Source organism: Crotalus tigris, unplaced genomic scaffold, assembly GCF_016545835.1.
Source record: "Crotalus tigris isolate CLP2741 ecotype Arizona unplaced genomic scaffold, ASM1654583v1 scf7180000017987.690289119674:8195010, whole genome shotgun sequence".
Lineage (NCBI taxonomy): Eukaryota > Metazoa > Chordata > Lepidosauria > Squamata > Viperidae > Crotalus > Crotalus tigris.
The window spans coordinates 7,711,549-7,855,353 of NW_024096758.1; the positions used below are offsets into that span (position 1 = coordinate 7,711,549).

Below are 143,805 nucleotides of genomic sequence, written 5' to 3' on the forward strand. Positions count from 1 at the left end.
AATTATCTGAAGTCCAACAATTGCCTGATTGCAGGCACCATTATGGACAGAGGGATGAGAATGGTAAGACCATTTTGGAACTCACCTCTCCTCTTGAACAATGATGTCGTTGAAAGCATAAGAGAGGCGCTTCAGTTGACGAATGCCTGTTGAGACCAGTTCCAAATCACAATCCAGCTGCCTGCCATGACAAAGAGAGACCGGCAAAAGTGAAGAGTGAATTGGGCCCACCAATGGATGGCACTTTTCTGTCTCCAGTTCGTTCCCCCTCTTTTCAGAACAGAACAATATTGCCAAACATATCCTCACGATTAATTGGCGGACCACATTATCACAAAATACCGGCATAGCCATTGGATTTCAGGAGGGATTCAGCTATTTTTTTTAAAAAAAAGGTTAAAGCTGTTATTTATTTACATTTTAAAACTGGATTTCAAACTGGAATAGATTATTTTGCATGTTCTTGTCAGCTGTCTTGAGTGCCTGAGAGTGGGAAAAGGGACTATAAACAAAGGAGAAAATGCATTTCCACAGGCAAGATGAACCTTTGTGGTTAAATGGAACAAAAGTAGCATAATTTGGAATATCTACATTGAGAAGCCAGAGTAGCAGAAATGTGTTGACTCTGGACCTGGGATTTGCTGGTAGCAAATTGGGAAGACACTCTTTTCTTTTCTCTCATCATTAGGCAACTAGCTTAGCAAAAATCATTCAAGGTGACAGCATCTAGCTAACCTTGTCTGAGCTCAGAAAAGTTTAATCAAGGATAGACCTAGTTAATGCTAATCTCAAGTTAGACTGCCCTGGAGAATCAAAAAACATCTCAGGAAGAGAAAGTGGCTCACTCATGTTATCTCTTAGCTTAGCAAATGTTCTACTTACCTTCTCACAGCAAGAGAAACTGGAGAACCATATGGGCTTCTCAAGGCTGCAGCCCTCATGGACCTCCGGAGAGGCAGGTTTTTCTTACGCTGACAGGACCCAGACTTCTTGCTGGATGGAGATACAATCCTTGTGCTGGATGTTGGTGTTGAGATGGAAGCCAGTTTCTTGTTTTGACAAGGGGTCCGGGGAGAGAGATTTGGAGGTTTTGTGGAACTTCTGCTCTTGCCTCTGGGGTCCTTGGCCAATGAAGCTGCCAAAGCACGAGAGGGGGCTTGGCAGCTTCTTTGCATTTTCTGAAACACAAAGGCAGTTTTTACTGACATTAGGAGATAATGGGGATATTCTCCAGATTGCAACTAGCAGCTTGATGAAATCTGAAAAAGTTTTCAAAAATGTGCAAAATGTATCCACGGGTCATAAAAACCATTCCCCTTTCTATTATCATTATAATCACTTTTAATTATATTTTATCAAAATCACTTAGGTCAAATGGGCAGTGTATGGGTTTTATAAATAAATAAATAAAATTATAATCATTCTAAGCACACTCATTGGGGAGTAAGTCTGAGGTTTACTCCTCAGAACAGGCCTTCAGTTGCATGATTATGGATGCCATCTTTTAAACTCGCTCGCTGTGGTTATCCTTGGCCTGGGGGAATGGATTACGAAGAGTATCTGTACCAGCTGCTACTTTTAATTCAGAAAGCCATAATGCCTTTCCATTCAAAATTCCCTATCAGTTGTACCTCTATTTTGGTTTTGTTTAAAAAAAATATTTCCCATCAAAAGATACCTTAATGAGCAAAAACATGTTAATATCTGAGAATTTCGGTGGTTAAGGCGGTGGAGATGGCGGCTACTTTGTAGCCGTCCTCCTGAGACGGTGTCAGATCCGCGGAGCACAGCGTTCATCAGCTGGCCCGCGGCTCGCAATCCTCTTCCCGGGCGAAGGGAAGGGGTAGAGATCGCATGAATAGAGGTAGAACCTCTTAACCTTCCCTGGATTTTTATTTTAGGGGGGTAGAAAGAGTGCTCCCTCGGAGTTCATTGCCTTCTCCGCCTCTCAGCTGTCTTTGTTTCTTCGGAAACAAAGCGAAACGCCGCTACCATCTCCGTATTTAAAGTAACCGTGAGTAATTTTAAACCGGACAGAACTGTTTAAAGGATTTTATTTATAGTTTAGCTTTATTTTATTTTTTTTTTAGTTTACTTAGTTTATTTAGTATGTGCTGATTTTTTTTTTATTTTTTGAGCTTTCCTTTTTTTTCTCGCGGGCGGAAAAGTGAGAGTGAAAGTAAAATGGCGTTTTGAAAGTTTTTTTTTCCTTTGAAAGACGGACTGGCTGAACTGTTGCTTAATACTGCTTTCCTTTTTATTTATTTTTTTATTATTTTTTGGGAGTTTTTAAATTGATTCTATTTTATTCTATTTTACCTTATTTTTAATTTTTTGGATTTTTTATTTTCTATTGGTATTTTTATGAAGAAAGAAAGATAAATTAAAATGGCTTCAAAATGGCAACCAGCTACTACAGCTCTTAAGGTAACTTCTTCTCCTGCTACTTCTACTGTGCAACAACAACTTAAAATAATACTCTCAGTGCAGCAACCTAAAACTACTCCACCTTCACCTCCCCCATCTGGCACATCAGCACAAGACATTAAAGAAATAATGGTAAATGCTGTATCACAGTTCAGGGAGGAAATGAAGCAACTTTTGGAACAGAATAAATCTGAAAGCAAGGAAGAAATGAAGAAAGAGATGAAGGAGCTTTTAGAACAAAATAATACTATTTTGAGGGATGACATACTTTTAGCTTTATCTGGAGTGGCCTCAGTGGTCGTGAAGCTGGATTCTAGAGTGGAGGAAATTGAAGAAACAGTAGAACTTTTGGATTATAAATTCCAAGATATGCAGAAAAAAATGGAAACTTCACAAGATGATATTCTCATGTTCCAGTATAGACAGATGGAATATGCTTTGAGAATAAGAGGCCTGAAAGAAGATAAAACCCAAGACTTGATGGAAATGGTGATTAATGACTTGGCTGTTATTTTGAATATAGATAAAGATGAGTTACGTGGGGAAGTGGAAAGAATTTATAGAGTTAATTCTTGGATTGCAAAACAGAAGAATCTGTCTAGAGATGTGGTGATATATTTTGCTAAGAAGTCTTTGAGAAATCAGATTCTGCAAATTTTTTACAATAAAAGATTTCAGATTGCTGCCCAAGATATTATTATTTTAAAGGAAATTCCACCTAAAATTTTAAGAAGCAGAAAAGATTTTGCTTTTCTAGCAAATGAACTTAAAGCAAGACTGATGCCATTTAGATGGGAGATTCCGATGGGTATTGTTTTGAGCCATGCGGGGACACGTTATAGACTTAACACAGTTGTTAAAGCTAAGGAATTTTACAAAACGGTCCTGGGTGCAGGCTCACCTTTGCCCATGATGTACAAAGTCCTGAGTGATAAAGAGATGGAACAGAAACCTGAAGGTACAGGTGCGACGACTGCTGGACAGGTGGTATGGATGTCTCAAGCAGAGGTTAAAGAACAGAGAATGACCCGTGCAGCACATAAACGTAAAGAAAAAGAACAACAGAAAAAAGAAAAAGAAATTAAAGAATCTACTCAGCAAATTGTCTCAATGCCGGTGGGAGGAGCAAGACCCAAAAGCTCTGCAACATACTCTTCAGTAGCAGAATTTGAGGGGATCTTCTCCAGGCTCAAGGCCAAGGGAGATGGCAAAGCTCCTGACCTGGAATGTTAATGGATTAAATATTCCTCAAAAGAGAAAAAAAATCTACCATTATTTAAAGCAACACAACAATGATATTATCTGCTTGCAAGAAACTCATATTACATCTAAAGACCAAAAATACTTAAACAATCCTCGTTTGGGATCTCATTTTGTATCTCCCGCCCCTGGGAAAAAAGGGGGTGTGGTAATTTATGTTAAGCAGAATTTATCTGCTATCCTGTTAGAATCAGATCCTCATGGAAGATATGTTATGCTTGAACTTGGTTTATATGGCAAGAAAATTCTTATTGTGGGGCTGTATGCACCAAACCAGCAACAGGAGCAATTCTACAGGTTGCTACATCAGAAAATAACCTTGTTGGATTATAGATCTGTGATTTTAATGGGAGACTGGAATGGTGTCTTAGATATATAAAAGGACAAAAAAGGCTCTTCTACTTTTTTTAAACAGGCTAAACTACCTAAAGCCTTCTTTGACATGAAAGAAGATTGGGAATTGAGAGACTATTGGCGTGAACGTAACCAAGAAGAAAGGGACTTTACCTTCTTCTCAGATAGACACCAATCTTTCTCAAGAATTGATTTTTTTTTTATCACAACAGATTTATACAACAGGGTGAAGAATGTAAAAATTTTTCCTAGGACATTGTCTGATCATAGTCCAGTTTGGATGGAACTGTTTGCTGAGAAAGAAGACAGGAGATCCTGGAGGGTGAATGAGAATTTATTTAAACAAGAAAAAAATGTTCATAAACTAAAGGAATGTTTAAAGGAATATTTTGCTTTAAATATGAATAAGGGAACATCAATGTCAATGGTGTGGGATGCAAGTAAAGCTTTTATGCGTGGTATTTTGATAAAAATGAATAACTTGCATAGACAGAAACAGATTCAGAAACGTAAAGATTTAGAAGAGGAGATTAAATTAAAAGAGAAACTCCTAATTTCAAATCCTTTAGATGAAAAGGTGAAAGGAGCTATAAAACTGTTAAAAACACAATTTAACATGTTGATGGCTGATCAAGCTGCAACCAATTTGCTATTTATGAAACAAAATATATTTTGTAACGCTAATAAACCAGGGAGATGGTTGGCTTATCAGTTAAGAAAGAAACAGAAACAGAGGAATATAGATAAAATAAATTATAATGGTAAATTGGTTTATCAGAAAGAATTGATTAAGAAATCTTTTTTAGAATACTACCAAAAATTATACAAGAGTACTAATATTCAAACTACAGATATAAACAATTATTTAGGTAAAGTTAATTTTTCTAAATTAACAGAAGATCAGGAAAAAGAGATTAATGGTTTAATTACTAAGGAAGAAATTGTTACAGCTATTAAACAATTGAAATTGGGCAAAGCGCCGGGTACGGATGGGTTGACATCTATTTATTATAAAACTCTAGTAGAAGAGATGACTCAACCGTTGTGTGAATTGTTTAATAACTTATTACAGGGGTTAGAGATCCCTCCATCTTGGCGTAATGCATTTATATCACTGATTCCAAAAGACAATCAAGATCTTACATTGCCTAAAAATTATAGGCCTATATCTCTTTTAAATGTGGATTATAAAATTTTTGCAAAAATTTTAGCCAACAGGCTTATGGGGATCTTGCAGCAGCTTATACATAAGGATCAATCGGGTTTTATAACTGGAAGGTATATGAAAAATAATGTCAGACAAATCATTAACTTATTAGAGTATTTAGAAAAGAATAACCAAGTCTCTGCAGGCCTGATATTTTTGGATGCTGAAAAAGCCTTTGACCAAGTGAATTGGCAGTTTATGTTATGTTTAATTAAGGAGATGAATTTTGGACAAAATATATTACAAGTATTATCTAATATATATCAAAAACAGACTGCTCAACTTATTGTAAATGGGGGTTTGTCAGAGGCTTTTGTAATAGAAAAAGGTACAAGACAGGGATGCCCGTTATCTCCGTTATTGTTCGTTTTAACATTGGAAATTTTGTTGATTAAAATTCGGGAGTCTCAAGAAATAAAAGGAATAGAAATTAATAAAAAAGAATATAAATTAAGAGCCTTTGCAGATGACTTGGTTGTTACTTTGTCTCAACCTACTTGTTCGGTGGTAAAATTATTACAATTGATCCAACAATATGGACGTGTTTCTGGTTTTAAAATTAATAATAATAAGACTAAAATATTAGCTAAAAATATGACTAATGGTGATAAACAGGTTCTAGTTAAGTTAACAGACTTTGAAATTGTTGATAAGGTAAAATATTTGGGGGTTATATTATCTGCTTCCAATGCAAAATTGTATAAAAATAATTATGAAAAGCTGTGGACGGAGGTACAGAAGGATTTAAAAAATTGGAACAATTTACAGTTATCCCTTATGGGTAGAATTGCAGTTATTAAAATGAATGTCCTGCCAAAGTTTATTTTTCTGTTTCAAATGTTACCTATTTTAAAGAGTGAACGTAATTTAGATGAATGGCAAAAAGGTATTAATAAATTTGTTTGGGCAGGGAAAAAACCAAGGGTGAAACTTAAAATAATGCAAGATTTCCGTGAGAGAGGCGGACTTAAGGTACCAAATATGAAATTGTATTATGATGCTGTAGTATTAACATTGATCAGCGATTGGGTGAATTTAACAAATATAGAAATACTTCATTTGGAAGGTTGGGACTTACTTTTTGGATGGCATGCCTATTTAATATTTAATAAAAAAGTGGATTGGGTTTTTAAGTCTCATATTATAAGAATCTCTTTGCTTAGAGTGTGGAGGAAGTATTATAAATGTGATTTCAAAATACCATTATGGGCTATACCTCGGCATGCCATAGAAGGCATAAGGAAAGGGGTTAATATGGATATGGTCTCTTATGCACAGTTACTTAGATGGGATGGCCAAGACTGGCAGTTAAAATCTTTGGAAGAATTAACACATGAAAATCTAATTTATTCATGGTTCCAATATAGACAAATAGTGGATAGATGGAAGATGGATTGTAAAATGGGCTGGCTCAGAGAAGATGAAATTCTTCTAAAACAAGTAAGAGATCAAAGGCCAACCCATATAAAGAGAGTTTATGGGGTTTTAGTGGAATTGGATTCAGAATCTGAATTAGTTAAAGATTGTATGATTAAATGGGCACAGAATATTGGTGAATCGATTTCAATGGATACTTGGGAACTTATTTGGATAAGAAATGTTAAATTCACACAAGCGCAAAATTTAAGAGAGAATTTTTATAAGATGTTTTATAGATGGCACCTTGATCCAAAGAAAATGTCCATTATGTACCCTAATTTACAGCCGAAATGCTGGAGATGTGGATACTTGGATGCTACTTATTATCATATCTGGTGGACGTGTAAGCATATAAAAGCTTTTTGGATTAAGATATGGTGGAATATTCAAAGAATTTTTAGAAAGAGGGTAAAATTTACTCCGCAATTATTTTTATTAGGTATCGTTATTGATTGTGATGCTAAGGAGGTTATATTGATGTTAAATTTGATCACAGCCGCTAGGCTGTTAATAGGACAATATTGGAAGAAGGAATCCTTGCCTACCTTACAAGAGTGGTTTTATAAAGTTTCGTATTTGGCAGAAATGGCAAAGATTTCGGCTTTTTTAAAGGAGCAATCTCAAGAGAAATTTTTTGCGGTATGGGAAAAATAGATAAATTTTATACAACATAATTTGGATATGGAAAAATATTATTTAGCTTTTCTATAACTTGTAATGATTGTTTTTTTTTTCTTTCTTTCTTCTTTTTTTTTTACGCTTTATGTATTATTATTCATATACTTTTTTATATATGTTTTATTTTTCGTTTACCTTTTTCTTTTTTTCTTTCTCTCTCTCTTTTCTTTTTCCTTTTTTCCTCTTTTTTTTCTTTTTTTTTTTTTAGTATATATTATTCACTTTAAAGTTTATGTTATGTATATTATTATTATATATATTATGATTACGATTTTTATTATTATTATTAATTATTTTATAAATTGTAAACGTTATTTTTAAAATTTGTTAAATAATCCTATATTCACTTCTGGGAAGTCGGGGGGGGAGGGTGGGGTGGTTTGGGAGGGGGGGGTGGATGTTTATCTGTAAAATTTCTGAAAAAAAATTCAATAAAAAAAAAAAATCTGAGAATTTCAAAACAAAGTTCAATCAGCTTTCTAGACCATAGATGCATATCTGCTTAATTCATTAGTTTCTCATGAATCACACTCTGTCTGTACCTGTGACATCGTTCCAAATACATTTTTGGCCGTTCTTGTAAGCATCCGGAGGTTTGAGCTTTTCTCCTTAGCTTCCAGGCTCTCCCAAGTTGGATTTTCATCAAAATTCATTTTGACTTCTTTTAAAGGCATTCTCTTCCGGAGGGACATCCGTACACTATTTATGTTCAGAGAAGATCTTTTCCTGAATCGATCTGGCATGGGACTTTCCTCAGAGTCAGACAGGATTTGATGGCTCCGCCAGCCGATGCTTGATCCCATAGTTTGGAACACAGATGCCATCCTTCCCCAGGGCTGGATTCTTCAAAAACCTTAAAAGAAAAAAAAATGCCCACTGAAATTTCTAGTCCACAAGTTCACAACATGGGGGGAAAGAATACTTCTTGTTGCTAGTGTTGTTAACGTTATTTGATAGATGCTGAGCAATCCCCTACAAAGAACTGTCTACCTTTCTGGATAATAGGGACATTTAACCTGTCAGTGACATGCCTGCAAAAGGGTTGTCTTAAAGAGTGATCAGTCAGTAGTCAATCCTTAATTAGAAAGAAATTGAGATTGCTTTCCACTATCCTCTTTATCCACTATCCTCCAATGTATTCCCTCAACATCTCAACAACCACCCAAGATTTATTTTTCCTAAATATTCTCTAGGGCTTATTAATATTTTTACTCTATCGTGTGTGTGTGTGTGTGTGTGTGTGTGTGTGTGTGTGTGTGTGTGTGTGAGAGAGAGAGAGAGAGAGAGAGAGAGAGAGAGAGAGAGAGAGAGAGAGAGAGAGAGAGAGAGAGAGAGATCTCAAGGAAATAATATTCCTTCCTCCTCCATTTTTCCCCAGAACAACCATGTGAGATGGCTTGGGCCAAGAAAGAGGGACTGGCCCAAAGTTACCCAGTAGCTTTCGAGTCAAAGGGAAGCCTGTAACTCACAGGTTCCTGGTTTCTAGCCCAGCACCTTCACCAAACTGGCTCTTGATGGAGATTCTTAGAAATAAACTTAATGCTCAAGGCTCTGATTGATTTTGCTGCAGGCTAGGATCCTACTTCTGATTTTTTTTATTATTAAAAGATATTTAAATAAAGAAACCCAGAACCTTAAAGTATGTGAAGGGCTACCACTTGGAAAATTTAACCTGTTGACTATAGGGAGAATAATCAGCACTGATTTGTGCAAAACACTGAGATAAATATCATTAAGACAAGCAGCAATTTTTCAAACGTGCCAGTTCTAAATTCTTTAATTTGAAAATATTCTGACTTTATGATCCCAGGTTTGTCCAAAGTTCAATATAATAATCATAATTGATTGTTTTCTTGCAGAAATGTCATTATTCAACTAGGTAGCTTAGTTGGGTAATGAAACATCTGCAAAAAAATAAAAAAACGAAACTCAGCACTAAAGACCCCAAAAGGTTTACTCCCCAGAACAGGGTTTCAGCTGCATGTTACAACTGAGCTACAAATATTCTTTCCTATTAACAACAGTTATTTATCAACTAGAGCAGCGGTTCTTAACCTATGGGTCGCGACCCCATTTGGGGTCGATCGACCATTTTTCGGGGGTCGCCAAAGGCGGCGATCCGCCATTTTCTCCCCTCAGGGGGTGCCGCCGCGCATGGGCGCCGCGCATGGGGGCACCGCCGCGCATGCGCATAATGTTTGTGTGACGGGGGTCGCCGTCACACAAACGTTGAGAACCACTGAACTAGAGTATACCTGATCAAGGTTATCCACCCACCACCACCCAGTATAGAATTTGTGGGAAATCTGCTATTTTTCTAAGTTATTTCCTGATTGATTCAAGATTCCAGAAAAGGATATTTGCTTTTGGTTTCCTCCCTTTAAATGCCAAACCAAAGAGGTTGCCATAGGTCAGTAAAAGGGTGTGTATAAAAAAAGTTTATGATGTCAATGGTGAGAAATGCAAAGCAGGAGATATAATGCATCAATCCCTTGGGGACAAGCAATACATTGCATAAATAAATCAGATAAAATTATTATGGACGTGAGAACCAGCAGGAAGTTATGATTAAGTGCTAGAATAGTAACAGGGAGACTTCAGCTTCTAGTTTTCCCTTAGTCATAGTAACTAGCTGAGAAACCAATCTCTAGGCCCAAATCAGCATTGGGTGGGCTCTGGGACTGATAAACACACAGAGACCTTTACCCCCATCCTGGCATTATGTATTGAAGCAAAAGCAAACATCTCTGCATCCCTGCAAAGATTAAAAACATCATCAAGGATTTGGCTAATCACTTCTTGTTCAGTCACTAAATTGTGTCTGACTCTTTGTGGCCCCATGGACGATAGCACGCCAGCCCCCCCCCCTCCACTTTCTCCAGGAGTTTATCCCAATTCATGTTTATTGCATTGATGACACTTCTAACCATCTCATCCTCTGCTGTCCTCTTCTCCTTTTGCTTTGTTTTTCCCAACATCAGGATCTTTTCCAGAGAGTCCCCTCTTCTCATTAGGTGGCCAAAGTATTTGAGCTTCAGCTTCAGTATCTGTCCTCCTTCCAAAGAACAGTTAGGATTGATTTACTTTAAGACTGGCTGATTTGATCTCTTTGCAGTCCAAGGGACTCTCCAAGAGTCTTTTCCATCACCACAAATCAATCTAATCACTACTACAATTATAATGGAGCTAATAGGACGGGAAAAGGCCAATCTCGCCTTTCTTCCCTTCACTCCAACTCACCTGCACCGCTTGTTATTTAGCTATGCCACCCCTGCCTTCGGCCAGCTTTCTTCTCTTGCAAGATTTCAAATGAGGCGCTGGCTCTTTCGCACCCACCGGATTGGCTGGCGTCTAGCGCTCCTCCTTCTCTTCCTCCTCCCCTTCCCCGATTGCACGGGAAAGAGTGGGAGGAGGAAGTAAGTGGATGTAGATGGGAACGTTGCTCCGCGCCCGCTGGGAATCTTATACCACCCGTCTCCATCTGCGTTGCTTTTCAAATGCTTGCTTGTGCGCCCAAAGGAGCAGCAGGCTTTATCGGAGACTTCGGAGTAGCAGAAATTAGGCAGGATATAAGTTTAAACGATCTTAAAGTTGGCCTTTGTTATTTTACAGACACGTGTATTGCTGCTCTCTGATTCAACAGACTCTAAACAGCTAACGTCGATCGTTGCTATGAAATAATAATTGGTTATATTTAAAAAGCCAAATCCAGTCTGTTCTCCGTTAAAACCCCTTCTCATCAAGTTTTGTAAGAAAGTAAGGCGTTTTTCCCTGAATTTCTAAAGGAAAGTAGAATGGGGCCTTTAGGACAGTCTGCGGGTCCCAACCATCGTAGTGGGTGGGGTGGGCAGATCAAATGTGTTCAGAAATAGACTGATATGAGGGACTTTGTGTAAAATGGAAATTCAGAAAACAACAAAAGCTCAGGCTATGCAAGGTTTTTAGGTATCATCTGGGGCCCAGGATCCAACAATAGCTCCCCAAAGTTGTGTTAATGTTACTTTGCTAAGCTATCTGATCCCAGGCAATCGCAACGCTTGGATTGTGCCCTAAGAAATAGGATAGTAACAGGTTAATTGCATTGATTTGATATGCAAGTTGACTAAGGAATTCTGGTAATTGAAGTCCACAGATCTTAAAAGTTGCCCACATTGAGAAACACTGTTTATTATATTAAGCCAGTACTGTACTATTCTTGTTTTGAGATTTTTTTCCTTGCTGGGTATGATATGTAGCAGGCTCTAAGGCAATAAAGGCCACCTAACGAGGAATCTCTAAGAGGCAGCTATCATTTTAATGAAAAGCAGGCCAATGAGAGTTCAGCAATGTTTAATATAGAATAGGAAGTTCACAGTGTTTGTTATGGGAATATTAAGAGACATAATATAGAAGTATAGCACCAACCCACTCTAGTTTGACTTTGGTAAAGAAATGTTATTGCAAAGTTATTGCGATGTTGTAAACTACCCAGTCACTTAGGTGAGATGAGAAATACAGAAATTTAATAAACGCATTTTCAAAAGTTTGTCTTCTAATTACCAAGATCCTGGACTATACCTTACATTCTCATTAAATACGATAATAGCTAGAGTAGGAATTGGATAGGCACAAAGTAGGATGTTACATTGTGATATATATATGTATGTATGTGTGTGTGTGTGTGTACATATATGTGTATATATGCATATATATCACATGTATGGGTATATATATATATAGAGAGAGAGAGAGAGAGAGAGTGAGCATCAGAATTTCATTTTTAATGTGTGTCATTGTGTTCACGGAAAAAAGTGACAGTAAAGCTTACCCTATCATCTTATCTTAAACTATAACCACCAAATAAAATATTTCATGATAATTCTTTAAAATGACAAATTCAAACTGGGCTGAATAGTAATCACAAAAAACAAATGAGGAAAAAGCATAAGGTAAAAGAGCAGCTAAAAATTCCTTCTATTTCCTTCTTTGTGGGAAAGCACCATTGGCCAGCTGCTATCCTTTGTGGGAAAGCAGTGTTGGCCAGCTGCTATAAGGGAGGCAATTACTGAAGGATGAATTATACCAGATTGGGCTTTTGTTTTTCTATATAGCTACAGTAGATGACATTAGCAGCATCAAAGTTAAACAAAAGAGTCAAAAGCTTATTTGTGAGCATTTAGTGCAGGTATCCTCTCATCCGGTGACCTTTCCAAGTATTGGTTATAACACCCATAATCTTAGGTATCATTGCCAAAAACATAACTCCTTTTAACAGAATAACAGTTGGAAGCTTCTTGAGTTGTTTTCCCCTTGAGGATTCTCATCCATGGAATCCTTTCCAAGCTCTAAGTTCATTGAAATTAGCTGTCTTAAAGTCCAAGACTCTAGTTTGACTTTGTTCTATTGTTTGTGCTTCCATAATGTTGAATTCCAATATTGTATGATCACTCCACCCCCCCCCCAAGGTTCCTGTACTTCAACACCTTCTATCATTTCATCTCCGTTAGTGAGAATTAAATCCAATATGGCTGATCCCCTAGTTCCCTTCTCTACTTTTGGGGAGACAAAGTTGTCTGCTAGGTTTGTCAGGAACGTGTTTGATCTTCCACTTGGTGCAGTGTCATATAGACAGACTATATGTAACCTTAGGCAGAACCCTTGTCAATCTAAATTATTCCATGTGCTGCCACCATTCCATAAATAATACAAAAAATAATAAAATAGATTGTCATTTTACTTGAGAGTCACAAAGGTAGGTATGAAATTTAGATTTTTATTTTGTTTGCTTTCAAAATTTTAAAACCTTTTTTTAAAGCGGGTATCAAAGTATATATAAATTTAAAAAATACTAATTAGGGCAGAAACTGTTAAGGAAAAGAATAATAATTTTAACAAAGCAATCCAGTATTTAACACCACATTAATGGATCCATGAGAAACACTGAAAAATATATAGATACAGGTTTTAATCCTAGATTGCTGCATTCACAGATGAGAGCAAAAATATTCACACACCAAGAGATAGGATACTTTTTGTTTTTAATTTATTGTAGCTAAATTTCTAGCAAAATGAGAGGTGTATTTCAATTTAATATAGATTGCCCACACACACCATTGGGCCACAGTGGCTACAGCTCTTTTCAAACATTTTTAGATGGTCAATTCATGCCAGGTGCACAGCACATAAGGACTGTTGCAACAGATATCCAAAGAAACGGGAAAATCCCTTCACATTCGAGTTTTGCGTGACTTAACAATCTTCAGGTACATTTACGGAAAAAAATAAAATAGTTTTATGTCTGGAGTCCACAGATATAACTCAAGATATATCGCTGATCGCAAGGGAACCCTTAATTAGGAAAATGGGGTGCATTTTTTTATTTTGGGTGGCTTGAAGGGGGCACAGATGATCATGCCACGTGAATAGACAAAAACAGATTACAAAATGTGGGCCATGCCCATTCTGGGTGCTGTGAGGACTGCAAAAATTGTAGCGCTGAAAGGGCACAGCTGTCCACTCCTGGATTAGAATGAGAAATGGAAAAATAAGGAGGATGCATATGGGTGGAAACTGAAATTACAGGTAGTTCTCAATCAGTTTCTTAGAGGCAGTTCAAAGTTATGACAGATGTAATTCCTGGTTCAGTTATGATCATAAGTCAAGGACTACAGTATCTCTCACTGAGAGATTTGAGAAGAATAAATTAATAGCATCTACCTGCCTTTTAAAAAGCATATAATTTACTATTTTCCTTTGGGTAGAATAAGAAAGAAAGAAAAAAAACATTTTGGATAGCCCCAAGAGAAATGGAAATCTCAACTTTTATGCAACACTTTTTGATGTTAGTGTACAAACCAAAAATTCTGGTTATATCCTAGCTGGCTCAAAAATAGTCCAATTTTAAAGTTGTCAGCATCCGGAGATGTCCTTTATTTTGTTTTTTCGTTGAAATCTTGTATCCATTGGGTCAAAACCTCTTTCCTTAGCTCCAAACACTGCCCAAGGAGGAGTCAATGCTACATAGTCAGAAGAAGTGAATGTTTTAATTCCTCCACTCTGTTCATATTCATGGACCAATTCTTGAAAGCGATCGTAGTCAATCCAGGTATGCCATTTCCCTTCAATCTTGAACTAAAGGAAAAAGCAGATGTATAATTGTGATACAGAGGGGTGGGTTATTGTTGTTTTTTGTTTTTAATCCCCAGAACTCCCCAGTTAGAATGACCATTGCCAAGAATTCTATGAGCTAAAATCCACATATCTGGAAGACAGAAAGAGTGGAGAAGACTGTACTGAACAATATTACTGTTTCTTGTTTGGAGTAGTGTCAGCCCAGCCATTTTTTTCTTCAAAAAAACACAATTAAATATTTCTTTAGTGTGATGTGTGATCTAGCCACATTTACTGAGGGTCTCTTAGGTATAATGGACAACCTTAAAGCAATGCCTATGGATACTAAGACTTCTAGTGAGTTAATCTCTCCCACTTCCCTCCACTTCCACATCCTAGTAAGTATATCAAATCTAACCTTTTTAATGGTCATAGATCAGTAGTATGCATCTCAATTCTATACAAGTTCCCTAACTCTGCTCTTTGCTCAGATGTTACAAATTAGTACAGTCTGCTCTACCAAGCAGAGATTTTTGATTAGAATAGAATAGAGCTGGAAGGGACCTTGGAGGTCTTGTAGTCCAGCCCCCTGCTCAAGCAGGAGAACCTATACCATCCCAGACAGGTGATTGTCCAGTCTCTTCTTGAAAATTTCCAGTGATGGAGCGCCCACGATTTCTGGGGGTAAGCTGTTCCACTGGTTGATTGTTATGGATAAGGAGCAAAGAACATCCAGAAGTGGCTCAAAAGACTGGGAATCTCTTCTCATTTGGAGAACAGGAGCATCACACATTTTTCTTGGATGGATTAGATTTCCAATTTTGAAATATTCATAACATACCTATTATTTTAACTGCTCTTTTACCTCACTTTTGCAATTCCCATTGTTAAATTTATACTTGTTGTGACTTGAAGGCTGGACTCCCTCACATAATATCCAAAGATGTCACTGTGACCACATATCTAGGGTCTTTGCCTCATTTAACTTTGGATTTAGATTTTCCAAATAGCAATCAATCACAGATCTGGCAGGCCTTCTTAGATTAAAAAAAAAATGCTGGCAGTCAGCATTGCTAGAAATATGTTTGTTTACCCAGAAAAAAAAATGGAAGAAGCTAAGCTGATAGAAAGTATCCTGCGGGACTAGAAAGAGTAATATGAAACCATCTGACTAGAATGCCCTTCCGTTAAATAAGTATTTTGAGATTGGCCCCACCAAAGAGGACAGCCTGTGGCAAACTGGAAAAGCCTTAGCAACTTTTTACAGCAACCAATAACATGGCCTGAATCCTGAAGAGGCCTGTGGCTCAAAAACATTAGCATCCTTATTTTAAAAATGTTTGTTTTTATTGTTTATAATAGTCATAAAGCACCTTCATGATCATTAGATAGTCCTCAATTTACGACCACAGTTGAGACCAGAATTTCCATTGCTAAACAAAGTGATTGTTAAGTGAATCACACCCGAATTTACTATATTTCTTGCCACAACTGTTAAGCAAATCACTGAAGCTGTTAAGTGAATCATGCGGTTGTTAAAGTGAACCTGGCTTCCCCCATTGACTTTGCTTGCTGAAAGCTGGTCAGGAAGGTTGCAAATGGTGATCGAATGAACCCCAGAATGCTGCAAACACTGTAAATGTTAAGAGCCATGGTGGTGCAGTGGTTAGAAAGCAGTATTCCAGGCTGACTCTGCCAACTGCCTGCAGTTTGATTCTGACCGGCTCAAAGTTCACTTGGCCTTCCTTCCTTTCCGAGGTTGGTAAAATGAGGACCCAGATTGTTGGGGGTAATATGCAGATTCTATAAATCGTTTAGAGAGGGCTGTAAAGCACCGTGAAGCAGTATATAAGTCTAAATGCTATTGCTAAATACGTGCTGATTGTCAAACACCATAATTTTAATCACATGACTGTGTGGATGTTGCACTGGTCATAAAGTGCAAAAGCTAGTCATAAATTATTATTTTTTCTGGTGCCATTGTAACTTTGAATTGATTGCTAAACAAATGGTTGTAAGTCAGAGACTATCTGTGCAGCTGAAAATGAGCCTACAGTGCTAATAATGAATATTTAAATCTTCCTAACCCAAAAGTTTTGGAAATGACCTAAAGAGGCTGAGAATTACCTTTTTGTGGGCAATGAGGAGACAGTTGGAGTGCTCGTGTTCGCTGGCAATTTCATAGTCTGGGAGGAGGTCAGCCAGATCTTGCACAAAACGCTTCACTTCTTCATGCCAAGGGACATTGGCCATGGTGAGACTGCTGGCTGAGCTTTCCCCACAGTATGTCACACCCTGTTGAGGAAACATTTTCTTAAGTTTAGAGCCCTAGACCTTACTCAAATTGGTTTGGTTTTTTTTCCCCTAAAAGAACATATTGGCATCTAGTGCAGTAATGTTACAAATTACTGAACAAGTAGAATTATTCTTAAGGCATAACCAGAACAAAGCAGCCATAAGCAGCCACAAGATTAGAGCCCTTGAAAAACAACATTGGACATGTTTGTGGGTGACTCTGCTGTTTCTAACGGGGATCAGCAATCTGATGGCTGCAACAACCATAAACAGCCCGTAAGTCAGATGTAGTCCTAAACTCTCTCTTCCAGCATGAGAGACTTAAAAAAAATCACAATTTCTATTCCTGTAGGGCAGATTCTGAAGTTGAAACTCAATGAGAAGGAAGGACTCACTGGAGAAGAGCCTAATGCTGGGAAAGATTGAGGACAATAGAAGGGGGCAACAGAATGAGGTGACTGAATGGAGTCACTGAAGCAGTGGGTGTGAGCTTAAATGAACTCCAGAAGATGGTAGAGGACAGGAAGGCCTGTTGTCCATGGGGTTGCAATGGGTCGGACACAACTTCGCAACTAACAGCAACATTCCTGTAGGGATCCACCCATTCTTTAATTAATTACAGGTCAATATAAAGAGTTATTTCTCATCTCAGACTTACAGTCTATAAGCAAATGATAAAGGAAAAAAAACTGGAGAAGGAAAGGTAAAGAGCAGTGAGGGCAATCCTTGACTTATGTAACTGAAGTTATGAGGACACCAAAAAAGCAACTTATGATCTGGATTCAAAGTTACGCTGGCCATTCCCTCCCATAGTCATGTGACCACCTTTTAGGAAGTCAGCAATTGGCCCACATTTATGGGCATTTGCAGTGGCTCCCGGTCACGTGACTGCGATTTATGTTGTTGCTGTAAACAGGCATTTACTTCTGATTTCCAGCAAAAAAAACCCATCCTACAGTGAACAATGGGTTTGCTTTACAACCGCCATGTTCACTTAACAATCACAAAAGAAGTCATAAAACCAAGTGAACTGTTTAAAGACTTTCACAACTAATGACCGTAATTGGGGGCTCAATTACAGTCATAAGTTGAAGACTACTTGTATCAAAATATCACATCTTAATATTATGCTGGCTTAAGAATGATTTTTCAGATCAATATAGGAAGGACTTCAAACTGGGTAGAAAATGAATCAGCAGGTTGGCCCTGCTCTTTTTCTATCCAGTCTCCACAGATTCAGTTGGAATTCTTGAAAGGTCCAAGCAGATATTCCCAAGAACCTTACAAGCAGGGCATGAAAGTAACTAATCTTCACATTGTCTGTGTCAGAATCCAATTATATTTCATCTTTAATTATCAAACATAGAAAACCCCAATTCTGCCTTCTCTGGATTCTGCCATAAGAGGGAGAGAAGGGGGAGAACAAAGGGGCTTTATGGCCCTCACTTCCTTCAGTACACTTCAAAGAGCTGAATGCTGAATGTATGTTTATTGTAACCTCAAAGTGTTAGCACCCAAGAACATTACCATAACAAGGAAGGGTATTTGCCTTTCATGTAGTTATCTGAAGTCTCCATCCAGACGGAAGAGAGAAGAAAGGGGGTGGAATTGTGATACTTGAAACTATCACTGGAAGGGGGGTTGATTGGGTGGGACTACTGGGGAACCCCTTAAAACCTTGAATGGGAGAGCTTGAACCCCAAGTCCTGTCTAGCATGCCTGCAACCATTTTCTCTTAATAAAGGATTCCTGTTGGAAGAATTATTCCAAGAGTTCTGTCTTCTTAAGATGCAAAGTGGGGTGGGTCCTTACAGTCTGTCCTCAGCGAGTAGTGCTGCCTCTGACCCTGAATGTTCTCTATCATGAGGGCTAATGTTCCTCCACCATGAATTCATAGGCTACTTGGCAAAGCCTTTTAATTCAGAGTTAGTTATGTACAATGTAAAACAAGGGGGAAGGGTACAGACTGAATCATGTAGAATGTAGATTAAAGGGGCAGGGTATAGACTGAAAAGCAAAATCTGCCCTAAAATGTTTTGTGGAAGTATTTGGAATCAGGCCTAGTCAAATTTGTCATTTATCATACATAAAACATTTCTCTGAAAAACAATGAACTCACAAGAAAGGTCAAATGTGGGAAGCAAGAAGGGCCCACCCTATCAATCAACACCTCACCTTAATTTCTATGAAATCTGGCTTGCCAAGAGACACCAAATCTGAATAAGCTTTCAGCTCCTCCACATTCCAAGCTTTCACCAGTGTTAATCTGTATACAGTGCGCTGTTGCTAAAAAAAATTGGGAGATAGCAGTTTTCAATTACAACATGCAATAGTAGTGCATACAAATAAAAGGATATGAGCAAGACTACATTTCAGCAGAAGTGTTGCTGAATTTAGCATCAGGTTTTCAACTGAAAAGAGCACTAAGCCAATTTATTTTAACTATGACAGTTCATTGTAATCTGAACTTTGGACGTAAAGAATGTAATTTGTAAAGGTTTTAATGACATTATGATCACATACAAGAACCCCAAGCTTTCCCACTATTACTTCAGTGTCAAGGGAGAACCAAACTTAAGTTTAATGCCATACCTTTTCAGCTAAGGCTTGCAAGCTATCTAGAAACCGCTGCCAAAAGTCTTTAAAGAGAGGTCTATCAATCTTCTTCAGACTATCTTTGGTGCTGGCATCCACACTGACATACAGCTGTGTGACAGGCTGGAGGTTCCTGTTTGTGAGGCAACAGTGAAAGCTCTAAAACTGGAATATTGCTACTCAAGTTTTTTAGAAAAAAAAAAAAGCTAAAATTCAGTATATTTTAGATGGCAGCTGCTCTGGATTTCAAATTATTTCCAAGAGCATGTGTGACATTGAGGTCCAAAGTGGGGTGGGTAGTGTGGATATACAAAGCTGTTCTTATCTAACCTTGGGCATCTAGCATGATAGAGACTAAATTAAAAACGTAAACTTTGAGGCCATATGTACCCTCCAAAATCCTTGTTGTGCTCCAGTCTCTCCAAACACGACTTTCAATTTACAATTTTCAGAGAGACAGATGGGAGAAAGTATTAACTAAGGAAATAATCACACCAACTGTATTTAATTAAGTTAATTTAATTTTAAATTCATTCAGAGCCAGTTATTGTCCAAACTCCAGCCATTACTGTATCTCTGGCCTGCCTACTTTTCACAATGAATCTCTCAGCACACTATCCCAACTGTAGGCTGAAGTAACAATATAACAAAGTTGGAAGAGACCATGGAGATCTCTTCCAGTCCAACCCCCTGCTCCGGCAGGAAACCTCATATGATTTCAGACAAATGGCTATCCAATCTCTTTGCAGCACCAACAAATGGGAAGGAAGGGGTACAATTTCTCAGGATTATCACCTAATTTCCTCTGGAAACTGTGCATTTGTAACCAAAAAACTTGAAATGTTGCGATGATGCAGCAGCTTTAGGAACTGGTTGATCTGTGGGTACATGATTGGCTCCCCAACAAGAGACAGTGCACAATGCTTGGCTTCCATCCCTTCTCTGAAACGATCATTTCTCACGCCGGGGACTCCTAAAAAGAGAATAAAATCATTTCCAACCAGAATGGTGAGAATAGTTTGCAGCAGTAGAATAATTCAGGGCCAGAAGACTGCAGGCAACCCATCTCCCACTCTCTACACTCCTTTTGTGACTCCATGTCACAAAACATATATAGTCCTCGACTTTGAAGTATGTGTAGTCTTCGACTTTGGAGAATAGATTGACTCCCTTTTCTTTGTGGCCACCCCTGAGATACTGGAATACTGCTATTATGTCACCCCTAGTCCTTCTCTTCATTAAACTAGACATACCCACTTCCAGCAACCATTCCTAAAACATATAAGGAACGGTTGCTGGAATTGGGTATGTCTAGTTTAATGAAGAGAAGGACTAGGGGTGACATGATAGCAGTGTTCAAGTATCTCAGGGGTGGCCACAAAGAAGAGGGAGTCAAGCTATCCTCCAAAGCGCCTGAAGGCAGGACAAGAAGCAACGGATGGAAATTAATCACAAAGAGAGAAGCAACCTAGAACTAAGGAGAAATTTCCTGACAGTTAGAACAATTAATCAGTGGAACAACCTGCCTCCAGAAATTGTGAATGCTCCAACACTGGAATTTTTAAGAAGAGACTGGACAGCCATTTGTCTAAAATGGTATAGGGTTTCCTGCCTGAGCAGGGAGTTGGACTAAATGACCTCCAGGGTCCCTTCCAACTGTATTATTATTATTATTATTATTATTATTACTACTACTACTATTAATGATAATAATATACTTACAACCAAGTTGAGCCCAAATTTCTGTTGCTAAATGATGCAGTTATTGTGAATTTTGTTCCATTTTATGACCTTTATTGCCATAGTTGTTAAGTTAATCACTGCAGCTGTTAAGTTAGTAACATGATTATTAAGTGAATGTGGTTTTCCCATTGACAACAGGTGATCATGTGACCCTGGAACACTGCAACCGTGATAAATATGAAGCAGTGGCCAGGAGTCTGAATTTTGCTCATGTGATAACGGGGATGCTGCAATGGCCATAAGCAATGATGGCAAACCTTTTAGAGACCGAGTGCCCAAACTGCAACCCAAAACCCATTTATGCATCGTTGGGTGCTGGGTGGGTGTGGCCCATTGGGTGGGCATGGCTGCAGTGGTAATGGCAGACTGGGTGGGACTAAAAAGTTCAATCAATTCCAACTTTGCAAGATTTTTTTTTTGTAGGAAGTTGAAATTGACTGATGGATTGAAATTTTTTTTTTTTTCACACGGTGGCGGGGGCCTAAAAGGAAAAGGTTTTATAAAACCCAGTTGAAGGCCGAGGACTGGGGTGACGGAGCGCGTGCCCAGAGAGGGCTCTGAGTGCCGCCTCTGGCACCCGTGCCATAGGTTCACCACCACTGGCCATAAGTGTCAAAAATGATCATAAGTCACTTTTTTCGGTACCATCAAAACTTTAAATGGTCACTAAATGAATTGTTGTAAATCGAGGACTACCTGTAGAACAGCATTTTCAATCCTTTCTATGGTGATATTTGGAAGTTACAGGATAATCTAAATGCCTTGAACTTTTCAGATGCTTAAAGAACCATTAAATGTCCCCAAACAGGCCCAAACATTTAGTTCCTCCCATGAGCTCCTCTCCTCCCCCAAGAATACATAAAGAAGTATTAAGAAATCAGTTAGTTACACTAAATAACTACATTTCTTTTCATTGGAGTAGAAATAGTAAACAGAAAAATTAAACTGCAATTAAAGAAGAAAGATTTAGAAGAATCTAATGGTGTATGTCATAACATGATAACAAAATACATTACAGATTTTCTGTTAATTTTGACAAATATTTTGGATGCTCGGCCCACATTTATAGCCATTTACAGCATCCCACAATCATATCACCAAGATTTACAATGTTTTTTTGATCGAAATTGGCAGTTATTTCTGGCTTTCTAAGAAAACCCACCCATTGGGAGCAATGGATTTGCTTAATGATTACAATGTTTGCTTAATGATTATGGCACTCACTTTACACTTTACAACTTCCATAAACAAACCCTGTTAACCCAACTAAAATTCATATTCAAGATTCTTTTGACGGAAGAAGAGCAGCAAAAGCTTATGCCTCTTCTTATTACAGTATCTTTCCATCTGATATCCTCCAAATGGGCTGCTATTATATTTCCAAGAATTTTACAGATATGTACTACTATAATTTCCAGAAACAAAACAGCCTCGGGACCAATATAATCATTTGTACTTAGGATGAAAGAAAAACCTGAAGCTCTGATGTAACAGAAAGAGCTTCAGGTTTTTTTTTTTTAGTTAAAAGAGGCTCTCTTCCCTCATATGTCAGTCACTAAAAGATTCAAGATCCAATTACTAAAACAAAAATCACATGCATAGGATCCTCACCCACCTTTGAACTGTTTGATCAAATTCTGATGGTTTTCAATGGCTTCCTGCAAGATCATCTCTGGCTGGTCCATCTTCCATCGCCACTCTGTGCCAACAGGATTTGTATGGTGTCTGAAAAATATAAATATATAATTAAAAAATAATGCTATGTACCTGAGAATTAATCTGGCAGTGTAGGACTAACCAAATTAAAGCAATGCTTTTTTGAAAATCTGGCCTTTGGTAGACTCAATCCTGTACAGCAAGTCTGGTGTAATTGTTAAGGCACCAGGCTAGAAAACAGGAGACTATGAGTTGTAGTCCTGCCTTAGGCATGAAGCCAGTTGGGTGACCTTGGTCCAGTCAAGCCCTAGGAAGTACACAATGGTAAACTACTTCCTAAAATCTTGCCAAGAAAACTGCAGGGACTTGTCCAGGCAGTCACCAAAAATCAACACTGACTTGGAGGTACAAACATTTTAACATTTTTCCTAAAAAAAATATTCAGTCCCAGATCTTTACCTCCAACAGAAGACACATTTATTAGCACAAGCCAAACTCGGTGTGGTCTCCATACAGCGGTGGCTTTCAATGCCATAAAAGGTGTGCTTGTAACAGCCTCCTCTTCCACGAAGCATTGACTATCAGACAAATGTGAACAACAACAAAATAAATAACAGTTGTCTCAAGATGGTGCTGCTATTACAAGCATTTACCTTATACATCATATTTTATTTTTACCAACCTAAATTATTCTTAAACTATAATATATTACATGCCATTTTGGAATGAGAAGAAAGGTAGAATATAAACCAAATTTAAAAATAGAAATAAATTCTTGCTGGCACTAAATGTTAAATGGTATGTTCTCTACTGGAGAAAAAAAGTATTCTGCAATATGGAGCCATCACTAAATAAAGTGAAGGGATCCCACAGAAGCTGAATGCAGGCCCTCCTAACTGCAAAGTCATATCACCAAATTATTATTATTATTTTACAGTTTTTATGGCCCCTCCTCCTCAAAAGACAATGGGTGGACTGAAACGCATTAAAAATATACAAAATAACAATAGATATTGCACCGCAATGCACACCAATAACACTTAATTAGGAAAGGCTGGGTGAAATAAAATCATGAAATCATCCAGGAGTGGGAGGACATAACAAATCTAATAAATTCAATTGAATTAAAAATCTACAACTATCTCAATACTATAAAGGAGAGAACATTGTGATAATTAATATAAATTTATTTCTGCATTTTCTTTTTATTATCATTAATTTATTTAAAGCATTTTCAGCTTTTCTTCGGTTACACTGTGATGAATATAAAACCCACCATAGGGAAGTTGTGCCTCTGAGGAGCCAGATTCACTTATTTTAGTTGCCCTCCAAATTCATCTGGAGGGCGTGAGATTGGGAGAGACCTGTTATTATTATACAAAATCCTATATGTTTTTTGTATTAGACACTATTGTTATTACCATCATGATTAGGTTACTTGAGGGACTGTCTCACTCCACTGGGATTGACCCATCCCACTCGTGCTGGCAGAGGAGGCCTGCTGCGGGTCCCGTCAGCCCAATTATTCCGGTTGGCGGGGTCCACGAGGGCCCTCTCTGCTATTGCTCCTGCTTGCTGGAACATCTTGCCCCCACCCCATGTGAGGTTGGTCCCAACCCTCCTATCCTTTCATAAGGGCCTAAAGACCTGGTTCTGCCAGTCAGCTTGGGACCTCAGTGGGGGAGCAGCACAGTAGAGGTGGTTGATCTAGTAATGACAGATCCTACCTCTCTGCACTCCGCCCCCCTCCCCCATGTTTTCTTAGGTGTTAATGTTTGATTTTAATTATTTATGTTTTAATTGTACATGTATAGATATATTTTTATAACTGTAAGCCGCCCAGAATTACCCTATAGTAAGATGGGTGGCCAATACATTTTATAAATAAATAAATTTAAAAATTGATTGGAAAAGAAAAGCAGCACCTTTGTCCATCGGCAAAGCTTCACTCCAGAATGGCTCCCAATTAATCTATAACCTGAATGAAAAAGGAGGTTTTTGTTTTAGTTTGAATGATATTATAGCAAAAAGAAATGGCCATAAAGATCCTGATGGGCTATCAAATACAAGCAAACACTTTTCTTCGAAGTCAGCTCCAGTAAGCACAAGATAGTTTATTTGGTTTTGACTATTTATGTGATTATATTGTTTTTAATACTGTGAAAACCATGATTTGTGGCTCAGTTCAATAAACTATGGTCAAGAAAAGTATGGTTTAGCATGCTGTATGAGAGAGCCATTTGGATGTAGGGGTGAAGGCATTGGGTTAGAAAGTGAGAGAATGAACTCTAACCCAGTCTTAGGCACAAAATCAACTAAATGACCTTGGATCAGTCAGTCTCTCTCAGCCCTAGGAAGAAGGAAAGGGCAATTACTTCCAAATGAGCTGCCAAGAAAACAGCAGGGAGTTGTCCAAATAGTTGTCAGGAGTCAAGATTGACTTGAAGACAAAAACAAACAAACAAAACAAACAAACAAAAGAATATAAACCTAGTCATTTAATTGGTCTGTCTCCATCTGACTACTCTTACAATAAAGCAGTGTTTCTTAACCCTGGCAACTTTAAAATGTGTTGATGCTGGCTGGGGAATTCTGGGAGTTGAAGTCCACACATCTTAAAAGTTTGCACGGTTGAGAAATACTGCAATAAAGTGAATTTTTAATTTAGTTTCATTCATAGGAATGGGTCTCCCAACCATTTCATCCTCACAGCAGCCCTGCAAAATAGGCCAGGAGAAAGAACAGTTCCAATAGAAAATATGTAGCTCAGGATTCAACCATGGAGACCTTTGTAGTGTCTGAGCTTGTTGTTTGCTTGCAGAAAACAAGCTCAGAGTCATTACCTGACTAGATAACACCATCAGTGCAAATGAGTGTGGAGTCTGCTCCCTAATTATACACAGAAATTTGTCCTGCCAGTTGTGGTTCCCCACTAAAGAACAGCCTCAGAGTCAAAGTTATTCAATGAGCTTCATAGAAAGTGGGAACCCGAGCCTCAGGCTTCCTCATAATAAGCTCTACCTGCACCACTACACCAACTCCCCAAATTCTTGCAATATCCAAGCTTGTGTTCCTGTAGCTGTTCAATTTCTGAACATAACATACAAAGAGATAAATGCTTGCTTGAAAATAAGTCTGGGCAATATTATGGAATATATCTGCAAATGTTGTGCCCCTTCCCCTGCTTACACGAATCTGTCTGTCGATCTTTAAAAAGACTTACATGGCCACCCATTTCAACATACAACTCCAGTAGCTAACAATCATCTAAAACATTTAAATTGTGTTCACCTGCAACATTGAGAATTATGTTTGAATTACCTGAATATTTGAAAACAGAATAGCCTTTTTGAAAGCAGAATTCAATGGGTTGTCATCAATTATGTTATATGGTAGATTTTAAAAAATTCCCATCTCTCAAAGATTTTGCCCCTTAATGGAACCCTAAAATAGTGGATGATATTTTACTTCATTGTGAATTTTATAAAAGTTTTGGGAAGAAGTTATCTGAGCTACTTTAAAATCTAAACCAGGAAGAGATTCTTCTGAATATGGAAAACCTTTACTTGCAAATGAAAATCCTAAGCATTCCAGTGGCAACAGCCAGATTTTTAACTATGACTTTAAAAACAAGGCTTTTAATAACAAATCAATGAGCTGGGGTCTTAAGTCTATTATGTAATATTTATTTAAAAAAATTACTTGTTATATCCATTTGATCTAATGCCAAGTTTAAATTATGTTTGTAACTTGTCCTGGACTTTTTGGCTGTAAATAAAATTGAATGACTGAATTTAAAACACCAATAATAGCTACAATAAATACACTAATTATAATAACAATCAATGTAGGTTGCCCCTGCAGTGCAACCCCATCACCTTGCTTTGTGAGTGCCTCTCGAAGAGCAGGTGTGATCATCTCTCTTCTCCCATCCTCCCCTTTGCCATGTTGAGTTCCAACTCCAATGGGAATCTCTCCGTCAGTTTGATGCTCTTTCTATGCAAGAACAGATTTTTTTTTTTAAAAGGAAGCTGAATTGTTCTGCTCCCTGTTCTTCAGTTGGAGAAATGCTTTCATTAAAATGCTATGAAACTGCTACAGCTTTGGCCAGCTTCGTAGGATGGCATTTTTACAATGGACTGCTCACAATTAGGATTGTACTAGAAACGGAGACTTTCAACGGCAAAACAAAGTGTGACTTCTACTGCTATCACTGCCAGAAGACAGCAGCGCAACAATAGGGCAGGCTTGGGTAGTGGTAGTAGTAGTACCCTAGAAATACCCCCTAGAAATAGAAATAGCCTCAACTTACAAGCAACTGGGACCAGAACTTCAGTTGCTAAGCAATGAGTTGTAAAACGTAACCCTATTGCTTAGCAACGGCAATCTCCGCAGTCCCAGTGGCCATTGTTAATCCTATCATTAATAAGCAAGACGATTTCCTGCCAGCTTCCCAAAATCAAGTCAGCGGGGAAACCAGCAGAAAGTTGCAAGTCCAAATGGCTTGCAAACAGGCCAACAGGTAGGTAACTGCTGCCAGTCTGGGGAGGCCATGAAGGGGTGCATGAGGCTGTGAGAGAGAGTTGGGGAAGATGTATGGGTGGCACAGGAAGGGTTGGGGAGGAAGTGAGGGAGGCATGGCAAAGCTTGGGGAGGGTGCAAGTGCCCTGTATGGTGCAAGAGCAAGGGAGTTGGTAGAGAGTGCACAGCTGGGAAGACTTTGCCCAGCAACTTCCAACTTTCCCTGCCGGCTTCCCCACTGACTTTCTGTGGAAGCCAGCAGGGAAAGTTGCAAATGGCAATCATATGATCATGGGGCACTGCAATTGGTTGTAATTGCAAATCAGTTGCCAAATACCCAGATCACACTCATATGGAGCTCCGAAGACCAGTCATAACCATCATTCACTCAACACTGTTGTAACTTTGAATGGTGGCTGAATAGTCATAAGTCGAAGGATACATGAGCAAGCAGAAAGGTCTTTGGATTAAGGGCAAAATTCTCCTTACCTGAGATTTCTTCATGTGGCCCATCATTTTGCCCAAATCTTCAACATCCACAACCTGATCTGCACCTCTACCATTCTCTATATCAGATTCCTCCTCACTTGTGGTTTCAAACAAATCCTCCTCCTAACATGCAGAACAAGGAAAGAGAAAGCACAAGCCATGTTTCCAATCTATTCCATTCTCTAGTTAATAAGATACCCACTGAGTTGTCCTTAGGTGCAGCACTGACGCTGTTTGATGCCTTCTCCAAAAATTGGTCAGAAGTCTGTCTAATAACAGCCAGCATAATCCAACTCATAAAGAAGTAGGCCTGGAAGAGACAGATTCAAAATCTACCTCTTCCATGGATCACACCTATAAAACTCAGAAAATTAAAAAATATATATTTAGGAATCTCTATGGCATAATGTGGTTTGTCTGATTTTTGGCTTAGAAAACTGCATGAATCAATCACAATGGTTGGTAAACAATGTTTTCTGTCTTAAAGGATGGTAAAATGAGTATGAAGAACATCAATTATGTGTTAGAGACTCTTTCAGCAAGATTCCTGTATTGAGCAGGATTGGAATCATCACTTAAATAATTCCTTATTTTTTCTGGATGTTTGATTCTACAGTAGTAAAAAACAGAAAAGAATAAGAAATAGGTATATTGGAACAAGTAAATGAAGAAGATAAAAGCTGGAGCACAAAGGAAATGGAGGAAGCCTGAACAGAAAAAAAAAAAAAAAGTGGGGAAAATTCTCAGAGTTATGAGTGTGTGCTGCCCAAAAGAAGAGTAAAAAAAGATCCAAGACTGTTCTGTAATATATATAGATCATTGATGGTGAACCTTTTAGAGACTGAGTGCAAAACCCACTTATGCATCGTCGAGTGCCGGGCGGGTGTGGCCCATTGGGTGGGTGTGGCCCATTGGGTGGGCATGGCACATTGGGTGGGCATGGCCCATTGGGTGGGTGTGGCTACGGTGGTAACGGCAGACTGGGTGGGACTAAAAAGTTCAATCAATCAATTCCAATTTTGCAAGATCTTTTTTTTTTCCTTCGACAAGTTGAAATTGACTGAACCTTTTTTTTTTTTTTTGCAGTGAAAAGGTTTTATAAAAGCTAGCTGAAGGCCTAGGACTGGGGCAACGGTGCGCGTGCCCACAGAGAGGGCTCTGAGTGCCGCCTCTGGCACCTGTGCCATAGGCTCGCCACCACTGATATATAGATGAGGTTCATTACATAAAAGAAGCAACAGAGCCAAAATCATAGAGTTCTATCAGTCCGCTCCACTTACTTCTTTCTCCGCATGTTTCGAGGTCTCTGGCTCTTTTGCTTCTTCTCTCACTTTTGGTTTGGATCTACATCGCCCTTTTTTGCATGTCCCACTACAGGCCTTCTGGTCCCCTTTGGCAAGAGCTTGAACCCTCGTGAGCAACTTGGCCTTCCAAGCCTCAAAATCAGCCTCAATGCTTCCATGCTGGCTCTTCACCACATTGCTGTCCCCTCTAGCACATGACAGAATGCGCTGAGCACCCAGCATCCACAGCCACTTGTCAATGTTCCTGCTCACCTGCAGAGAAAACAAGAGCCAGAGAGGCAATGTTTGGGTCCTAAAAAGGCAAACGATGCTAATCATAATGGGCATATTTGGAAAGTTCCAAGTTCAAAGGAGTCTGCCCCACCTCCTTCCTTCTTCCTGTTGTATCACTTCCATCACCCCTTTTGTCTCCAAACCAATAAAAAGAGCCTCCATATTAAACAGCAGACTCAGGAAAGGTATTAGAGGAAGTAACTAGAGAATCAAAAAAAATACACACATTTTCTTATCTGTTAAATGTAAAGATGCCACTAATCCAACATCTAAGACAATCACTACTGGATATCACATAGTCAGAGTGGCAGAGTAGTGGAAAAAAATACGCTTCTGGCTACCTAACTTTTTTTCAGCCATTCCTCTAACTTGTAATTTCACCACGTGGTAGAAACTGTTTTTTAAAGTGAAAATAACATTCATGCTCCATTATTGTATTTCATAGCTTTCCACTAATTCCATATAAGCAACTGTATAATCACTTGTTGAAAAGGAGAAGATATTGAAATATCACCTGATTTGCTTTATAACCATTGTAGAAATGGTTGTAAAATTGACCCTGATCATATGGTGCTTTGACTTATGACCACAATGACTTACAACTACAATTCTGAGCTCCACTGTGGTGGTAAGTTCAGAACAAACTATATCAATAACATGCACAGATTTATTTACTTTTTGAAAAGTAAAACAATACTCACAGTGTTGAAGTGGTCGGCATAAACTGAATTTCCCAAACCAAAGACAGCGTATCGCAGGCCCTTCAGATATGCTTTGCCAACTCTGAAGTCATTGGCCGCCTCTTCCAGCCACTTGCAGAACCATGCAGCATTCTCTGTGGGTTTGCCGTCAGTGTAAGTGGCAACTAAGAACACGCAGATATTCTGGCTGCTTATCTGAACAAATCCCCAAAGGAAAACGGTTTTTTTTTTTTGTCTGTCATAACATTTAAATCAATTACTGTTGTTTACCGTTCATAGTAAAAAAAAAAAAGAGAGAGAGAGAAATGCCAAAATTTCATTCAAAGTAACTCATTAAGTGTTTTCCGGTGAGACCGGTCCATCAGGGCAATCTGGTCTAACCCAAATATGGGACGGAGCATATTGCTTCCGCTTTTGCCTTTCAGCCCCAATCTAGGAGCTTTCACAGGCAGTCGCTTCTGCAACAGGCTATTTGTGTGTTAAATTTAAATTTACCGATCAAGAATTAAAGGGAGACTAGTATAGCTATTTTAAGCTATTTAGCTCTCATCAGCTAGTCGATAAATTTAAAAGTAACTCATCTTTGAAGAGCTTGGTCCTAACATCAGAGGAAAGGAATTCTTCTCATTCATTCCTCCTCAGATTCTGCATGCCAATAAAGGATATGAAACTATTAACTGTTCAATATATTATTAGGATGACATTTTTCATGCAAAGGAGATGTTCTGTAGGGTTTCTCCCTTCAAATTCCCCCCAAATAACTATTTGGGATATTATTCTATTTGATGTGGGAAAGACCATTCTGAAGAAGGTCTGTGATGACCCAGGGCCCCGAACGGAGGGGAAGCACTTAGCTGGTCAGAATAATTGTCTTTGTAAGCACTGCCAATGTTCACCCAACAGCCCCCACATATGCTGGCACAAGTTCAATAAAACAGTCAATGGAGTTAAACAATTCTTTAAAGTAAAACAGATAACAAAGTATGATCTTTTCCACACTCAGCTTGCCTGTAACCTGCAAACTGCAAAACTGAGGACAGCAAGGAGAACTCAGCAGGAAACAAACTTGATCCAAAATACAAAGAGTCCAGGTACAAGAGCTCAAATCACAAGAGTTCACATTTGTTCCCGGCAAATGCCCCATCCCACAGCGTCTCCTTAAATACCTACTCCCCAGGTATGCCCTGTGGAGTGGGGTGTGACGCTCTCCTCCCGAGCAAGTGAGCCTGCCTCCTTCTCTCTGCTCTCCTTGCTCTGGGATCTGGTGGGGGGGGCCTTGCTCCTCGCCTGAGCTCTGCCTTCCCTGTTCCAAACTTGAAGGGCCCTGGCCTGCTTCAGCCTGTTCCTCCCCACAGTCCTCTGAAGCCACAGATACCCCCTCCTGGGCCTCAACAGGGAACTCCATGTCTTCCTCAGAGTCAGGCTCTGACGGAGGCATGACAAGGTCTGTCTATCAGGTCACTATGAGTTGATACTCACTTGAGAACATAATCAAACAATTAAAATGTTATTTTGTTATTGTTGTTAACCATTAGGATATTGATTCTGTCTGTCTGTCTAATTTATTTGCCATCTGAAATCAACCATAGTTTAGGCAATTTACAGAATTTACATAGTAAATACAAGTTTAGAATAAAATTTAAAAGGCAACTACAGATAAAAGGCTACATTTATAGAACTATGGAAAATGACACTATTATATACAGTTAATCAAAAAGGTCCTTCAGAACAGCGGTCCCCAATCTTTCCAGCTTGGCGGCCTGGCCAGGCCCGGTGAGGAGGAGTGGTGTAAGTGGCAGTGCACGCACACGCACAGCTCCATTTGTGCAAGCAGCATGTGCGCACCTTCCACTCGTGAGAATTGAGTTTTGTGCATGAGCAGAGGGTGCTTGCACTCATGTGCAAAGCTCTGCTCGTGAGCCGAAGGCACTTGAATAGAGGGTACTGTGCTCTTGCGCAAAGCTCCACTCACATAAGCACAAGTGCCCTCCGCTCACTCGAGCGGAGCTTCATGTGTGAGCGCGAGTGCCCTCCACTCACGCAAATGGAGCTTCACATGTATGCACTTGCCCATTTTCCCCATGACCCAGTTTTGAACAGGCTGCAGCCCAGGGGTTGTGAACTCCTGCTCTAAAAGAGCTATTTTTTCTCCTGCACCTGGAAGACTGTAAGGTAATTGTTGTTTCAAGGCCATATTATATCAAAGGTAGGGTACTGCTATAGAAAAAATGTCACTATTGCCCACCACTGTATTTCTTGGGAGATGGGGATTCTTAGCAGGCTTCCCCTTATGTCCAGGTAGTATGGACAGAAACTAATATGGAAAAACAGTTCCCAAGCTCAGAGCCATATATAGCTTTAGTGACTAGCACCTTAAAATGCACTTGGAATCCACTGGTAACGGTACAGCTCCTGCAGCAGAGGTATATCAATAATCTGAGTGTGTATGCTGATGCCTTCTGGATCACATGAAATTTTGGTGCAGCCTCACATAGAGTATGGTAATCTAACAGAGAAGCTCAGTTTGGTTAAAGGCACTGGGTTAAAAACTAAGAGATTCAGAGTTCTAATTCTACCTTAGGCACAAACTCAGCAGGATGACTTTGGGCTGGTCATTTTCCTAAGAAGAAAGCAATGGAAATCATTTCTGAAAATTTTGCAAAGAAAACTACATGGACTTGTCCAGGCAATTGCCAGGAGTCAAAATGGACTTGAAAACAAACAAAAAAAAGAGATGATAAAGGCTTAAACACCCATTCCTCAGTTCATCCAGTTCCAAGCAAGGCCTCAGCTGAAGCACCACCCACAGCTCTCCTGGCCATAGTTTTTACTTGCTCTTAAAGCAGGTGCCATGAATCCATGAGAACCCACAGATGGCATTCCGGCTAGAAGAGATGAAATACAAACCTCATCTATGAGAGAGTCATCTGGATCATAATCTTGCATATCAATAATTTCTGCTGGCAAATTAATGGTGGCAACAGCTTCAGTAAGTACTAGTGCAAACCGCTAGAGAGAAAGAAAGAAAAAACCCAGTGAAGATCTGTTTCATATAAGAAAGCCACACTAGGTGATTCTTTGATCTATGAAGGAGAAAATTGCTTCAGCTTTATCTCTTGCAATTCTTGAGTGCAAGGCAGGGAGATGCTAGGGTTTAGCACTGAAACAGCAGCTAGCTCACACACATAATCCCCACCACTATTTAGGAACTGCAGGCATCAGGAAAAACCCAAGAAGACAAAAACCTCAGACACTACTTCCAGTATTTGACAGTGGAAAGCACTGAAATGGATGGACTCCAGCAACTCTTGTGATTGGAAAATGCTCGTACATAAAAATTAATGTATCTAGACCAGAAGGAAAAATCTCCACTCTGAACTGGACTCAGAAGGACTTGGAGTGGGAACTCATAAAAGTAGAGATGGGCAACCTGCTATATGCAACCTCTCATATCTTTGGGGGCAATTCCTTCTAATTAAAAATCAACAATAATGTCTTTCAAGTGGAAAAATTCTAAGACTATAGTGTACCCTCTAAAAATAGTTATCACAATGAAAACAAAACACCAATCTCTCCACAACCCACAGCCTTCAAATTCCATTGCTCTATGATCAGACACACACACTTTGCTTATTAATCTTATACTGCAGCCTTTGTCCTCTTACTCTTGCTATAAAGAGGCAGAAATGTGGCTATCTAATAGGACCTTGAAAACTCTGCGCACCACCATGCTGGTTTGCTGAATAGTTCAGGATACTGTTCTCTGATACAGCACAACTGCTACAAATGCCCAAAAGGGCACTTTATCTTATTCCTCAATCACAATCCCAGTGAGCTTGGATTGAAAAAGAGGTTTTGGCTGAAAATTATCTGGACAGCACTAGTACTGAATGAGGATTTGAAACGTAATCTCTGTTCTACAAATCTAATACCTGAAATGCTACATAAACTGGCTATATGACCCTTGCAACTTCCTGGCAAGAATTATGAACATAGCAGCCAAGAAGCCTCTAATTTTGATCCAGTTGCTGAGTATAACTACTCACCACTTAAGGAAAGATTGGACAGCACCTAAATTCCCTTTCTTATGTCTTTTCTCCACTATCACCACCACTTTATTACACCCCCAAATAATCTCATATTAAAATTATTTCTTTATAAGTAACAGATTTTCAAGGCTCAATTAGATAAAATTCAGTATGACCAGCAACAAATGGCCAAGCTCTGAAGATAAGAATAAACCAAAAAACACCTATGAGTGTGCTTTTTTTCTCCTGAAAATGGTCAACTACCTCTATTCAACTAAAGAAGAAAAAAAAGACATGGCTGCAAGACAAATTAATTCACCTCTTGCTGAATTAATGAACTGTTTACCTTTGCTGTTCCAGTCTGGGAACCATAGAATACCTTCACTCCGGCTACATGGACTTTGTCAAGGCTTGGATCTTGTTCTTTTTCAGCAGCTGTGATTTTAGGAAGATTTAATTCTGCAAGGCGATTTTTGTTCTACAAAGGAAATATTTAAACAACAGATTCCCAGAAATAAACTTAGTCTCTTTGTTTCCTGATGCCATTAGTCACTTTACCCCTCAATGCAGATGATGTACAACTTAGAGAGAAAGACAGTTTTGTCTAAGAAAGTTTTCTCTTATAGAGGACTACATCCTTTATCTGAACAAGAGAAATTAAGTAATCAGGCAGGAAATATCATCCACTAATACTGAGAGGACAACATATATACTATAAATAGATTTCATTCCCTGGAGAAAAAACGAACTATAACTATACTTGTGTAGTTTGCCTCAAACAGTTTAATTTCTGAATAAACTTGCAGAAGATAGTACTATGGTTTTGGTGGAAAGAATTTACCTCCTTTGAGATGGCGAGGGGTATATTTTTTGCTACTGAATGTTTCTTAATCTCTCAACTGCTCGAGCACTCAGGAAGCCACCACTAGAGATTCCATCATCTTTCCATCAAGGTTGAAGTTCCCAGAATTGAAAATATTAGACACAGTGAGATTAAAATTACCTGCTCTTTGACTTTGTTGAGGAACTGGAAGCAAAACCAAAGGCTGATTCCAAAAGCTGCACATGAATAGAGGTAAAATCGGTTCAGCCACAGGAAAGTTAAATGAGCATGGAAATTGTCCCAGGTGTCTGCAGGAGTATCTAAAACACAACAGAACAAAATGCTACTATTATTAAAAGCCAGATATCAGGATAAATTGAGGTCTGCTCTCTGGTAAGCATGCTTTGGACCAAATTAAAGGTGGCAGAATCATTGTATAATCTTAGAACTATATTGTTTGCCAGGGACCATTAAAGATATTAAATCCAACTACATGCTCAACTCAGAAGCCAAATTAAAGTATCTCAGATACATGGTACTGAAACATCAATTGTCATTCCTTCAGTTTCTTTACAGGACTTAATTTCTAGTCTCCTAATTATCTTTCTTGACTTTCTCTGAATCTGCTCAAAATTCTCTGAATCCTTCTCAACATGTGATATCCAGAGCCTTTTACAGTATTTAGAGCAGAGAACTGACCAAAGCAGAAAAGAGTGGAACAATTATTTACTATGATTTGGAAATTCAATTTCTGTTGATGCAGTCCTAAAATTGCATATGCCTTCCTGTCAGCAACCTTATGTTGCTTGCTCATATTCCATTTGCAATCATTTACTCTACCCAGATTTTTTCCCCACCATCTATCCTCTGTAAGTCATATCCTCAGTGGGATCAAAAGAAGCAAGATGGTTACAGCTTGTCAAAACCCCACTATTTATATGTATACTGATGTCAAATGCACATACAAAAGATCAGGGCTTAAATCATACTGCCTCTTGAGTTTTTCATTTTTGTTTCCTAAGTAATTATCAGTGTATCCATTGTGGGCCCTGCTAGATATTTAATATCAACAGAATTCAGCTTTTGGGGGGATAGGATCCATACTGTGCTGATTGGTTTGTTATAATATTTTTATATATTTAATATAGGCAGCCATATAAATTGAATACATAAATAATGTGGAATAAAATGCCACTAGAGTTCAAGCAAGCTCTGCCTTAATGTACTAATGTTTGAGCATAAAGTTTTGTTTTCTTGTGCTTTGTATTATTAGTTATGCCTGGGCTGCTATTTTTATTGTACTTCTGTAAGCCATCCAGAGCCATTACAGGAGTAAGAAAAATATACTTTTTACAAACTTATTATTTCCTAAGCAAGTTAGAGCCAATAAAATTAGAGATGGAGAATATAAGTTCTATACAATCACGAGTGTACAATTGTGCAAAAGTGTCACCATGTACTTTTTCTTAAATTTCACGTAATGTTTAAGTAAACCTTATAAAATCGTCCTATTTATTTGCACAGGAAGCTTCCAAGAAAACTGTATTCGTATTCTATGGAATGATACAAACTCGTGACTTTTTAGATCCTGATTCTTTGGCGGGCTACAGGACTTCCATGTTAATAAATAAATATGCTAAAGGTTTAAGAATCCGTCGCTTGTCAAAAACCTTGGCATGCTTTCTGGAGACTAAACCGCATCTAAGCCAATAAGGCTTCCTTCCCAAGAAGTAAGGTTTTTCGCCTCCAAGTACTTACCCATGTCTTCCCTCCCAAGCCGCAATTCCCGATCCTACCAGACGATGTTTTTCTGGGTTTTTCGGGACCGCAGGGGGTCATTCCCAAGCAGCCCCATTACTTGCCCCACGAGCTCACAGGCGCAGCCATTTTGCACCTTCCACCCCTGGCATGCTGGGAAGAGGACATTAACCTCTCAGTGGCTGAAGATAAAGTTCGCCCTCCAGCACTAGCGATCGCTACAAAACGCTCTCCTTCCAAAGTGTGCATGCTTTTAATCAAGAAATAGAGAAGCATCTTCCAGAATCGAGTGTATCAGAGAGGTTGAAAGGAGAATCGAAAATCCATGCATTTAAATAATGCGGATCCTAAATGCTTCGTGTTGGACTAGGGGGAGACATTGAGCCATGGTTTGTTTTAAAGGCATGGTTGGTTCGTTATGCCAATCAACCATCCACTGTAGTGATTAAAGAGCCTTCTCGGTCTGTGTGGTATGAATAAACCACAACCGGTTAGTATATTAAAACAATTTAAACTCGAATGAAGGCGAATATACGTGTCCCAGGATAATGTTGCAGGAGCCAATCTGGGTCGGTCACCGGGACCAGAGGTTTAGTCTTCCGAGCTGGAGTTCATCCTCAGGGAATTTCTTTTTTTCTAGACTTTGTGCCTCTGGCAGGAAGACTAAACCTCTATTCCCGGTGACAGATGCAAGACTGGATCCTGCACAATTTAAACAAACGATGTTTAAATACGATTATATGAACCTGCACAGTGACAAGTCCAAGATCATCTGTTCAAGGATTTGAAGACAGTCCTTCCTAAGATACCTACTGGCTATTTTTTTTTTAAAGTGCTACTTGCATTTTTGATCAAACCTCCGCAAAAAAGGAGTCAGATCTTTAAACCTCGGTTTTTGTTTTTGTTTTTGATGGGGTCCCTCTTAATTAAGCCTTCTCACTCGCAAGAGGTCACTTTTAAACGAGGAACCATTAGTCTTCGGGATTGGTTTCCCACCCGAGTGAGTTAAAGACGGACTTTTGGAGAGCCGGTTCTCGCGAGGTTTTGACCCGTGTGTCGTCACAACGGAGGGGCGGAAGAGGCTCAGCTGTTGGCTTGTGTTCTGTCTAGCGGAGGCCGATACTGGCGTATCATGGCGATCTTTACGCCGACTAACCAGATTCGCCTGACCAATGTGGCTGTCGTGCGGATTCGACGGGCGGGGAAGCGTTTTGAGATTGCCTGTTACCGGAACAAAGTCATGGGCTGGCGGAGCGGCGCGTGAGTTGAGGGCTTGGGCCGCAGGGAGAGGAACAGAAAACTCCTGACATTTGACAAAGCCAGTGTTTCTGAGTTTACGCAGAGTGCAAGACTAGCCTAAATAAATAATCAATCAATAAATCCAGGGTTGAATTTTTCAATTTTTGCAATTCTGGCTTAAAATTCATTTACTTTTAAAGCATGTGCAAATTGCAGGGCTTAAACTCTGAACTGTGTGGTTCAACTGCTGTTATAAATCACCTACAGTATTTACACTTCTGTATTCATGTTTACTTAAGTATTGTCTATTAACCACAATTCTGAAATAACAAATACAGAGTAGTATGATAAAGAATAATCAAATAAGTCAGAAGGGTGTAGTATAGAATAACATCACTGAGGTAAGTATTCAATTTGTATAGCTGCCCATGAAAAGTCATTGCCTGGAAATAACCAACATTTTGAATTAGATCTGGAATAACAATAGCAATAGCACTTAGACTTATATACCACTTCACAGTGCTTTACAGCCCTCTCTAAACAGTTTACAGAGTCAGCATATTGCCCCCAACAGTTTAGGTCCTCATTTTACCAACCTGGAAGGATGGAAGCCTGAGTCAACCTTGAGCTAGTCTGGATCAAACTGCTGGCAGTCAGCAGAGTTAGCCTGCAATATTTCATTCTAACCATTGCACCACCACAACTCAGTGGTTAGAATGGCAACTAGCAACCAGTACAGTGATGCAATCTGTAGCTTGGGTGAGGATGAGGGTGATCTTATAGTATACTGACAAAGTAGTCTCACAATTTGCAGCTTTGAATTCATTCCCAAGGGCAGTTCCATGTAGCCCAATGATCAGGACATGTCTTCAGGCATTTTGGTTTAAGTAGTGTTGAAGCTGCAGCACTAACCAAATTTGGGTAAAGCCACTCAAGCCATAACTTCTACGTGCTGGTTGAACAGGAGCTGCAAGTTACAATCTCTTTCAATGGGAGCACAACCCCACTGAGTAATTATTGAATCAATATTATTAGATAGCTACCTGTTTACTGATAAATAGCAGATAGGACTTTGCCTTTGGACTAGTATTGCTTTATGTTTTAGCTGATTAAGGTGTTTCCTAATTATTTATATATTTTTAACCAAATTACAAGCTTGTTGCTTGACAATATGTCATTGCCAGTTCAGATAGAACTATGCAATTATTCACTACAGTATTCTGCTTATGGAATGTAGCAGTTTAATCTGATTGCCCTGCCATAGTAATAGAATCAAAAGTAGTTGATTGGTTAAACATGGGTTAAACAAGACTATCAAAATACTTTGATTGTTGGCATGCATTATTTAGAATGTGCTTAACAGGTAAAATTAATTTTCTAGTGAAAAGGACCTTGATGAAGTATTGCAGACACATACAGTGTTTGTGAATGTCTCCAAAGGTCAAGTGGCAAAGAAGGAAGATCTCGTCAAAGCTTTTGGCACAGATGATCAGACGGAAATTTGCAAAACGGTAGGTACTGAAATTATGCAAAAAAAAATAATGTTTTTTGTCTCATTTTATCTCTCTTTTAACATTTTAAGGCAATTCAAACAATATATCAGATAGTAGAAGGATAATCCCTTTATGTGTTTAGGTCAGCTTGGGGTCAGTGTTTAGGGTACTTGAGACCACTGAGCTATTTAAGGTCATTTGGGCTGAAGTATAATAAGATCTGACCCAAAATCATCCTGGGAGTTTTCATAGCTGAGAATGGACTTCATCTGGCTCTTCAGTCCTAATCCAATGCTATACTACACTGACTCTCTTTTAAATATTTCAGAAATTTGAACTTGAGCAAAAAAAATTTTTTTTCCATGGCTTCATCACATATTACTTGTTCTGTGAGAAGGTTGAAATAATATGCAGTTTATGCTCTGATTTTAAAATTCAGTCTTCCATAGCCTTGTTGATATTAATTAAATTGTTTGCCACCCATCTGGAAAGCAGCTCTTATGGTTAACAATTAATGCTCATTTTATATTTATTGTTAATAGCTAATGCTTACTTAGCCTTAGATCACTGCCAAAAGTTAACAGAGTAAATGCTTAGTACTTGGATGGGAGAGTATCAGGAACTTTCTGATTGGGTAGAGTAGACTGGGGAGACAAAATCCTGAAAGAATGAAAAGCCTGGACAGGTCCTTGCAGGTTGTCATTGTCTCCTTCCTAGGGCTGAAAGAAAATGACTGGCCCAAGGTCTTCTGTATTACTGCCCCCAAAACTATACAGACACCTCCATGTAATAACCAAGGGTCAGACTCGATATGAGGAAGTCATTATTTCTACTTTGTAATTTGCAGATATTTTTTAGGACAGCGATTCTTCTAAGGTTCATAAACAGTCTTGAAAGCTGAATCAGAGTTCTGATGACAGTGCATGATACACCTTCTGAATTTGAGAAACCCCAAGTCCAAATAAACTTTTCTTTGTTTCAGATCTTATCCAAAGGGGAATTGCAAGTCTCTGATAAAGAACGCCACACTCAATTGGAGCAGATGTTTCGTGACATAGCAACCATTGTTGCAGACAAATGTGTAAATCCAGAAACCAAGAGACCCTACACAGTCATCCTTATTGAAAGAGCTATGAAGGATATACATTATTCAGTCAAGCCTGGGAAAAGTACCAAGCAGCAGGTAGATGCCTACAAATTATAGGCATGTAAAGACACTGTAGCTTTTATCTTTACAGGCAGTCCTCAACTTTTGATTGGTCACTTAATGACAGTTCAAACAATGACAATTCAAAATTAGGACAGGCTTGGAATGGGTGTTTTACAGCCTTAAAGTACTTCTGGCCATCGTAAAATGTGCCCCCCATACGCATATATGATCATGCAATTACATTTCAGGCACTTGATAACAGGCTAGATGGGTACATGATTTAGGACCAAGATGACTTAATGCCCAGAAATCCAGTCCCAATTGCAATCATACATTGAGGGCTAAGTGTACTAATTTGAAGTAACCTGAACATCTGGTTTGAGTTGACTTGTCACCAAGTAAACAGGCAAGATGATTTTTTTTAAAGTTGCTTCTTTTTTTCTTCTGCAGATACCTGAAGGATAGTTAAACCTGTAGATTGGTAACATTAGTTGTACATTGGATCTTGTAGAATTTCTCGCAGTGTCTCTTTTTAATGCAGTACTGTGCCAATCATTGTATGGCTGGATATTTTCAAACTTGGCATTTTTAAATCCGGAAGATACTGTTATTCTGGAAAATATTAACATTTCCATCATACAAACTAAGTCTTTATTTACAAAAAAGTAAAATCACTTAGGTACAGTGGAGAAACTGCACAGAAAACAGTAATAGTCCTGCAACATCTGAAAATCAAAACTGTATTGCTATCCTTTGTCAGATACGGCTGTCAAGATAGTAGGTTAGGCCTCTTTGGGTGTCAGTGGGAAGGGAATTTCATAAAGTTGAAATCATTGCAAGAAAGATGATTATCTGTTTCCAACATGTTTCGCTTGTCTCATGATAGTGATTAAAGCCAAGTGGGCTCATATTTGGAGGCATTATTTAAAACTATTCTAAAACATGACAAAGTAATATAAAATACCATAATATTCTGGCATCAATGATTCCACCAACAATTTGTTATCCATATTTCTTTTTTTAAAAGACAAGCTCTTCCTAGCTTTTAGAAGGACATAAGAATAGAGTCCACTCTTGCCTCACAAGTCAGGTTGGTGCAAAAGAAGAATGCTCCCCATCTCACAATTGGAGGAGATCATCAGCAGGTATTCCCTGGTCATTTGCTTTCCCTAGGCAGAATCTAAGAAAAGCAGATGTAGGCTGCAGACCATATAGAGCTTTATAGAGAATGTCCAGCACTTTGAATTGCACTTGGAAACAAACTGGTAACCAGTACAACTCCAGTAGCAACAGTGTAACGTGGCTGCACCACAACTGCTAAGTAAGTAAGCAAGCTACAACATTTTGGACCACCAGAAGTTTCTGAATGATCTTCAAGAGCAGCTCCAGGTAGAATGAATTATAGCAATTCTTGCTGTATTAATCTATTAAAAATTAATGAGTTTGCACTGCTCCACTTCTCATGCTTGCAATGCAGTTCTGCAGGAAACACAAGAGGTTCTTCCCACCAGCTCTATTTGACTGGATGGAAGATTGCCCTGCTGTTTAGTCTTGGGTATAAAAATATGCTCAGCGGAACAAATCTCATATATGGCTAAAAGTATGGAATCAGAAGCGAAGAGACTTAAGTTTTTCCAGGGTTTTTTTTTTCAAGGGGAGCGGGATAAAGATGTAAAAATCAGTGCTTTGGTTTCGATTCCTCTGCAGGCTTTGGAAGTCATCAAGCAGCTGAAAGAGACGATGCAGATTGAGCGGGCACACATGAGGTTACGCTTCCTCCTCCCTCGGAAAGAAGGCAAGAGATTGAAAGAGAAGTTGAAACCACTGATCAAAGTAATCGAAAATGAGGATTTTGATGAGCAGCTGGAAATTGTAAGCAGCAGAGTGTCCTTTCCCCAGTCTTTTGTTTAGGAAAAAGCTTAGTACTGTGCCTTTGGTTTTGTAGAAGTGTTGGAGTATAGATATAAGGACTGATATTTACACTGCAGTCCTTTGCATGATTGCTTGTGAAGGAAACCTCATTGGTTCTTGCAGAAGATGTTTCAAAATTCATTGGGATAAGCATGCAGCAGTAAGGCAGTATGGTAAATGAGCAAAAGATAGGGATGCTGCAAAGATTCCATTGTGACACATCAGCACTTCTTTTTTCTTCTAATTCAAGAGAATGTGGCAATTTTCAGTGAATTGCAGTCTTTGGTTTTTTAACATAATTGGATAGAAGTGTAATATATAGACATTCCAGTCCAATTTAGTGTTCTTTCTCCATTCCATTTAAAAAATACCCTGAAGCTGGTAAAATTTCTAAAAGGGGCAAATCAAAATACCCAAGGGATTATAACACTTTTTTGTGGGGGGCACAACAGCTTTATGAAATTAGCCATGGAATGGTGAAAAGAGTGAGAAATAATCTAATTGTCACATTGCAAAACCTTGAAGTGACCTGAGACTAATTAGCAAGAAATTCAAAACAAAGAAATTTGTATAATATGCAAGTAGTTGTTGTTTAGTAACTACAGATAGAACCAGCAACCACTTAGTTTTATTCACCAGGGCAGTTCTTCGTAAGACGTGGCCTTTCCAGTCTCATGTAGTGCTAATGTTGCAGGTGTGCCTTGTGGATCCAGGCTGCTTCCGGGAGATTGATGAATTGATCAGGTGTGAAACCAAAGGCAAAGGAACCCTTGAAGTTCTCAGCCTAAAAGATGTGGAAGAAGGTGATGAACGCCTGGAATAATTGGGTGCCTGTTGCTGTTAACTGTGCAAAGACGGTATTAAAAGGCATCCTAGAGTTGCCTCATTGAGGGTTGACATTGCTCTTTTCCATTTTAGGTTTTATATAGTTATTACTAATCCTCTGTCCCTTTCCCAAGCTTTGACAGTTGGTATCAACTAAAGGTACCTTATAAACACACTTAGCTCTTAGATTACCTGATAACAAAGGGATTTTACACTGAGTTTACTCCTATATTGCTTGTTTGAGAGTAACTGCAAAGTGACAATTTTATGTTAAGTGCCAAAATGCCTTTCCTTAAAAGCAGGAGGCTTCAAGGAAGGAATTGACTGCAGAATTAGCTCGTTTCCTCAAATCAAGCAATGTCTTGATTTACCAGCAGGATTTGTAAAACAGCCATTGGTTGCTTTGAATGATGTGACTGCACAAGTATAATATTGTCCTAGTTATAGAATAGCCCAATTCTGTGGATGGTGATTTACAAGTCACCAGAAGAGTTCAGTGGCCATCTTTCCAAAATCAGTCTTGGAATTTATTGGGTTTGAACCCATTATTTACTCCAGGCAAAATATTAAAAATACTGACTTGACACTGAAACCAGAAGTTGTTGGAAAATTTATTTTGAAAGAAAATTACAATAACTTAATTTAGAAAACATTTGTTATAACCTTTAAATCCAAGTAAAATAATTAGTTTGGCTCCAGTGATATTTTAGTATTATTATTTGTTATACTAATTTAATATTTAAGAGTAAGCCAAAAGAACAGAGATCAGTTCATTGTTGACACAAAACTCTAAAGTGAGTTTGATGTCTTATGAATAAACTAATAGGGCTGCTGTCAAAAAGAACAAAACATGCATTGCCAGATATTTGTCATTTTCTTATAATCCTTGGAATTCATAGTGCAAACTATAAGAGGATTCTTTGAGGAAAGCTGCACTTTTTACTTCCTCAGACACTTTAAAATTCTCATATATATTATAAATATTGATGTATAACATCACAATCATTTCTATTATAGAATGTCAAACTTAAGTTTGGAAATTCTTAGATTTTTAAAATGAGTTCTCTAATAACTTAAATCAATTACAGTTTATAAGCTGTCATTAATATGCCAAGGAAGATACCAAAAGCATAGGTGAGGAGATGTTTCCATGATGCCTTTCCTGGACTTTTTTTTTTTTTTTTAACAATAAGCACCTTCTAGCTATTATCCTAATCTCCAACCCACAAAGTTCAGTAGTTTTGTGTCAGTGATTTAATTTTTTCAACTACATGACTAACAAGAACGTCAAGGTCTTCTACTCACAAAGTTTCTTTATATGAATAAATTTTACTGCTTCTTCTTCTTCCTCCAGACTTTTTTTTTTTTGGTGATAAGCTCTCTAATATCCTGTAGCCTCACTTATGTGGCATGGATACATAAAGTTGTGTTTCTTGATGACTCTGCTATATATTAGCAAATGATGAGGGAGAAGGAAGACGAAAAATGTATCTGCCAGACTCTATATCTTTACACAAAGGGAAAAAAGTTTAACCTATAAAAAAACAATACTGTAAAAAAAAGAAACACAAGTTAAGATAGGCAAGAAAATGGTAAGTGAGCACCTGTCTACCTAGACGAGTTCAAATCACCAGGATCATCCCAAGGTTCTTAAGGAACTGGCAGATGTGATCTCAGAACCACTGAACTATATCTTTCAAAGATCCTGGAGCACTGGGGAACTACTAGAGGACTGGAAAAGAGCTGATGTAATTCCTATCTTCAAAAAAAGGGGGAAAAATAGATCCAGGAAACTACAGACTTATTGGCCTGACCTCAGTACTTGGGAAGATTCTGGAAAAGATAAACAATGAATCAGCAAACACCTAGACGCAAACAAAGGCATTACCAAAAGCCAACATGGGTTTGTCAAAAACAGATCATGTCAGACAAATCTTACTGGTTCTTTGACCAGGTGACAAAATTAGTGGACCAGAGGAATGCTGTGGATATAATTTACTTGGACTTCAGTAAGGCATTTGATAAAATAGATTACAACCTACAGTACTACTAGATAAGATAGAAAAATGTGGATTAGACAGATGGATTCGTAGCTGGCTGACCAGCCATACTCAGCATGTGGTCCTCAATGGAACTGTATCTACATGGAAGTGTGTAGTGGGGTGCCCCAGGGCTGTTCTGGGCCCAGTGCTCTTCAACAGCTTCAATGATTTGGATGAGGGGATAGATGGGGAAATTATATAAGGTTGCTTGACAGCTGCTAATATACTCCCAGTAAAATAACCCTCCTCTCACCTAACCTAGGAGCAGAGGATGAACTGAAAAAGTGAAAGCAAGTGTTATTTCAATGAGTCAGCTCACAAAGCATGTACCAAATGCATTCTATTTAGAAGTTGGCTTTATTCTCCTGGAGGTCAGGTACTACAAACTTACATAGTAGAAATGACAGCTCTGTTGAATGTTAAATGACTTGTTTTCTGTCTAGCCATTTGAAGCTTTTTATGTGTGTAATATTGCAAGAAAGCATGGCTGCTGTAAGAAAAAAACATGACCAAGCTGTGATCAGAAACAGCCAGTTGACATGTCAACTGGAATCAAGTAATTGAAGAACACCAGTGCCAAGAAAGCTTCAACAGCATTCTTCTGTTTAGGCTGGCTTGTAAGGTAAACTAAACCTATTTCTAGCCTTATTAATTGGCTTATTTTCCTGCCATTTCATTTCTCACAGGAAGAGAATAAAATTTTTGATGAAAGATTATGTTGCTTTGAATTTTAAGAAATATAAAACAGACTTTTTATTTAGATACTGACATTAAAATAAACTTATTGTTACCGTTACTTATTTCTTATTCCAAACTCATTTTTTTGTAAAAATAAAAATAGAGCCTTATTCATCATAAGATGAGTTACGTTAAATAACAGCACACTCCTAAGTTTGTTTTCTCAGAAGGAACTCCTGTTGTAATAATTAAAATTGGCTGCAGTTCTTTATATGCCAGAACAATAAATATGTTTACATTTGAGCATACAGTATGTGAATTTCCAGCAAAAGAATTTTGTGAAACAAGCACAAGCAGTTTTAGCTTAAGGACATATATAGCATGCCCACTGCTTCTATTTTAATAAACAGATTTGTGCACTTAAAATTTGTCCTTTAATCATAGAAAAACATGAAAATAATAGTTGTAGAACACTTTACAAAAATAAAAATATTCACAATCATAAATTTACATTTTCAATTTTATGAAAAATTCTAAATGTACAGGCCCTTAATCTAGTTAATTGTGATATCCCATTGCTTTTAATGAAATTTAACATCAACTTGTTTATCATTCTTAAATGAATATACAACTCAGTTCTTAACTCCCAAGTAACTTAATAGAATTGCTAATTTTGGGAACAGACTAGATCTGTTTGAATTTCTTAAGATTCTTCTTACAAACTTACATTGGCATGACAAATCTTCAGGTAACCCAATAGAAATGTTCAATTACTTTCAAGACAATATATTAAATATAGCAAGGTGTATTAGACTTGCAGACTTAGATCTCTGGTTGGCTAGTATTGCCTATTTCTATATCAGAATATGAGCACCACTTCCTAGGAATCAAAAAGGAATGTTTCCATTCTTATGCTTCAAGCAGGAGCTGCATTTTTTCCAGAATATGAAAGTAGTCTAGAAATCTTTGGATGGATAACTTGAGTTGGATAACTGATCATTCTGTTTAAAGTGCTTCAGATATAGATCACATCTGTTTTGTGTTGTTGCACCTAAGAAGCCATAAAGAAAGTATAAGAAAGATGATTTGGGTTTAAGACAAATAGACTACATAACTGGAACAGAGGGGTTGAAACACAGGGCTTTTTTGTCATAGAACGCCCAGAACGGAGTTCCCACACCTTTTTTGGATGGAACCTTGTAGGGTAGGCAAGGCGGGTTGTATGACGTGTGTGAGTTCCGGCACCTTTTTTTTTATATACAAAAAAAGCACTGTTGAAACATATTAAAAGTACAGAATAAAAGATGATATGCTGCTAAAAAAAAGGCATCAGTCTATATAAAGAAGCAGTCCAAAATTGATATTGGAACAGGAATAAAAAGGAATCTTTCACCATTTCCTACAGCCAAGAAGTGAAGAAATCATTTCTAAACAGTTGTATAATGGATCAATAAAAATGTTCATATACAACAGATGTGATTGGTATTTGAAAAAGGCATTCTTTCTTTCTCTCTCCCTCTCCTCCTCTCTTTCCCTTCATGGAATGCTGTACTCTCCCCTCATCCAATAGCTCACAGAGATAGAAGATAACTCCATTTATCAGGTTAAAAATTTATATTGGGCCAACTTAAAAAATGTGGTAGCTTTGAAATCGCTTCATTTGGCAAAAATAGCATTTCAAAAATGAGTTGCGAAGAAAGAAGAAGAAAGTCTGACATTACACGGAACTTAAAAATTCTGATCACAGGACTATCATATTGACTCAGCATTTTCCTTTCCCCCTTTAATACTTGTTTTGACAGTATTGGTAAGTCAGTACAGGTAGTCCTCAACTTAATGACCACGACTGAGCCCAAAGTTTATGTTGTTAAGTGAGAAATTTGTTAAGTGAGTTTTGCTCCATTTTACGACTTTTCCTGCCACATTTGTTAGGTGAATCACTAAAGTTAAGTCAGTAACATGGTCATTAAGTGAATCTGGCTTCCCAATTGTCTTTGCTTGTCAGAAGATCGCAAAAGGTGATCACATGACCCCAGGATATTGCAACCGTCATAAATATGAACTAGCTGTCCAAGCATCCAAATGTAAATTACATGAGCATGGGGATGCTTGGTCATAAGTGTGGAAAATGGTCATAAGCCACTTTTTTCAGTGCTGTAACTTTGGTCACTAAATGAACTGTTGTAAATCAAGGACTACCTCTATTGACTGACTGACAGGGAGTAGATCAGTCAGTTGGATCCAGGAGCTGAATGGTACCTCCAAATTCACTGGCACATGGAAGATAAGGAACAAGGAATAACTACACTTTGTGTCCAGCTCACAAGTATCCCAAAGCATCCATGTGGCTTCTAGAACAAAAGCTCAAATCAGTGGGCTAACTTAGATCTTGAGAACCTACTGTTGTATAAATACTTCATTGAGATAGACACATAATCCAAGGAAAAAACTGGTAATTAGGACATTGTATGATATGAATATAGAAAATTGAATTCAAATCCGATTACCTTAATGTGCTTTTGGTGTCCTGTTCCCACGTTATTGATAACCAGGGGATGGGTTGGAAAAGAGTTTTCTGTTGCTGCACTGGGCATGGTATTCTCAATCACATTTAGCAGGCATGATGGTGAAAAAGACTGTTGCAGATTATTAAACAGGTCTCCTTCAAGGGTTTTCATCCAAACAGGAGCCTTTAAAAAAGTATATTAACCATTAATTGAGGTTTTAAGTTAATTCAGGATAACACTAAATATTTTGAAAGCCAGCATGAATCCAATTTAACTCTCTTGGCCTGGAAATAGTCCCTTTATGAAGGACTGAAGTGCTTTAGTGTGACATTCACAAATTATTATTTTCAGAAGTCTTAATGATAGAAGTAGAGCATGTATTATGTAATGTCCATGAATAACATTAAGAATATTGTATTGGCTTGGATAATACATAAAATCAACTCAGGATTTTACAAAAATCCTACTATTAAATTCAAGAATCCTATTATTACATTCAAGAATCCTATTATTACATTCAAGTGGTTTTTTTTCTTCTGGAGAGTCACCTTCAAAAAATGATCAGGTTGAAGCATCTCTAAAAGCAGCTTCATAGAGATAAACCACAGAAACAACTGTACAATTAGTCATTCTCCCTGAAAGAGTAGTTACCTAAAGATTTGGCAGCATAAGAAAAATGTAAAAGATTAATTTCACAAGTTGGGATGATTGGGTGATAGAACTGCCATTCAAAACATGACAATGCAAACGCCAGCTCCAAATTTGTGTATTTCAAAAAGAAGAGGAAATTGGGAGAAGGATTTGTGCAGTACAGGTAAAAGGACAAGTATGGGAGAATCCTAGCCTAGAGAAACCTCCATTTCTCAGGGCTGGGCATATATCTGGTACTATTTAGAAATCATTTTAAAACATTTTGTTATAAAAGTCCATTTGTTGGGGAGAGCCGTTTAAATGTTAGCCAATTTACTTCACTATCCTGTGTTGTGCTCACATTACATTTAGCCACATTACCTTAGAGATATAAAAATATACAGAAGAAAAAGTATTTCTAAATCAGAAAATAGTTTAGTGGTGACAATAAGAAAAACATCCTGTGGAGATCTCTCAGAGCTCAGGGGATTTTGCTTAAGGCTAAGGACAAAGAAAATAAGAATGGGGCAATAGGCTCTGCCTTGTTTTGACCCTTTACTGATATTCCTGCTAAAATACACAGTTAAGCTCAGTGCCTGGTCTTTCTTGCTTCAAAGATCAGATACAGGGATTAAGAAATCCTCCTTCAGCTGAACCTGAAAAGCTGCAATTGGTTAATACAGAATAAGAGAGACAAATTTTAAAAAGTTTAATCTGGTGGAAAACAACTTCTATTGTACTCAGTTGAAGTACTTTAGATCAAACCAGTTTGGCTAGTTAGTAAAATCTTTTTAATCTGTATATGACTAAGACCAATTTGTTTTTAAGATGGTTTGCTTCCTTCAACCTGAGAAAAGAGCTAATCGCTCAATAAAGTAAACTTTTTCTAACACAAACCATCAGCAGTTATTAAACTTTTTAAAATATATTAATAAATGTAGTCAAGTAAACTTCAATACTTAATTTCATTGGTTAAAGGTGAAATCCATTCCTACTTGTCAGTTTTTATTGTCCACAGTCTTAATCATTGGAATCATTATGACAGTCCTAAATATTTCGGCCACAGATCCAGGGACATATTACAAAGAAAAGTCACTGTTTTTAAACCAAGCTTGCAAGTCCCAGGAAGATATCTCTAGTTGACTCCTGAAATGGTGCTAAAATGAGGTTTTTGTATGCATTTGTTACAAATGTAAGAAAGAAATGCTTGACTATATAGGAACCTTGTATGCCTTCTCTGATGAATGGTCCAAAGAGTCAAGGATTATGTTCCAATGAGAAAGAAACCCGGCATGTTTCTCTTCCAGTTTGAGAGCATGGATTTCAGTCTTGAGTTCTTTTAGCCGATCTTCAAACTTTCTACTCTTATCTAAGTAGTCTAACCTGTGAAGCACAGACAAAACAAAAAAGTAAACAGAGTAGAGATAATCAAATGAGCTGTGTACATAATTAAACAGGTACCTGAGCCAGAACTAGTACCTGGGACTATAAGAGAACAAATTTCGGGACCTGAGAATCTAATGGATCAACCTAACTAAGCTGTACCTTACACATGTGGTCCCATGTGTGGGACCAATTACAATTCCCAAATTGAATGCCCTGATTTGGGATGAGAAGTGCTCAAATCTGAGGTTCCCAAACTACTGATGATAACCTGTGTGACTCTTACAGGTAAAAGAGTTGTATACTCATAATCTAGCAAACAAAGTCTGTCTAAGATTCAATGTTCGCACTCCTATTTAGACTCAGATTTTGAGTTTTCACAGATGTAACTACTGAGTCAGTGGTCTTTGATTATCAAATCACAGAAAGGACACACCATCCTTGTTTTCAACAGGGGAAGATTTATGCTGCATAGTCCTCAATTTATGCAAATGAATTGTTCCACATGTCACAAAGAAAGAGATTTTATTATTTCTGAAGTAGCCTTTGCTCAGATTTCAGATAAAAAGTTCAAAAGATTCCCCTTTACCTCAGCTTAGTCTATTTTAAGTAAAACTTCTGCTCTGATGGTAAGAGATCATTGAGTTCATATAGATGTGCAGAAACTAGTAAGGTGTCTTAATATTTCTAGCATTTGGGATATGGTTTCTGTTCTGAACAGAAATACCTAATGCCAATATATAACATGAAATAAAATAAGTTTCTGAATAAAGATACAAAGTGTGAAGAATACCATTCTGGCATAAAATTTCATCCACCAATATTCTGAATCTGGAATCTGCTTGGCCTTATTTCAGCTACAGGAGGACAATCCTACCTCTCTCTCTCTATCTCCAAGGAAAGCCTCTTCAAATCAATGTCTCTTAAATCCATCTTTACAAATCCTTTGTCACCACTGGTATCCCTTGTGTCAGCAGGCGGAGAGGAAGTACACTTGACAGTATGCTAGAAAAGACCACAAAAACAAAAAGTTATGATATTGGATCCTATGTTGCTTAGGAATAGGTCTTGAACACTTGCTATGCAATTGTGAATTAATACAGAAAATGTTACAGAGAAAAACACACCACTGGGTGGCATAATTACAGACCAGCACAGATCTGACTGGAAACTGTGGATAGGCTCAGTGGTGGGATTCAAATACGTGAATAACCATTTCTCTGTATGGATGCCGCTTCCAGAAGTCCATTCTGGGCCTGGGCAACAAAAAATTAGCTACCGGTTCTGCCGAATTGGTGCGAACCGGCTGAATCCCACCACTGGATAGATTCTAGTAGAAATAGACTCCTGGGTTTGCCTCAGGCTTTGCCTACCCTGAAGGCATCAATTACAAACACAATGTAATGGGGACCTACCATTTTACCCTTCTGTGTTTGGCCTTCTGTGTTCAATTATTTCCCTTTTTTAATAGAAGAGAATACCTAGCTCAAAAATGAACTATGGAGTTCTTGGTTCTCTCTAAACTTGCTTGTCTGCTTGCAAATATTTCATCACCCAACTAACTAAAACATTGCCAGTAATATCAATACCAATGATATTACTTACTTGGATAATAAAATGTCTGCAAGCAAACAACCAAACTCAGAGAGCACCAAGCACTCCACATTTTCCTCTTTAATCAGTCCTTTCTTGAAAGATGCCCCATAATTCTAGCTTTAAAAGATGTTTTGATACTTTTAATGGAATACTACAATCCCCATGATTCCTTTCTTTCCAGACAACTTTAGTAGATGGAAAGAGAGTCTACCTATTGCAGGTTTATCCTTTACCTAAGGATAAATTAAATTAAATCATTGTTGTTATTCTATCTCTGAAGCAATCATATATTAAAAAGAAAAACTTACAGGAGGAGAGTTAAATTTGCTGACATCTTGAAGCTTTTGCTTTGCTTTCTCTTCAGCTTCTCTGGCTTCCTGTAGGTCCTGTTTTAAATGTTCAGCTTCTTTGACCCTACCAAGCCAAATTATCATCATAAGCAAATCAATCCATATTTCTCAAAGACAGTCCTTAACTAATGCCCTGAAAGCACAATAGGCTTCAATCAATTTTGTTAATAGATGGGATTTGTGGGGCTGCCTTATGGCTCAAAAGCAAAACCTGAAACAATCCGTGGTATCAGGTAACCATGGTAACTGATAAGCCTCAGTTTATTAAAGCTCTCACCATTTTAATTCCTGATTTTTTTTCCATACGCAGAAAGATTAATCATAATCATTAAGAGAATAATTGGGAGATTAGTAGAAAAGAGGTAATTATTTTCTGTTTCCACATTCCTGTGCAATTTAAAAACTATTCAAAATGTGTGGATTTAAATACTGTTGTTTAAATTTTAATTTGTATTTAAATACAGTTTAATGATAACTACAATTAAAAATAATTATAAGTTCTTTAAATATAATTTTAAAATTACTTTTTTATATAAATATGCACTTTTGAAGTTTACGTTGCCAAGAATCCCTCTAACATTCAGGAACCAGAATGCCAGCAGGATACAGTCCAAAAAATCAAGATGCATCACAAATAAAAAAACTGATTCTTGGTGATTTCACAAACACATCCATGGAGTTTTCTGCAGCAAGCGACAAGTGGTTTGCCTCTGCTCTCTCCCACAAAGTTTTATTTCATTTTATTGTCTGTTAAATTCCAATGATTGGTCTTTTAATCTTAACCCCAGCCCTTCATCTTCCAGGCCTGACTTTCTTTCTTGTGATTCCATCAGAACATAACAAAGATCTGAAACCCAGAACTTAGCTCTTATGCCTATGATAGTTCATGAGGGCCATATTAAAATTTTTCTAACTTGCACTTGGGACTAATTAACTCCAGTGCTGTAGGCAGCCTGAAGAAATGCAGGTCCTCAACATATAACCATAATGGAACTTGCCCATTATAGTCATATGTCATGACAGTCATAAAATGGTTCAGTCATGTGACTGACCTAATTTTATGACCTTTTTGACAGTGGTTGTTAGGCAAATGCCACAGCCGCAAAACAAATACTATGGTTATCAAGCAAATAAATTGTTTGCTATGGCATATTTTTGCTAAAAACTGGGAATAATACAGTTAGAACACTGTAAATGGCCAAACATGTGATCTTGTTGCAAAAAAGCCCGAAGTGGGGTCACAGTACTGCAGGGGGCTGACTGTTGGAACTTCGGAACAGAGTCATAACTCCCTTTTTCCAGGTAGGCTGTAACTTCAAATGATTGACAGGCGAACCAGTCATAAGCCAAGGACTTCCTGTACACGTGTTTTCATCAAAAACATCTGAGGGAGCATATGCAGAATGACCAACTAAGTTTCTAGTACAGAGTGTCACCTTCGATCGGATTCCTTCACCAGCTTCATGGCAATCAGCTCGGCCTCCCTTATCTTGTGCTCCATCAGTCGTTTCTCCTCGCTGGTTTTCAAGGCTGCCAACTCTAATCGATGGCGCTCCTGCTCTGCTTCGGCAGCGTTCTGAGCCAACAGCTTGGCTTCCTCCTCAGCTATCTGAGCTTTCTCAGCCAATAACTCTGCTGCTGCCTCTGAACGGCGCTGGAGGAGAATTTAAAAACAAGCACCTCATATGGTAAGCTGCCCAGAGGCTCTCTGGATAGTGAGACAGTGGCATATAAATTTAAAAAAATGAAATGAAATAATATGAAATAATGAAATAAAATAAAATAAAAATTTTAAGTGGGTGCAAAATGGAGACAATTGACCAGAAGCCCTTGGAGTACCTACCACTAGGCTTCATTACTACAGCAATGCTCACCAGAGCCTCATTAGCTTGCCGAGCTTCATCTTCCACCTCAAAGAGGCGTCGTTCCAGTTCTTCTTTGGCTCGCTCGGCTTCCTCCCGCAGCTGCTTCTCTCTGGCCAGCCTCTGATGCTCCATCTGAGGAATGAGCAAGGTTGGACATGTGCAAGAACTGCATAGCACAATGAAGCCAGGCTCACCTTATTCTGATTTTTCCATTCCTCCTTTTACAATACATACTTTTCAATTGTAACTCCCAGGGGACGGGACCTATCCTTTGTCTTGCAAATAAATCTGCCAAAAATTAACTGCAGGTTTAAGTTATTGATTTTATATTTATTTATAATGTGGGTTTTTTTTTACTGTCCAGAAATACTTCTCTGGAGTTTGCAAACCTGCACAGCAAACAGCATAGCAGATACAATTAAAAAAAATCAGAAAGAAAAGGAAAAAGAGCCATTCCTTTTTTGTTCCTGATTTTTTTTTAAAAAAAACAAAAAACCATGTATTAAACTTCCCACAGTTATTTACAAAGAGGGACTCAAAATAGATCAAAATCTACTTTTCTTTTAAAAAGGTACTTACCTCAACAAAAATGTATATCACTGCCCTTTCAGATTCTCTTCACTAGGTTTAAAAAGTTTATTATAATGCTTTGAATATTTATGTATGTTTGGGCCACACATGGAAGTTAGCACTATAATAGGTACAGACTCCAAAGGATAGTTAGGACTGTAGAAAAAACAATTCCAACCAGCCTACTTTCCATAGGCTGTATATTATGTTGGTCAAAAGAAGGGCTGAGAAAATAAATACAGACCTCTCACATTCTGGACATAAACTGTTTCAACTCCTCCCCTTGGGACGCCATTATAAGGTACTATATACCAAAACAACTAGAGATAGGGACAGTTTTTTCCCTTGTGTCATCACTTTGCTGAACACCTAATCCTCATAGTATTGTTTTATATTTAAACACTCTATATTCCCCAATGCTGTATGGCTGTAGAATTATTATTATCCTTCTCATCTCTCTACTATCCCCTTTTATTGGCATCATCATCATCATTATTATCTCTTGCTTTGCATGTACACCGAGAGCTTCTGCATCAAAGACAAATTCCTTGTGTATCTAATCACACTTGACCAAATAAAATATTCTATTCCAGTCAATGTCCCAAGTACGTTGTCCACTTTAACTTTTGTGTGAGACTGATACCCAATATAGTGTTGCAAAAATCATTAGAATTATAATGATAATGATATATATCTGATCATTGTCTGCCAGCTTGGAAGTGAGTTCAAAATTTGTGAAATTCTTTAGCATTTGAACCAGCTTTAAGAGTCACCTTCTTTCTTGCTTTCTCCTCTCTGGCTTGAGCTTTCATCTGCTGGATCTCAATGGGATCCACTCGCCTCCTTCTCATGAACAAGTCGTGGTTTCCAATGAAGAGTTGCATGATCTGCAAGAAAGAAGAAAAGAAAAATGTCTTCCTGGAGTTATTCAACAGGAGTCCAGTATCCAATCTCCTTCAGTAGTCTACCAGTTGTGTCTGAGAAGTATAAACACAATAGTCCTTCACCGATTATTCCATAATACTCAATTATGGAGTAACAACTCCCTCTGAATGGAGAGAGAGTCAATTTAGTTCTCCAGGTAATACTAAAACTCATCTCTGATTTATTTGGTTTTCAGCAGCCACTATCTACATGCCTCAGAAAAATATTAAAAAATGGTATTATAGAATGACATGCAATTCTGGTAATCCTTATTTCCCGAATGCCCTTAAAAAATCCATTGATAACCTCCATATCTGTACTTGGCTTGGACCTGACATTACCTAGAAGACTGTTTTCATTTAGGAATGTTATAATGGGGAGAGACACATATATGTTTCTAAGTTGATATTTCCTAGGTTGATAAAGGAATGTACAGAACTTGGATATAGCTCAGCACTACCCAAAGGATAAATAATAAACTAATCTAAAACAGAATACTGATCTTGGTAACTGACAGAGATTTTAAGGGACAAAGGGCATAATTATGCTGTGAAGGGTAAGCCCCAAAAGAGAGAATTAAAAGTCAAGACTTCACTGGTATCAAAACCAGATAAAATCACCATCAGCTTGGCCTCCAGGGAAAAGGTATTCCAGAAGGGGGTCCATATGAAAGAAAGGTAGAAATGTGCATTTTCTATCACTGCCCCCTCCGTTGGGATTCCCTGGACTTCCAAATGGATCCTTCCCTTTGATGTTTAGAAAGTTTCAAAAGATTTGGCTATTCCAATATACCCTAGGAATTGAGGAGAATGATTGGTACTTCTACCAATGGATAATAATTCTATTTTGCTTGACTATTATATATTCCCAGTCCTGTGCATTTGATTTTATGGATGTTATAGATTTTGCATTTTTGTTTTCATTTTTAATCAGGGTAACAGAGGCAGGAACTGTATACTGCTCAAAAACAGTTCTGACTGGAGTAGTCTATAAACCCTGTAAGATAAATAAATCCTCATCTAGTTTGGCTCTCCTAGCTATGGGGAGTGGAGCAAGTCTTACCCTGCATATCTTAATGTCTAGATAGGTATATACTGTAAAAAAAAAAACAACACGGCCTCATTTGCTTCCTCACAATCATTTATGGCTTTAATCATTTTCACTAAAAATCAAACCATTCAGCAATGTCTAGGCAGTCGGTGCTATTCAGTCCCACATGATTTCTGTTCCAACCGAGCATAGATTGGTATGGTGAGGCCACTGTCTTTGACCATGATTATAATGGGGCAGGTTTATAATAGGACAAAAGTGGGACAGAAAGAAGAGAATCACACTCCCACCAACACTGGTAAAGCAAGCTACTATATATAAACAGGGAGAAAACCCCACATTCACTCACACTGATGATGTTATCTAGTCAGGTAATGAACTGTCTACATGAAGACAATCAACTGAGAGAGCACCAAGGACTGAACAAATAGTCTTCTATATAGGAAAGCACTCACCAGTTTATTGACTTTAGGCTGTGAGGAGAAGAATTTGAAAACCTCAGCTTTCTTGTCAATAGGCTTAATTGTAAGCTGAAAGAAAAAGGAGGGTGGGTTTTTTTCCAAATGATCATTATACACTAAATGCAGATGTAGAAAACTTGCTTCCACTGGAGATTGTGTCAACTTTTTTTCCTTCAATTATTATTATGCTACCTATTGGTCCTTATTGTTACCCTATAGTTTATTGGTGTTACTTTCAAACTTAGACTTCAGGAAGGCATTTTATAAAGTAGACTAGTTCATAAACCGGAACAAGGTGGGATGGGTGTTCCCAGTGAGAGGTTCACAGTTGAACAACTGTAGCCAACATGAGAGAGGTATATAGTGGGGTATCTCAGGGATCAGTCCTACCATAGTTTGGAGACTGGAACTGAATAAAAAGCATATAATACATCACCACCATACATCCATTTTATCAAGCACAGCCCTGAAATTCTAGTTAATTTCAGGAAATATGTAGGTTGAAGTGGGCTCTAGATTAGTGCCCCCCTCCCTTGCTTTCTCTGACTTCCCAGCCCCAGTTTATCCTGCAGGAAAATTTGTATTTTTAAAATCAGTTTAGTTAACACTTATATAACTCTCTTGTTTTAGTACATTAGCTTCTCTGAAATCATTAATGTATTTTAGGAAAGAAATCATAATGTATTTTCAGGAAAAGTAGATTCTATTAGATTACTAATATTTATGAAAAACATAAAACCATTTTTCTATTATGTCTATTTTTTATTATTTTGTTAAAATGGTTGTTTTTAATGCTATATAACTTCATACTTTCTCTAGAATAAATATCTTACATGTGATTCTTAATTTTGGCCTGAACAGTGTAAACATTCTTAGTTCTTTTTTTTTTAAAGGGACCAAAATTTATAAATTATAAAAATGCAATATATGTTAACAGATTAATAGATATTAATAGCTATAAATAGATGATCAGGGCATAATATATAAAGCTATCTCAGGTCCTTCTAATTAGGATCATTGTCATTAGGTGTTTCCCCTTGTCAACTTGGAAGTATGAAATTAGGTAGTAAATTTATTTTTAAAAAAATACACAATTTTATTAGCTCAAAAGCAATTAAGCTACTTTACTGACCTAGTCTCTTTCCAATAGATCTACCACTCATCTCAAAGCAAAATTCCCACAGCACATCCACCTACCTCTTTGTCAGAATAAGAAATGTTTTGGATGCTGCTCCACTCAAAAGACTTATTTGGAGAGAAGCGGTTATTGATGCTGTAGACATGAATCCCTTTGGCATCTACCCCAAGCAGGAAGTCTGTATGATTCTTCTTTTGCTACAGAGAAGTCCAAGGTGAAAATCAATGTATTCATCTTGTGCACTGACTAGCATTGATGGTATTACTAGTTTGGGTAATGAAACGTCTGCAAAAAAACAACAATCTACCTCAGAGAGCACCAAGGGCCCTTCATTTCAACCCAGGGCTACAACTATTCTCCTTTATTGGTTAATATATTCATCCTCTGACATCAACCCATTACAACTTAATTTGGCCTAACATGCACATTTCACTGTTTCAGATTCATGGCACAGGTAGTCCTCGACTTATGATTACAACAGGGACCAGAATTTCTGCTGCTAAACAAAGTGGTTGTTAAATGAGTCACACCCAATTTTATGATCTTGTTTGCCATGGTTGTTTAATGAATCATTGCAATAGTTAAATAAATCACATAGTTATTAAGTCAGTGGTTCTCAACCTGTGGGTCGGGACCCCATTTGGGGTCAAACGACCATTTCACGGGGGTCGCCAAACAAGGCTGTCCGCCATTTTTTCCCCCTTTTCTTTGGCCACGCCCCTGGCACCCAGTGATGTATAAGTGGTTGGGGGTCACCACAACATGGAGAACTGTATTATGGGATCGCGGCATTAGAAAGGTTGAGAACCACTGTATTAAGTGAATCCAGATTCCCTCATTGGCTTTGCTTGTGGGAAGCTGGCTGGGAAGGTTGTAAATGGTGATCATATGACTCCAGACACGGCAAACATCATAAATTTGCCCATTACCAAATACCTGAATTTTGATGACATGACCATGGGGATTCTGCAACAGTTGTACTGTAAGTGTAAGAACTGGCTGTAAGTCAATTATTTATTTGTTTGTTTGTTTGCTTGTTTGTTAAATTTATTTGCTGCCCATCTTGCTTTTCAGGTGACTCTTTTTTCAGTGCTGTTCTAACTTCAAACAGTTGCTAAACTGTTGTAAGTCAAAGAGTATCTGTAAACACCTGCCTTAACTGGCAATTTTATTGTCTTATTCAATTATCCTCATTGTTGCTCAACTAGTCTCTATACAATGAAGTACATGACCAGTATTTTTGCCTCTTGTCACCTTTTTCCTCATTGTTTCATATAAAAGAGTCAAACATCAGGCATCTATAAACTAGAATTTACCCTTATGTTAGGTAACATGAATACACATTGAAAAATATAAGACCAAGAGATCTGCTTAAGAGGCATGGCATTTTTATAATGGAGAACACTTTTTAAGTCAGGCAAATTGCTCCAAGTCACAACAGACAATGCTGATGAGACTCTCAGGTGTTATGCCCCTTTTTTTACTGGCAATACTGCTGAGGCACAAGGGATTTACAATCAGACATCTGAGACTGTCAGAAAAATCTGAATCAGATGCATTAAAAATCATACATACTTACAGCAATTGGAAAATAATTAACCCCATACATCTCCAAGTCTTGTGCTATTTTAAGATAGTTCATCTCGGCTTCGTATCTAGAAGAATGGAATAGTTATTTTTTTAAAAAAAAAGTCTTAGAAAGGATTGTTCTTGCTACATAAAGGAAATATATTGTTCTGTATTATTGTCACCCAAGGCTGTATTTATTGACTGTGAAATAATCTTACCTAGTTTTATTACCATTGGTAATCAAAGTGGTTTACAAATTGCACTATGGCCTCTATAAAAATCACATAAATAGATGGAAAATTCAACCATGACATAGAAATAGCTTCACTTGGCACATCCAAACAAATTGGAAATATTCTGAGAAAATTTTACATTCAGCTGAATGATCCCCAACTGAAAAATCCTTTTCCTGAAAGGATATTCTGAAGTCCTGGTAATGCTATGCAAAAGGTTCTGCTCTTGGGACAATCTGTCAAACATCTAAAGGCTTTGGACAGAGCAGGCCACAAACAGTGATGTCAAAACTTGGACAGATTCTCGAAAAAGGAAACTATTCTTAACCAGACATGTTGCTTTTAGTCTTAAAAAGCCTGGAACCAGCAATTTAAATGAAGTGCTGACAAAAGTACAGTTATGTATTTATTTACTTATTAAATTTGTCTGTCGCCCAGAGGTGAGATCAACAAGCAGGAGCAGAGTGATGAGAGAACTTGAGTTTCTGAGTTCCCATCTGTTTGGATCAAACTTTGTATCAAGAAGTGAATTCAAGGTATGATTCATCTAAATTCTTATTAGCTTCTACTATGTTCCATGGGGAAAAAAACAGATGAATAAGGGCAAAGTGACAAAGTCATGAAATGTGTATTGTGACATCCTGATTTATTTATGTTTTTATCCTACCTTTATTATTTTTATAAATAACTCAACACAGTGAACGTACCTAATACTCCTTCCTCTTCCTATTTTCTCCACAATAACAACCCTGTGAGGTAAATTGGGCTGAGAAAGACTGAGTGGCCCAAAGTCACCCAGCCAACTTTCATGCCTCAGGTGGAACTTGAACTCAGTCTCCTGGTTTCTAGCCTGATGCCTTAACCACTAGATCAGTGATGGCGAACCTTTTAGAAACCGAGTGCCCAAACTGCAACCCAAAACCCACTTATGCATCGTTGAGTGCCGGGTAGGTGTGCCCCATTGGCTGGGTGTGGCCAGTTGGGTGGGCGTAGCCAATTGGGTGGGCATGGCTGCAGTGGTAACGGCAGACTGGGTGGGACTAAAAAGTTCAATCAATCAATTCCAACTTTGCAAGATCTTTTTTTTTCCCCCGCAAGAAATTGAAATTGACATTGAACCTTTTTTTTTTGGCACACGTCGGCGGAGGCCTAAAGCGAAAAGGTTTTATAAAACCCAGCTGAAGGCCTAGGACTGGGGTGTGCCCACAGAGAAGGCTCTGAGTGCCGCCTCTGGCACCCGTGCCATAGGTTCGCCACCACTGCACTATACCAAACTGAAACCCTGCCCCTTGTATTTGTGTCATGATGTTGCACAAAAGTATGGAAGGAATGTAACTTAATCACAATGTTGCACCCAAGTTTGGAAGGGGCAAAAATGTGTCACTGACCCCCCCCCAAAAAAAATCAGGTGCTAATGGATGTAAGTTCTTTTTTTCCAAACTATAGTTGCAAAGAAAGAGTGTTGCTGTACCTGGCCATTCCCTGATGTCCAGCATAACAGGCAGTAATCCTTTCTTCCCACATGTCAGGTGTCATCTGATATTGACGGAGAACCTAGGTAAAAGAAAAATAAAGAACAAAAAAGAAAACAATGGCAAAAAGATTTATTTTTCAAACTTCAAGAAGGATGTTCATGCAGGTATGAAAAACTGATCTGCTTTGGAAGGACCTAAAATGCTGCAGGATTAGAAGCAAACTGATTCCCATTTGCAGAAGCCTTTCAGTTTGTTGGTAACTTAATAGTGCACTGCTAACTTCGGTTTGATTTTGTCATAAATTCCCCATTCGTGAAGAGCAGTCTGGATTCTATCTGGAAGAAGAACATTAAACCAGGATGGAAACACCAGAGTCAGGTATAACTCAGTTTTGAGCTCATGAACCAGGAGTCCCCTGGAGAAGATATCTTGAAGGAGTTATAAATCTCCGTTCATAGCTAAGAGCTCACATTCTCCAATAGTTGCTTGAGAAACATCAGAATTTTAAAGTTTCCCACTCTCTAGAAAACAAAGAGAGAAACAATCTGTCATAAAAGGATGAATAGAAATATCTGGTCTTTGGGGAAAAGTTGTTGTTTTATGAATCATGCAAATCTGCTGTTCCCTATCTGGCTAATTCTGCTATTTTGGGTATCTGAGGATTCCTATTCATGACCAGGTGGATAGGAAAGTGTGAAAACACTTACTCTTTTTGGTAAAAGCTCTTCTGGAGCTAAGAAACCTGGTTTGTACATATTCGGGTCATAGTCACCATACTGTGAGGGAAAGAAGTATCAGACAAGTTAACAGGAAAAGACTGTATACAAAGAATTGACAGCATAGTATAAGATCTAAATTAACACTTAAAAGGAAAAAAAAGATAAAACACTGAATCATTTGATCATAAACAGAACAACTAAAAATTGGCTAAAGTTCTCAAAGGTTTTTACAAGTGAAATCTGAAGGCTGAGGAGCAAAGAAAACCTGCCGGAAATAATTTTCCTGAGAATTTTACCTTCCTGGTAAAATATGCCTGAAAGTTTATCAGTTTGGTACCAAATATACACTAGTTTACAGTTCAAGAAGAATCCAATACCATAACTCCTAATGGATCCCCTTTTGATTTTGTTGTTAACACCACCCACAGTAGAGTGCAATGGGTCTAGCTCTGGCTTAAGCACCAATGGCTAGGAAAAGGAGATCTTAATGACTTCTTAAAGAGAGAACTACAGATTAGTGGTACAGCTTTGTAAGCAAATCATCCAAGCTGGGTTCACACATTGCCTGTAAACCTTAGTTTCTATAACAAACGTTTGTTGAATAATGCATAGATTTTTGGATGTATACATATCTGGATCATTAAACCAGTTTTACAGATCATACTTCACAAGTTTCTCTGAACGTTATGTGCTTTGGCCCCAAACCACCAGCCCTATTGAAACTGAGTCCCAAGATTCAGAGTCAGAATGGGTAACAAAGTAGGTAACAGACTGTGGTGTTCTTATGGGTTTTTTTTTTTTTTTAATGATTGCTGCTTGTTTTTCCAGACTTTTGATCAGTTTTTGTTTGTAGATTCATTTCATAAAACTTCCAGAGTTGTAACACGTTGGGGCAGAGTATAAATTTCATAAATCAATCAACAAACATGTCGTGTCACTGAGTTCCACAATTTAATCCCAGTCATCGCCAAATAGCTAGCCCACCACTAGCAGTATGGTGGGACAAATATGATATCCCACTGGGACCGGTGCCATCCTCCTGTCATATATATATTATATGCCCAAACACATTCAGGAATAATGAAAGGCAAAACATCCTGTCATTTCATTTGCTCTGTCTCAGTTCTGGACTAAAACTGGCTGATTCCTGCCAGTAACTAGCAAGGGAGGGTATAGCAGCTCTCTGTTCAGTGCTAAGAAAGGTTGGATGACACAGTTACAGCTGCCCCCCTTTAACTTTCTAAAGGATGATTCAGGAAAGAGGACAGGTCAGGAAGAGACTTTATGCAGGAATTCCTCAAATGCATGCTAGAGAATTATTTTTAATTAAGAAAAAAGGGGAATGGGAAAGAGAAATTACCATCTTACAGGTAGACCCTAATTTATGACTGTGCCATAGATCATAATTCGTGATGGTCGCATAATAGGTCAGCAATGTGACTGACTCAATTTTACAACTTTTTATGCGGTGCTCATAAACTGTGTGCTGCAGTCATAAAGTGAAAGCCACAGTTGTTAAGCAAACCCATTGTTTGCTATGTCCAGCATAACTTTGCTAAACAAGCAGTCATATGTTTAGAATTATCTGTACTCAGAATGCCCACTGCAGTCTAAACTGCATTTTGTTCCACAGTTGTTTTTTGTTTAAAATGAAGTAAGATATCTCAGTCTCTTCTCTGCATTTAATCCACTGACCTCCTGTGAAATCTAAACAGGGTGTACTTATTAAACAAATCTGCAAAACACCCACAAATAGAGACAGATGAGGTGAAAAAATACCACTTCCTATTTCCAGCTAAGTCTCAGCAGATCCTTTTCTGTGTTAATTAACACTCTGCATATGTGTTATAAAAGGTGACAAACTAACAATTATAAAGCCTCACCTTAGCTTGGACTGCATAAGATGCCAATAAAATTGTAGCCTCAGGAGAACAGTAAATTTCTTCATCCAATATTTGTTTCTTAACCTAAGACACAAGGTGGAAAAAAAAGAAAAATCTAAGACTCAGCCAAAGCTTGAAAACAAAATAATAGACACCCAGACTTTGTTTTGGCACCTAAAATGTAACCGTTAGCTGAGTTTATGAGTGAAAAAAATTAATGTTGGCCACTGTAGAGACATGCAGAAAAATACCAAGAATATTCAAAGTAGTTACATATGCTTTTAAAGCATGCTGCATAATAACTACACTCTAAACTATATCTAATTTCCATTTGGAAGATCAGATCAGTAAGGGATTATTTAGTCCACTCTTCTATTTTGTTAGCGGTCAGCCAGATACAGAGAAAATCCACAAACAAAATAGAATGGTTATAATTCTCCACTATGATTTGTTTTCCACCATAGATGTAGAGGTCTGTGCATGGGATTTCTATTCCTAAGTATCAGGATTAATAAGGAGAAAATCTAGCAAATCAGACCAAAGATCCATCTAATCCAGCATTCTATTTTCCAGAGCAGCTAAAAACTTCTTCAAAACCCAACAAGAAGGCTTAAAAGCAATTCCTGTACTTGCTTCTGTTTTTTTTATCTTTCTGAGACACACTGCGCTTGCACGTAGGGACTCATTCAGATACTCTTCAGGTTACTGTTGTTTGGAGAAGTTTAAACATTTTATTCAATCCCATAAATATGGCCTGGTTAACTCTAGAAAACAATGCTGCATTATATTGTGTTCTTGTGTGTGTCCTGAAGGAACCAGCAAGCAAAAATTCATTTTGTAATTCTGAATGCTAGCATTTTGAGAAAAAGAGAGAGGGAAGTTCCCACTATAGCTTTTGTGCCATTGACAATTTTATTTCAAGCTTGTATAAATTGTGGCCCTTCGGTATTACTCTCCTATGGGAACTGTAATCAGATAATAACTGGATGGCTAGAGTTCCCAATTCCATTTAATATATTCCCTCACCCTAGCTATCTCCCTTTTCTGACTCCTGTCTTTTAATAAAGTTTGAGTTTATTTGTCTTTGTCCCTTATTCATTTTGGTGGCTGCTTTGTTTTAATTGGGATGTTTAATAAAACATATGGAGAAAAATGCCCTTGTTTTCTCCCAGACATACCGTAGAAGGTTATGTTACCAGAAGACTGCAGAACCCTCTGCCTAGTGAGAAAAGTTGATTTCTAAACTGTCTTTATTTTAGAAGGCAATCAAATAGCTGTTCACCCAGGCATTTCTGAAATAACTGTGCCAGGATCAAACTGAGTTGTGATTTGGTGTTCTATTGTTTTTATTTTTTTTTTTTTATGAGCCCCGTATAGATTTCTGAATTTAATGTTTTAAAGATTGTTGGTTTTATTTAGAATTTTATTTAGAATTTTTCTACTTATCTGAGTTCTTCTCGGAATCCAGTATAGAAATAATAATAATTAGTAGCAATTGAAATAATTAAGGCTCAGAACTGTCCCTAAAGTATGAAAAGGGGACAACGCAAGGAAATCAACTGAAAAACCAAATTCATTCAGGTATGTAAATCACTGGATGACAGTTACTGGAGTAGCTGACCTCTATTGCTAAATATTGTGATTTTCTCATTCCTCCTGCAATCAGGGGAACTGCCTTCTATATAATAACTTTGCGTTATTAAACCAAGCAAATGGTTAAATACATTTTAATAGGTTGAATTTCATAAGTATATGCATGTTTGCATATGGTATTCTCCCACTTTTACCCCAATTATACTGCAAATCTAAATTTTAACGTTAGGAAACCCAGCAAGTTCAAACCTGTGGCTTTGCCTCCTCTTTTATGTTTCTTTTGGAACTGAAAAAAAAAAATTCCCCAAACTACATTCCTCCAAGGGAAACAAGCCAAGGCAGGTTTGAAGGAACTAGAAGAAAATGTGTAGCTTTCAAGGAGATGAAAGGGGAAAGGAAAGGAGAAACAGCCTTCTTTCCAAAATAGCTGAGCCCAAGTAATTGTCAAGGCAATAGTGAAAAGCAGAACTCCACCAGGAAATTGATCTCATCTAGTTGATCAACTCTTCCAAAGAAAAGTTAGTTCCAAGATAATAACAGAAGCATGCAATCAGGATTTTAGCTGCTTACATCAAACCAGTTTGTGGAATCCAACACCCCACTCCCGTTGCTAATGATCAAATGCAGTAATAGGGATAAGGGTCTTTTTTTTTGAGACCCTATGTAACTCCTTTTTCTGCAGAACAGGATGGCACACAAAAGTATTTGTTTTTCAATGCCAGGTGAAATCGTGGCTTTTGGGATTTCACAAGGGCAGGCTAAATATGCCATTTTGTCACTCTAAAAATCAGCTTCTTTTCATTATTGCATTGTGGTTATTTCTGTTTTAAATTTTCAAGGTGTTGCTTATTTTTATTTCCCTTTGCTTGTTTTATGAATTATAGCTCTTCCTGAGAACCTTATGATAATGGGTGAGCTATAAATACTGCAATCGATGAATAAATGTTTTCTTGATCCACTCCCTCCCTTCACCAGTTTCTTGGAGCATCCAGGTCACCTTGCCCACCCACACTGCACACAGCCTTCTCCTAACACCTGCATGACATTTTCACACTTCCACAGGCTGGCAAATAAAGGCAAGAGATGCAACTTTAATAAAAGTCAAGGACTCCCTTGCCCAGCTTTTGGCAAACAGTAACCTTATAGCTTCAAATTACATCAAGTGTACTTGTAAGTGGAGAATAATGTGGAGCTGCTCAAACATGTGTTTAAGAACAGTTATTGCCCACATTATATAATTTCACTTAAAAGTTTTGATTTTGACAGGACATAATTTAAAGTTTTTCATATTGATTGCAGCAGAGTCAGGTGATTGTTTAAAAGGGGAGAGGTGTTAAAACAATTTAAAGTTGGGGGTAGGAGTTGAATGCCAGAATCTCTTTCATCAGAAGCCTACACCTTCATCTCATATAATCAGCATTTCTCAATCTTAGCAACTTTACAATGTGTGGACTTCAATTTCTAGAATTCCCCAGCCCATTTCTTGATCAGAAATCACATTTTGATTCCCTTATGACTGTAGGATATATTCTGATACCTCCATCTACTTCTCTATAATTGTTTGGAGGACTAGCATAAAAGGCATGGTGGAAAGTTGAACTGAGTTACACACACGCATACAAGTGAAAAAATACTGATGTTTCTTGACTGTCAGGGCTAGTAGTGGTTGTATGGCTGTTTTAAAATAGACTACAGTCTCTCATTCGGCCTTTAGCTATAATCCTCTTTTAGACATATAAATTGTGAGACTTTTCCAAAAGGACAGAACTTCTGAAAAAAGTATATTAAGCTACTTGGAGCTAAAAGGAACCAAGGTAGAAATATAATGCATAGAGTACATTCCTATTTGGCAGAAGAAGATGCCGAGCTTGTCAGCTGGAAAGCTGACAGCCCAGGTTTGAAACCCAAGAACCGTGTGACAGGATGAGCTCCCATTACTTGTCCCAGCTCCTGCCTATCTAGCAGTTTGAAAGCTTGCAAATGCAAGTAGATAAATAGCTACTACTATGGTGAGAAGGTAAAAGCATTCCATGCATCTTGGTATATAGTCAAGCTGACCACATGACCATAGAAATGTCTTCGGACAACATTGGCTAAGAAAGGGAGAGGATCACCCACTCCCTAGAGTTGGACATGACTGGACAAGGGAAACCTTTACCTTTACAATGTTTCCTGATTTCCTGCAAATTAAGGAACACCACCCTTCCTAAACTAAAAGTAATTATACTTTATAACAGTTCTCCCTAAAGCTAGATAAATTACCCACAATTGGGTAAAAGTGTTTTTTTCTTTGGGCAATGACACACAAACCCACAAAGACATTTAAATTGTCTGAAATATTGCCACATGTAATAAAAAATATATTTGAAAATATCCTAAAGTATTCCTCTTAAGACAAAATTGATACAATTACAATGGTGGTCATTTAAGGTCATTTAATCATATTTTTGAATCCTGACTTGGAAGAAGATCTATGAGCAACAATTAATACAGGGGGAAGGGGCTTGCAAACTATGCAACTCTCTAAAAAAAACAGAAAACAAGACTGAGATCAGAAGTCAGGGCTGTTGAAAATCAGACATGATGTATAATTCAGCAAAGGGATTACTGTCAATTCCCAAGGCTTCTTGGTTCTGCACACCTTTACTGCTCACTGACTCTTTATGGCCTCCAAGAATGAAGCAAGGGAACAGCATCCCTCGTTCTCTTTCGGTATTCTTCTTCTTGGTGGATTGGGCCCAGAGAGAAATGGCAAATGAATGATTAATTTTAAAAAAGGCTAAGGAGTAACAAGCCCAAAACTGAGAGGAGAACCCACTAACGGCCCCTTTACTCTCAACCATTCCTAAGATGCTAAAGTTGGCACTAGCCTAAGGGGTACATCAAGGAAGAGGATGATCACAGATGCTTAAACACAATGATGATGTTCAAAAGACAACCATGACATCTCAAACCAATTCTGAATAAAAGAAATACCTTCTGACCTGCAGAAAGAAGAGGTGTTGGGTGATCTCTTGCAGAAGCTCCTCTTCAACTTTCTCAGGGTAAAACTTCACTAAAAAACAAAAGTTCACTGGATCTTCTTTGGGAATATCCTGATCTAAAACCTGTTCGGAAAAAAAACCAGAACAATTAAACACAATCTGATTGGGAAAAATATATTTGGCTTAGTAGAAGCCCAAGATCACTATTTCTTGCCATGAACTCACAAAGTCACTTGTTGGGACCCTTTTGCACCTCACTCATTGCTGGTTCACATGTACTTGTAGCAGCTTCTTAGCATCAATGGCCATGGAAGGAAATTACTGTAAATTACAACTGCATTTCAATTTTCCTGTATTTAGATGCATTCATATGGGTGCGTTTTTATGTTCTGATCCTCATCCTTTCTTACTCAGGGGGGAAAAAATGACCAAACTGAGGAAGGCTTTCCTCCACATTTGCCCCTCCCAAACTATTTCAGATATACAAATGCAAATTTCTTAAGTCTTTCCCATTGTTTCCCATCTCACTTTGCATATGAACTGATTGATACAAATGCATATATCTCTTCCCCATCCCCCTTTTTTTTTTGGCCCGGGGGGAAAGTAAGAGGAGAAAGATCTTGTCAATGGTGCTAATCCCTATAGTACTTCCCTTCTCCAGACAGTTTCAGTGGAAGACAAACGACAGAAAAAACAGTTAAGATAAATGATGAGTCATTGGTTTAGTAGCATTCTGATTACATTCATATTCCAATCTAGAGGCAAAGAGGATTCTAATTAGCTAAAGAGAGTAGAGGGAATGTAATATGAATATGGCACATGAATATGCACATGTGTTTCTTGGCCTAACCACCATTTACTTTTACAAATTATCATTGTAAATCAAGGATGGGCATAGATGGTGTCTCCCTGATATGTTTTTCAGGTCTTCTGACCCCTCTAAACACACACCCAATTTCACCATTATAATTGTGGTGGTGCATTTTCCTTTTTTTACATCAAAGGTAAGCCGCTCTATTCACCCAAATACTCTCAAAACAGGGAGTTCCTTATTTTGCCTGGCCTGGCTCCTTAAGGCCCTTCCATCCCTCCTTTAAAACAAACTGAGATCCTGAGCCAATTTAAAAAAAAAAAAAAAAAAAAACTGGTCATCTCTGAAGAAAACTTTTAGAATATCTTTAGGTCTTTCCAACTCAGGAAGTATTATTTTACAATGAACATTTAGATTCCAAACCTTTTTATCCATCTTCAACCAAATGCCCATTCCTTTGACGGAGTACCAGAGACCAAAGTACCAGGATTCTCGCAGCCCCAATGCACGACACACCTGGTCAAACAGGTCTTTTCCTTTCCATTTCATCTGTGGGTTGCAATGGAACAAAATCAATTTAGAATGGATAGCAAGGGCAATAATCTGAGTGTGAAAAAAGATGCTCTATTCCTGAGGTATTCTAAATACATGATCTCAACTAGGTGTAAAAATAGAAATGCCAGAGCCTCTGATATTAAGTGCAAAATTAATTAAGAAAATTAGAAGTTAGAGGGTTTTTTTGTGTTCTTCAAGTTCATCTTCAACAAAATAGCATAATTTACTCATTTTGCTTTTATAACGTGGCTTATTTGCTTGTGCTTAGCATGATATATGAATTCATCCTGCAGTTTTAATTGGTGAACCATGCTTTGTGGTTTAGAGTGTTGTTTGGGGCTGAATTCATAAATTATTACTAAACAAATCACCAACAAAGCATAGCATGATATGTGAATTCAGAAGATAATTTAGTGTTTCCAGTCTTTAGGTTCCAAATTTATATTGCAATGTTTCTCAACTTTAGCAACTTTAAGATGTGTCAACTCCCAGAATTCCCATGCTGCTGTATGGCAACATCAAGCAGAGTAATAATTAAGCAAGGCTTTGTGTAGTTGGGAAAATAATCCAAAATTCCAAAGCTCTGTTATGTACTTCTTAGTTTACACTAGTATTTATTTGGCTACTCTAGAAAGAAAAGCCTGTAGTACTGCAGGTTTAGAATACAGCCTTCTCTTATATTACAATGTTAGTTAATATTTATTTATTTATTTATCAATCAAATTTATTAGCTGCCCATCTTACCACAGGTTGTTATCATATTATTACAGGTAATCCTCAATTTAAATCCACAGTTGAGCCCAAAAGTTCCATTGCTAAGCAAGATAGTTGTTAAGTCAATTGTGCCCCACTTTTGCAACCTTTTATACCACAGCTGTTAAATGAATCACAGCAATTGTTAAGTGAATCTGGCTTCCTCCATTGACTTTGCTTGAGACCCATAGTGATACAGTGGTTAGAATGTAGTATTGCAGGCTAATTCTGCTGACTGCCAGCAGTTTGCTTCTCACTGGCTCAAGGTTGACTCAGCCTTCCACCCTCCCGAAGTCGGTAAAATGAAGACCCAGATTGTTGTGGGCAATATGCTGATTCTGTATAAACCATTTAGAGAGGGCTGTAAAGCATTATGGAGCAGTATATAAGTCTAAATGCTATTGCTATTGTCCGAAGCTGACTGGGAAGGTTACAAATAGTGATTACATGACCCTGTAACAGTGCAACTGTAATAATACATGTCAGTTGCCAAACACCTGAATTTTGATCATGATCATAAGTGTAAAAACTGGACACTTTTTTCAGTGCCATTGTAAATTAACAGTCACTAAATGAATGGTCATAAATCAAGGATTGCCTATATGCTTGTAGATTCCCTAGAATCAAGGCTTCAAATCTTTGCTTGCTTCCCTGCTTGTTATCTCAGAAGTAGAGACTTATATTCTAAACTTCTGTTTTCCTTTCAGCATACTCAAGGTCTATATAAATACCTTTATGAATTGTTCTTCCACAAAAGCCCCACATTTAACTCAGTGGGCTGGAGAAGGAAGAACCTTCAAATTCTAATCCTTAGCACACATGAGATGTGATAATGCCAAGGTAGCTTCAAAAACAAGTCTCAACAAGAACACCAGTTCTTCTGCCTCCCTCCCCCCCTCCCATTCTTTTAGAAATGTAAATTATGGACAACTTCAGTCAGCCAATGTTCTCCAAGTTTCATTACTGAATTAAACTAGAAGCACTTGCTTTCTATAGCTAGAAACTCTGTACATTAGAGGGCCCAATTATTGTGTTTCATCTTGTCAGTGATCTAAGCAGATTATCCAGTTGGAAGAAAAGACAGCTGTGTCTCCTCTGAGATTGATAGCACACCAGAAATTATCTGCATAAGCAGAGACTGATAGAGAAGTGGCAAAGGCACTCAGGCACTCAGAGACAGAACAGATATTCTTAAATAAATACTCAGATCAGTGAATGGCACATGAACCAGGTAAGAGGCAGCCTGAAAATCATTGCAATTACAGCAGTTTAATCCAGTGATAAGGAGGATTATTTTTAAAAATCATATTTACATAAATCCCTGCAAATGGACAATTAGCATGCCAGAAAAAGGCACTCAATGTAATCTTTTCCTTGATATGTCAGCTTTCTACATCCAGAGAGAGATGCTTTTTGGGACAGTAAATAGGTATGTAAATGTTATGTCATCTAGACAAAAATTCTGGCTTTTAAAAATCAACACAACAACAAAATACCTCACAGCTGAACTCCATTTCAGCTTCCATTGTTGAAACTTTCACTTTAAACATTTTGGGCTGCTTCTTCTTTAGCCCCGTGATAGACATATTTTTAAGACTGCCTGCAGCTGCACAACAGAAGAAATGGTCTGAAAAATATATATATAATTAGCAACATACTCTAAAGTAAATTTACTTAGAAACAATCTTCTTTTGACTTCTAATACCATGTCCAGATATAATGCTGCTGAATCTGGAAGTTGAATTTAGCTTCTGATAGATTCATGGTTCACCATCGCTTTGACTAATCACTCTTATCTCAAAGAGTCTTATCAGCAAGCTTCTGGTTTATCTCTAAGAGTCCTGTTAAAAAACCTCCTCTTTCCTTTGAAGGCCAGCCAGATGTTTTCAAAAAGCTCTTAAACCTTTCACCTTAGTAAATAATATTTAGCAGTGTATTTCTGTATTACTATCATGGCAAACAACCATTCATTAATTTGACCCTTTCTCTTGAAAATCATCCAAAGTGGTAGTTATCCCAATGTTATAGCAGAACTTATCACAACTATCAATAGTTATAAAATTCTTGTGAGACAGGTGGCTATATAAATTTGATTCATAAATAAAATGCTAGACAGAACTTCGATCACATTGTTGTGGCCACCACCTTGACTTTTTCGACCACTGTGGATACCCTGTTGAGAATATTAAAAGGTAGCAAAACTTTTAACTATTGGTGCCTTAGGCACCAAAAATAACATAAGCTTTAGGCCAAGATAACACCCAGAGAGAAACAAGCCTAGATATTCATCAGAAATAAACTCCTTCTTTTAGCCAAAGAACAAGTTTATTTTCCTTTCAAATGAAGGCTGCAGGCAATAATATCCCGAAATGACATTTGGAAGATCTCTTTGGAAGCAGATAAAAATACGTCATGGAAAGGATCCAACCCAAAGGCCATGTTAATTGGATAGTGTCAATAAATTTATTGAATATTTGTGGGACTAAAAATAGGCTGGATTTACTAGGGAATGAAAACAGTTTGTGAAAACCAGGAAGATAAAAAAAGTAAAGTAACTTTCCTATGAAATCAGCTAAATACCTGTACAACTTAATTGAATAGTTTACATTAAACCCTATGAGGCTTTCCTCCTGTCTATATTTCTGTGCCCAAAGCTTTTCCAGTGCTTTGGGGAGTCATGCAAATGTTGGTGACTGTATATCCCATCTTTTCTGATTTATGCAATTTACCTATCCAAATCTTGGAGAAGGGGGCTTGATTTTAAGGGGTGTGGAGAGAACAGCAAGCAAAGAGAATTCAGAAGCAGTGGACAGACTCACAAGTTACTGTAATGCAAACTCTGAGAAGTAAAGCCACTACAATATAGTAATTTGTTCACATGATGCTCTCAGCTTCTGTTGGATTTCTGCATTTTCAAAGACTAAGTGTTACCTGGGAAACCTTTTCTGGTTAATACAAATGTTTTTAAATCCATTCATTTAATCAATTTATTACAACCCTAATTTAAATATCATGTTTCAAGGGTGGTAAATAACTCATCTGCATTCCATCTTTCTACTGAACATTGATCTTAGAGAGTTCCCCCAAGGAAGAGTTAAAACTGAATAAAATGAATACGCAAAACAGCAGATTAAAAAAAATATGTAAACAGAATTCAACTCCAAAAGAGCGCAGAAAAGCTTAAAAAAACTGTTGGCATATAAAACAGAATAATATTAACACCTGCAGAATAGAGCACATTGGGGCAAATATTTCACAATCTGGGTTCCAGCAGCAAGAATGTAGCCAGTCTCTCAAATCAGGCATGAGCAGCTCAAACCATTTTGCTGCCTGAGATAGATAACAGAAACAGCCTCCATGTACAAAATCCAGCTGGACCAGAGGTTGAATGTAATGCCAACATTAGCACTAAGATGGCATTTTTGGCATAGTCAACAACAATGGGGTGAAGAGTACTGCCACCTCCACCTCCTGAAGTTCACAACTCATAAAAATAATATGTAAATAGTATGTATTCTTTATGTAAAAAAGGTCTCCAATAGCCAAGCAAAAGTAGACTGTGAGACCCAAAAGTCTTGACCTAGGAGCAAATGCTATTACATTGTCTCCCTCTTAAAATAGTTCAGAAGCACGTTCCCATTTTGCAAACGAGGCTAATTAGGTAACTCTGCTGTATGAATTCATAGCTAGGACTGGAAGTGAGTCAAGGACTTTGGGGTTTAGGGTTCCCATCTCAGTTATTCTGGACAATATTAGGAGTCGGGGGTCAGGTCTTGGATAGGGCTGCCTGAATGGATCAAATACCTTGGACAACCAACCCACGCATAAGAAAGAAAACTCGCAGCGACCCCGTATTTTTTTGCATAGGGCGAGGAAAAAGAAAGGATGCCGGCTCTTTGAAAAAGAGAATTACTCTGCCTGAGAGATCACGCGAAATGATAAATCATCACAAAACTTCCCTGGAGAAATGTGGGGAGGATCCGGCAGGAGAGAGAGAGCAGAGGATCACTGAAGTCCCCGCGTGAACAGTAAAGGCGCCAATATGAACCGTGGTCCATGTCAAGAGAGAGACAGAAAAAAGAATGAGAAGACAGAAATTTCCAGCATGGTTTTAAAGACACAGAATATGTATGTGTCTTTCTCACACTGCTGTATCTGTCATTGTTTTCCATTCCTGAATCTGAGATTATAAATTAATACACATTTTAAGAAGCAGAAACCTCTTAGTAAATCTAGCGTTATCCCCCGCTTCACATACATGGTGCTAGTTTTATAATGCTGTTGCTATAAATCTCTCTCCTCCCCCCCCCCCACACACATAAAACTGCAGAGAAAGAAAGATCTGGTCCAATTGTTTTCTTACCACTCGGTGTGGTTTGCACGCTTAAATTTCACGGCTGAAGTCAAATTGGCGTCCTAAAGTCCCTTCTCTGATTCAAGAGGATCTAAAAACAATGTCCCCGAAGTTGCAATTTGTAGCCCACACGTGCATCGTCGCTGGGGAGAAATAAGATCCAAGGACTGATCTGTCAGCGACTCCCCTTCCTTTGTTTGCTCTAAACTGGAGCATGTCAGCTGGACTGCCTTCAGAGAAATCAAAGAATTTACTTTCCCAGGTGATGGGGGGGGACCATTTCCTGCCTGGGTGCTCTTTAGACTCCGCCCACTTTACCATCCCTGTGAGTTCTTAAATATTGTTTACCACAAGGGGAAAAACTCCAAGGTCTTCTAACATCATTATAATCCATTCTTTCCTTCTAAGTTCGGCAGAATTAATAATTAACAATAGCCATAGCATCAATATTCGTAATGTGTAAAGTATGATAAACATGACTAATTGTGTCTTATTTCTCCATCTGTCCATTTCAGAGGACACTGAAGATAACGTGTACTGAACCATCTTTTACATGCTTCTTGTTCCCTATATTTATATCCTGCTTTTCAGTTGAACAGCTTCATATAAGGGCTTGCAAATAACAAAGATACCAAATATACATGCATACTTGTTTGTGTATACATATACATAGATACGTGTGTGTGTGTGTATACAAAGGTGCATGTATGTATGTATAAGAGGGAGCACATGGCTTAGTAGTTAGAGAAGTTGAGCTTGTCAGGTTTGAGACCGAAAGTGCCGCACGATGGGGTGAACTCCCATTCCTGCCTCAGCTCCTGCTCACCTAGCAGTTTGAAAGCATGCAAATGCAAGTAGATTAATAGGTACCACTTCAGTGGAAATGTAGCAGCACTCCATGCACCTTTGACTTGTAGCTACATTAGCCACATGATTATGGAAAATGTTTTCCGACCATGCTGGCTCCCTTGGCCAAGAGTCAGTCATAACTAGATAGAGAAATCTTTACTACAGATAATATAGATATAGCAAACTCCATAAAACGTTTAAAGTATATAAAACAGCTTCCTTTGAGGGAGATGGGCAGTTAAGAAACACAAAATATAAATAAAACTAAGATGTAGAAAAAGGGAATTACCCCTATGAAAGCTCTTTCAATATCTGTTTTAGATATGTAGATATTTAGATATTTACCATAGTATAACTGCTAGGCTTTAAGATGCTGTAAGTTTTTTGTTTCGTTCAAAAAAACTGCTTTAGTTTTTATATACAGGTATCCTTGACTTATGACCACAATTGAGCCCAAAATTTCTGTTGCTAAGACAATTGTTAAGGGAGTCTTGCCCAATTCACAACCTTTCTTGCCGGAGTTAAGTGAATCACTACAGTTGTTAAGTTTGTAACATGATTAAATAAACCTGGTTTCCCCATTGACTTTACTTATCAGAAGGTTGCAAAAGGTGATCACCTGATCCTGGGAGATTGCAACAGTCATAAATACATGCCAGTTGCCAAGCATCTGAATGTTGATCATGTGATTATAGAGATACTGAAGCAATTATAAGTGTTTAAAAATGGTCATGTCACTTTTTCCAGTGCCATTGTAATTTTGAACAGTCACTAAATGAATGGTTTTAAGTCAAGGACTGTACACACACAAATGCTAAAAGAAAAAAGGAAAGGGGTATATACTCAGCCTGAATTTTAATAAAGAAAGGCTGCCTTTGCACATGTGCTTATCCATTGTTAATCGAATCATGGATTATTGAACAGAATCAACCACCGTAATGCTACCCACTAATAAGCTAGATGCCCATGTTCAATGCTAGTGTTTTGTATCAATGCAACCAAAAATTTCCTTGCTCCAGAGAAACTGCAAGTAAAACTTTAAACAATAAGTAGACCAGCACTTGTAGAAGCAAAAGAAATTATAATCTCCCAGTAAGTAAATATCCAAAGACAAAGCATAAACACCCCTTCTTTTTTCTCCAGAAATGACATTCAGACAGGACATCTGATGCCTCTTGGAAACTTATAAATTCTCAAGTGAAGTTAGGAAGTCCTCTATGAAATGTTGCAATCATGTTTTTTCTCAATGGGGTAGCTGCACAGATATGTTGGGCATTCTCTATTGCAGAAGTCCCAACCTTTTGGGCACCAGAGACCAGTGACATGGAGAAAGGTTTTTTCATGGACCAGAGGGGTTGTCATTTTGAATACTGCCTGCATCCCGAGGACAGAGCTTTGCTTGTTTGTATGGCCCGCTTGCTGCCATGCTGCAAATCAGTGCCGGTCCATAGACCGGGGGTTGGGGACCCCTGCTCTATTGCATTTTTTCTCATGCTGATTGGGGAATTCTGGGAGTTGAAGTTCATACATCTTCAGATTCCTAAAGTTGAGAAATGTTGCTCTTAGTCAAATAACAAGGCAGTAAGTGCCTGGTGGTACCTCATTGCAAAAAGAATGTCCCAGAATATCTCACATGCATGAATTCCATAGTTGACATGCTGGAAAAAAAGTAAATTTGAAGCAGACCTCAGAAGGTAAACAACAAGTTTTATTCCTTAAGTCATGTAATCATATGAAAAACTTTAAAATCAATACAGTGCAAGCAGTACTCATAATCATTATTTTTGCATTCAAACCCTATCTATTTAGGTAGTCGATCCTCTTTGAAACAGCCTTTGATGTAAACATTTGTCTTGCTAGTGATATAAAGGTTCATTCCCTGCAGGAAATAAGATAGTTTCACCTGAGTATCTCAATATTTGTTTTAGTTTTTAAATAAGGATCTAAGTAAATACTCCTTTTTGCAGAATGTACTTTGCAATTATACAGGCTATCTGTGATGTCTTCAACACCAGATACACAATCTTTCTTCAAATGGAACTCCACAGAACCTCCCACTATCTTACCATAGAATCTAGTTGTTCAAAATGTGCTCTAGACAAGATGTTGAAGTATGTAAGTTCAATATTTTCTATCTGGGAGGCTGATTTGTGTTGAATCAGCTACTTCAAGGACTTCAGAATTAAGAGAGGTGATACCATCTTGGGCAGCCATATCCAAAGACTATTTAAAGCTTTTCTTGGCCTTCCTATCTGATTGGACTGGGGAATCCATGTTGTGAGATGGCATTTGAAAGTTAGACAGTTTAAGTAATAGACATATTAAGTGTTCTTCAAAATACAACTTGGGTCAGAAGGTAGAAAGTAAATTTAGTATAATCTTCTCCAACATGGTACTGTATAGATTATGTCTGAAACACAACATACAGGATTTTTAGCTATCTTACATAAATATTACCGTATACTACTATGTAGAGAATAGTACTTCCATGTCAATTGTTGATCTACTTACTCAAAACTTTTTCTCATTTCAGCCCCAAACAACATTCACATTTTGGCTTTCAAACAATGTGTTCAAATAACACATTAATGCAACCATGACCTTACTCAGTTAAACTCATATTCTTGGACTGCATGACACACTGGATCAAACTAGGTGTGGCTTACACAACACACAACACTAAATTGTGCCTTGCTATGCTCACATGACACAGCAACATTTTTGTTTTTCAAATTTGTATAGCTAGCTATTTCACAAAATAAGTGATTCTGGACAGTGTACAACAATGCTAAAAATAGATAATATCCATAACAATTATTGCAAAACATTAAAAATTGTAAAATAAAAAATAAAAAGAAATAATAGGTGGAGGGATGTTAATAAAGGAGCTATTTCACTAGTCTCTTGGAGTACCCAACCTGATGGCATAGTCAGGTCTTGGGGGACTTTCATAAAGTCAAAAGTGATGGAGACAGTCTCACCTCAGGGGGGAAGGTATTACACAGCACAGGTGCCACAGCAGAAAAGACCTTCTAAACCTAGCTTACTCAAACCTGCCAAATGTAGCTCCCCAGTAGACAGGATCTGAGGGGAAGGGGCAGATATAGTCCAGGAGAGGCAGTCTCTCAAGTAATTTGGTCCCATGCTACGTAGGTCAAAATCTGGATTTTGAATTGGACCTGGAAACAGAACAGTAACCAATGCAGCTTGTAGAGCAAAAGATTAATGTGAATTCTACTAGAAACAGACATAACTGCCTGGGGGTTGGGGTATAACATTTTGCACACCTGAAGTCCAGATTCTCTTCAATGGTAACTCCATGTGGAGTATATTACAATACTCAAATCAGGAAGTGACCAGGGCATGAGTGACAGTAAGTAGGGATGACTAAGGATTACAAGTATAGAAAAAATAAATATATGAAGACAATGACTGAGAATGTATTTAGATATATTTTTGTAAAGGAACTAGAGCATCCAAAGCATTTTCTGATTTTTAACTTTAAAATGATATAGTGTAATTAATTCTATTTTTATTCCATCATTTGTATTACTAAAAACACAGCAATTTTCAGTGATGGGACTTTGTCCAATACAGACATAATAAGTTGAATTGTGTCACTATCAATTTTTTCCATGAGGATATTGATAGAAATGTAATACATCTGCCTTTTCCGAATACCAGTATCCAAACGATAGGAAAGCTTTATAGCTTAAACTCCTTCTCAAACCAGTTTCCATTTCTCACGGGCACTTGTTATTTTCTTGGCAACAATATGTACATGGTTTACCCTTGTCTTTTTCCAACATTATATTAAGTGTCCAATCTAGTGACACCCCACACTGGTCTTTCATGCAAGTATTAACCATCTGTGATCCCGTTTAGTTTTTAAGGATCACTTAAAAAAAGAGGAATCGGTGCTGCCACCTACAGTGACATTAGTTTTTGTATTATCATATAATTGTTAAAAGCATAAGCATTGCCAGAAAAAAATACCATTTAAAAAGAGATATGCGGTACCCCCACGAAAACAGCTTTCAATGACGCACAAAAGCCACTTTGATCTAATGATTAAGGCACCAGGCCAGAAACCAGGAAACGGCTAGTTCTAGTGCAACTTTAGGCATGAGCGCCGGCCATGTGACTTCGGGCAGGTCACTCTCAGCCCAACTTACCTCTCAGCGTTACTGCTGTGAACAAAACAGGAGGAGAAATGCTTTAGATGCTTTAGAAATGCTTAGATGCTTTGACTTATTTATAATAAGACGGAATGATAAAAAAAATAAAAAATGCAAGAGGGAGGAAACCAATCTACAAGACCTCTGCAAGTCAGAAAAAGCTTCGGTTGCATTGCATTTGCTTTCCCAATCGTTAACAAAGAAATGCTTCTCAAAACCATGTCACTTTCAATTACATCGCCAGCTTCTCCACTCAAAGCCGCCCATCCTCGAACCTGGAACGCTTCACGCCCTCAGCCGTTCAAAGCCGCGGCGGCAGGAGGCAGCGGCAACCACGCCCCCTCCTTTTCTAATCGCGTCATTACGGAAACGGCGATCCTTCCGGCTCTGGCTCCGCCTTTTCCTTTTTTGGATTCCACCTCCTGGTTTCCAGTCTTGAGACCGAGCAGAGAGTAAGGGCTTTGAATGACTTCGAGGGAGGGGGCGCAAATGGGTTATCCGGGACGCGGAGAAAGTGGTGTATTCCTCCCTCTGTGGGGGTGAGAACCAAACGGGAACGGCGGATTCGTGGGAGCCGTACTGGGAGGCAGTTAATTTCGAGTGTTATCTCCCGTCTGGCACCTTTAAGATCACCGGTAGAGAAGAGTAATAATAATAATAATAATAATAATAATAATAATAAATAATACAAATAAAAAGTTGGAAGGGACCTTGGAGGTCATCTACTCCAACCCCCTGCTCAGGCAAGAAACACTATACCATTTCAGACAAATGGCTGTCCAGTCTCTTCTTAAAAACTTCCAGTGTTGGAGCAATTCACCACTTCTGGAGGCAGGTTGTTCCACTGGTTAATTGTTCTAACTGTCAGGAAGTTTCTCCTTATTTCTAGGTTGCTTCTCTCCTTGATTAGTTTACATCCGTTGCTTTTGCCCTGTCTTCAGGTGCCTTGGAAAATAGCTTAACTCCTTCTTTGTGGCAGCCCCTGAGATATTGGAATACTGCTATTATGCCCCCCCTCGTCCTTCTCTTCATTAAACTAGACATACCCAATTCCAGCAGCCTTTCCTTATATGCTTTGGCCTCCAGTCCCCTAATCATCTTTGTTGCTCTTCTCTGTATTCTTTCTAGAGTCTCAACATCTATTTTACATCGTGGTGACCAAAACTGGATGCAGTATTCCAAGTGTGGCCTTACCAGGGCATTGTAACGTGGTATTAACACTTCACGTGATCTTGATTCTATCCCTCTGTTAATGCAGCCCAGCACTGTGTTGGCCTTTTTGGCAGTTGCAGCACACTGCTGGCTCATATTTAAGTGATTGTCCACTAGAACTATAACGTTGATGTCAGAATGATAATTATTTTATATCCCACTTTTATTTTTATAAATAACTCAAAGCAGCAAACGTGCCTAATACTCCTTACTCCTGCACATTTTAGACAAGTGTTTCTCAAACCTCAGCAACTTCAGAATGTGTGGTCTTCAAATCCCAGAAGTCCCCAGGTGATATCCAGAGGGGGTCTTGTACAGATTTGTCTTGTGCACCAATTGCACACCTTCCTGGACAGCAGTTACTTGCTTATGGTGACTCATCTGCTTGGATTACTGTAACACACTGTACATGGGACTGCCCTTAAAGTGCACGCAAAAGCTGCAGGTGGTCCAGAACGCAGTGGTATAGGCAGTTTTTGGCATTCCTTGTAACCCAGCTCTGCAAGCTGTACTGGCTCCAAGTAGGCTCTTGGGTGCAGTTCAAGGTGCTGGTCATTATCTATAACAATCATAGGGCCAGGTTATTTGTGGGACACCTCTCTCCCATTGTTTCTGCCCACCTCACTATTTGTAATACAGTCTCAGTCCCTTCTATTACATAGTGTAATCTTTATGGAGCCTGGCTCCACCTGCCCTAGGGAACATTATCCTCTGGAGATTCAGATTACTCCAACCTTGTTAGCCTTTTGCAAGGCATTGAAGAACTAGCTGTTCCCCCAGGTATTTGGGTAAAAAGTAAATGGGCTTTGTTGTTATGGGTAAGTTGAGGGTTTTCTTAGGCACCAAGGAATTGTCTAGCAGGGTTATTGTTTTAATCTTGTAAGCTGCCCATAATCAATTGAGATGGATAACTATATTAATCATAATAAATCATTTCTAAGAAGAAAGTTGAAATACAGGAAAAATTATATGTTAGCAGGTTTTCTAGGTGTGTTGGCTTCAGCAATGCATGAAAGTTCTTTACTAAAATTATGCTTACATTTATTTTACAGAATATCTGAATGTTAGCAACCAAGCCATGTCTGCATTACGTGGAGTTGTTCATGCAAAATGGATCATAGGGAAAGTAATTGGAACCAAAATGCACCAAACAGCTAAAGTGAGAGTAACAAGGCTGGTACTGGACCCCTATTTATTAAAGGTAAAGATTTATTCAGAGCTGAGAGTGTAAGCTGTTAAGCTTCAATTTCTTGAATTGCCTAATTCATGGAGTTACTGAGAAAATCATTATTGTGAGATATTGTGACAAAAGATAACATAAAAATACAATGCTGGGATTTTATAAGATGCTGTGTGTCTTAAAAAGTGTTCTACAACCACTTTATGCCAGATCCTAATTTAATGCTAACATGCAGTTAATTCAAATTTCATCTGGTCCGACAATACCTTTATAATATTTCTAAGTATGTTATTTTAAAATAAAAAGCCAAAAAAAAAATCAAGAAGAGAAAGGCACAAGGTTGTATTGACTTGAGAAATATAGTTTGGTGCAGGCACAGGAAATGTTGATCTTTGCATTGGTTAAAGTTTGTATGTTTTTAAAACAAAACCGGTTCAAATTTCTAGAAACCCAGGAAAACTGCATAAATCACAAATATATTGAATTGGCTATGGGTAACAGTGAAGAAAGTTAATTCTGTACATATTTCGTTTATAAATCTATGTCTGAATTATGGCACTGAAAATTAGTTCAACTAATTGTGACTATATCTATCTATCTTTGGCATCTTTTACAACACTAAAGAGGATCTGTTAAAGAGTTTCCTTTTCTCATGAGATAAGGAGACAAAGGTGATACTGTAGTACAGTGATTCTCAACCTTTTTAATGCCGCGACCCCCAACCGGTCGTAAGTCGAGGACTATTCAACCGGTCGTAAGTCGAGGACTATTCAACTGGTGCAGCACTGTTTGCAGAATGGGACTTTTGGCAGGCTCAGCAGGGCAGAGACAGCCTGGACAATTCCTATTGGCTTTTGAAAGCCAATAGAATTAGACTCTATTCAAGAGAGTCTATTCTATTGGCTTTCAAAAGCCAATAGAATAAAAGGGAGTAGTACAGCTAAGGAAAAGGGGGAAAAAAATGGCAGACTGCGTTGTTTGGCGACCCCCATGAAATGGTCATTTGACCCCAAATGGGGTCCCGACCCACAGGTTGAGAACCACTGCATAGTAGCACTGGCTGGCTGAGAGTGTCAATTGTAGGCTTTGAATTAAGATTGTATTATCTTTTTTAATTTTTCCTATTGTAGTTGCCCAGTCAAATTCTATTAAATAATTAGATACTGGTGGGTAAACTTCCTTGAGGGGTCTTCTTTATTTCAGTCTCTTCTGTCTCATGTTTGGGTACAATCTGATTGAAGCAAGGATATCATGGTTGCCTCCAGAAGTTGTGGGTGCTCCATCATTGGAGGTTTTTAAGAAGAGATTGGACAACCATTTATCTGAAATGGTATAGGGTTTTCTGCTTGAGCAAGGGTTGGACTAGAAGATTCTGTTTTTCTGTGTAAATCAGTTACTATACAGTATTGTTCATTGACATTAATGCCAGTGAGGAAAATATCAAATTAGAGAAATTAGTAATATTTCCAATCTAAAAAGTTCACTGGGTAGCCACCAGTAAGCATTGTGTTAAGCTAAATTGCATACATATGGTTGTCACATGGATAAAGTGAACGGAGGCATACTATGTATCTGCACTAATTCTTTATCTGTTTTTTTAATTGCAGTCTTTAAACTCAAAGCCCTCACATTTGTAAAATATTTTATGTAGTATTTCCCACGATGCTACCAACCACAAAAGCCAGCTGAGTGACCTTGAGCTAGTCACTCCCTCACAGCCCAAATCAGGCTCTGCAACAAGCTAGTTGAAAAATGATACCCCTTGCCACATCATGCACCAATAAACTTACTGTAGGAAGTAGGTCAGCATAGTACAAAACAAGTAGACCCTGGAACTAAGCAGGACAAAGAACAATATAATTTTCTATGGCAATTCAAATTTCAGGTGCTCTTAAAGAAATATCAGAATACTGGTACTTATGCCCGGTAAAGATTTTAAACCCATCTAACTAAAAGCATCATTTTAAACTTTCTCAAAATAACACAACCACCATCCATTGATCTTCATGTTCTTTTCCCTCTTCTACAGTTCTACAAGAAGCGAAAAACATACTTTGCTTATGATCCTCAACAGCAGTGCATCGAGGGAGACATTGTCCTTCTGAAAGCTTTGCCTGAACGAAAAAGCAAGAATGTGAAACATGAGCTTGCTGAGATTGTGTACAAGGTTGGGAAAGTAATTGATCCCATGACGGGGAAACCATGTGCAGGCCAGAAGTTCCTGGAAAGTGTAGCAGACACAGAAAATCTGACTGACAGAGATACTAGCTTTCTTAGTGAAAAACTCCAAGAACTAAACGTTTCTTCTCCAGACAAATGAAAGGTTGGAAAATAATTTGGGACTTATCTGCCTGTCTCAAGGAAAAAATTTTATTGATATATATAGTTAGCATGATTAATAATAAACTGAAGTTAGTGTGTACATGCAATAAAATGTTAACATTTGTTTTTAAAGTATTATATGTTCACTCCTGCCTGAAGGTACATAAAGCAACGTACAGACTGGATACTTTAAAAAGTTCCAGTAAAGCACTAGAATTCATTTACAACCAATATAATAAACAAGCAAAGCAAAGCAAAAAACAAAGTGATGAGGAAATACTGTATCTTATTAGTGGCAATAGCAACTCTGATGTTTCTCTGAACTGAAACTTATTTGCTTTCTGTAAATATGGGGAATTCAACTTCAGAGAAGTCTATTCAGTTCAATTGTTTGGCTTTCTATGAGTAACGCTATTTTTAGGGTTTACTTTTTTTTAACCATTTATAGATGAGAGGATTACTTAGTAAAAAAAAAAAGTTTGGATAGCAATTTCCATCATCAGCACTTTCCTCAGCATATAGTATGCCTGATAGTTGGCCAAAACTTTCCTAGCCAGAATTTCATTTTCCTAAATACTCTCCTACACAGTACACTACTAGTAAAAGTATACTCTACTGTAATATTGTATTGACATATACAATCACATTTCTTGAATTAGATTTGGCTCTTGTGATGACTACATGGGAACATCTTTATTAAATTTTTATGCTGCCCATCTCCTCTATAAAATGACTCTTGTAGATTTTTATTTTTTTGTCAACAATACCAAAATGGCTTATCCCTGGCTTCCAATATATAGCCCTGGAGTTTTCTGATAGATTTTCTTCTGACTACTAACTACAGCCAACGCTGCTTTGTTCTTTGGAGATCAGTTTGGATTGACTTCTTTTTGTGCCATATCCGTTATCGGACATTGGCGATCATGTTGGCAATCCTGTTTTTATCAGCAGCCACACGAAAAAGTGTTGCTGAATTTTGTCCAAACCAGCCCCTTAGATTTTGAAGCCACGATGCTCTTCTTCTGCCTGGACCTCATTTGTCTTCAATCTTTCCATGGAGGATTAAATAGGAGTATGCCGTATTTTTCTGGGTGTTGCATCACATGTCCAAAATATTCTAATTTTCATTTTTTAATTGTTTTGATTATTTCCCTTGGCTTTCCCAGGTGGCTTATCACCTCATTTCTGATCTTGTCAACCCAGTTTATATGTAACAGCCGCCTGTAAATTCGCATTTCAAATGCTTCTAGTCTCTTCAGGTGGCCTTCTGTCAGAGACCAACTCTTTAGTCCACAGAGCAGGCTAGAAAAATATAGCATCTGACAAGCCTGATTTTCAGTCTTAGGCTTATGTCCTGACTGCAGAAGACCTTTTTTCATTTTGAAGAATGCTGTTCTAGCTTTCTCTATCCTAGTCTTTACTTCAGTGTCATGTCCCAGCTTTCATTTGGATTGACTGGGTGATATTTATGTAGACATACTTATATAGCCAAAGCATATTCATTTGATAAAAAGGTCCTAATTTTAAAGAAAAATCCCCATGTTCTGGGTAGAAGGGTGAATCTGAAGAGCTGGTTTGTCCTTAAATTGAAATCTTCACATTGTGGGGGAGCACAATCTGCTGTTTTTTAGAAAAACAGAAACATCTGGGGATATCCTTTGCTTTGATAAACTATCAGTATATATCTAAAATCTCCCTCAAGGCTGCATTCCCTGCCATATAGATGGGGAGGGGGGGAATCCAAGTACTCCTCCTGGGGAGGGTCCCATCTTAAACATTCTTCCATATCCTCTGAATGAGCTGTTTTTTTTTAACGTGGCTAAAACCTATAGAAGTTTTGCAGGTAGGAAAAAGAGCAGTAGCGAGATTTATTCGCGGGCTGTTCTCTTAAAATCTTTTTTGCTATCCCATTTACCCTTCCTTTCAATCGCGTCATATTTGCAGATTGGCTCTTTCACACGCACACCCGTCCCCTTCGCTATCCCAAGGCCCTCTAGTGGCTGTCCAGGTGCAACGCGCCTCACTCGCTCCGTTCCCCACAGCCGCCAGCGTAGGTGGTCAAGATGGCGGCCGGAGTGCTGCTGAGGGGGAGCGGGGGCTGCCTCCGCCGTGGCCCCTTCCCTGCACCGGGGGCCACTTTCCGCCTTTTCTACCTCAGGTGAGCGAAGCTGCAGAAAAGGGAGGGAAGAGTATGCTGAGCGCATCTTCCCCACCTCCCCTCTTCCGCGGCCGCCGTCATCCTCAAGGTCACGGGCGAATCAGGTGATACCTAGGAGCTCCTCGTTTCCTTCGCTCTGGGCACTTGTGGGAGAGGGAAGAGCAGAGCTCCAGCTCCATGCAGAGAATGGCTGTAAACGCGTCCATGGATAGAGAATGCATGATAGAGCGCCCAGGCTGGATCTGTGTAACCCTTTTCAGAGCCCTTATGGTGCGCCCGCTCCCCCCCCCCTTTCTAACTCGCCAGTGGCTGGTTTCTTGCAACACGCGTGCGCACGGGACGAATTTGGATTGTATGGTGGGGGCCGTGTTGGGTAAATCCCGACAGTTTAGGGGTCGGGATTTAGAGGATGGAATCATGTAGTCATCATGTGAAAGGGCGTCCCGCTCAAGTCTTCTGCACGTGTAAACTAGTTCCTTCTCGAAATTCCCATAATTAAGCCCCAGCCCCCCAGCAAGCCAGTTTTGAGACACCCACCCCATCCCTTATTATATGTATATCTCATCTTTATTTCAACGTGTCCATTTGTGTCCTTATTAAATTGTGAGTGGTTTTGGAGACCTTTATGGTGGATTATAGGTATCCTTTAATAGTAGTCATTGGATAATATGCTACAGTCCTGTCATTTCAGTATTGTACACCAAATGCTATGTAAAGTAAGCTGCAACTGTAGATTTTTCCTTCTTACTGCATCCACTTGCAATCCACTGGACCAGTGTTTCCCAAACTTGACAATTTTAAGGCATGTGGACTTTAACTCCCAGAATTCCACAGCCAGCGTTGCTGGCTGTGAAATTCTGGGAGTTGAAGTCCTCATGCCTTAAAATTGTCAAGTTTGGGAAACACTGCACTGGACAATTCTTTCCCAGTGTGCTATACTAAGAAAAGGCAAAGAATCGGCTTAAATATATTAATATAAATTTTGTCAAGCCATTCCTCCTCCATTTACCTGCCTCTTCACTTCTTATGTGAAGCCCATTGGCTACCTTCTGCCCATGAATTGACTTTTCCCCAATTACTTTATTTAACAGTGATATATGCCATCATCTGCCACCAAAGCCCTTCTGGATTCTATATAGGACAGACAGGTCAGACTTTGTGCTCCCTCCCAAAAAAAATGGGCACAAGGAGTTATCAAACCAGCTGAATAAACACAGAACGTTCTCAGGATATTTCATCACAAATCTTATCAAGTGGGAGAGAGCTGAGCACTGAAAGATTTCAGGGTATCTCGGAAGGATTTAGCAAACAAGAGGGCCTTAAGCACATTTCAGCTGTTAATAAGGTGCCCATAATCTGACCTCCACCTTTCATCTGCAAAACTACCTTGTCTTCTCCTCCCTTGCCTCATCCCAATTTATTTAAATTCCACATGAATCATATCACTTTGCATCTGATCAAGTAAGCTTCTTCCCAAGAAAGCTTATACTTTAAATAATATTGTCCATTTCAAACAAGTGTCTACTTTTTGAATTTTATTTACCAGAGAGATCCATTACAGGTGGTCCTCGATTTACAACAACAATTGAGTCCAAAATTTCCATTACTAAGCAAGGCAGTTGTTAAGTGAAATTTGTCCCAATTTAATTGCCTTTTATCATAGTTGTTAAGCAAATCACTGCAATAGTTAAGTGAATCATGCGGTCATTAAGCAAATCTGGCTTTTGTTTGTTGGAAACCAGCTGGGAAGGTTACAGATGGTGATCACATGACCCTGGGACAGTGCAACTGTTATAAATACAAGTCAGTTGCCAAGTGTCCAAATTTTGATCATGTGACCATGTGGATGCAGCAATGGTCCTAAGTGTGAAAAGAGTCATAAGTCACTTTTTTCAGTACCATTGTAACTTCCACTGGTCATTAAATGAATGGTTGTTAGTTCAGGACTACTTGTACAAGTTTCTACATGGCTATAAAGTTTACTGAATGTCTTTTCCCAGTACATTGTTGTGTCCCACCCAATCACCAGGGAGGACATGTTGTGGATCCCATCGGTTAAAGCAACGACTCCCAAACTTTTGGGTGGCAAGGACCAGTTCCATGGAGGACGTTTTTTCTGCAGACCAGGGGAGCATGGTTTCACGCATTGCCTGGATCCTGTGTGTGATGAGCCCCCATTCTCCTGGCCTTCAGAAAGACTGTTAAGACCTGACTCTGCCAATTGGCATGGGGGCCAAAGAGTGTTAGGCAACCCTGGAAATGGTTGATTTTGTGAGGGTGTTCTCTCCATTGTTTAAACTTTTAATACAGTAATCCTATCTTTTAATAATGTTTTTAACTTCGTTCTTCTTTACGCTTTTATATTTTGTGACATATTTTATGTCACTTAGGTGAGATGGGCAATATAGATACGTGATGGATGGGTGGATGGATAAAATATGCATCATATGGTTGTGAGGAAAAATGGAGAGAAAACACTAAATAGCTTATAGTCTTGGGCTCTCAGATATATAAAAGTAATAAATAAAAACCTGTACCAGAACTTTCCCCCTGCCCTTTGCATCCCATATCCCAGTGTTTTTCAACCTTGACAACTTTAAGATGGATGGTTTGTACTCCCAGAGTTCCCCAACTAGCCATGAGTTGAAATCCACCATCTGAAAGTTACCAAGATTGAGCTGCCATTTGGCAGCATCTAGTCCAGTGTTGTTACTTTTAGATGCATGGACTTCAACTCCCAGAATTCTCCAGCCAGCATTGCTGGCTGGGGAATTCTGGAAGTTGAAGTCCACCCATCTTAAAATTGCCAAGGTTGAGAAACGCTGCCATCTTTGATAATTCACCGGCACCCATACCAGGTCTCTTTCAAATGAAGGTTTAAACTATTTTATGCTCTAGCACTAGATACCTCAGCTTCAGTTCTCCTTTCTAATTTCCCACTCATAGCAGTCTTCCCCAACCTGGTGCGTCCAGATAAGTTATCCCAGTCAATTTTTTTTTAGCTTTGAGAGAGAATTGCTGCTAGGGTGTAAAAAGGAACATATACTTTTACCTTATTTTATTCTTTATACTTTAACTTTTTAAAAATAAGAAAAGCATAATCCCTTATCCATATCTGTTAATCACAGCAGCTCAGTGTCTCTTTGTACCACAAGATGAGCAGCATATAAATTTAGTAAATAAAAATAAATACATTCACACTGAGATCATTCAAAATGCCCTCAAGGACGTTACTGAAATAACTGGTGATGATCCAAACTATTATTTATTGAAAAGAGTGAGTCACCAAACCCCATGTTTTAGGGGGCCCAATGTAAGGTTAGTATGAATAGGTTACCCATGTATAATATACATGAGTGCAGTAAACACCATTAAAGAATGATAGAGGCTAGTGTTTGGTAACAAAGACTGTATAAAAATGTTCTGATTGAGCTACTGAATCCAGAGTGTAGAAGGCACTATATAAAGCTGCTCTGGTATGCATTGTTTATACTTGGTTAAAGAGTATGCTTGATAAAGATGTACAGGCAATTCAAATGTCCTTGAGATATTCTAGTTTCCTAGGAAACAGGGTTTTCTCATAAACCAAGCAATGAGACCGGGAACTCTTGTTCATGTCATATTGTTTGATTCACTTCTACCCACTTAAGTCAAATCACTTGTGACATGAATTAAGAAGCAAGAAAGATATTTCAATAATATGAGATCACTATTTGTGGTTGTGCCTATATTAATATCTTGTACACAGAACATTCTGAATATATATTAGAACATGGCTTATAGCCACTGTTAAGGCCTACCTTGTGGCAATAAAGGTGGTGAAGCATCACTACCATTATTGCATATGTGGAAAGCCATCTCATGGCCTTATTTCAGGTGGATACATGTCCTTTTGCATAGAGGGGGCTTGGAGACCCCTTGCAGGAGTCTGCAGAAGAATTTGTCCATCTGTCTTGTCACTCAAATTTGCTCACTGTTGAACCCTGGCCTTGTTGCGTGTCTGGGGGACATACCTGGGGAGGATTCTTGCCTGGTTATCTGGGAAGGGTTTGAACCTGTTGAACCTGAGGAAATGGACAGGATCCTTGGGACTGTATGCTTAACTTCCTGCTCTGTAGACCCCTGCCCCTCCTGGCTTATTAAAGCAATGGGGAGGGGGGGACGAGGAATGTATGTTGTGTTAATGGGTTGTAGCAGAGTTGAATTTTTCTTTGAGTAAGAGGGTGGTTTCTTTACTTCTTATCTCTTTTGATTCACTATTTGCAACACCAAATTATTTTTTTTTTAAAAAAAAGATACGAAGTTTTAGTTCTTCTGCTTGTTTTGAAAAGTCCCCATTGCTCCACAGTGGAAATTATCATCTTAATGTCACTTGTTGTTGTTGTTGTTAACTGCAAAGTCGTGTCCGACCCATTGCGATCCCATGGACAATGTTCCTCCAGGCCTTCCTGTTCTCCACCATCTTCTGGAGTCCATTTAAGCTCACGTCTACTGATCCAGCCACCTCATTCTCTGTCGTCCCCTTCTTGCAGGACTATTTCCAGGGATATCTTCCTTGATAGCAGACATAGTTGTCAAGCTATGCTTGCACTCTAAAATCCTTGAAAAAGTTCTCTGACAACAAACTAGTTACTTAAGACTTCTTTAAAATTGTGCTTTCTTTTTTACCAAAATAAAGAATATTGACAAAATATATTTAAAAACAGAAGAATATAGCGGTAAACACTTTAAAAAATACATTTGGATCTTTTATTTGTGTGCGTGCATATAAGCTTATCCAAATTTTAAATATACATAAACATAATTTTACCTAAAAAGATATTTGTACAAAAATAAATGCAATGTTGGGAATTAACAATGAATATAATTTAGATTTTATATTTCAACCATTTCTTGCAGGGGTCTTGCCTTATCACATAACCAATCTGGAGAAGAAAGTTGGTTAAAATCACTTTTTGTCCGCAAGGTTGATCCCAGGAAAGATGCTCACTCCAACCTCTTAGCCAAAAAGGAGACTAGCAGCCTTTATAAATTGCAATGTGAGTGTCTATTTCTATATTTAATATTTCTCTATTAGAGTTTGTGCCTTTCTCTCAACCATTTAACATGGATGTTTGATGTTTCAGTTCACAATGTCAAACCGGAATGTCTAGACTCCTACAACAAACTTTGGTAAGTCCTGATATCCGGCTAGATGCTTTCAAATCCAGGTATCAGATTCTAAATCTTATGCATATTTACTTAGGAGCCAATTTTATGAACTCAGTAAGACTTCTAGGTAAACATACTGTACATACAGTAAGATTAGGCAAATAGTTCATCTGCTCGCTTGAAAGGAGCAAGAATAAGTTATCTCAGATTATAAAATGGATAGTATTTGAATTCTGTGTTGAAACAAATCACTGAAAAAAAACAACAGAGAGCTAGAATCTTTTCCCCATATGCATTTTTGTACATGCAGGGAGATTTTGCATACTGTAAGATAAGCCATAAAACTCCTATGGTTCTGTTGTTCAGGATTCTACCACCTCATTCTGCTCAATGTGTAAAAGTCATAATTATGCTATTAAATATGAGAAATACCCACATTAACTGTGCCGAAATACTCTTGAAGGGCTCTTCTTAAAAGAAATAAAAGTGCAGATTTTCCTTTGTCAAGGCCCATTTTCAGGTGATTTTAAAGTATCTAGATTCTAACAAGGATTCTTGGCCACTGATATCTTAGAGGTTTTTCACATCAGCCTAGATTGTGTTGAATACTGATAGATAATAAAAGTGTTAGTGACAATCAATTGTCACCAATACTGTAAATACTTTGGGAGAAAGTGAAGTCGATAGCATGCAGCTTATATGCATTCCTTTTGTTTTTGTTTTAATCAGTCAAAACGTTCTGCCAAAGATCCATGAAGGGAAGGAGTATCCATGTACACTGGTGGGGACGTGGAACACGTGGTACGGAGAGCAAGATCAGGCTGGTAGGAGATAAGACATATAGCAGAATGCAAAATTACTCCAATGTTTGCAAAAGATGTTTTGTTCCAGTTTGGATGTGAAGTTGCAAAGGGTGGGCAAGAATGGGCAAGAAAAAATGGATCTACTATACAAATTAGATTAACAGAAGGCTGATTACAGGGAGCTGATCAGACTCAAGTCCTGCAAAGTCTAAGAAAGAGCAAATACTGACTCGGCAAAATTCAAATGTTCTATGGAATACTTATATCTGATTCAGCAGATGGAAGCAACCTATGTATCTCCAGTAAGAAACAATAACTCAAATATGCATCTTTTGATTTCAGTCCATCTCTGGCGATATGAAGGTGGCTATCCAGCCCTTACAGAAGTCATGAGTAGACTTCGAGATAATAAGGTAGAATTGAGCGATTTCTATCAACACTTTTTAATCTTTTTTGTAACTTCTGGTCTGAAGTTTCCCTTCTTCATGAAGAGAAAGTATCTTACTCATGTTTTGTTCTGGATACTTTGCATATAACTTTGCCCAGTGTCTTGTTCCCCCCACGCCCCAATCCCTGTAAAAACAAACAGGGCTATATCAGAGAAGAAAATGAAAAAGGCTGCTTATGAAAAAAAAATCAGTGTCCACATGGAAGAGACTCTGGGCTTGAAAATGGCTGCTTGAGAGCCTCTTGGTTTAATGGAATATAGTCCTCAGGATGCTTTGCCATGAAAGCTCAGCTCCTTTATTTACTTCTATTTGCAAAGTTATTGTCTACCCATAGATCACTTTCTGTCATGTTCCTGTAAGCTTACTATCTCTACCAAGAATTCATGTCTTCGGGACACTGCTATACCAGTGAAAGATTATATTTTGGAAAAGTTTTCTGCACCTTCATCACCATGTATTAGTGGCCCAATTTTATTTGGAGCTATACATCATTATCCAGCTTTATATAAAAAATGGAGTGCCCTGACCATTTATTTATGATATTACATCAATCTTTTATATTATTTAAGAAAAAGATGAGTGGTTTTATGTCAACATATCACAGTTTTATAACTATATAAAATTATCTACTGCTTCGTCTTAATTAAAGTTACATGTTTTAATCCAGACTTCCTCAACCTGGTGCTCTCTACGTGTGTTGGCCTTCAATTCCTGGAATCACTGTTGGATATGCTGACGAGAGATTCTAGGAGTTGAAGCCAAATACATTTAAATTATACCAGGTAAGGAAAAGCTACTTTAAAGACTATATTATTTTACAATTACAGTATATGAGATTTCTTATTATTATTCTCACACTCCTTTTTCTCTCTCTTGACTTTAAAATGATTAGCTTATATACCTCAAATCTTATATAAAGTAAAGTGTATTCAAATAATATTTATATTATCATTGACAAGTCTAGAATTGGGTACCTATTAGGAATCACTCATATTCATTCATTGATTCATTCATTCATTCATTGATTTATTCATTTTCTATAGCCCCCCAACTCAACCAAGTGACCTTGCACAGCTTACAATTCTAAAATTATAAAACAATTAAAACAATTTAACAAACATTAAAACAATAAAAACATCCACAAAACAAATAAATATAAACAGCAGCCATGATGATTAATGAACTAATAGTAAAGCAAAAATGACAGGGCCCTTAATACATTCCAGGCCCCACATCCAGGTACGTAGCCACATTTTTAAAGCTTTGTGAAAAGCCAATAAGATTGGGGCATTTGGACCTTTTCCTTATGGATATTTAAAGAGAATCTGGATATTTTTTTTAAATATGTCTATTCATAATACTCTTAAGAAATCCAGTATTTATTTATTTTTTAGGAATTTACAGAGTTTCGCAAAGCAAGAGGAAGCATGCTTCTGTCACGCAAGAATCAGTTGCTCTTGGAGTTCAGCTTTTGGAATGAACCTGTTCCCAGGCCAGGACCCAATATCTATGAATTAAGGTCTTATCAATTACGTGTGAGTGGGGTTTTTTTCCTCACAGGTATAGAGCTTGCATAACTTATTTTTAAAGTAGAAACATACTTGTTTTCAATACAATCTCAGAACTTAGCCTGCATCTTATTGGATTAACTGTAGTTAATTACTCAGAAATAACGCCTTAAGAGTGTGTACTTGTGGAAGCTTATTCAGATAATACAACTAGTAGACAAAATGGCAGTTTAGTTCTTGACAGGAATGCCTAACTAGAGTGCCAAGACTACCTGCATTTGTTTTCTACTGAAAATTCTACTTTTTGACAATAGTGTCATATTTTTGATGAAGTAAGCACTTCAAATGCTAACTGTGTTAAGTCATTGTTCTTGTATTGCTTTTAGAAAGAAACTGAAATGGTTTCTAGAAACAAGGGTAAATTCTCAATTTGTGGTTGAGAAGAAGTCCTTTTAAATCTAATGTATTTTGTTTCTTTTCAGCCTGGAACAATGATTGAATGGGGCAACTACTGGTAAGAGCCATAATGTATTGAAGATGGCTTTCTAGGCTAACTTCCTTGCAATATAAGTGTATATGCTGCTTCCAGTATTTAAGCAGGGGTTGGAAGGAAATTACTAAAAACGAAAATAATTGTGCAAGATTAACTAGGTATCATTTAATTCAACCTTCTATTTCCCAAATACCTGTTGAGATTATGAGAAATATGATTTTCCCATTCAACCTTAGCATCTTTTATTGTTGTGAATAGCTCAAGAAAAATCTATCAGAAGCTTTCATATATATTTCTAAGCATAGCTTATGCCAGTGACTTTCTGCTTGATCATTCACCATTACCTAATTCTCTATTAACTCAGAAGGGCAAGCCCCTTTATGCTAAACAAACCCATTACTAGGAAAAATAAAGGTGCATGTTACAGAATTAAAATAAGAAAATAATTTTCTAGCTTTTTAGGAATAAAACATGTACCATAAGTATTGTTGGTATAAATAATGACAAGAATAAATCATACCTATAATGCAGTTTATATCTTTTATTTTTAGATGTGCAGAATTTTACGACTAGGTTGAGCCTCAGACTCTCCCCTGCAAAATGAGAAGAGTAGGAGCTTGCTTTGTTGAACTGATTGTAAATATAAGTAAAATTAAATTATGTAGCATTGCCACATCAAGCTGATAATTATTTTGGGTAATATCCTCGTGAGTAGTGTTGGCCACAAATGTTTTTAATCTAAAGGACAAAGTAAGAATTTGTTCCAGACATATTCATACATTGATCCCATTTTTTTCCAGTTCAAGACTATATTAATATGAATCATTAGGAAAATGTCACTTTTATCTGACTTTCTATGTAAAGTGGCTGGTCTGTTATTTTAGGACAGGCTAATTAACCCTTCTTTTTGCCTTTTGGTACTGTCCATGGGGTTTTCATGGCAAAAATACTGAAGAGGCTAATTCTGGGAAAGATTGAGGGCAATAGAAGAAAGGGACAACAGAGAATGAGGTGGCTGGATGGAGTCCCTGAAGCAGTAGGCATGAGCTTAAATGGACTCGAGAAGATGGTAGAGGACAGGAAGGCCTGGAGGAACATTGTCCATGGGATCGCGATGGGTCGGACACGACTTCTCAACTAACAACAACAACAAAATTAACCCAAGATTCAGAACTGCCTGAAAAAAGCATATGTAATAAAGGAAATCCTTTGTATAACGCAGCCACTGGAATCCTGAAAATAAGGAACCTTGAAGAGTTATGGCTAGTCATCATAAACAGTAGTGCTTGAAACTGTCTAACCTAGCATAAGCAGTTTGATATGAAGTACCAGTAACATGATTTAGGACAGAACTGGGGAATTTAGAGAAGTTGTTGAATGACAAATACCATCCTGGGCCCTACTCATTTATAATGATAGCATCTAAAGGACATCTGGATCCTGGCCCTTGGCAAATTAGATTGGTGTTTGCAAAACCTGATTTCAAACCCTTCAAATTCTGAAGTAGTCCTGGACAAATTGTTCAGGGCTGGTTCTTGTGATACAAATCAAGAAGACTACCCTGCCAGATTTGTTTTAATAAAATATATAATAAGCCAACCGGAGTTTGGTTTAAGATGGGTGACTCTACAAATGTTTTAAATAAATAAAAATGATTTGAAATCATTAATGGATTCAAGGTATTCTTTATATTATAAGTAACCTACATAAAGCTGAATTATACCTTAGTGCTGTAACTGCTATTGGCTTCTGGTCTTCCAAACTATTTCTATTGCTCTAAATATTATGTATAGCAATGTGTGGCTCTGCAATCTGTTGCTTATTGCTGTGATTGAAATATGACACAGCATTTATGTCAACTGCAGCATTCGGTTTGTAAACATCCGTCTCCTTACTTTCAGGGCCCGGGCTATTCGTATTCGGCAGGATGATAAAGAAGCTGTTGGTGGATTTTTCTCACAGATTGGGCAGTTATACATGGTCCATCATCTTTGGGGTAGGACTAGACTTCAGTGTTAATCCTCTAGGCCACGGGTGTCAAACTCGCCACGTCACATGATATGTCGCGACGTATCATGACTTTTCGGATTGCCAGAGCTGGGATGGACGCGGCCTCTGCATGATGCAACCAGTCCACGGGCTGGCAGTTTGACGCCCCTGCTCTAGGCCATCAGTGCCTAACTCCAATTGGCTTGAAGGCCCTGTCAGGGCCCACAATGTGGATAGGTTTTAATTTGGGGGAGGTTTGAGAGATTAATAAGAGGGTTGGAAGGGACCTTGGAGGTCTTCTACAGCCCTCTGCTCAAGCAGGAAAGCCTATATCAGGGGTGGCAAACCTATGGCACGGGTGCCAGAGGCGGCATGCAGAGCCCTCTCTGTGGGCACGCACACTGTCGCCCCAGTCCTAGGCTTTCAGCTGGGTTTTATAAAACCTTTTCGCTTTAGACCTCTGCCTCCGTGTGCAAAATAAAAAGGTTCAATCAATCAGTCAATTTCAACTTCTCGCGGGGAAAAAAATCTTGCTAAGTTGGAATTGATTGATTGAACTTTTTCGTTCCACCCAGTCTGCTGTTACCATGCAGCCACACCCAGCCAATGGGCCATGCCCAGCCAATGGGCCATACCCACCTGGCACCCGATGATGCATAAGTGGGTTTTGGGTTGCAGTTTGGGCACTTGGTCTCTAAAAGGTTCGCTATCACTGGCCTATATCATTCAAGATAAGTGGCTGTCCGGTTTCTTAAACGCCTTCAGTTATGGAGCATCCACAAGTTCTGAAGACAAGCTATTCCACTGATTAATTATCCTCACTGTTAGGAATTGTCTCCTTACTTCTAGGTTGCTTCTCTCCTTGATTAGTTTCCATCCACTGTTTCTTGTTTTGCCTTCTGGCGCTTTGGAAAATAGGTTAATCCCCTCTTCTTTGTTGCTGATTAAAAGAGATGAAACAGGTGCTTGAAGCACCTGCAAAGCTCAAGGTACACATTTGTTTCCATTAACCCAGTGGTTCTCAACCTTTTTAATGCCGCGACCCCCCAACCGGTCGTAAGTCGAGGACTACTCAACTGGTCGTAAGTCGAGGACTACTCAACTGGTGCAGCACCATTTGCAGAATGGGACTTTTGGCGGGCTCAGCAGGGTAGAGACAGCCTGGACAATTCCTATTGGTTTTTGAAAGCCAATAGAATTAGACTCTATTCAAGAGAGTCTATTCTATTGGCTTTCAAAAGCCAATAGAATAAAAGGGAGTAGCACAGCTAAGGAAAAGGGGAAAAAAATGGTGGACTGCGTTGTTTGGCGACCCCTGTGAAATGGTCGTTCGACCCCAAATAGGGTCCCGACCTACAGGTTGAGAACCACTGCATTAACCCCATGCTTGTCAAGGGACCAAAAATACAACAAAAAGACTGAAAGCTTTGGTCTTGCTCTGATGCACCGGAGGCTGCAAAAGTGAGGTTGGCAGGCTGCACATTTTGTACTCCTGCCTTGGACATATACTTCATTACGTCTTCTAGTTCAGTCCAACGTAAAAGCAAATTCAACTTTTATTTGCATTCTTTTAACATTCTCTTGGAAAATGTGGATTTTGTTCATGTTAAAATGGCAACATTCACTGTTTTCTTCTCCCATATTCTGAGTCATTCCCTGGCCTCCATAGCACCATACTACTTTATTTTTCTTTTATAGATAGCTAAGAATTCTTCAACATGAATTGTTGGTAGCCTGGGTCATCTGCCTAGGAACTCAGCTTTGTTTCTGTTAGAAGCTAAATCACTTTGAAGTGCTCTTGGCCATCCTGAAAGAATGAAAAATAAAACGAATGACCAGTATCAGGAGGATATATGTTAAATGGTACATTGACACTTGTAATTATCACACTGAATGGCATTTTGTTGTAATTTAAACTTATTGATGGCTATCACATTACTGAAGCTACGAATCTTTTTTCTACGAATGCTTCCAGCTTACAAAGACTTGCAGACGAGAGAAGACATAAGGAATTCTGCCTGGAACAAGCATGGATGGGATGAGCTCGTGTATTATACGGGTAACAGTTTAAACCTTACAGCTCCTGCTTAAATAGCGTGCAGAAGCCATGGCCAGAGGTGCCTATGCTCTACTTTGACTAGTGTACCAGTTTGCAGAGAAGGTGGCTACAGTAACTCAAAGACAACTCTGGACAGCTTACAAATATTAAATACCCTGGGATACTTCAATATCCCTTGTATCAGGCTGCTCTTAAAGATTACCCAGAAACTCTTCAAGTGCTCCAGAGTGCAGTGGCCCACATACTTATTGGCTCCTGGAGATGAGAAAGATTTTACCAATTTGTGGACCCTGCATTGATTGCTGTTTGGCTTGCAGATGCATAAGAGGCTCTGATTTAGACCTGTAAAGGAATTTATGAGACAGTTGGCATATTATACCTACAAGACTCTGTGTTTCAGCCAGTGTCAGTTCAGTCTGTTAGAATTTTCAGGGAGAAACTGCTGAGAAATTTAGGAAGAGAGGCTGAAGCTAGAAGGGACTGCTGTTCTATGGCAGCCTCACACTTTGGAGCAGCCTCCTTGCAGGAATAATGCTATGCTCAGAACTCTTTTCAAAGGCATTCTCTTTTTTTTTTATTGAATAACAAAAAAAGAAAAAAAAATTAAAAACATTGAACATGGTAAATCAGATTTGACAAACATCTCAATTCATATTCACAATTAATTACTAATAAAAACTACAATAATATCTCAATCCTAACTTATCTCATTACAATGACTTCCATATTTTTTTCAAAGGCATTCTCTTAAGCTGATACTGTATAGGACACCGCCTTTGAATTCTTTTCCCCCTGTTCTTATCAGTTCTTACCTCTTGCTTATATAATTCTGGATGGCCCCTCTTGGGATTTTGATGTTACAACTTGTTTTGAATTTTGTTTAAGCCTCTCGGAGGCATTAGATTGCAATAGGGTAGAAATTTTGTGAATGAATAAAAAAAGTAAGGTATTGTGGCCCTGAAACTTTTTAGTTTTTCCTCTTGGTTGTTTCCTCTTTAGATACAGTTCTCTTCTCCAAGGACCTGTGGTCCTCAGGACTAGGCTGACAGATGGCTAACGGGGAGGTCTGATTTCAGGGTAGTTTTTGTGCTGTAACTGGAGATGGATTAGATTAGCAAAGCATTTTAGATCATATTTCTATAGTTATTTATATTAATGAAAATTAAAGATAAAGTCTTCTACTGAAGATGGATGCTGGGATCAGCAAAGTTAGGGATTTGGGGAAACAATATCATCAATGATGCTCATCATGTGTGGAGCTTGTTATGCTGCCAGGGCTGAGAGTATAGGTAGTCCTTGACTTACAACAGTTCACTTAGTGACTGTTCAAAGTTACAACATGACTGAAAAAAGTGACTTGTGACCATTTTTCACATTTAACAACCATTGCAGCATCTCAATGGTCACCTGATCAAAATTCAGATCACCCAATTCATATTTATGACAGTTGCAGAGTCCAGTGATCATCTTCTGCGACCTTTTGACAAGCAAAGTCAATGGGGAAGCCAGAGTCACTTAACAATCGTGTTACTAACTTACCAACTGTAGTGACTCACTTTAACAACTGGCAAGAAAGATTGTAAAATCGGGCAAAACTCACTTAACAAATGTAGCAACAGAAATTGTGGTCATAAGTTGAGGACTACCTGAACGGGCTTTGAAGCTGCCAAGTCTGAAGACAGAGAGCTGGAGACCAGACAAATTTTATTATCAAATCAAAGAGTGACTTCTCTCCATTTCCAAAATGAGAAATGAGCGACCTGAAATCTGGACAGGAGAAATACATGTAAGATTAAAATCCTCAGGCTCTTATATGTAGAAAACAGGATTGCTAGACTCTGTAGTCAGTGATCTGCATTATTAGGGCTGTGATGTAAACAGATTGCCTATTTGAATCATGTCCTTGACTCTTCTACTTCCAGCCCCTGAGTACCAGCTGAGTTTTTGGGGAGTTATTGCTGTGTCCTGATGCTGCTTTGATAAAGGAGGCCCTTTAGCTCAGAATTTCTAATTATTCTGCCTCCCTTTCCCTTTTTTATCTTCCTGTTGTCACTTTTTGTTTCTCTGTTTCTCAACCTCATCCCACTCTAGGCTCCGTCTCATAGGTTGCTCTTTTTTTCTTATCTAAACTCTGAGAAAAGTTTCAAAATGCTGCAGAACAAGGCTGCCATCACATATTGTATCGGGATTTCCCCCACGCTGCATCTTTGTCCATGTAAAGCTGCTTAGAGCAGAGACATCCAGGAGGGGGTCAAGATTGTGGCCATAATTGCAGGAGGGAATCCCTGCCCCTTTTTGTATCATACACCTGTGTAAAAAGGTAGTGCTTCATTTGCACACTTGCAACTGCTGTATTGGATGTTTTTTACCCTCTTGCAGATGCTACTGACTTGGTTCTCTGTGTAACTGCAGATATTAGGCATGACTACAGCTTTTTCTATAATACCTCAACCACTTCTGAATAAATGTTTATAGTTGTGGTGGCTATTTTCACCAGCTCTTTGGTCTCCAGGAATGTGCCTTGTATTTCCTTTGGTTGGCTGTGTCATATGTATCACCTTATTTGTTTTTATTTATTTTCAGTGCCCCTTATTCAGGAAATGGAATCCAGAATTATGATACCCTTGAAGATTTCTCCACTTCAATAAAGCTACTGGTCAGCTGATGCCTATGCATTGATTTAAATTGACTTTTTTGTTGTTGTTTTTTAGTTAATTTTGATGGCATGTGTTTGGCAGTAAAAACCTTGATGTCCCAAAGTATTATATACTGAGGCTGGTAAATAAGAACTCTTTTCTTCGGATTCTGCAGGAGCACTTACAAATCTATTTGGAAGATTTGCAGGGTGATCATTTAAGTCTTAGTTTTCAGCCATATAACTTACACACGCTCAAGCATTTGTACAGCCAGCAAACACTGATGGAAACATACATGCTTCAGTGAGAGTTGCATGAGCTTAACCACTTGAACATCTACATTTTATTACAGGGAGACTTATCAATTGAACATTTTCGCCTTCATATCTGCTTATTCAGCTTATTGGGCTTTGTGGTACAAATCATTGCTGGGGAAAGCCTTCTTCCCTTCTTCCGCTTCGCCAAATTTGTGTAGAGGGTAAATGGCACGGTTGCTTTCTTCTTCCTAGGAAAGGTGTACCTCAAGAATGTTTGTTACCAGTTGCTCCTAAGAGCAAAGGTGTTTCCTGTGACTATAGTATGGCTAAAAGTCACCATTGTTCTCTCAAAGACACTAGGAATGTAGATGCGAAGTTAAGACTATCAGAAGAAAAAAAATCTGGAAGTTTTTAAATATAGTTTGATGTGCAAATACCTGTGCAATTTGCATCTGTCAGCTTTTACTCATAAGTAAGTCCCATTGTGTTTAATAAGACCAATTCCCCCCAAAGTGGAGCTGTTGTCAATAGGGGAAAAGTGATGATTAAATCTATTTCTCATTTTTCTTCAAAACCTTCCCTCTCGTATTTGTTTGTTGGGAACTCTGCAATTAATTGCAGAGTAAAGGCACTCATCCCCTTGCTTCTCATCTGTAAATACCCCATCCTGATTGCTCTGTTTCAATCAAGAGTCAGTGGCAAAAAAGACCCCCAGAATGTATTGTAGATGGCTGTGCAATTAGATGAGGTTCAAGCCATATATCTTCAGCTTTGGGATGACCTTCAGTGTAACATATCTAGGGAATTCCCTAATCTATAGCATGAGAATCAGCTAAAGAAAGATCAGTGTCTTAAAATATTTTATAAACACTCCTAGACTTACACAGTAAAGTAGGATATGGACGGATTTAAAAAAAAAAACATTTCAACTATTTCTGTGGGATTCTTTTATAGATGACAATTTGGAAATGGTAATAAAAAGATTGCCTATTAAATTACTTAAAATAAAGACAAATTAATGTTTCTGCCAAGTCTAATTGTCTGTTTTTGATTTTCTTTTAGAATAGATGGATTTTTTTATATGTGTGTATAATGTAGATACATTGAAGTGATTATCTTGTAAGTTGATGAATCAGTGTAATACACTGTTATCTATCATCTACGATGTATCCAACATTTCAGTGATTTTGGCAAAACATAATAAAATCCTATTGATTTTCTCATATCATGGGCATTGTTTGAGTTTTACTGATTATTATTAGATATTGTTTCCTTTTGCTTGGAGACAGAATATAAACTCTCATTGAATTCACTGAACTGAATTTCCTTACATAAGGTATTTTAATCTGACTTGTGGAGCTGGAATGACAGAATAGTACATGAAAAGACAATCCACCCCATAATAGATGAATAGAATTATTTGTGCTTTAATAAGGATAGCATTCTAGAGACCACTCTGACTGATTTTCACACAAAAGGATTGTCCACAAGACCAGGCTGATAGAGGAAGACATGCTTCTCTGGAGAATTGTTCTGAGGACAGCTGAAAAAGAAGCTGCACAACCATCTTGATCCACAATAAATACTTCCTGGGAGGTTCCAGGACCTGCTCCACCAGAGGATCCACCAAATACTAAGTATCTAGGCTTTGCTGACTTCTAGTGATCAACTTGATTTTTGTAACCCAGATGTAATATAAATCAAGCCCCACTCGTGGTAATTTAATGCATATATTGGTGTTGGTTTCTTGGCAATAGAAGTAGTTTCCCATTGCTTTCTTCCAAGATGGTTTTTGACTTCACAATCTTGCTGTAGCTCTGGGACTTCCTGTAATTTTCCATCCAGGTCTGTACTAACATGCCATGCCACAAAATATTAACTAAGATGTAGTTACTTGGCTGAATCTGTGGTGAAAGGCTAGAGGTTTCATTCTTCTTTGTCTAGAACAGTGGTTCTCAACCTTTCTAATGCCGTGACCCCATAATACAGTTCCCCATGTTGTGGTGACCCCCAACCACTTATACATCACCGGGTGCCAGGGACGTGGCCAAAGAAAAGGGGGAAAAAATGGCAGACAGCCTTGTTTGGCGACCCCCATGAAATGGTCATTCGACCCCAAATGGGGTCCCGACCCATAGGTTGAGAACCACTGGTCTAGAAACTCACTGAATCTACACAGTGTGGCTTGACTTCTTGTCCTAGTATAGCAGTTTGGGACTTACTGCTGCTATCTAGCATCTTTCCTCTAATTCTAGTTTGAGAAAAAGAAGACTTATACAAACTGTACTATTTTAGTAGCAAATAAAAGGTTAAAAAATGGATAAATATATATATTAGTCTCACAAGGGATAAAATCAAAACTTATTTGTAAAAATAAAGTCACCCAAAAGATAACAATCTATGTAAACTCAAATTACAAAAAGGCATGCAATGTTCATGGTAGACCACAAGATGGTGTTAATCTACTCTTGTGATCATGGGTAAAAGATCCCCTTTGTTATATATTTCTTCCAAATAAATTAATAAAGAAGTAAAAAAATAAAAAGTGAATATTGAACTAGAACTAGGAATTAGAATATATTTTCTAGGAACACTTAGACAAAAGAAATTGAAATTGATTGCAACATATAATTAGAGCAGTTATTTCTTTCTTACAAATATGAGGAACCAATATCATTTATACCTATGTTAATAAAAAGTAATTCTGTCTGAAGAGCCTACTAAATGGGAGCTAGACAATGCAGTGACAGTAAAGTTCCTTTATCACTATCTCTGCCCATAAAGTATGCTGATAATGCATTCCTACTTGTAACTGGTCATTGTGGCTGGGAGACTGGCGCTAGATTCCAGCTGATACTCTGCCTGCTTCCTCTACTCCATCTTCAGAAAAGTGATCTTTTTAGGTAACCACAAATTTTCCTTGCCAATCAAAACAGGCACTGCTTTCCCTTGTCAAGCTCAGGCAGATCCACATTCAGGCAAAGCTTGATAGTGGTTGAGATACATTTCTATACTATGGATTAACTAGACCAGTGATGGCAAACCTTTTAGAGACCGAGTGCCCAAACTGCAACCCAAAACCCACTTATGTATTGTCGGGTGCCGGGTGGGCATGGCCCATTGGCTAGGTATGGCCCATTGGGTGGGCGTGGCTGCGGTGGTAACGGCAGACTGGGTGGGACTAAAAAGTTCATCAATCAATTCCAACTTCGCGAGATCTTTTTTTCCCCACGAGAAGTTGAAATTGATTGATTGATACTTTTTTTTTTGCACACGGCGGCAGAGGCCTAAAATGAAAAGATTTTATAAAACCCAGTTGAAGGCCTAGGACTGGGGCGACAGCACGTATGCCCACAGAGAGGGCCATAGGTTCGCCACCACGGAACTAGACTCTCCTGTACTGTAATTGTGTATTCCTATCCATTTTTTAAAACAAATTTTAAGATTTTCTATTCGTTCTTACATGTGAGAGGAAAAAGACCTCAATAAGATGCCATTGCCTTTTCCCTTTGGACTGGCAAACCCCTTCAAGTCTAGAATAAGCTGTAAAAATGGAGTTAGCTCTAGGCTGTGGCTATCAATATGGCTTCCTATTTTTGTTTTTGCTGTTCAGCTGAGAAAAAGTGAAGGTTTGGTGTTGCATCACCCAATCATTTCCCATCTGAGTGCTTCTGATATGTGTCCAAGCATGTTTCCTGACCCTGAAAGTCAGCTGTTTGTTTTGTCTGTCAAACAGTGGAATTTTTCCATGGAAGCCCTTGAACTTGCAGACCGCCCAGCACTATCCATCCAGCTTCACTGATCGGTGACTTAATAATCTACCCTGGCCAACAAAACTGTGCTAATAGCCATGCAATTCTTTTGTTGAAAGGGTTAAAAGTTTGGGTAGAGGCTATGTGTGTATATGGCCTGCATCCACATGTGTAAACACAGCTAAACATGCTGTATGAACCAACCTGCTGTAGCATAAAGTTAGTCCTCGATTTATGACCGTTTGAAGTTATGATGGACCACCCTGGTGGTACTTACAAACAAGCTTTGAACTTCTAATGGTTGGGGCTCCCTGGCAGTCACATGTCCGCACTTCAGGTGCTCAGCAACCAGGCCAGATTTATAGCTGTTTGCTGCAGCTCACGGTAATATGCGTTTTACAATGGATTTGCTGAAAACCAGCATTTACTTCCAGTGTTTGGCAAAACCACAATGGTCGCTTTATGACTGCAGCATTTGCTTAATGACCACTGCAAAAAAGTCATAAAATTGGGTTGGTCACATGGGTGATCCAATTTAGAATTGTCATGAGTTATGACTGTGATGGGCAGGTTCCATTAAGGTTATAACTCGAGGACTACTTATATTCAATAAACTCTAGGTTAAAAAAAACCTGGCTTAACTCAATAGGTAAACAATATCATACAATGGTGTCTAACCATTCTCTTTGTGGCTAGGAGCTCTTCTTGCACATACATGCAGTGTTTCCTTTTACTCATTCTGAAACTCTTTCTACAAATCTTGTGTGATCTCTGACTTATCCTAAATCCACAATCCAAAATTTTCCACCCTCTTTTTTCCACACCTACTTCTTTTTCTATGCAACATTTACCACCATGGGTTATATTAGCATGACTTGATTCATCAGGACATCATATGACAGAAAATGCATTGTTCATATTAAATCAGATGAGCATTAACATTGATTAAAGTGTGTGTGTGTATCTGTGTGTCTGTGTCTATCTATCTTTGGGTGTTGTACAAGCCCAGTCTATTTGAGTATTTGGTTCAACATCTTATATGAAGCATGTTATGTGAGCACAGCCATAATTTTTTTCAGTTCAACTCTTTTTTGTTTTTGTTCTGGTAGAAAAAGTTGACTAGAGAATGACACACAATAATGGACTCTGTAGCAAACTGCCATCCATGCTGGAGCAGAATTTATTTTAGCAGATACTGCAAATCCATTGTCAGATCAAGTCACCAAGCTCTCTAATCTATGCAGCAGAAAATTCTTTTTTTTTTAACAAAATTTTATTAAGTTTATATAGATGAGGAAAAATAGGAACAATACAGGTATGGTAAAGGGAGGGGGTGGAAGGAAAGGGGAAGGGGAAGGGAATAAATTAGGGTAAAATAAGGATAGGTGCAATCACATATTTCAACAAACAAGCTACCGTCCGGATCATAATAATGAGTAAATATCATAGTCAACCATTTTTACCGAAGCTCAGATTATAACATTAAAAACAATTAATAAACAAATATATTAATCTATTGAGTAAACACTATTAATAAAATCTCAAAAAATCCTAACAATCAAAAGTAACAGATGAAAATCAGTAAATCAGGAAAAATAATCATATCATCAAAATGTTAGTTAGAACTCAGTTAAAAATCAGTCATCTATTCTAAAATATTAAATCCTTCAAGTTCTAACGTGTCTCTAACCATTGATAAAAAATTTCCCAAGTTATAAAATAAATTGAATCATCTTTTTCTTTCATCTCTAATGTTAGTCTATCCATTTCTGCACACTCTAAAATTTTAGTAATTATAATCTGGTCAGATGGTAAATTCTCATTTTTCCAAAATTGGGCAAATACTATCCTTGCAGCTGTTAAAACATGCAATATCAAACAGTCATTCTCTTTACCATAATTACGTCTTAATATTCCTAACCAAAACAATTCCAGTTTAAATTCTATCTGTAATTTCATCATCTTTTCCAACCATCTATGGATCTTAGACCAATATTTCTTAGCAATAGGGCATATCCACCAGGCATGGTAATAAGTGCCTGGCTGTTGTTTACATTTCCAGCAAATATCCGAAACATGTTTAAACATTTTCGCTAAACGAACTGGTGTCATATGCCATCTATAAAACATCTTATATAAGTTTACTTTATATGCTACCGCTTTTGTAAGCTTAATATTTTTATCCGAAAGTTTTTGCCAGTCTTCCAAATCTATAAAATGTCCAAAGTTCTTTGCCCATACTATCACAATGATAGCAGAAAATTCTTAACTATTTTTCCCAGCATTGTTCCCTTCAGCCCAGTGTCTGAAAAATTACATTAAAAATGCTTGAGTCTTCCTACCTAAAACCCAGAAATCAAAACCAGAATAAACCTTGTGTTAGTCTTGGAATACAAAACATTGTTGTGTAACCATACACAGTGGGGAAATTTTTAATCAGAAATTCTCTTAGAAAACAGTAAACAAAATCTCTGGGTGTAAAGCAAGCACATTAGAAAAAGGGGGAAAGACCACTACACTTACCAAATTTTAAAAATAAAGTCAGTCCAACTAAACCTAAATACATTTACTTATTTTTTATTTATTTATGAAATGTTTATGCCGCCAATCTCCTGTGAAATGCAGATGAGCACTACCACAAGGTTCTGTTTTAGGCCCAGTACTATTCAATATCTTTATAAATGACTTAGATGAGGGAATAGAAGGGGAATTCATCAAATTTGCAGATAACACTAAGTTGGCAGGAATAGCCAACACCCCACTAGAAGACACGCTCAGAATCCAAAAAGATTTTGACATACTTGAACAATGGGCCCTATCCAACAAAATATTTAATGTGGAGAAAAGCAAGGTTTTTTACCTGGGCAGGAAAAACCAAAGGTACAAGTACAGATTAGGCTAAACCTGACTCAAAAACAGTAACTGTGAGAGGGACCTTGGAGTCCTAGTGGATGATCACTTAAACATGAGACAGCAGTGTGCAGCAGCAGCCAGAAAAGCTAATACAATCCTTGGTTGTTTAAACAGAGGCCCAGAATCAAAATCACATGGAGTATTAATACCACTTTATAAAGCCTTAGTAAGGCCACATCTGGAATACTGCATCCAGTTTTGGTTACCAGATTACAAAAAAGATGTTGAAAGTTTGGAAAAAGTGCAAAGAAGGACTGGGGGGACATGATAGCAGTATTCCAGTATTTGAGAGACAGCCACAAGGAGGAGGGGCTCAATTTATTTTCCAAAGCACCAGAAGGCAAGACAAGAAACAATGGTTGGAAACTGACCAAAGGGAGAAGCAACTTGGAATTAAGGAGAAACTTCCTAACAGTGAGGACAATTAAGCAGTGGAACAGCTTGTGTTCAGACAATGTGGGTGCTTCAGCTCTGGAGGTTTTTAAGAAGAGACTGGACGACCATTTGTCTGAAATGATATAGGGTCTCCTGCTTGAGCAGGGGGTTGGACCAGAAGACCTCCAAGGTCCCTTTCAGCTCTATTCTGATTCTCTCTATTCCTATAGTTGGCAACCACTAGTGGAGTAAAATCTGTAGGAACTCCTTTCTTTTTCTTTTCCTTTCTTTCCTCATGTATGGTGACTCTGGGTGATTCTACTTGCCCAAATAAATTCCCAAGCCCTTACACATGCAAGAGTTCATTCCAGCAAATATTATAGGGAGCATCTGTGACTCCTGCTTGGATGTTTTTATACAAGACCTCCTTGTTCTTTCCACAAATGTTGGCATATTTATGTAGATTACAAAGGTATAAAAAATTCACTCCTAGCTAGCACCATTTATCTTTCAAAAATCCTGGAGTGCATTTGACAAAGTAGACCACAACCTACTTCTTGGAAAGCTTTAAAAAAGTGGGATAGACAGCATCACCATCAGATGGATTTTTAACTGGCTGACAAACAGCACTGTAGTCCTTAATGGTATTATGTGTACATGGAGGGAAGTAAGCAGTAGTGTACCACAAAGTTCTGTCCTAGGCCCAGTACTCTTCAACATCTTCATAAATGACCTAAATGAAGTAATAGAAGGAGAACTTATCAAATTTGCAGATGACACCAACCTGGCAGGAATAACCAGCACCCTAGATCAGTGGTTCTCAACCTGTGGGTCGGGACCCCATTTGGGGTCGAACGATCATTTCACGGGGGTCGCCAATCAACGCAGTCCGCCATTTTTTCCCCCTTTTCCTTAGCTGTGCTACTCCCTTTTATTCTATTGGCTTTTGAAAGCCAATAGAATAGACTCTCTTGAATAGAGTCTAATTCTATTGGCTTTCAAAAGCCAATAGGAATTGTCCAGGCTGTCTCTGCCCTGCTGAGCCCGCCAAAAGTCCCATTCTGCAAACGGTGCTGCACCAGTTGAGTAGTCCTCGACTTACGACCGGTTGAGTAATCCTCGACTTACGACCGGTTGGGGGTCACGGCATTAAAAAGGTTGAGAACCACTGCCCTAGATGATAGGCTCAAGATCCAGAGGGATCTTGATAGACTTGAATACTTGGTCCTATATAACAAAATGAAATTCAATGTAGAGAAAAGTAAAGTCTTACACTTAGGCAAGAAAAAACAAACATATACATATAGATTGGGTGAAACCTGGCTTAATAGCAGTAACTGTGAGAAGGATGTTGGAGTCTTAGTGGACAATCAATTAAATATGAGCCAACAGTGTGCAGTGGCAGCCAAAAAAGCCAATGCAATCTTAAGTTGCATTGACAGAGGGATTCAGTCAAGATTATGTGAGGTATTAATACCACTCTATAAAGCCTTAGTAAGACCACACCTAGAATACTGTAATCACAGTATTCTCCACACTATAAAAAAGATCTTGAGACTCTAGAAAAGGTGCAGAGAAGAGCAACAAAGATGATTAGGGGACCGGAGGCTAAAACATATGAAGAACGGTTACAGGAGTATTTTCCGGTGAGACCGGTCTATCAAGGCAACCTGGTCTACCACAAATATGGGATGGAGCATACTTTCGCTTTCACCTTTAAGCCCCAATCTAGGAGCCTTTACAGGCAGTCACATTCTGCAACAGACTATTTGTGTCTTAAATTTAAATTTACTGACAAATTCTCCCTTTAATCTTTGTTGGTAAGTTTAAATTTAATGGTTAAAGGAATTGGGCATGGCTAGTCTAGAGAAGAGAAGGACCAGGGGAAATATGATAGCAATGTTCCAATATTTGAGGGGCTGTCACAGAGAGGAGGGGGTCAACCTATTCTCCAAAGTATCTGAAGGCCAGACAAGGAATAACAGATGGAAACTGATCAAGGAGAGAGTCAACCTGGAAATGAGAAGAAATTTTCTGACAGTGAGAACAATCAACCAATGGAACAGACTGCCTTCAGATGTTGGTGCTTCATCACTGGAAGCTTTCAAGAAGAGACTGTCAGAAATGGTGTAGGGACTCTTGCTTGGGTAGGTTGGACTAGATGATCTACAAGGTCCCTTCCAACTCTGTTATTCTATTCTATTTGATCTAATCAAGAAAGCATCATTCCAATGTCATAAGGCCAGCCAGCAAACAAAAAATACCTAATGATTGGTTTAGATCATACAAACACATAGGTTGCATTCATGTGAACTTCTGCAACCCACTTTCTTTCATCATGGAATATATTGAACCATAAGCTAACCAAGTGGGCTTCACACAGCATGCTAAGATACAGAAAAGTGAGCAAGCTAAGTTTAGCATGTTTATAGATGTATCTGCTTGATCCTTAACTAATCTGCTAAAGAATCTTCTAGGAACACAACCAGAAGGCTTTGTGTTAGAGAGCAATTAAGGCTATGGCCTGAAAACTTGACCAACTTATACAAAACCTGGCATTATTCTCATGTAAAGTTCAATGAATAATGTAGTACTGTATTATGAGTTTGGCAAAACAATTCTCAGAAAATCATGTGGTATATTAGCAGCCAGCCAGACACGTGTCCTTGGACTGTTTTTTGAGGCCAAAGCCTGCTTTCAATTGGAAGAAGTAATAAAGAGGATCTCAAGCGAAACTTGTACAGTAAACTGAAATTATCTTTCCAGGGTCTGAAAGAGTATCTGAGTTCATCTTTTAGGGCAATTTAGAGGAGGAGGAGGAGGAGGAGGAGGAGGAGGAGGAGGAGGAGGTGGAAGAGAAGTATTTGTGGACCACAATCTACAAATTTGTCACATATTATTGCATTTTCTTTCTGTCTTTCATTTCCATTAGGCTGGAAACTCTCCACTGTCTTTGCCAGTGTTTCTCAACCTTGGCATCTTGAAGATGCATGGACTAGCTGGGAAATCCTGGGAGTTGAAGTTCACATATCTTCAAGCTGCGAAGGTTGAGAAACATTGGTCTACGTTGTTGGGGTAAGAACGCAGCCCCCCCCCCATCCTTTTTTACTATGCCTCCCAAATACAAGAATAAAACTCTGTAAAAGAAATACAGAAGCAATGTTTCACTCACGAAATCCCTGGCTATTGCAAAAAGCAGAAACATTGAATCAGGCCTGTTGATTCACAAAGAGAGCTCAATGGAGGTAATAGACAGATTAAAGATAAGGGCATAAAATTAATTACATTTGTTTGACAGGATTAGGTCCAAGAAAATAAGTATTTTAGTTCATTGCTAACTTTTGTGAAACAAGCTAAACAAATATAATAACAAAAGTACACAAAGCAAGCCTCAATTTACAAAATGTTGTAAAACTGTATAAAAATCCTTGTACTCATCAGATCAGTTGGTCAGCTGCTCCAGAGCCACACTTCTGTCTAGTTCTGCAACTCAATAAACTAGAACCTTCTTTCTGAAGCAGTCTCCATTTTGTTTATTCCCAGTTTGGACTGGATTCAGTGGTGGGATTCAGCCGGTTTGCACTGGTTCAACAGAATCAATACCTAATATTTTTTTTTTGAGTTCGGTTTCAAAATGGCCAGACTAGCGTGCATTCATGTGCCTTCAATCCCTTCCTTGCTGTAATCTGGTTTTACAGCAAGCAAGACGGTTGGAGGCATATGATTGCACGCTAATCTGTCGTCTCAAAAAAATGGAATTTTCCCCCACTCCAGGCAGCAAAAATCCTCCCCATACATGAGAACATTTTTTTTTCTCCACTCCCCTTGGCTTTTCGCTGCCAGACTATTTAACTTAATGCAGACTGGAAAGGATCTGCATTCTGCATCAAGTAAACTTTAAAGAAAGTTAAACAGTCTGGAAGCGAAAATCCAGGAGTGGGTAAAAAACCCCGGTTTTTTGAGACTCGAGTAGCGTGCATTCACATGCCTCCAATCCCCTTGCGTGCTGCAAAGCCAGATTGCAGCAAGCAAGGAATTGGAGGCACGTGAATGTACACTAGTCTGGCCATTTCAGAGCCAGCCCATGGCAGCGCCCCCTGCCTCCCCCTCTGCCTCCCCCCCCTACAGAGTACCAGTTGTTAAATTATTTGAATCCCACCACTGACTGGACCCTGAAGATTTTTCTTTCAACATTGTTTATGCTGTTAATAGCATTAGAGGTCAGAGGTCAGAACTCTATCTTATTTAGAAATACTGGACATAATAACTGTAATCCAGCACAGTTCTTATGTTCTGCTTTGTCTTTTTTTTTCTTCTTCTGCTGAGCAGTTATGGATGACCTTAAATTCTGAATTCTGTTGTCCAGAGAGAAAGAGAAACATGTATGTGCCTTCTCTGTCTCAGCCAGTGCTGCATTATCTCTTGTGCACAAAAGGCATTCTGTTCAGGGCCTGCAAAACTCCCAGAATCCAGAAGTCCCAGAAGTTTTAATCTATCTCTGTTCCAGATAGTGATTGTGAAGGAAAAGCTTTGAGAATATATTTTCCCAGATTGAATCCCAACACTTATAATAATGAGCCTTAGTCACTCCTTTTAGCTTAGCAAAAGGAAGACTTGGATGTGAAACTCTACTGTTATAAAAGAAATACAAGGGGAAAAAAAACAGGAGTAGGCGGTGGGGTGAGGGTTCTTTTTTGTAATCTCTCCAAGAAAAATCCTGCTGTGGGTCAAGCTCTTCAACTCCTAGCATAATACCACAATTGCTTTTGCCTAAAGATTAAGAAGGAAAGCGGCTTGGCTGTATTTTCCTACCCAAGTTGCTGCAGATTTCTGTTGGACTTTTATAAAGCAAAAGTGTCTGAGGAAGGCCTTGTGCTGGTACAGGCTGAGCTTTGGGGTAGGTATTATTATTGAAAAATGTTGTCTGGGTTCAAACATCACACTAAGCTATAATGGAGTTGGCCTGATTTTGGTTTAGCATGGAATTTGAATCCAGAAATTTGCTATGATTGCCGGGTGGAAAGTGTGAACCCAGACAATTGTGGCATGTTCAAAAAATCATATTTAACCAAATTATGAGCATAATTTGTGAACCCAGCCAATGCAAATTTGGGAATGGGGGAGGAACTGTCAGGAAAAGGGAACTGGATCTTTTGTATACCATTTCCCTTGCAGTTCTCCACTTCTGATCTCTAAACCCCTTCTTGGCTTGGGGCAGGGGTAGGCAACCTTGGCTCTTTTATGACTCATGGACTTCAACTCCCAGAATTCCTGAACCAGCCATGCTGAGGGGAAAGGGAGAGGTTTCCAAGCTGAGCCATGCTGGCTCAGGAATTCTGGGAGTTGAAGTCCACGAGTCATAAAAGAGCCCAAGTTGCCTACCCCTGGCTTGGGGTATGCACCTAATGTTGAATTCTGACATCACCTATTTTGTGCTTTGATTGAACCATAGTCTATTAAATAAGCCACATTTGTAGGATTATATAACATGCAGAAGTAGAAACATTACTGTAAATCATACTATGGTTAATGTGCAAATACTGTCATTGGCTTGTATTGAATTGTAACATATGGCAGTTGTGAGCCACTATATTTCACTGAATCTCAGATTGAGAATGCCATCTCTGAAAGTTACAAATCAGGGTTGGCTCCAAAGCTGCAGGAGATAGAGGCTGGAAACATGTTCCTTGTTTCAATACTACTTTTACATGGCTTGACTTCAGTTTTGATTTTTAAATGTTTGCTGAAAAACTGGTGATATTCCTGATTATATTCTTATAGTTATCAGATGACACTTGAAAAATTGAAGCAGGATATACATTTTGAATTTGAATCTCTTGTTTTACAGCTCCATTTTTATTTCCTTTATCTTCTCCCTTCCTTTCATTATGATATTGCCATCTTGACAGGACAGTCTGCTGCTTCCTCAGGTGAATAAAATGTATCTTTTCTTGTTCCAGTCTCAACCTTTTCTCAATCCCCTTTCCCTCATAATTCTTGAGGAAAACATTCTTGAGTGTTTTTATAAGTGAATTATTGGTACTAATTATGAGATACCTTATTTTCACCCAGCCAAAGGCGAAACCCTTGATTTACCATCCAGTTACTGTATATCATTCCTGCCATTTTTGTTTTTTGTTTTCTTTTTCTTTTGATTGTTGTTTCCTTTTAAAAAAATATTTTCAGCAATTTGTAAACTGCTTACACTTTTTGGGAGCCTGGCAGCATATGGTTATTATTATTTTCTCATCATCAGTAGTAAGCTTTGCTATGATTTTTATACAGGTACAATTTCCTCATAAATGGGCCAGAATCATTTTCCTCTGAAAACTCTGAATGTGGTAATAATGGGGGCTATGCCCTCCTGCAGAGCCATAAACGAACAGTCCAGAACACATCCATTTGCAAATAACAATATGTTTAATTGCATAATTATATATCTACCTACAATAAGTATTAATAAAATAAGTCTAGTTAATAATTTATCGTTCTTCCAGTTCTTTCAGCAACTCGTCAAAATGAGTGATGTACCACTTTGCTTTTTCCTTTACTTGTTTCCGTACAACGTTGCCACCAAAGCCGATAAAACAGTCCTGGGCAAACAGAAATGGACAAGCTGGGAGTTATTTTTCCTTTCCCCAAAGACCATTTCAGAGTTCACAAGTCATGGACAAAACAGAAATGTGTCCTCATCCTCTGGTAACAACCTAAACTAAAGCTACTGAAAAAGTAACACTTCTGAACAACAAGACTGAATGTTGATTATTCTTAAGAGAGTTACATAATTTGGGCATATGGACATCAAGAAAATAAAGACATTTATTAATAGTCAGGCAAATTTCTCAAACATTTGTGGCATTCCTGTCTTTCTGTCTTAATACTTCCTATGGTTAGATATTCTAGGAGGAGAACTGTGTTAGTATATACAGTGGTCAAAAATGAGAAGGAATGAGTTCCAACTAATCAATTTTATTGAAGTATATGCCTTTTAATAAAATGTGTTACTCAGAAAAGTGCTACCATATTCTTCTGAATTTTTGTCTTTGTTTCTGTATCTTTTTCATTAGCTGCCCTGCATCACTGCTCCATGTTGTGTTGTTCACTGTTAAAAATCCTTTGGAGAAAATGATTCTGAAATAATTTCTTTTAGCTAGCCTAGCACCATATCTTTCCGACCCAGGAGCCACTGTGTTGCCCTCCTTTATTTGGTCATCCAAAATTCCAAATCTAAATCCACTGATCTAATAAAGGAGAAATATTTGCTTTTAAAAGCCAGCCAACTACCATGACCAGCACAAGAATTTTGCTTCAAATGCCAAGTCTAAATATTCTGATTGCTTCATGAGCTCTTCATTCTGATTTGCCTCCCCTCCCCCAGAAGATATTAAAGACAATAATTAACAATGAGTGATAATTATTAACCAGGAACAAGAATCATGCTTGGTTCCTTATGGAGAGGTATGTACCAAAAATGAATTTTTAAAAAGGCTCCCATTTTTCATCTGTGCATGTTTTATGGGTTCATTCATCTGAACGGTATGTAGATTTTGCACTGTAATATGTAAATTAAGTTCTTTTGAAATACTAAGGTTTGGAAAGTGCAGGTAAATCTTTCTGGAGAGAGAAAATTGAAAGGAAGACAGGTGAATCTGTGTTTTATCAGGAGGCTAGACTAGACCATTTTTATACAGTATATGCTAGGCAAATCTGCTGACTAATTTATATGGGGTTTATTGCATTTAAACACGGGGCCAAAAAGCTCCACAGCTTTTGGTCAGTCTTGGTCTCTGACACACTGCCTATTCCAATCTCTGTAGAGATAAAAATACAGGAAACTCAGCACAGACTATCCTAGACCAACAGGAAGAAGGGTTAATAAAAATTAAATTGTGGTTGAAATGTCTATCTTTGATACTCACTGCTGGAGGGCAGGCTTCCATGTCTGTTGCTCCATCTCCAATCATAACTACTTTCTTAAATTGAAACTGTTTTTTCAAGTAACTGATGACTTGTCCTTTACCACCTGACTCTGCTGTTGGTTGTGTCTCATCAAAACCGGCATATTCTCCTGAAGAAATGATACAAAGAGAAACCCTTGACTGACTGTCCCAAAATACTAGGAAGAATTTCAAGGATGTTAGAAGTCTGAGAAAGGGAGAAAAATGTCCTTAAAGAATGAGGGAAGTTCTAATCATCGGAATTCCAATACAAAAGATTTCAAGTCTGGGAAATCCACTCTCTGGTTAGAAATCTAGTTTTTATTCACATATTGGATCTGATTTATTTATATCTTACCTTTTCATTTAGGAGACCATACATAACACCACAACAAGAACTTGGAATGAGGGTGACCCATAGTCACCCAGGAAGCTTTTAGGGCTGATGTGGTCTAGAACAGGGGTGTCAAACTCGCAACGTCATGTGATGTGTCACGACGTATCACGACTTTTTTCCATTGCCGTTAATGGGGTGGGCGCAGTTTCGGCATGACGCATCCGGCCCACGAGCCAGCAGTTTGACACCCCTGGTCTAGAATCTGTGTCTCCCCAGTGCCATTCTGACCTCTTAATCATTATGCCATCCTGATTCTGTCTTAATAATCTGTTTTAATAATTGTAGTACATGAATTTGGCTAAGTACTTTTGCTCTGAACATGAAAAAACTAGTTTTTCTTACATGCTCAGGGGCTCAAATGTCTATTATTGGGTCATTAATTTCAAAACTAAATCCTGAAAGTAGAAACAGTTCCCAAACACATTAGCTTCTGATTCCATCATTTAAGGCTTGGGGGAAATTACCATTCCCCACTTTCTCTCTCTTTTCAGGCCTCCTACCCTTCTCTACAAGCAAAAAGGATCAGAACAGAGCAGTGGAAAATTTCTGATCTTTTCATTTGTTTCTATTTCTCCCTCTGGCAGTACAGAGTGATTAATCTAAAGCCAAGTACTGCACACTTGAGTGACCCTGTTTATTGCAATGTTCCAAATAAGCTGAGCTTGGCTGGAAATTTGTAATAGCAGTAGGATATCACTAGCAGGATAACTTAATCTTGAAGTTGTATGTTTTATTAGCTAATGGATAAGAGACCCTGCTGATCACTCTATAAACAAGCTGATCTCAGCAACACACCCCTTGTTCTTGTCATGTGCCAAAGCAAAGTGTCAAATCTTAACCCTTGGAAGGAATTACTTGTTTTGCATAACCTGGGCAACTGCTATTTCATAACTGGGAAACTGATTGGAAAGTCTAATACTTAAAACACAACCATTTACTGTCTAAAGATTTCCCTTCAACTTGTTTTCCCAGCTGAGGATCAATGTAAGGAACAATTGGAACTATGATTAAAAAAGTTAAACAATTCAAAATAGTCCAGAGGAAAACAGCTTTGGAAAACCCTTTCTACAAGAACAGGCTAAAATTGCTGCAGTTTGGAAGGAGGGAAGATTTAGTAAGGGTCACAGTAGTTTACAGATTATTAGCTATGATGTTGGAACAGAACCTCTAAATCTATATGCCACTGAATCCCAGCTGATGGGAAAGCAAAAGATGAAGGCCAGGGACCTGTTGCTTCAAGATAAACTTGTGGCTTGTTGGCTTCTTTGGGAAGCAGGAAGCTGGACTAGACCAGTCTTCCCTTCCTTTGCCCTCCAGACTACAAGTCCCAAAATTCTCAGCTATGTGATTGTTAGACATGGCTGGACTAATGGACTTTTAGCTCTGCCCTAATGTAGCCCGTAACTGCCAACCCAGAAATTTGAGAAGCTTAAGTGTCCTAAAGCTAAAGCTTCTCAGATATTTATAACCCCAAAGTTCTTTTTTGCAGACAGCTCAACAAACTAGTTTTACAGTATATTTCATTCACACTTCTGAAATGTGTACTGTAATGTGAAAAGTCACAATAAGATCTATAAGAAATGCACAGCAAACCTTGACTAACTGTATGAATTGGCAATCAGACTTGTTAGTTGACTTGTTAAGGACAAGTGGAGGTTTAGCTACCTCTCCCTTAGAAAAGGCCCTCTGTGCATAAAGTGCATGGGCGTTAATTATGTATGAGAAACGAGTAGTCGCTTTTTTCATGCATGGATGAAAATGGACTGATCTACCAGTGAGCTAGTGGTAAAATATAGGTATGACACATATTTTGGGTTTTGAGCATGAGTTGCTTTCTTGGGTATATCATAAGATACTGCAGCCTTCAGTTTGAAACAGATTCCACTTCTAATCTAAATTTACAGTTTGCAAGTACTTTTCAATGGAAATGTATCATGTGGCCATATAGTAGTGTGTTAGAATGCCATTATTTTCCTGAGTTCCAAACCAAGAAGGAAAGTTCAAGTAGGAAAGTAATTAAAAAAGCCTTTCTGCTCATAAGATGCAATATGGTCCAGTGGTTAACATACCGAAGTAAGAGTGGGAGAACCCAGGTTCTAGTTCATTCTCAGTTTTAGAAGCTCCCTGGGTGATTTGGCCAGTCTTGCTTTCTCAACACAACCTACTTCACAACCTGGTTGTCATGGGGAAAAATAAGCCCTATGCTTAGAAGGACAAACAAATACCTACTAAATATAAATTTCAACAATAAAGGAAGAAATTATTTAGTCTTGTATGGAATACATTTTCACGTTGAGTAGCTAGCCTTCAAATAATTCTTATATATTTCATTTTTTTTAAAGAAACCGACTTTGAACAGTTTTTTATCCTCTTTTGCCACAGAACTGAGATGTTCTGTAATTCTGTTTCAATGCTTAACACATCATACAGATATTATTATTATTATCTTTGGACCCTATGGAAGTCAACAACCTTATCAGTTCTAAGTTCAATCAAATGGAAAATTTTACCATTAAAGTAGAACTTCAATCTGTTGGCGAAGATATTTGCTGTTGGAATATTTAATTGTGAGGCAACATGGTCAACAATACTCTGAAACCCTCCAGAAATTAAGAAAACTTGGACACCTCGCTGGTGGAGCAGGTTGACGAGATCTCTTCAAGAAAAAAAAAATAAAGGCTATAAGGTCAGGGGAAAAGAACAAATACATTCAAACAGGTTATTTTGCTATGTTTGCTACCTGCATTATTACCATCAATAGACACAAAATGAGCAAGAGAGGTCCAAAGGGATCTTGAGGGTCACAAAGCCAGGCTCCAGTAATAAACTTTAAATAAATGAAAGGTTCATTGGGCACAAAGAAGTAAGAGTTCCCCAGAGATCTTCCTCCAGAATAACCTTCTCTACTCTAATGCCTTTCCTATACATTGTATTTCAACTTGCATAATCCCCAACAAGTATAAAAAAGATTAAATTTATTTGTGAATTGTGAAATTGAAAACGAAGACATCTGGAGTGAATGAAATATATGAGAAGATTCTATGGCAGTGTTTTGCCAAATATCAGGGCAGTGATCAAATGCCCAGGCAATCAGTTTGTTTGGATCCCAAGACAGTGAGTACTCCTAGGAATAAAGAGATTTTAAGTGCTTTTATTAACTTAAACAAGATGATAACCAAATTTCCTACAAGTTCCTTAATAATGATAGCAGAGATATCCCCAAAATGGCGAATTTCCACAGTACCTGAAGCTAGGTTCTGGGCAGACACTCCCAACAAACAACAATAGCAATAGCATTTAGGCTTATATACCACTCATAGCACTTTATGGCACTCTCTGGCAGTTTACAATGTAGAAGCATTATTTGCATATTGTCTCCGGGTCCTCATTTTATGGGCCTCAGAAGGAGAAAAGGCTGAGTCAACCTTGAGCCCTGTCAGAATCGAAGTCCAGATTGTGGACAGAGTTTGCTTGCAATAGTGTCCTTTAACCACTGCACCACCAGGACAATAATCCAAAGTTTTTATCAAAACCTGGCACCATGAGTTCTTGGCCCTGCTTCTATGGTCATGAGACTGACCTTGACTGGATAGCACATGACTCTAGGATGGGAATTGAAAGTCTGTGACTTTCACAGATTTGCAGCTATGTGGAGATTCCCCTCCTCTTCTCCTTTTTTGAATAGACAAGTGTAAAAAAACAAGCAGGTTAGCTCAGAATGAGCTCTAAACTTGTAGACTTCTTAATATGAATGAGAAATTAAAAAATACATTACTAAACTCCTCAAATAGCCAAGTCTGGGTATAGCAAAAAACTCATTTTCACAAAAGAACTACCATTTTAGTCCAGTACATGGGAAAAATAAGGTCTTCACAGTTCTCTAAAAGAATAAGGGTCAGAGCCACCCACACCTTAGGGGAGATTGTTCCAAAGGACAGGTGCAGCAACAGAGCAAGCATATCTTCTAGGTCCCATTAGATGACTGCTTCAAGCAAAGGACTGTCTACCTCGTGTGTACTTGTGGGACTCTCAGAAATAACAAGAAGTAGATGGTCCTGAAAGTAAAAGCCCTGTTTCATACAGGGATTTATAGATGATAACTAACTTTTGAATAACACCCAGAAGCCTATCAGAAGCCAGTGCAATTCACAGAACACAGTAGTGGTCTTACATGGACATAGCAATGTGCCTGCACTACTGCACTCTAGACCAGTTGCAGCAACTGGAAAGCCTTAGAAGGCAGTCATTTATAGAGAACACTGCAGAAATCCAACAGGGAGATGACTATGGCATGAATGACAATGAACAAAGCCTCCTGATTTAGAAATGGGGGCAATTTATGCACAAGATAAAGTAGTGCAAAGGCCCTCCTGGACATGGCTGTCACCTGTTCTTCACAGGAGCCGTGAGTCCAGGAGGAACCCAAACTGTTCACCAGCTTTGAGTTCGGGAATGCAGTTACACCCAGAACCAAAGATGAAAATCCTCAGATCAGAATCCAAATTCCACATCATAGCTTGAAAACAAGCAGATAAAGCAAAGTTTGGCTGCAGTTTAGTACAAGAAAAAAAATGTGTTATTGCAATGGATTTTAATCTCAACTGGTAATGGGCAAGATAAAGGAGAGGGAACAAAGATAATCTTGCCTGAATTCAAAAGCAGCTTGCATGATTTGATGTACTGCTTTAATAAACAGGGGAAAAAAAGAATTCAACTCAAAGGTCCAAGTCCCAGTCCAGCATTATTGTACTATGTCTTTCATAAAATCCTAGGAACACACAGGAAGCACCTATGGGAAAAAAACATCTTGGGAACACTGTATAACATAACCATTCCTAATATTTCTTACCTTATCCCCGGCGTTAACTGGGGTGGATGCTCTGATATTAATTTCTGCACCTGTTCGTAGGAAGGTCGTATGAGGCCTAGCCGTGCGGTTAAAGCTGCCTTGAATGTTACTGAACCTCCCATCGCTCTGCGAGTCCTAAATTGAGATTCAAAGAAATTCATTTCAGGCTTTTAAGAAGAGAAGGATCTCCTGAGGAGTTTCAAAAAAATAAATCTGATAAACTAGAATATATTGTGGAAACCCACTGAAAATTTATGCTGTGATCTAAGAACATAAGGGCTCCCCATTATATCAGATCATACTGTTTAGGACAGTTCATTCCCCATAATGGCTAAATACATGTTTCTGGAATCCATAAAGAGGACTACAATTCTGAATTTTTCAAGCTGCTGTTCAAAAGCTGGAACCTGCTGTTCACTAATGCTAAGTTTATTTATTTCTTTATTATTTATTTATTTAGAAGATTTATATGGCCGCCCACTCACTCTTGGAGACCCTGCTGGCTTACAAAGAATAAAAACCCAATATAAAAGAATGAAAAACAATAATTCCCCATCGTGCTCTCTTCTGGTGACAGCACACAATCAAATGAACCACTTGATGGGCTCCATACCATTCAGGGTTCCCCAGGCCCATGGGCAAAGCCAAGTTGTCAAGGCCTTACAAAAAGTTATTATTGCTTGTTTCTGGGCCAAATAACAATTTGGATGAATAAATTTCTGTGAATGTTACCTCAATCCCAAACACCTATACCTGCCATTTCAGCACATATGACATTTCAGCACAAATGACACATATGGCATTTCTAGAATGATTCTTAAGTAGTTTTTAAAGCAATTAAAAATTCTTATGGTTATGCAACATAATTGTGGGTAAATACCTGGTAAATGCCCTGTGTTCTGGTACCACAATTGTGTTAAATAGTTTCTCAACTACACCCAGTGCATGTCTCTTTTATTATTTAAAAAATGCCAAAAACTTGCACAACTTGTTTAACTAGAAGTAGCAAGAGGACAGTGAAAAAATACATGAGTACCAGAGGCAATAACAGCTGTGTACCTATGGTCAGCAACCTCTTTGAACAGACATAACCAGCTACAGGAACTTTTCATGTTTATTGTCAATTCACACTGTTCTGGCTTGGGCAAGCTGAAGATCCAATAGAATCTCTCAGTGTTTAGGCTTGGTCCTGGAAATGCCAGATACTGATTACAACATAGCTATTCTGTAAAGATACTTTACAACATAGCTATTCTAAAAGTTTGTTATAGAAACATAGCCCTGATTTCTAAACTGTACATTAAAGTTGTGCCAGAGATACTCAAAAATCCATTATCCCAGTTCAAAACATGAACATGCATTATGAAACAACTCATCTTACAGGAAGCTTAATTAAATATTTCATGATTAACTATGTAGTATCACAAAAATTCACACTGACACTGAATGTTATACTCAAAGTATTAGATACAAAGGCCTTGGACTGGTAATAAAATTATTCAAGCATTTTTTTTCATCACAGAACTACCTTAATTGTCTTTTCATCTTTGCACATACAGATTCTGTTATAATTTTCTCTGCATTATTCAATGAAATGCCAAAGCAAGCAAAAGCACAGGCAAACTTTGGAGTCACTTTGTAAGTCACGTTGAAGAGATGCAAAAGACAAAGCTTGCTGCATTACTAAAGACTTAAGATACAAGAGAAAAAAATTAGCAGCATTTTGGTTGTGCCATGGAGTAGCTTCTAATGAGATAATAGATGAACTCAAAATGAGTATATGTTGTCATATCAATACATTTAAAGCAATGGTTTGATCCAGTCAAAGAGAAGCAATGTTCCTTGTTTAATTTTCCTGCCTTCCGTCTTCTTGACTTTAGTCCCTGTGATCTGTTTCAAAGTTGACTACAAAACTGGTTTCTCAGACTTTGGGACAACCATGACTTCGACGACTATGGATTTGTCTCCATAGACAAATCTCCAGGTGTGCTCTTTCTTCTCAGAAGAAACAAGCAAGCCATGATCATACTTACATTTCCGCCACTGCATCTCCAACCCCACAGAATTTTGCCAGTTCATCAATGCCCTCTTCTCTAATGACTGTGCTGTCCACATCAAAACAAACGGCATCAGCATTGAGGAAGATTTCCTTCATCTCCATGACAGAAGACATCCTTTTGGGAACCTTCCTGTTATGTGAAAGAAAGATGAGGTCATTCTGGAGGTTTCCAGCCTGTACCCTCAGTTGGGCCATCTTAGAAGCAGATCTGTGGCTGGAAGCCCTGTGTTGAGAGGGGACAGCTAATGCCGCAGCTCTTTTTTAAGCAGGAGCTGGGAGTGGAGGAGGGTAGAGGAGGCTGCTGATTTGCTGGCTTCAGGGGCAGCAGAGAAATGGGCAGACAATCAAGGTTGCCCCCCCTGCTGAGTTAACCATTCCTGAAACTTTCACTGACAAGATGCAGCTGAGGTATGGCACACATATTTACTAAAGAGAAGGATTTTTCCTCCAGGAGTAGCCATTTATCTTACTCTTTGCACCAAAAAATTCCACAAAATGAATTTTACCTCTTAAATAAAAATAATCACCTTTGATGATAGTTTTAATTAAATTATCTTCTCCATGTATACAGTCTGGCTCCCTCTCAAAAGCACCATCAATTGGTACTCAGAGTTCTTGACATAAATACAGCAGAACACTAAAAGAATCCATCTTAAATTGGATTGAAAATAATCATTTTTGATATCCCAGGGAATGAAACTTTGGTTAAAGTTTAGCCAAAGAACAAGAGGAAAATTAAAATTAAAAGAAAGCATTAAAGTGTATCATTATGGGGAAGGGAAAGAATCAGCCCCATGAGGAAAAAACAAGTTTTTATTTGGCAACTGGAATGGGACATTACTATATATAATGATATTAAATGAGTGGATCAAGAAGATCCACTCAGTCACAATAATAGGAACTATACAAGATCTTCTTAGAGGATTTTCTGTTTCACACCTCTCACATTTTTGTATCTAATCTGAAAGGCCTGGTCATTAATTGCATTAAATTGTAGTGAAGAACTCGGGTAGCCAATGGGTGAGAGAAAAAACTTTGCAGCCCAAATAGTGTATGCTACCCTTACTTCTTACAAAAAGATACATTGCTCAAGGAGCTAATCCAGGCAGCTTGTTTAATGTGTTTTGCTCCAATATGGAAAGTGGCACAAAGTATAAATCTGCATTGTCTCCTTAGTTAATCTCCCACAGATGTAGTGAGAGTTTCCTAGAAAAAGAGAAAATAAGAGCTTTTCATCAGATAAGGTGATTAAGAAAAAAAAGTAAAGAAAAAAGCATTACTGATTTTGGAATTATCTCTAAGTTTCATTGTTGAAGAAGGAACAACAAGCCTCCAAATATACAAAATGGGACCTTTCATATACCTGAGTTAATTACATTGTCTCCTATTTGTGAACAATTACCCTGTCCCCTTTCTCCTAAACATGAATTACTAATTATTTTTACATGCTTTTTAAGACTACTCTGGCTGAGGCAACCAGATCTCTGATCATTCCTGCTGGCCAGGCCAAAGTGGCAATGGAAGGAATAATAGAATACAGAATTGGAAGAAACCTTGGAGGTTGTCTATTCTCAGTTCAAGCAGGAGACCCTATATCATTCTGGACAAATAGCTGTCCAATCTCTTCTCAAAATCACCCAGTGATGGAGCAACCACAACTTCTGAAGGCAACCCATTCCACTGATTAATTGTTCTCACTGTCAGGAAATTTCTTCTTAATTTTAGGTTGCATTTCTCTTTGGTAAGTTTCCATCCATTACTTCTTGTCTTGCTTCAGGAAGGTGCTCTGACATTAGATTGCTCACCTCTTCTTTGTGACAGCCCCTCAAATATTAGAAGACTGCTATCATATCATCCCTAGGTCTTCTCTTCATTAGACCAGACATATCCACTTCTTGCAACCATTCAGAATATGTTTTAGCCGCTAGCCCCCTAATTTGTTTCTCTTCTCTGTACTCTTTCTAGAGTCTAGAGATGTTGGCAACTGGAGGGGAGATCGTGGATAGATTCTAGCCTCTGCCATTCAACGCCATTAATTGCCATCAATGTACCACAAATTATGCACATAGCAAAGGAAAAGATGGGGAATACCACTTACAGATCAGATCAAAGTTAGATGGTCTCATGGATGGGCTAGGGGTAAGAAGAAGGCTGCATCATCAGGACAGATCCTCAAAGAACAGTTAAGTGAAGCATCTTCCAACCAGTTAGGAGAACATGAGGAAGTGCTGAAACATGGCTTGTACCTAAGAATATTTTTAAAGGTTTCCATTGCTTTTTGTTTCATGGTGGCCTAATGATATTTTACAATATAAACATAGACTAGTTTTTATATTAGTAAAGGTGATGGCTAAACATAAAGAATCCTACAAACTTCACTCTGACATTAAGAAGTCACAGACTATGGGTCCCAATATACCCTGGTAGGATGTGACAATTAAAACTGTTTGCTTTAAGCTTATGGTTTGGATATGGTCAGAATTTGAGAAGAGACAGAGTCTGGGAAAGTGTTGAGAAAGCGGAACTTCACATTTGCTTACTATCAGCCTTGACTTACTGATGGCTTCCAAATTTTTTGTTTGTTTTAAGCCAGAGAAAGCAGAAGAGAGAGCTTTGACTCTGGGGCAGAGTTGGAACACAATGTAACATGACGCATTGTTACACAATGCCATGAAAAAGGCACGTGTTCACTGCTTTGGAGTATATCCAGCTGTTTTTTTCCAAGCAATATGAAATAATAAACATCCAACCAGAACTCAATCTCATGTCACCTGGCCAATTTTGACAGGGACATCATGCCAAGATGCACCAAGCTGCCTGCGTCACCATGTCTCAAAATCATGATGTAATATCTGCTGATCAAGGCTGGATTGCAACAGGGACCTTTGGTGATAAAGGAAAACATGTGCCTGCTATGCAGTGATATTTTACTGGCCCACACTGGCATTTGGGGAGAAGCTTTATAAACATTACCTCTGACCATTCATGGAAAAAAAATGAGCCACTTGGGGAAACTAGTCAAATTCTTTTCAGCTGAAAAAAAAATTTAATGAAAAAAAAGAAGAAAAAAAAATAGAATTTTTTAAACTGCTGAAATGTTGAGAGATTACTAAATTTGACATCCTTACTTGACATCTCCAAAATTCATGTAAGTACACAACATCACACAAAATCTGGCAATTGTTTAAGATTGTAACTATCTTTAATTTTCAATATTACAAATTTTATTTAGAGTTGGAGTTCTGTAGATGCTATCTAAGGACCTGTGAGTATCTTGGCATACAAAAGTGTGCAAATAACTGACATAAACAGATAAGACTTTCCCACTCCTTTTTTCTTTTTCAGTGTTTTTGTGAGGTACTGAATGCTGACCTAAAAAATGAACATGGTTATTTCTCAGACCCATTTTTTCTAACCACAATTATGCAGAAATTTCAAAACAGCTTACTGCTGAAAAGCAGCCGTAGGTGGTTTTCTATGGAAAACCAGTACTGATACCAGTTTTAAGCAGCCAAACAAGATGGCATTTTATGGGCTGCACCAAAGCCTCATGGGTTTGCTCTATGTCCTCTGGACTATCCAGTGATACCATAAATCAGAGATGAGAAACTTGTTGATGCCTGATAGCTGGAGGTTTTTTTTCATCTCCAAAGAGCTGCAATGAGTGACCGAAGTGACATAAGCAGCTCTGTATCAATCCATTCCGTTTTAATTTAGCACAGTCCTGAAAAGGCATGCCTTTGCTCCAATAGTGCTTTTCAGACGTGATAAATATGCTTCTTGGATGTTAACAGATGTCCAAGTCAAAGTTTCTCCGCCAGATGGGTTCACTTTGGATATTAGAGGCTTTCACACCCTCTAGGGAAGGGAACACTTTGGCTGGCTATGAAAGAGGAAGGTATGGCAAACAAATATGCCAGAACACTTAGTCCAACTGCACCTGAAGGTGGGGAAATTTAGTTTTCCAAAGTACCCAAGAATGTGGAAATTTGAAACATGCCAGTGCTGGCTTGTTGTTGTTCCTGTGTGAGCAGTTCATGCAGGAAACTGGGAGCACTTAATGCTATCTCCAGAGGGATAGGATTTGGAGTTAATTTCCCCGCACTTTATTTGGTTGGGAGTTTGTTAACCTTTTTATAGGTGTATGAACCTAGCAGATACATAACTCATCTATTTCCCTGCAGGAAACTGATAGAAAATTTGAGGGATTTATTTGATGGTTTGAGACTGAAGTTCAGCAGCATAATCCCAATTGGCCTCTACAGTGTGCCAAAAAAGGGTTTCTGATGATGCATACATACCCCTGGTGTAAGCCATAATTCATATACATTGTCAGGGACAAAATACAATTACACTGAGCAAGCAAGCTGTAGGAAATACAGAGTGTCTTTCCTCACCAGTAGAAGGAAAACTTGGAACTACTTTCCTTTTGTATATCAATTCTCTCTTACATGATTGAGCTGATGGCGGCACACAATGGGGCTTCCAAGCAGGCTCCCCTCCAGGATTGGGTTAGGCCTCTTTGTATCATCTCCCAGTCAGGGATAAGATCTTGCACCACAGAGGCTGAGACTTTAAGAAATCTAAAAGCAAAGTCCTCCTTATTTTAGAAATGTACACTCCATTGGAAACCAATGCAGATGATGTTGTTTTCATATGAACTGATTACATAGGAGAATATATGCAAATATAGCCATTTGTTCTTGGGCTTGTTTGCCTACAGGAGATATGCAAATAACTCTTTACATGTCTTGGTCTTGATATCTGGAAAAATTCCTGCTTCTCTCCTTCTGAGATTTTGCCCCCATTTAAATTAATTAAATCAGATATGATTAAAGAGAAGAAAAAATGTTCTCCAAATATCAATTTATATTGTTTATTATGTTTGAAAATATTTTCAAGATAAATAAGTAAAATGAGCCAAATTCAGCTAAAGTTTCTAATAACAGAATTGTAATCTAATATACACATTGACCTGAAGTTAGTAGCAATGCACTCAATTAGGCTCATCTCTGTATCAATGTTTATGGGACTGCAATGTAAGACTCATAAAACCAATGCAACAAGTTCCCACTAGTTAAAAAAGAGAAAGAAAATTTTCCAACAATTTGAAATGCGGAATTCTTCAGTCTCATCAAGTTCTGAAAAAGATTTCAGATAAAGCTTTAAAAAGAGACTGGACAGCCATTTGTCTGAAATAGTATGCAGGGATAGGCAACCTTGGCTTTTTTATGACTTGTGGACTTCAACTCCAAAAGAGCCAAGGTTGCCTACCCCTGGTATAGGGTCTGCTTAAGTAGGGGATTGGACTAGATTTCACTAGAAGACCTCAACGATCACTTCCAATACTGTTATTCTGTTCTGTTCTGTTTTATTATAATTGTCCTGTCTCATTCATAGAAGAGATCCAAATGTACTACTCCCATTCATAATTTTCTCAGGGTTTTTGCCATTTGCTCTATCATTTTTCTCATAAATCAATCAAGCAAACAAACAGCAGCAATGATGAACAGGGGAAGACAAAAGACAACTGCAGGATATTTTTGATTAGTGGTATTAGGAATCCTTAGATTAGAAGTTCTTCAATTTATGTAAATGTGCAAGAGGACAGCAGCTATGGCTTCAACCCTACTTACACTTGAAGGGATAAATCCCAGGTAATGTGGATGACACTGCATGCTTTAATGTTTGAATGCCTTTAAGGTGTATATACATTTTAAATAGTAGAGTTTGTCACTCTTCCTTTCATGGCAATCTTCAGGGGTAGCAGAAAAGGGCAATGCTTTTGTTTAAATCTCTTTCAAGTGGATACTCTTTTAAAAATAAGCAATTATATAACAGAATACATAGCTTGGAGTTTTGTTACAAAGAATGACTAACAGCTGAGTTCATAAAAAATGAAAAGTCATGGTCTGTTTGATCATTGTTCACTAAATAATGTACAGTTGGCTTATGTGCAATAAAGTAAGCTGTATATGTTTATAACCACTAATCCCAACCAAATACTACTTCAACCAACTCCAAAACATATCCACAATGTATATATTTATTAGATTTTCATCCTTCCTTTATTAAGTTATAAGCAACTCAAGCAGTGAATATATTCATTCCTCTATCTATTTTCCCACAAGAACAATCCTGTGAGGTGGGTTGGGCTGAGAGAGAATGACTGATCCAAAGTCATCCAGCCAGCTTTCATGCCTAAAGCAGGATTAGAACTCACTGCTTCCTCTGTTTCTATCCTGGTACCATTGCCACTTTTCAGGAATTCAGCAAATCGTTAAGTTTTGGTGCTCAATGGAACTGAAAAAACAAGCAACTTAGAACAACATCCTTGAAAGGTAAACTAAACATCAACCCAGGCTACCCAGGTGATGCTCAATTTCTCAATTTATTCTTTTTTTCTAGTATGGCATTTTACATAAATTTGCAGATATGATTTAAGGAAGCTAAAGCAATGAATCACCATGGGGGGGGGGCAAACAGACCTCTATTTTCTTATATCTTTTGTTCTTTAAATTTTTAACCTGAAGACACGGGCTGTCTAATTATTAATAACTTTACTTTGGATGTCTTTTTGGCTCTAGATAAATGAATAAATTATAACATGGAGGGGATTATTGCCAAACTAATAAAAACAGGTGATTTAATTAGCATTTTTATCCATTTCTATTGGAAGTCAGCTCTGGGAATAGAAGAACCAACTGTGTTATTGCTGAAGAAGCTATCCAGCAGACTGGAACTTTGAGGGTGTGATAGATAGCTGTTTTAGCATTGGGCAACAGAGAAAAGGTGGAGCAATTTGCATACTGATTACAGTCTCAGCAATAGGAAATGGAAAAGTACTTTTGTTTTTTTTTGCCAAGATGCTATTAGTACAGTAAAATTCAAGGACAACCAGAATGAAAAATGGCATCATCACAAGTTTAAAAGATTACTGATAATTTGACTCTGGCACTAGAAGCCTAAGGACTGCTTCTAGTTCATTGCTTAGTTCATAAGCAATGAAAATGCCATTCTTCTCTGAAAAGAGGGCTTCAGTTTTGAAACAGCTGTCCGGTGAAAGGACCTCACTGTATTCCAGCTATTGCTGGGAATGAAATAAGACAAGGCAGGATGAAAATCTAACAGACACAGAAACAAGATCAAGAATACAATACATCCAGAAAAGAGAAATTGGAGAATGGAGGCAGCAAGAGAAAAAATACAGCAGCATCACCAGACCTTCGGTTTAGACAGCCAAAGCCAAATAATCCCTACTCAGAAGTAAGTCCCATTGAGTTCAATGGGGCTTTACATTTCATTGGATAGTTCAATAATAATACTCAGATGGTGGGATTCTCTTGTAACATGAATACCTTCTTTAATAAAAAATATAATATTTAATATTATTAAATATTTTAATTGCCTTTTGTTACCAGAGTTTTAATTTGGAGGATTTATTATTTTTATTTGAATATTTTTCATTTTGTTTGTGCCACTTTGATGTAATGCAGTAGGACAAGATATGAATCTATATGAATAAATTAGGATATATTATGATATTTAATGCATCCCTTTGTTCTAATTTCAATCTTTCTGTATTTTCTTCCCAGCAGTCAAAATGTTAATGGTGAGTTTATGTGAGAAAAGGCTAGGGTTTTTTATATTTAGGTTATAATGAAAAATACTGCCTATATTAGCGATGTGAATTAATACATAAATAAAGAATGTAATGGATGCCTTATAGGATCTGACAAATATCTGTTCAGTCCATATTCTGCTTCCACTGTGACCATCCAGATACTCCTAAGAAACCTAGAAGCAAAGAAGGAAGGAAATCCCTGTCCTATTGTCCATTCCCAAGACAATATATCTGGAAATAAACAGCTTCTGAAGATGGACATAATGGGTTGCTATAGCTATAGAAGATATTGAAAGATGTTCTGTACTCCCACAATTGCATTTAATCCTATTTGAATGGAAACACACATGATTTGATTGCTTCTATTTATGTTTTCTTAATTAATTAATTAATCTTTTTTCCTCTTGCTCAGTTTCTCATGGTGAAGAGGAATTAATATATGCTTTCCACCTTTGAAAAAAATAAAAAGCCTGTGGGCAGAGTTAAGCACCAGAAGGCAGTAGAGACTGCTGCATGATCCATCAATGCTTAATGTGAGAATTTGAAGTGGCTTCCTCTTCAAAGTATCTTATGATTCGGCAATCAGAGTCACACAGAATTTTGTACAAAGCTGGCCATTGTTTGGTGAACAAACCATAGTAAAGCTAATAATCATTTACTGAGATATGCAAAGCTGCCAATATTCTCTATGGATCCTGCTAGTGTGCCATCTTCCTTGCTTGGTTTTTGCTTTGAGCTTTGTCTCATTCATGCTTTGCCTAGTTCAGCACACAGTGGGTTGACTCTTACTAACAATTACTTTCTGGAGACACAATTGGCAAGACCCCAGAACGTAATTGGGGCATGCCAAGGGGAGACAAAGACCTCGTTGCTGCATCATCAGGGACATCAAACACCATAGCCTGAGAAAATGTGCAACCACTTATATGCTTGCTCTTTGTCCACCTTGGCTGAAAACAGCCAAGTACTTGAGTCCAGAATATCTTTTTAGAAAAGAGAGAGTGCTAGCTTTGAGAAAAAAAATAACTGGGAAGCCTCTCTTAAACAGGCCACTCCTAGATTTCAAAGATTAAAAGAAATGTTGACAATGATGAATCATCCTTTTTAAAGCAAGGAACTTGAATTGGCAGGTTCAAAAATCTGTGCAAAGCAATTCACTCTAATCACCAAGAAGAAAAAGAAAGAAAAAGGAAGTTGTGTTTATATATTTAAAAACATTTTAAAGCAGCAATTTTAAGCAGGATTTTCGTTAATATTATATATATATATATATATATATATATATATATATATATATATATATATATATATATATATCTGTGGCTATTTCTTGTCAGCTTTTTTGAGAATTTTTAGAATTTTCTGCCCATAGGCAAAGTAAGAATAATGAAAATAATTTAAAAAACCAGCAACACTAATCTCATTAAGTGTATCAATGATGATAGCACATTTTTAAAGATATGAGCTTCCCTCTGCATGGGAATCTGATTCCACCTTTCTTCAACCTTTAAAAAATGGAGACAAAATATGGGAATACAATATGATTTCATCAGAGACTGTGAGCATCATCTGTGGAATCTGCTACCTGGAACAATAAACAGTTCAGTATTGTTAAAAAGTTTCTTGGCCTGGTGGAAGAAAATTCCAACAACAGCAAGCAGACTCTCTCTATAAAGATAGTGAATTACAACAGGGGTCCCCAACCCTGGTCCGTGGACCAGTACTGAGCCGCGGCATTCCCGCAACCGGTCTGCACAAACAAGCAAAGTCCCATCTGAGGGATGCAGGCAGCACACAAAACCACACACATTCTGGTCCATGGAAAAACCTTTCTCCATGCAAATGGGCCCTGATGCCCAAAAGATTGGGGGCCTCTGAGTTACAAGATCTTTGGAAGATCTCAGTAATCAATATATGTTAATTCTGTGCTCTTCTGTGACTCCTAGACTCTTTGGGTTTTTTTCTTTCTCATCTTTGCTGAACCGTTCATCAGCTTAGAACACTGGTGTCTATACTGGAAATGCTGCAGAAAGCTACTAGTTGTGAGAAATTTGCTTGATCCATATGCTGCAGTTTTCCACAAAATCCAACTGATTTCCATGTACAAAACTGACTGCAGAACTGCAACCCACTGAAGGCTGTTTACAAAAAGGATTTGAAAAGTTCTGCTTTTCTTGCTTTTTCTTTTTTTTTCAAAATATTTCCTTTCATTAGCACATTGTTTCAATTTCTTTCCAATAACCACACTGAATACTGTGGTTAATGAAGGTATGTTTTCTCACTCCACAGAATCCTGCATTATTTTCCTCTGGCAAAATAAAACATTTCTTCAACATCAGAATATGTGGCATGGGCTTAAATTGCTTTTAAAAATAAATATTACTACTTTAAAAATAGAAGCTTAAAATGCCTTCAAAACAGTGGTCAGATTTATTATATCTATTGGGGGTGATTACTGATGGGAGCGAAATGGAATCTCCATACTCAATAGCAAATCTTTCTAAGCACATAAACAAGATATCAATTTCATAACTTGTGCCTTGGTTTCCTTGAAGAATCTGACTAACCATTGTAAAAAACAAGCTACTGGATTAGATGAACTGCTTTACTTTGAGTGTAATCCAGCAGAGTTCTTCATAATAAGATTCCCCCTGAAACAAGTGTTGATGATTTGGATATAGTTTGTCTTATATTTTTAAAAGCCTTTTATCAGAGGGATAGGAGCCTCAAAATGACACGTTATGCAGTATACAGACAGAACAACCTTCTGCTCCAGATGAGATGTTGATGTTTTCCCTCTTTGGGATTGCATCATTCATTCATTGTACATTACAAAAGAGCCCAGCTCTTCATCCAGCACCACTGCAAAAACAGCATCAACCAGCAGAGGGTTTGGAAGCTAATTCTCTGTGTTAGCTGTCAGTTTGAAGAAGCCGTAAAATTGGAGGGGGAAAAAGAAGAAAAGAAAGGAAATGGAAATACGCTCCCTGAATTTAAACTCCCAGCAACTTACAGTATGGTGGTGTCCTTTGCAATTTTGGACGTCAATGCCAGCTACCTCCTGACTGTGGAGCGGAGAGAAGGATCAGAGAAGTCCTTCAGTCACATAGATGCAAAAGCACCAAATGAACTGGAAGCCAGCCACATTTACTGAACAGCCCTCTTAATTCTGCTGAGCAAGCAGTGGCCCTCCTTTTTTAAAAGATTCCTGCTTACATGAAAGCAAAGGGCTCAGGTTGTTTACAGAGAAAGAAACGTGTAATTTTGCACTTTGGAGGGGAGGAGTCCCTCAAACCCAGCCCTGCAAGATTCCCGATTGGTCGAAGAGAAGCCGGCAGAGAGAAAGTGGGTGGAGAAGGGGGCGGAAAATTGTCTTGATTTGAACAAGTCACCCTGAACTTGCCAAGTCTGTAGGAGTCAGATTAAGAGATGGGGAGCTGAGCCAGAGGGCCTGGCATGGAAGGCAACCTGGAGAAGGAAAGTGAAGGGTCAAAAAGCTACTGACTGCAACGAGACAAGGGGAAGAAGCCTGAGTGCTGAAAAAGCAACTAATGTGGTGCAGTTTTGAAGCAGGCAAGAAAGTGTGAACTGTTTCTCCAAAAAGATCCACAGATATAAAATCGTGGCACAAATTTTGTTTGCAGCAGTTCAGCTCTTTCGGTCTTTTTTTTTTTCCAGTGATCTCTTTTTGCATAATTTTGCTTGTTATGAAACTCCAGCGCCTTATACATTCTGGATTACATTGTGAAGAAAAGTTACTTAGCACTGAGCCTCTGTTATACCTGCTGGGCTCTCCTGGACTGTTTTTATGAACATGAAAGTGAACATACACTTTCAAACCTCCCCACAGCCCTCTGCAATTCAACAGTTAGTAAATAAACTGTGTTCTGCAGAAGCTTGTCTTTCTTACCCATGAAAATTATTATGGGTAAACTTCTAAGGTGTTCCCAAATAAATCAAAATAAATTTTAAAATCATAGCTCCCCATTTCAACTTTAGGTAGTAGCAAGAGTTATTTTAAGAAACAGTATATTATATTGTATGAAGGCAAAGCTTAGAGCCACCAGCTGAAAGAGACCAAAAATGCTCAGCCCCTTATTTGAAGGCAGGATATTACCCAACATTGACACCCACACTCTCTATCTATGCATCTTTTGAGCCTTTCCTTTTTTATATAATATTTTTATTAAGTTTCAACATCATGCATTAAAATACAAACTAACATAAAAAGGAAAGGGAAAATAATAAAGTGACAAAAAAGTACATCAAGTAAATACAACAAAAGTGAACTCTGATTTGTAAATAACCTTATTTAAAAAAACTACAATATTTCTCTAGTCAAATCTCATCTCTTAAGCCTTTCCAAAATTTCCAAAGAAAATTTTACCACAGCAAAAGTCACACCTCTCAAGCAATTTCTATATCTGACATTTCAGCAGGGGAGATTGGTTCTTGTTTTATGTTAGCATATGGTGTGAACCTTGTCAATTTAATATTCATGATTCAGTATTTTGTGCAATATCAGAAAATGAGTTAAATTAATAATTAGATTGTGTCTTATAAATTACACAGCCTATATGGGTATTGTTCTACCTGCATTAATTTTTCAAATATATGAGAACATTTTAAAAAAATCACAACTTTCCTGTGTACCTCAGTCTCTCCCAAAAAGTTGAAACATTCTTGTGTAACACCTTTCAAAATCAAGTAGGTATAGTTCATTACTCTATCCATTGAATTTGATTATAATAGGTTTTATAGTGGTATTCCTGGAGTGCTTCATGAAAACAGTATTGCATTAGTCCCTCCCTTTTGTAACATGTTGTGATGTTATTTGTACCTTAGTGAGCTTGTGATCCAGCCATAGGCTGGCCTCTGCTCAAGGAGTGCAATTCTGCTTTAATTATTTTGAAGAAAACAGTAAGAATTTGTGGACATTTGTGGTAAAACATTATCTGAAATTACACTGCATAAATTTAATATATATATGATCTCACTAGAATTTTCCAGGCAAAGAAATAAACCCAGTAATGAGATTAATCACTCCTCTGTTGATCACATGAGACTAAGTGGTGACTGCAATTATAAGCAATTTTAGTATATTCTTGGGCTGAAATGCTATTTCAAGGCAATAAAATGATATTTAAATTGTACAGCTGGTTTTAGTCAATAGGGTACTCTCACTAAATGGGATGTTTTGGCTTTTTACCAGTGTACTGGCATGAATAGAGAAAAGACTTGCAGACTTGCCAGAACATCAGCACTAGAAATTTGGAAGGCAACAGAAATTTGTCACCATGGCAAACATGGAAGCCTGGGAGTGAATGGTGAGGTGAGAGGTATATATATGTGCCATCTTAATCAGTTTTATCTGGAAGAAAGGAGAAGCAATACAACTTCCTTCTGAATTCCAGCGGCTTTGATGCAAATCACTGGTTTCACACACCATTAAGAGTTGCTGGGAACAGGGGAAGGAGCTCAAAGCAGATTGCCAGTTTCCTTCTGCACTGTAGATCCAATTGATCAGTTGGCTAGCAGAAAGTATGATGTAGGGGCTACACAAGCTTCTCTTAAAGGTTTGGTTATATAGACCAGTTGAAAGTTGATAAACCTGATCTGGGCATTATCTACGAATTATCTATGTTTAAGATAAATAGTTATATTTAATGGATTATCCATATATGTCAGTGAATCTGTCAGGACTGTTAAACATACATTACACACTTATACATATATTTTAACAGACCCCATTTAGAGAAATGCATAGTATGGTGATAACTATGGCAAAGTAAAGGGTATATCTGTAAAACTATTTCCATTCCTTAATTCCTCAAAAGCAGTTTGAAGCAAACATGCCAAATTTATTCACTCCTGGAATGCTGAGAATAATGAATCAATCTGCATTTTCCCTCTGGCTGACCAGTAGGAGATTAAATAAAGTAAGTGATTCAAAAACAGTAACTGTGAAAGGGACCTTGGAGTCCTAGTGGATGATCACTTAAACATGAGGCAGCAGTATGAGGCAGCAGCCAAAAAAGCTAATACAATTCTTGGTTGTATGAACAGAAGTACAGAATCAAAATCACGTGAAGTATTAGTACCACTTTATAAAGCCTTAGTAAGGCCACATCTGGAATACTGCATCCAATTTTGATCACCACATTACAAAAAAGCTGTTGAGACTTTGGAAAAAGTGCAAAGAAGAGCAACTAAAATGATTAAAGGCCTAGAGACTAAAACATATGAAGAATGGTTATAGGATTTGGGTTTGACTAGTCTAGAGAAAAGAAGGACTAGGGGGGATATAATAGCAATATTCCAGTATTTGAGAGGCTGTCACAAAGAAGAGTGGGGCAACTTATTTTCCAAAGCACCAGAAGACAGGACAAGAAACAATGGATGGAAACTAATCAAGGAGAGAAGCACCCTGGAATTACAGAGAAACTTCCTAACAATGAGGACAATTAACTGGTGGAACAGCTTGCTATCTGAGGTTGTGGGTGCTTTATCACTCAAGGTTTTTAAGAAGAGACTGGACAATCACTTGTCTGAAATGGAGAGGTCTCCTGCTTGAGGAGGGGGTTGGACTACAAGACCTCCAAGATCCCTTCCAACTATATTCTGATTGAGTGAGTGAGTGAGTGAGTGAGTGAGTGAGTGAGTGAATGAGTGAGTGAAGTGAAGTGAACAAGTATTCCAAGCTAACATTAGTTGCTATTCCTAAAGCAATAATAAAAATCCCACAACCAAAGGCAAATGGAATAAATGGCTATTGTCCCTCCACACCTTCTTCCAATGTATGTTATATGCTTTTGCTTGGATTATTTGAAGTGTTGGTAATAAGATGAAGCTGCCTGATTAACAAATCATAATTCTTCTTGAATTAAAAATTCCATTGAAAGCTGTGACATTGACATAATGTCACTTAATCAGTTTTGCATCCAAGCATTTTTCTCAACACTGTGCAGAACTGGAATGGTGATTGATATTGAGAAGATGTAGTAAGTTCTGAACAAAATGCTTAATTTCTTTTGGTGGCACTAAAATTAATTGTGCAGGCATTTGTGGGTTGTAAAAATTCATAAGATTACCAGACATCAACAAACAGAATATTCTTTATATGCTCAGGCTGCTGAAACACAAGTGGTAGAAGAGGGAGAAGATGAAAGAGGTCTAGGGGTCCTAGTAGACCACCACTCAGGTATGAGCCAGCAATGGTCAGGAGCTGCCAAAAAATCTAATACAATCTTAGGTTGCATCAAAAGAGGGATAATTTCTGGATTCCATGAAGTGATAATACTGGTTTATACTGCACTGATGAGACCACACTTGGAATACTGCATCCAGTTCCAGTCACCAAGGTACAAAACAGATGTTGAGATTCTAGATAGAGTGCAGAGAAAAGCAACAAAGATAAGAGGTCTATCCATAAGATGAACTAAATATAGGCAACTAACAAAGAGAGGACTGGAGTGATATGATAGTGTCTTCCAGTACTTGAGGGGTTGTCACAAAGAAGACAGGGCTGACCTATTTTCCAAGCACTTGAGGGCGGGACAAGTACTAATGGGTGGAAGGATCATTAAAGAGAGATCCAACCTAGAACTAAGGAGAAATTTATTGACAGTGAGAAGAATTAATCAGTGGAACGGCTTGCCTCCAGAAGTTGTCACTGCTCCATCTCTAGAGGTTTTCAAGAAGAGACTGGACAGCCATTTGTGCAGAATGGTACAGTATAGTGTCTCCTGCTTGAGCAGGTGATTAGACTAGGATCTCCCTATTATTCTATATTCTATGTTCTTCTAATAAAAAACAACCTGCCCACAAGCTCTGTAGAATTTGACGTTACAAGAAGCAAAATAAAAAATGATTTGTCTCAATTGTCACAGTTATTGTCACTATTAATCAGATCTGCTTTTGAATTTGTAGAAAAGTCTTTCTGCTGAAGGGTCTGAGGAGGAAGTTGCATAGGAACGTTGTGTATATATGTATGCCTTTGAGTCAGTCTTGAATCCTAGCAACAAGCCTCTACAGTTTTCTTGGCAAGATTTCAGAAGTGGTTTGCCCTTGCCGCTTTCTTCCTAGTGTTGAGAGAGAGCTACTGGCCCAAGGTCATCCACCGGGCTTTTTACGTGAGAGAACTAGAACTGCATACATATTGAAAACTCTTAATTGTTGAAATCACAAATTCAAAGATTTCACCCTGTTCCAAGATTCCGCTATACCCTGGATTTAGATATAATATGGGAAGTACACTATTGGATTTCCCAAAGCCCAATATCTTTCTTTTCCTTTGTTGGATTAAAAAAAAGAGATCAATTTAATTAGCACCGCAGGTTTAAGCTGAGTGGTGTCTAAAATGTATTCCCAATCAACACCATTCTTTCCATTACACCTCTGAAATTGCTCTCAGCCATAGCGTAGTAGAAGACAGGCAATCAGTTTCAGAATCATTTGAGAACTAACATCTACATTTTCTACAAGCCAGAAAAGGAAGCCAAGTTTTTGAATGAAGTATGAATGCACTGCCCTCTAGTGATTGATTCTATATAGTTCAAGGAATATATAAGGATCCATGTATAAATAAATATGGTAACCTAGACAGACTTCAGATTAGGAATTCAAAACCAGAAAAGAATATATTATCTTCTTTACCAATGGTTTATAAGCATATTATTGTCCCTGCATCTTGTGAAAAGTTTAATTCTAACACATCCATCCATAAGGATGTTCCAGCTTAGAGTGAAATGTCAACAACTAACAAATCAATACGATGTGTGAATATGCTTTAGACATGCTGTTATATGTGGAGATAACAACAGTGGACAACCTTTAGGCTGTTCTTGCATTTATCTGGCAAACCTTATAAAAAAACACCCCAAAAGAATATTTCTTCCAAGAATCTGTTAAAAAATAATTGTATGCAAAAACCACAGCATGCAAATGGAAACAATACAAGGTAGTAAATGTTAAAATTTGGAAACTAAGCTAGAATAGAGGCTTCATTTACCTGTTTCCTTTTTTTCTTAAAGCACATCACATTATGAAGAAGGCCCAATGTAGTTCTAAGTTCTAAACATCTGTAAAATAGAAAGTATGAGTGATTCTCTCTCAAAAAATTACAATATATATTATTTACAATACATAAGAAATTCTTAAAAGTTTTGTAAACTATGATCTATAGTACTATGGGAAAAATTAATAGCTGTAATTGTATTAATGTAACACAAAGGTAAAGGTTTCCCCTGTCCAGTTGTGTCTGACTGTAGGGGGGGGGTGCTCATCTCCATTTCTTAGCCAAGGGAGCTAGCATTGTCCAAAGACACTTCTGTGGTAATATGGTCAGCATGACTATACACCAAGGTGCATGGAACACTATTACCTTCCTATTGAAGTGGTACCTATTTATCTACTTGCATTTGCATGTTTTCGAACTGCTAAATGGGCAGGAGCTGAGGCAAATAATGGGAACTCACCCCATTGTATGGCACTCAGATCTTGAACCTGAGTCTTTAACTGCTGAGCCATCACATTCCCAATATAATATACAGGTAGTCCTCGAGTTATGAGTGCAATGGAGCCTGCCCATTCCACTCATAACTTGAAAACTTGTAGAGTGAATCTCGTACCTCGAACGAGATTACTCCCTTGCTCGTTAAGCAAACATGAGGTATCTTGGAGTGGGAAGGCCATGGAGGACCTAGTGATGGAACAGGCCCCCAACACCTCCTTGACCCACTAAGATACTGCATGCTTCCCCCTCCCTTCTTGCCGCGCTGGACTCACCTGGAAAAGATCCATCTCCTCTCTGCCGCGGTTCCTGCTGCTGCCCAGATCTGAGGCCAGGGGATGCTTCTGCAGTCCCCCCCCACCCCCCGTGCGGCCTGATCTGAACTCTGGAGGCCTTTTCCAGGCTACTACTGCCTAGATCTCAGGCAGGGGAATGCTTCTGCGCCACCCTCGTGGCCCAATCTGGGCTCCGGAGATGTTTTCCAGGCCGCTGCTGCCCGGATCTAAGGCCGGGTAACACTTCCACACACACCCCTGCAGCCTGATCTGGGCTCCGGAAGTCTTTTTCAGGCCACTACTGCCTGGATTTGAGACCGGGGAATGCTTCTGCGCCGCCGCCACCCTCCCCCGGAGCCCAATCTGGGCTCCAGAGGTCTTTTCCAGGCCATTTCCCCCTGGATTTAAGGCTAGTGAATGCTTCCGCAGCCCCCCCCCCCCCATGGTCTGAACGGGCCTGGAAAATGCAGGGGGTGCACAAAAGCATTCCCTGGCCTTAGATCTGGGTGGCAGCGGCCTGGAAAACACCTCCAGAGCCTGGATCGCACTTCGGGGGGGTGTCACAGAAGCATTCCCCAGCCTCAGATCTGGGCGGCGGCAGCCTGGGAAAGGCCTTGGGAGCCCTGATTCAGCCTCCAGAGTCATGTGGAAGCATCTCCCAGCTTCAGTTCCATTCTCTGTTACCATGAGATCACATGAGATCAGTAGCGTGAGATGTCGCCCCACTGATTTCGCGTGATCTTGCATTACTTTAGGCCTCCATTCTCTGCGAATGCACCAAAGGACTGGAGCAGCCAAGCAAGTGAAGGATCTCGATCTTTGTAGGCTGAGTATTGAAGGCCTGGTGCCTAGGGAGACCTGGGGTGGGTGTGGGGAGGGAGAGAATAACCAGGGTGAATGTTGCAGAGTCACTGCAGTCACTTGTAAGGGCGAATAACTGCCATGGTGCTGCAATATTCGTAACTTCAAGACTTGCTCATAAGCACTAGGGGGTGCTCATCACATAACTTTGAACAAGCGTTAAGTGAACGCTCATAACTTGGGGATTACTTGTGTACTAAATTATAATATATTAATATTTTCACATTATATTATGTAAAATATATAAATACTATAACTCTCCTTTGTAACAAATTTAGTGTGGAATGGAGCCAAAACAAAGTTGTTCAGAGCCAATTTGGCATCCTGGTTAAGGTGCTGGACTAAAAAATGTGAGATCACGAACCCTAGTCCTCCCTTAGGTTTGAAAACCAGTTGCCTGATTTAGGCCCATTACTGTCCCTCAGCCTAACCTACCCCACAGAAATGCTATTGTGGAAAAAATAATAGGTGTAAGCATTATTTATGCCACCTTGAGTTCTGAAATCATAAGTAAAATATAGTCTTCAAAAATTATTTTAAAAATCATACCGGTAGGGGGGGAAAAGTAATAGTAAAATGCATGCTAAATAGTCATGACCTCATGTTGAGGGTGCTTCTAAAACAGACAAAGGCTTTGCCTCTCAAAT

The 143,805-nt window shown here is 38.3% G+C and overlaps 7 protein-coding genes and 1 long non-coding RNA gene across 16 annotated transcripts in view; 4 read left to right on the forward strand and 4 right to left on the reverse strand.

The window, feature by feature from the left end:
- Window positions 1-10,753, reverse strand: part of PIMREG (PICALM interacting mitotic regulator) — a 16,756-nt gene extending 6,003 nt beyond the window's left edge. Inside the window, exons 1-4 of the mRNA XM_039346292.1 lie at window positions 10,586-10,753; window positions 7,888-8,198; window positions 883-1,178; window positions 86-181 (exon numbers count right to left, since the gene is read on the reverse strand). Coding sequence (XP_039202226.1) covers window positions 86-181; window positions 883-1,178; window positions 7,888-8,169 — 674 coding nt within the window. The 5' untranslated portion in view covers window positions 8,170-8,198; window positions 10,586-10,753. The remainder of the gene's footprint in view (window positions 1-85; window positions 182-882; window positions 1,179-7,887; window positions 8,199-10,585) is intronic.
- Window positions 10,754-13,076: 2,323 nt separating this feature from the next.
- LOC120309242 (S-adenosyl-L-methionine-dependent tRNA 4-demethylwyosine synthase TYW1-like) lies at window positions 13,077-36,803 on the reverse strand. Its single transcript, XM_039346293.1, has 16 exons — window positions 36,621-36,803; window positions 35,043-35,182; window positions 34,386-34,517; window positions 32,919-33,020; window positions 30,012-30,206; window positions 29,014-29,289; window positions 27,734-27,856; window positions 26,602-26,719; window positions 24,649-24,701; window positions 23,183-23,301; window positions 22,683-22,792; window positions 20,120-20,297; window positions 19,322-19,457; window positions 18,905-19,015; window positions 16,562-16,729; window positions 13,077-14,455 (listed from the first exon to the last, which is right to left on the reverse strand). The coding sequence occupies exons 1-16, from the start codon at window positions 36,622-36,624 to the stop codon at window positions 14,234-14,236; spliced, it is 2,187 nt and encodes a 728-aa protein (XP_039202227.1). The 5' UTR covers window positions 36,625-36,803; the 3' UTR covers window positions 13,077-14,233.
- An 869-nt stretch (window positions 36,804-37,672) lies between these two features.
- Window positions 37,673-44,586, forward strand: SBDS (SBDS ribosome maturation factor). The gene is made up of 5 exons (XM_039346294.1): window positions 37,673-37,880; window positions 39,241-39,370; window positions 40,335-40,535; window positions 42,210-42,374; window positions 43,108-44,586. The coding sequence occupies exons 1-5, from the start codon at window positions 37,753-37,755 to the stop codon at window positions 43,234-43,236; spliced, it is 753 nt and encodes a 250-aa protein (XP_039202228.1). The 5' UTR covers window positions 37,673-37,752; the 3' UTR covers window positions 43,237-44,586.
- A 762-nt stretch (window positions 44,587-45,348) lies between these two features.
- LOC120309244 (merlin-like) lies at window positions 45,349-80,670 on the reverse strand. 7 transcript variants are annotated; one of them, XM_039346295.1, is made up of 18 exons: window positions 80,625-80,670; window positions 72,504-72,613; window positions 70,123-70,248; window positions 68,889-69,011; window positions 64,312-64,395; window positions 62,417-62,485; window positions 61,706-61,788; window positions 60,012-60,087; window positions 58,492-58,629; window positions 57,289-57,363; window positions 55,633-55,746; window positions 54,299-54,421; window positions 53,861-54,078; window positions 52,383-52,488; window positions 51,356-51,483; window positions 50,319-50,478; window positions 48,466-48,648; window positions 45,349-47,009 (listed from the first exon to the last, which is right to left on the reverse strand). In XM_039346295.1, the coding sequence occupies exons 1-18, from the start codon at window positions 80,653-80,655 to the stop codon at window positions 46,974-46,976; spliced, it is 1,983 nt and encodes a 660-aa protein (XP_039202229.1). In that variant the 5' UTR covers window positions 80,656-80,670; the 3' UTR covers window positions 45,349-46,973. The 7 variants fall into 7 exon arrangements, with proteins under 7 accessions (XP_039202229.1, XP_039202232.1, XP_039202231.1 ...); XM_039346298.1 differs by having other exon boundaries at window positions 80,386-80,666; XM_039346297.1 differs by having other exon boundaries at window positions 72,504-72,634; window positions 80,386-80,666.
- On the forward strand, window positions 55,756-60,981 carry LOC120309246. The gene is made up of 3 exons (XR_005557041.1): window positions 55,756-55,940; window positions 58,445-58,646; window positions 60,673-60,981. It is a non-coding gene; the product is annotated as an uncharacterized LOC120309246 (long non-coding RNA).
- Window positions 80,671-80,755: 85 nt separating the features above from the next.
- Window positions 80,756-85,367, forward strand: MRPS17 (mitochondrial ribosomal protein S17). Of its 2 annotated transcripts, none has more exons than XM_039346303.1 (3): window positions 80,756-80,840; window positions 82,653-82,801; window positions 84,810-85,238. In XM_039346303.1, exons 2-3 carry the CDS (start codon window positions 82,679-82,681, stop codon window positions 85,098-85,100), a joined length of 414 nt encoding a protein of 137 aa, XP_039202237.1. In that variant the 5' UTR covers window positions 80,756-80,840; window positions 82,653-82,678; the 3' UTR covers window positions 85,101-85,238. The 2 variants fall into 2 exon arrangements, with proteins under 2 accessions (XP_039202237.1, XP_039202238.1); XM_039346304.1 differs by lacking the exon at window positions 80,756-80,840 and adding an exon at window positions 81,539-81,599 and having other exon boundaries at window positions 84,810-85,367.
- Window positions 85,368-87,104: 1,737 nt separating this feature from the next.
- On the forward strand, window positions 87,105-103,833 carry NIPSNAP2 (nipsnap homolog 2). The gene is made up of 10 exons (XM_039346305.1): window positions 87,105-87,260; window positions 92,160-92,299; window positions 92,387-92,432; window positions 93,141-93,235; window positions 93,557-93,627; window positions 95,058-95,198; window positions 95,654-95,685; window positions 97,566-97,660; window positions 99,629-99,712; window positions 102,296-103,833. Exons 1-10 carry the CDS (start codon window positions 87,166-87,168, stop codon window positions 102,358-102,360), a joined length of 864 nt encoding a protein of 287 aa, XP_039202239.1. The 5' UTR covers window positions 87,105-87,165; the 3' UTR covers window positions 102,361-103,833.
- Window positions 103,834-116,046: 12,213 nt separating this feature from the next.
- Window positions 116,047-135,711, reverse strand: PSPH (phosphoserine phosphatase). 2 transcript variants are annotated; one of them, XM_039346313.1, is made up of 6 exons: window positions 135,525-135,711; window positions 124,862-125,017; window positions 122,829-122,963; window positions 120,490-120,635; window positions 117,565-117,713; window positions 116,047-116,238 (listed from the first exon to the last, which is right to left on the reverse strand). In XM_039346313.1, exons 2-6 carry the CDS (start codon window positions 124,999-125,001, stop codon window positions 116,128-116,130), a joined length of 681 nt encoding a protein of 226 aa, XP_039202247.1. In that variant the 5' UTR covers window positions 125,002-125,017; window positions 135,525-135,711; the 3' UTR covers window positions 116,047-116,127. The 2 variants fall into 2 exon arrangements, with proteins under 2 accessions (XP_039202247.1, XP_039202246.1); XM_039346312.1 differs by lacking the exon at window positions 135,525-135,711 and having other exon boundaries at window positions 124,862-125,130.
- Window positions 135,712-143,805: the final 8,094 nt, after the last annotated feature.

What these genes read in the sequence shown, in the direction of transcription:
- LOC120309242 (XM_039346293.1), bottom strand. An exon ending in AGCTTTGCCGATGGACAAAG is followed by an intron (nt 23,302 to 24,648) that starts GTGCTGCTTTTC and finishes TTTGTCTGATAG; the next exon opens with TCAATGCTTCGTGGAAGAGG. An exon ending in CAGTTTCCAGAGGAAATTAG is followed by an intron (nt 19,458 to 20,119) that starts GTGATAATCCTG and finishes CCTCACAAACAG; the next exon opens with GAACCTCCAGCCTGTCACAC.
- PSPH (XM_039346312.1), bottom strand. Translation starts at nt 125,082, where the DNA reads ATGGCCCAACTGAGGGTACAGGCTGGAAACCTCCAGAATGACCTCATC. An exon ending in CAGTTAACGCCGGGGATAAG is followed by an intron (nt 120,636 to 122,828) that starts GTAAGAAATATT and finishes TTTTTCTTGAAG; the next exon opens with AGATCTCGTCAACCTGCTCC. An exon ending in ATTGAAGTTCTACTTTAATG is followed by an intron (nt 117,714 to 120,489) that starts GTAAAATTTTCC and finishes TCATTTCTTCAG; the next exon opens with GAGAATATGCCGGTTTTGAT.
- SBDS (XM_039346294.1), top strand. Translation starts at nt 37,753, where the DNA reads ATGGCGATCTTTACGCCGACTAACCAGATTCGCCTGACCAATGTGGCT. An exon ending in ATGGGCTGGCGGAGCGGCGC is followed by an intron (nt 37,881 to 39,240) that starts GTGAGTTGAGGG and finishes TTAATTTTCTAG; the next exon opens with TGAAAAGGACCTTGATGAAG. An exon ending in AGACGGAAATTTGCAAAACG is followed by an intron (nt 39,371 to 40,334) that starts GTAGGTACTGAA and finishes TCTTTGTTTCAG; the next exon opens with ATCTTATCCAAAGGGGAATT.
- MRPS17 (XM_039346303.1), top strand. Translation starts at nt 82,679, where the DNA reads ATGTCTGCATTACGTGGAGTTGTTCATGCAAAATGGATCATAGGGAAA. An exon ending in TGGACCCCTATTTATTAAAG is followed by an intron (nt 82,802 to 84,809) that starts GTAAAGATTTAT and finishes CCTCTTCTACAG; the next exon opens with TTCTACAAGAAGCGAAAAAC.
- NIPSNAP2 (XM_039346305.1), top strand. Translation starts at nt 87,166, where the DNA reads ATGGCGGCCGGAGTGCTGCTGAGGGGGAGCGGGGGCTGCCTCCGCCGT. An exon ending in GACTCCTACAACAAACTTTG is followed by an intron (nt 92,433 to 93,140) that starts GTAAGTCCTGAT and finishes TGTTTTAATCAG; the next exon opens with TCAAAACGTTCTGCCAAAGA. An exon ending in TGAGCTCGTGTATTATACGG is followed by an intron (nt 99,713 to 102,295) that starts GTAACAGTTTAA and finishes ATTTATTTTCAG; the next exon opens with TGCCCCTTATTCAGGAAATG.
- LOC120309244 (XM_039346295.1), bottom strand. Translation starts at nt 80,655, where the DNA reads ATGGGCGGCTTTGAGTGGAGAAGCTGGCGAT. An exon ending in AACACCTCTTCTTTCTGCAG is followed by an intron (nt 64,396 to 68,888) that starts GTCAGAAGGTAT and finishes CTTGTGTCTTAG; the next exon opens with GTTAAGAAACAAATATTGGA. An exon ending in GGACATCAGGGAATGGCCAG is followed by an intron (nt 60,088 to 61,705) that starts GTACAGCAACAC and finishes CCATTCTTCTAG; the next exon opens with ATACGAAGCCGAGATGAACT.